The sequence below is a fragment of the Oncorhynchus mykiss genome, chromosome 8, assembly GCF_057628025.1.
Source record: "Oncorhynchus mykiss isolate SJ-2025 chromosome 8, ASM5762802v1, whole genome shotgun sequence".
In the NCBI taxonomy this organism is placed as follows: Eukaryota; Metazoa; Chordata; class Actinopteri; order Salmoniformes; family Salmonidae; genus Oncorhynchus; species Oncorhynchus mykiss.
The window spans coordinates 59,070,372-59,207,093 of record NC_143029.1 but is presented as its reverse complement, the minus strand read 5'-3'; the positions used below and the strand labels follow the sequence as shown (position 1 = coordinate 59,207,093).

General features: G+C 42.7%; 3 protein-coding genes across 12 annotated transcripts; 2 read left to right on the top strand and 1 right to left on the bottom strand.

The window, feature by feature from the left end:
* Positions 1 to 15,067: 15,067 nt before the first annotated feature.
* Positions 15,068 to 33,809, top strand: si:dkeyp-13a3.10 (uncharacterized). Its single transcript, XM_021613103.3, has 6 exons — positions 15,068 to 15,425; positions 15,572 to 15,766; positions 23,070 to 23,345; positions 23,636 to 23,728; positions 25,544 to 25,570; positions 32,004 to 33,809. Exons 1-6 carry the CDS (start codon positions 15,368 to 15,370, stop codon positions 32,078 to 32,080), a joined length of 726 nt encoding a protein of 241 aa, XP_021468778.2. The 5' UTR covers positions 15,068 to 15,367; the 3' UTR covers positions 32,081 to 33,809.
* Positions 33,810 to 34,876: 1,067 nt separating this feature from the next.
* Positions 34,877 to 62,163, top strand: LOC110530214 (5'-3' exoribonuclease 1). Of its 8 annotated transcripts, none has more exons than XM_090182116.1 (41): positions 34,877 to 36,289; positions 37,057 to 37,289; positions 37,420 to 37,517; positions 37,671 to 37,780; positions 37,912 to 38,022; positions 39,102 to 39,187; positions 39,268 to 39,355; positions 39,544 to 39,712; positions 39,824 to 39,891; positions 40,078 to 40,215; positions 40,308 to 40,465; positions 40,666 to 40,755; positions 40,847 to 41,003; positions 42,392 to 42,511; positions 42,605 to 42,774; positions 42,880 to 42,997; positions 43,624 to 43,716; positions 43,821 to 43,924; positions 44,134 to 44,265; positions 44,433 to 44,595; positions 44,769 to 44,882; positions 45,204 to 45,302; positions 45,412 to 45,527; positions 45,635 to 45,781; positions 45,917 to 46,006; positions 46,448 to 46,583; positions 46,838 to 46,894; positions 47,042 to 47,174; positions 54,040 to 54,109; positions 54,310 to 54,502; positions 54,703 to 54,789; positions 55,549 to 55,638; positions 55,743 to 55,850; positions 56,632 to 56,712; positions 56,828 to 56,953; positions 57,124 to 57,238; positions 59,615 to 59,784; positions 59,917 to 60,030; positions 60,162 to 60,267; positions 60,430 to 60,590; positions 60,754 to 62,163. In XM_090182116.1, the coding sequence occupies exons 1-41, from the start codon at positions 36,215 to 36,217 to the stop codon at positions 61,039 to 61,041; spliced, it is 5,082 nt and encodes a 1,693-aa protein (XP_090038242.1). In that variant the 5' UTR covers positions 34,877 to 36,214; the 3' UTR covers positions 61,042 to 62,163. The 8 variants fall into 8 exon arrangements, with proteins under 8 accessions (XP_090038242.1, XP_090038239.1, XP_090038241.1 ...); XM_090182113.1 differs by having other exon boundaries at positions 59,917 to 60,039; XM_090182115.1 differs by having other exon boundaries at positions 56,825 to 56,953.
* A 6,415-nt stretch (positions 62,164 to 68,578) lies between these two features.
* LOC110530213 (thymocyte selection-associated high mobility group box protein TOX) lies at positions 68,579 to 126,057 on the bottom strand. Of its 3 annotated transcripts, none has more exons than XM_036985769.2 (10): positions 125,524 to 126,057; positions 102,593 to 102,658; positions 97,571 to 97,678; positions 87,120 to 87,365; positions 81,648 to 81,899; positions 80,373 to 80,597; positions 78,932 to 79,012; positions 78,261 to 78,701; positions 72,005 to 72,147; positions 68,579 to 70,327 (listed from the first exon to the last, which is right to left on the bottom strand). In XM_036985769.2, the coding sequence occupies exons 1-10, from the start codon at positions 125,623 to 125,625 to the stop codon at positions 70,291 to 70,293; spliced, it is 1,701 nt and encodes a 566-aa protein (XP_036841664.2). In that variant the 5' UTR covers positions 125,626 to 126,057; the 3' UTR covers positions 68,579 to 70,290. The 3 variants fall into 3 exon arrangements, with proteins under 3 accessions (XP_036841664.2, XP_036841665.2, XP_036841666.2); XM_036985770.2 differs by having other exon boundaries at positions 72,064 to 72,147; XM_036985771.2 differs by lacking the exon at positions 102,593 to 102,658 and having other exon boundaries at positions 125,524 to 126,002.
* Positions 126,058 to 136,722: the final 10,665 nt, after the last annotated feature.

The window sequence follows — 136,722 nt, the reverse complement described above, 5'->3', positions numbered from 1 at the left end:
GTTGGGTGCAGGAACGTAGCAAACAGGTCGATTGTAGCGGTAGTCATGTTGATGGCGACGTACTTTACAGTTATTTCGACCGCGGAGGTTATTGGAATCATGGTTTCGTGGTAGAAACTGTTGTTGTGCGTCATCTCTCAACGCTCCAATACCTGATAATGCACCCTCTAACTGGAGCGAGTGCTCCTGGTCAAACTTCAAAACCGAGTGGTCAGGGCTCTTAGCGTTGAACTTTTGATGCCTCAAATTCTGTGCTTGCAAGCTCTCTGAGTTGTAAGATAGGCAAGCTAACGTGGGCGGCAGGGCCCAAATAGGTAATGAAGGTAGGATACATGTTAGACAGGAACATGTTGTTTAAAAAGGTAACAGGTCTTCCATGCCTGTTTCAGTGAGTAGGCCAAAGTAAGCTGAACGAAGCCTATGATAGTAAGCTTGTGGGTGTTCGTTCCGAGCTTGTTTGACAGTGTTAGCCAGTGAGCTATCGTGTTTGCGAGTCGCAGAACCACTGAATTCTAATTTCAAAGCTGTGGCAAGTTCAGCGTAGTCATTTAGCACGTGTTGCTGTTGTAGACGAATGAACCTTGTCACGTGTCTATTTGATGTTCGCTTCAACAGGTAAACCCTGTCAGAACCCGTAGCCTTCGGATTGCCATCCAATGCGCCCTCTGTCGGCTAGGAACGTCTCAGTATCGTTTGGCTGACGTGGAACGGGGTCAAAGGTGGGGAAATTCTTGATGAGTTTGTCAAGGTATTCCGCGGAAAGGGTTGGCTTCATCCTTTTGGAGAGATTGGGGCCAAAAGGCCAAGAGGAGAAGCCAAGCCTTGTGGTTGTTGGCCAAGAGGCGCAATATTACTCAGTGCCGAATGGCCAAGAGGAGAAGACTGAGGGACACATGAGGGAGGCAAGGTCTGAAACCTATTGTCTTTACTCCTGTGAGTACAGGGCTCCGGTTGCTTGGATTGGTAGAGCGTGACCATTCTGGACTTCCTCCAGATGGTACCTAAGGGCACTGTAACTGCTTTCATATATAAAAGTAGGCCTATGCTCTGTAACTGGTAGAAAATTATGGAATACGATATAACTTTGGCAGTAGTGTGTAGGCTACTATAGTGCGATTATTAAAACAAATGAAAGTGGCATTGGACAGTAAACAGGCCTCTGTTCTTGCACTTGAGGCAAAGAAATGATACATGGACAAAAAAAACAAATGAAATTGCTCTTCAAACCACACACAGTTAACCAAGGATACCTTGATGAGAAATTGAAAAGTCTCCAGTGATCTCACCATATCCAATCTCCAAGTTCAACAGCCAAAGCTGCTTCATGTCTTGTAAGGAGGAAGATGGTAGCTACAACCTGGACTCAGGGGTAGACGTAACATAGTAAATGTAAATAATCTCCTTCCATTTAGTTTGATATATTACATTTCGTATGGTATGTATTAATTTATAGACATCCATTTTCCATTTCGTGTGATATGTTATGAATTACAATTTGTATAATATTTTACAAATTGCAATTCGTACAATATGTTACAAATATTGCATCGTATATGTTACAAATTCCAATTTGTTGTGGCTAACGTTTGCAAGGTGGCTAATGTTAGTTAGGGGTTAAGGTTAGTGTTAAAAGTTTGAAGTTAGGAGTTAAGGTTAGGCATTAAGGTTAGGGGAAGTGTTAGTTAACATGCTAAGTAGTTGAAAAGTTGCAACACTGAACAAAAATAAACGCAACATGCAACGAAATAGAGAGAGAGGGAGATGGAGAAAAATAGTTTGTTTGACTGTACGAGTGTGAAGAGAGAGAGAATTAGGGGGGGGGGGGCAGAGGGGGAAAGTACATAAAGTTTGTACTTAAGTTTGGAGTAGTAGAGAAAGCACAGGATCAAGACATCGACATAAAGCATTATATCAGGAACTTCATCTTGAGACAGCTGGACGAACCAGACAGTAGTGTCCAACACTGACTGAGAGCTGAGAGCCCCAGAACCCGCAAGATGAGGAATCTACTGATATTAATCGTCCTGTCCTTTATGACAGGTAATAAACTTGTTATAACACTCTATAGCAATGTAATAACACCCAGTAAGTATTCTTTAAAATACTTCTACACTAGAGTCTGGAATACCAGTGTGGATGGATGATATGATGATGCCACCACTGTTTTCTAATGTCATCTCAGGTTGTGTGTGAGCTGCCTTGAAGTGGAAGGATGCTCAGGAGGAAGTGTCATCTTCACCTGTAAATACCCAGACAAATATCAAAGCAACAATAAATATTTCTGCAAGGAGTCAACCCAAAGTTGTGAGGAGATAAATAAAAAGTGGGATGAAGAACACCTGGGAGAACAAGGATAGATTCTCTTTGTAACACTGACGGGGAACTCTTTACAATTATCATCAGGAAACTGGAAAAAAGCGATGAAGGGAACTACAAATGTGAAATGGTCACATCAGATCCATCAAGTGGCCATGTTACTAACGTGGAGCTGAAAGTAAAGGAAGGTAAAATACTAATTTTCCTTTAGCAAAAAATAAATAGAACTTAAAGGGCATATCCGCTACTTTTCAACCTCAGTCATTATCTTCAGCACCATACCAGTGTTGAGATAAGGGAAAACGGCACATTTCTATGAGCTGTGGTTAGAAAGATAACAAGAAAGGTCTTAAATGCTTCTCTGTAACATCACAGGGTAGGATTTAAACTTTTTGAAAAAAGGAGTGGCTGTGGATCCAACTTTCCCAGACCTTTTTTTCCTGAATTAAAGGTTGACGCTTCTGCATGTGCAGATCACATTCTGCGCATGTTTATGCTCTACTTATCTATATTATATTCTCTACCTGTAAAGAACAGGTTACTCTGGCAAATGGTGTTAGAATAAAGTCAGATCAAAGCTGAATCCATGTCTGCAAGATTACATAATGATAGCATTCTACATAATATAATTGCATATAGTTACTGTAAGACAAAAACACCACAGCATTTTTCTCCTACATTTGGCCAAAACTCAACCGCGCGCGCAACTACGCAGAACACACAGGTAGGCTATGCTAGTTTGTTAACACCATCTGCTCTACAATTTGTGCACTGTACATCCTTCAAAACAACACTGTAGAGTACTTCAAACACTGCATAACTCAAGAAGATCTAAACGTGTGCAAAGTAGAGGTAAAAAGGCTAACGCACAGAACTTGAGCCTCACATTCGCAGAAGCTTCGAGACCTTTAGCCCAGGAAAAAAGGTCACAGAGAAGTTGGATATGCAGCCCCAGACTTCTAGAAACCCGCAACGAGTTTCTAGCCAGAGGGAGGGTATTTTCTTTCTCCCCACGTCAATGTTAATCTCACAGAAAATCTGTTTATAAAATGCTACCACTTTTGATGATGTCATCGGAATGATGTCAACTTTTTAAAATGTGCCCTTTTCACATATGTAGACACTGGTATTATGCTGGAGATGATGAAAGTGAGGTTGAAAAGTAGTGGAATTGCCCTTTAATCCAGTTAAATTTGGCTAGTCACGGTAGTCATCAAGTGAGGGTTTAAGGAGAGACAGGAAATAAAGGCTGAGTTTGTGTTTCCCTTGATGACTGCTGTAAGAAATCAGTCAAAGAGAAAGCCTATCTGGGGGGAAACGCTACCATCACCTGCCAGTATCCAGAGGACCATGAGAACCGCACCAAGTATTTCTGCAAACAAGAAGATCGCTTCATCTGTAAAGACTATCACTTTAGAATCTGAAAAACTATCAAACAAACATGGTTGATTATTTGTGTCTGATAACAGAAGGGAGAGAGTCTTCACTGTGACTTTCACCAACCTGACTGTGGAGGATACAGGTGTATACTGGTGTGGTGGGAAAACTAATGTCTACACCACCCTAATCACTGAAGTAGAACTCACAGTTAATGGTGAGTGTAAGCATTGTTATTCATATCATTTACTCCAAGAACAGTATTTCCCCAAATGTATTTTATTTTTAGACAAAAGAGAAATAGTAATACCATCCAGCTTATGTAGCAAGGCCTACTAGTATCTTGTTCACAGAGAATGCAAGGAATCAAGGAAAGACCAATTGGGAAAGAGCACTTCCTTTTGTCACTTCCTGTGTTGTGTTTCTATGTGGTAAGCTAGCTGTGAGATCTGGGCATGCTTGGGCATGCTTAGTCATGAGATAGTGGTCTGTGAAGGATTTGGTGATTTTGACAGTCCACTTTACAATTAGCTTGTAGTCTTTGCTCTATGATGCCAACGACTTACTATCAAAGCACACACTTCCAGCTACTCAGCCTATTGGTAATTCCAATTAATGAACTGTCTTACAATAGTACACTTAGAAAAAAAATGGTTCTTCCAATGGTTCTCCTATGGGGACAATCGAAGAACCTTTATTGGTTCTAGATAGCACCTTTTTTTCTAAGAGTGAAGGGTACTGTGAACTCCACTGTTTATAGTTTGTTCTCATAGGAGACGTCATGAACAAATAATGTTTGCTGTACAACATTAAAACCTATTCAGTCTGTCTACAAACAGGCTCTCAAAGTGCTTGATAGGAAGCCCAATAGTCATCATTACTGTTACATCCTCAGAAAGCATGAGCTCCAGAGTTGGGAAAATCTTGTGCAATACACCGACGCATGTCTTGTATTCAAAATCCTAAAATGGCCTGGCACCCCCTCCACTCAGTATTTTTGTTAAACAGAAAACCCAAACATATGGCAGCAGATCACAAGGTCTGCCATGAGAGGTGACTGTATAGTTCCCTTAAGGAAAAGCACCTTTAGTAAACTCACTGTGAGAGCTTCCCATGTCTGGAATACACTGCCATCAGACACACATAACTGCTCCACATATCACACTTACACAAAATGCTTGAAGACATGGCTAAAGGTCAATCAGATTTGTGAACGTAATCCCTAGCTGTGTATTGCCGCTTTCCATGATGTCTGTTGTCTGTAGCTTGTGAGGTGTGGAAACACTGTTGCTTTTATGAATTTTGTCTTGCTGCTTTTTGTTCTGTTGCTCTGTCTGTATGCTATGTCTTGCTTGTCCTATGTTGCTCTGAATGTGCTCACTGATGGTCTATATTGTAATTGTTTTTAATAACCTGCCCAGGGACTGCGGTTGAAAATTAGCCGACTGGCTAAAACAGGCACTTTTACTGAAACGTTGATTAATGTGCACTGTCCCTGTAAAAAATAAAATAGACTCAAATAAACAGTCAAGTTTGTGCGCACTACAAATATGAAATAGAAATCAAGTACTATTTGCATATGAGGATGTTATGTATTGCACCTATAATATTCCTCTATTGTATGTGGGCCCACTGTTAGGTTACCCAGGCAAACAGCAAGTTTGTAGCAGTATTTATTAGAGAGGGGTAAAGATAAAGATTATGTTTGGTCGCCAGGCAGATATTAACCATGCTGAAAGGAAAAGAGTAGAATAGAGAGAGTACCACTACCAGACCCACACACATCAGCAGAAGAGACTGCCTAGAGTGTAGCCTGTTTACCAGATAGCCAGTGTATGAATGTCCACAATCTTCTCGGTCAACATGTCATTAGTACACCCCACCTCAATACAGTTCAAATAACAATACACAAATTACAAGCAACCTCACTTTTAACTAAAATGTCCACACAAATACTTCTGGAAGGGCAATAATAGTCCAGCTCTAATGAACTTCAATGGGAAGTGCATTTGAAAAATAGAAAGTCTGGTTGCAGGGTAAAGCACTGGAACAATAGCGGGAAGAGAAAGAGAACAAGAGAGATCTTAGCTGAGGTCTTCAGGCGTGCCGGTGTACTGTCTGCCCGTTCGATGGTTTGTTGGTTTGTATGTCAAAGCGTCGCAACAATGTTGCTACTAATCCATGCGATTCATAACCGTCGCGGTCCCAAACGATAACAACCACGACCTAGAACTTTCACACCGATGATTGAGTTAAATACTTTATAAACTACACACGCTGAAAATAAACCAAACTTCTGCAGCATAGCACACACAATCAAACTGTCGCGCCAACCAAGAGCTCCTCCCCAAAGAGCTGTCTTTAGTTCTTCCTTCCTGACGGCTGATGCGCTCTTAAAGTGGCAGCGCACGGTGCAGGATTTCGCCACAAGTTTAGCTAAAAAAAAAACAGACAAAAAACCATCTAATTTAATTGGGAATTTGACTGTATATGTGAATATGTCTATATGAATAGTGTATACAAAGGATTTGTGTTTTTTGGTGTAGTCTCTTGACAATATATGACTCTCTTATCTTATTTTAAAATAAACTATTTATACTGTACTATTATCTTAGGTTGTTCTTGTCTATAACTGTTCTGTACTCTGTCATTTATTTTTCTATGTTTTGTGTGAACACCAGGAAGAGCAGGGCAATGGAGATCCTTATAAACTAAATATTTGTGAGGCTGTAATTGTGGCAAGCAGTGAAAACATTTCCCCTTTTTGTGTCTCTAACCATTAGCACCACCCAAGACCACCACGGTGACAACCATGTCTCCTGCATCTTCATCCAGGTCACCACCATCACCACTAAATGGTAAATCAAACCTTGATATGAAAATTGGGTTATTTTTGTTTGTCTTTTTTTTTAGGGGGTAGATCAGATGTAATATTGCAGATGGATTGTGGTGTCGATCAATGTAATTGCCTGCATAATTTCCAATCCCCCATATATATTTATTTTGGGCATTCGGGAAAGTATTCAGACCCCTTGATTTCCCAGATTTTGTTACATTACAGCCTTACTCTAAAATTGATTACATTGTTTTTTCATTTATCAATCTTCACCCCATGATGACAAAGCAAAAACAGGTTTTTAATATTTTTGGCAAATGTATTAAAAATAAATATCACATTTACATACACTACCGTTCAAAAGGTTTAGAACACCTACTCATTCAGTTTCTTTATTTTGACTATTTTCTACACTGTAGAATAATAGTGAAGAAATCAAAACTCTGAAATAGCACATATGGAATCATGCAGTAACCAAAACAGTGTGAAACAAATCTAAATATATTTTATATTTGAGATTCTTCAAATAGCCACCCTTTGCCTTGATGACAGCTTTGCACACTCTTGGGATTCTCTCAACCAGCTTCATGATCTAATCACCTGGAATGCATTTCAATTAACAGGTGTGGCTTCTTAAAAGTTAATTAATGCGTTTGAGCCAATCAGTTGTGTTGTGACATGGTAGGGGGGTATACAGAAGATAGCCCTATTTGGAAACAGACCAAGTCCATATTATGGCAAGAACAGCTTAAATAAGCAAAGATAAACAACAGTCCATCATTACTTTAAGACATGAAGATCAATCAATATGGAAAAGTTTTAAGTGCAGTCACAAAAACCATAAAGCTCTATGATGAAACTGGCTCTCATGAAGACCGCCACAGGAATGGAAGACCCAGAGTTACCTCTGCTGCAGAGGATAAGTTCATTACCAGCCTCAGAAATTGCAGCTCAAATAAATGCTTCAATGAGTTCAAGTAACAGACACATCTCAACATCAACTGTTTAGAGGAGACTGTGTGAATCAGGCCTTCATGGTCGAATTGCTGCAAAGAAACCACTACTAAAGACACAAATAAGAACAGACTTGCTTGGGCCAAGACACACGAGCAATGGACATTAGACCGGTGGTAATATGTCCTTTGGTCTGGAGTGTCACACACATCTGTTTCACCTGTCTTTGTGCTTGTCTCCACCACTCACCAGGTGTCTCCCATCTCCCCTCATTATCCCCTGTGTATTTACAGTTGAATTTAGTTTACATACACTTTAGCCAAATACATTTAAACTCAGTTTTTCACAATTCCTGACATTTAATCCTAGTAAAAATTCCCTGTCTAGGTCAGTTAGGATCATCACTTTATTTTAAGAATGTGAAATATCAGAATAATAGTAGAGAGAATGAGTTATTTCAGCTTTTATTTCTTTCATCACATTCCCAGTGGGTCAGAATTTTACATGCACCCAATTAGTATTTGGTAGCATTGCCTTTAAAATGGTTTAACTTGGGTCAAACATTTCGGGTAGCCTTCCACAGGCTTCCCACAATAAGTTGGGTGAAGTTGGCCCATTCCTCCTGACAGAGCTGGGGTAACTGAGTCAGGTTTATTGACCTCCTTGCTCGCACACACTTTTTCAGTTCTGCCCACAAATGTTCTATGGGATTGAGGTCAGGGCTTTGTGATGGCCACTCCAATACCTTGACTTTGTTTTCCTTAAGCCATTTTTCCACACCTTTGGAAGCATGCTTGGGGTCAATGTCCATTTGGAAGACCCATTTGCGACCAAGCTTTAACTTCCTGACGGATGTCTTGAGATGTTGCTTCAATATATCCATATAATTTTCCACCCTCATGATGCCATCTATTTTGTGAAGTGCACCAGTCCCTCCTGCAGCAAAGCACCCCCACAACATGATGCTGCCAGCCCCGTGCTTCACGGTTGGGATGGTGTTCTTCGGCTTGCAAGCATCCCCCTTTTTCCTCCAAACATAACGATGGTCATTATGGCCAAACAGTTCTATTTTCGTTTCATCAGACCAGAGGACATTTCTCCAAAAAGTTCAGTCTTTTTCCCCATGTGCAGTTGCAAACCGTAGTCTGTCTTTTTCAGGTTAACCTTTTCAGGTTATGTCGATATAGGACTTGTTTTACTGTGGATATAGATACTTTTGTACCTGTTTCCTCCAGCATCTTCACAAGGTCTGGGGTCTGTTCTGGGGTGGATTTGCACTTTTCGTACCAAAGTATGATAATCTCTAGGAGACAGAAAGCATGTCCTTTCTGAGATAAGGGTATGAATACTTATGTCAATGTGATATTTCAGTTTTTTTAATGTTATGGGGTATTTTGTGTAGTTTGTTGAGGGGGTAAAACTATTTAATCAATTTTAGAATAAGGCTGTAATATAGCAAAATGTAGAAAAGGTCAAGGGGTCTGAATACTTTCCGAATGCACTGTATAACTGTTTGGTTTGGTTCTGTCCTCTATAGTGCTGTCCGGTTATAACATGATGTTGTGTCCCATCCCTGTACTCTAGATAGTCACCACCACACACACAGACACAGCTGTTTCCTTTGAAGATGTTTATATGATTTTGCAGTGGTGTAAAGTACTTAAGTAAAAATGCTTTAAAGTACTACTTAAGTAGTTTTTTGGGGTATCTGTACTTTACTTTCCGATTTATATTTTCTTCACTACATTCCTAAAGAAAATAATGTACTTTTTACTCCATACATTTTCCCTGACAACCACAAGTACTCGGTACATTTTGAATGGCTAGCAGGACAGGAAAATTGTCAAATTCATGCACTTATCAAGAGAACATCCCTGGTCATCCCAATTGCCTCTGATCTGGCGGATTCACTAAACACAAATGCTTTGTTTGTAAATGATGTCTGTGTTGGAGTGTGCCCCTTGATATCTTAAAAAAAATATATATATAAGAAAATGGTGCTGTCTGGTTTGCTTAATATAAGCACTTTGAAATTATTTATACTTTTACTTTTCATTTTATATTTGAGCAATTATACTTAAGTATCAAAATAAATGTATGTAAAACCAAATACTTTTAGACTTTTACTCAAGTAGTATTTTACTGGGTGACTTTTACTTGAGTAATTTCCTGTTAAGGTATCTTTACTTTTACTCAAGTATGACAATTGGGTACTTTTTCCACCACTGTGATTTTGGTGATCCGAATAACTTGGAATCTTAATGTTGTGGTTATTTCAATACATGCACAACACTCAGACATTCGTGTTACTGTCGACAACAAAAAGTCCTCAGAAACATGCGCCTTCTCCCTTCTGACGACAGTAACACTCTGACCTGAGTGGGCGGGTGCAGTAGCTAGATGCGCATTTCCAAGCACTCTGATTGGTTGGGCATGGCAGGGCTTTGATGGGTGAGGAATAACCTAGGTAGTCTGAGCAGCCGAACATACGGGACTGAAGGGAAACTGAAGGGACTGTGAGGGGAAGTTAGATAGAGAGGAAAGGAGCAGGACAGCCTTTTTTACACCAACTTTTCCCAATATGTAGGATACATCCAACTTATGCACCACACAAAACGCACTGCAATTTCCTCTGCAAAGCAATGACGCACTGGAAGGACTGTATATAAGCAGCAAAGAAGAGCTTGTTGCTTGTGGTCTACTCTCTCTGTGTGTGGGTGTTTATGTGTGGGTGTGTGTGTCTTCAAAGTATCTCTGTGGTCATCATTGTATCTGTGAGTCTGGGTGGGTTGGTGTTTGCTGTCATCCTGGTTATTGTCGACAGTTGTAAACGCAACAAACAGAAAGGTTCGTTTTTTTTAACACACACACACAGACTCCAGTGGAAGCTGCTGAGGGGAGGACGGCTAATAATGGCCAGAATAGTCAGAATAGTCAATAGAATTGATCAAACACATGGTTTTGATATGTTTGATACCCTTCCATTCCAGACATTACACACAAACACACACACAGAGCAGACCACATCCAATCAGCTCTTCTGGTCTGCTTCAAGTCCTTCAAGTGTAACTCTCCATATGTGTGATGTGTGCTTTGTGTACCACTGGAGCTGCCTCCTCAACACACAGGATGAGCACAGATGCAGGGAATAATGGAAAGGTCAGTGTATGTGTGTTTACGTAAGTGTGTGTCAAACAATTTGTTCCTCCCCTTCACGACGTCCTCCTCTTTTTTCCTCTTCCTCTCCCTACTCCTCTTTCTCTCCCACTCCCTCTGTCGTCGTCGTCCTCCCTCTCCTCTCCCTCCTCCTCTTCATCCTAGCCTCTCCTCCTCCTCCTCTCCAGGGTGGTCATGGTATTGTTGACTTTGAAGATATAAAGGAGCCAGCCAGACTCAGGTCCGGCGACCACCATCTACGCCTCTGACTCCCTTCACTACGCCAGTGTCAACTTCCAGAAGAACCCCGTCTGCCCCACCGAAGCCACCGCCGCCATCGTTAAAGAGGACACTTCTTTTGCTGACTACGCCACTGTGAACTTTGGTCAAAGCCCCGCCTAATCTATAGTCAATCATCCAAACAGTGCCTCGGAGGCTGTACTTCACAGTCAACAAAACTTGAGACACATGAGTCACTGGCGACCATTCACAAAGGATATAGGCCTACACACACTGGCAACCAATCACAAGGGGCGTGTTTTAAACTCTGTGTCACTCGATGTCTTTCAAATAAGAGGACATTTTGTAAATAATTACAAAATAATTACAAAATGTCCTCTTATTTGAAAGACATAGAGTGATAGAAAAGGACACTATCCCCTCAAGGGTTACAACGTGCGTTTACACTTCTTTAAGTAGCTTTTCCTCACTGGAGAAAAGACAGATACATTCTGTGCATCAGAGGGGTAAAGACTAGGGCACTATGCAGTCATGTAGGGAAGCCCTACAGCTGCATCATCTGCTTCATGGCCTTACAGTCAGATGTGTTGCTGACTTCTCTTCCATATGTCTTTTCACCCCTTTATGTTTGGGACACTTAATTAGCATTTTAAGTCAGTAAACTCAGTAACTGTCTAATCTGGCTCCGGACTTGCGCAGTAGTTTAAGACTGGATCTCATTGCAAGAGTTGTCACTGCAGTACCAGGTTTGAATCCAGGCTGCGTCACATCCGGCTGTGACTGGGAGTCCCATAGGGCGGCGCGCAATTGGCCTAGCGCCATCCATGTTTGGCTGGGGTAGGCCGTTATTGTAAATAAGAATTTGTTCTAAACTAATTTGCCTAGTTAAATAAAGGTTAAATTTAAAACATATATACACTGCTCAAAAAAATAAAGGGAACACTAAAATAACACATCCTAGATCTGAATAAATGAAATATTCTTATTAAATACTTTTTTCTTTACATAGTTGAATGTGCTGACAACAAAATCACACAAAAATTATCAATGGAAATCAAAATCTATCAACCCATGGAGGTCTGGATTTGGAGTCACACTCAAAATTAAAGTGGAAAACCACACTACAGGCTGATCCAACTTTGATGTAATGTCCTTAAAACAATTCAAAATGAGGCTCAGTAGTGTGTGTGGCCTCCACGTGCCTGTATGACCTCGCTACAACGCCTGGGCATGCTCCTGATGAGGTGGCGGATGGTCTCCTGAGGGGTCTCCTCCCAGACCTGGACCAAAGCATCCGCCAACTCCTGGACAGTCTGTGGTGCAACGTGGCGTTGGTGGATGGAGCGAGACATGATGTCCCAGATGTGCTCAATGGGATTCAGGTCTGGGGAACGGGCAGTCCATAGCATCAATGCCTTCCTCTTGCAGGAACTGCTGACACACTCCAGCCACTTGAGGTCTAGCATTGTCTTGCATTAGGAGGAACCCAGGGCCAACCGCACCTGCTTGTGCTCTCACAAGGGGTCTGAGGATCTCATCTCGGTACCTAATGGCAGTCAGGCTACCTCTGGCGAGCACATGGAGGGCTGTGCGGCCCCCCAAAAAAAATGTCACCCCACACCATGACTGACCCACCGCCAAACCGGTCATGCTGGAGGACGTTGCAGGCAGCAGAACGTTCTCCACGGCATCTCCAGACTCTGTCACATCTGTCACATGTGCTCAGTGTGAACCTGCTTTAATCTGTGAAGAGCACAGGGCGCCAGTGGCGAATTTGCAAATCTTGGTGTTCTCTGGCAAATGCCAAACGTCCTGCACGGTGTTGGGCTGTAAGCACAACCCCCACATGTGGATGTCGGGCCCTCATACCACCCTCATGGAGTCTGTTTCTGACCGTTTGAGCAGACACATGCACATTTGTGGCCTGCTGGAGGTCATTTTGCAGGGCTCTGGCAGTGCTCGTCCTGCTCCTCCTTGCACAAAGGCGGAGGTAGCGGTCCTACTGCTGGGTTGTTGCCCTCCTATGGCCTCCTCCACGTCTCCTGATGTACTGGCCTGTCTCCTGGTAGCGTCTCCATGCTCTGGACACTACGCTGACAGACACAGCAAAACTTCTTGCCACAGCTTGCATTGATGTGCCATCCTGGATGAGCTGCACTACCTGAGCCACTTGTGTGGGTTGTAGACTCTGTCTCAGACTAGAGTGAAAGCACCGCCAGCATTCAAAAGTGACCAAAACATCAGCCAGGAAGCATAGGAACTGAGAAGTGGTCTGTGGTCACCACTGCAGAACCACTCCTTTATTGGAGGTGTCTTGCTAATTGCCTATAATTTCCACCTGTTGTCTATTCCATTTGCACAACAACATGTTATATTTATTGTCATTCAGTGTTCCAAGTGTGATTGACTTGGAGTTACATTGTGTTGTTTAAGTGTTCCCTTTATTTTTTTGAGCAGTGTATATAGAAAATAAAAAATAATGTGTGTCCTCCTTTTTCATTCTTCTTGACCCAATGTGCTCTAGTTCTGTTTGTACTCATAGGGTCATGCTGTTTGGAAACATCCACCTCTGAAACAGACAAAGGTACATCATGTACAGTATATGGACTTAGCATTCATACTCCTGTCCTGCCAAATGCCTATCTGGTAACAATATCTGACTAATATCTGGAACAACCACAAGAACACCCCCACACACACACACAAACTGTAGCTACTGTAGTGGTTTCATAGTGTCTGTGACTTCCTCTATCTTCCTTGTTGTGTTCATCTGAGTCAGACACAGATAGACTGAACTCTACACATCTCTCTTCTCTAATGTTGTTTGCACTCATAGTCTCTTCTCTAATGTTGTTTGCACTCATAGAGTCTCTGCTCTAATGTTGTTAGTACTCATAGAGTCTCTTCTCTAATGTTGTTTGCGCTCATAGAGCCTCTGCTCTAGTGTTGCTGTACTCATAGAGTCCGGATGTTTGAAAACATCCACCTCTGTAACAGAGAAAGATACATATATGGACATAGCATTCATAGTCCTTTGCTGTCGTATATGTCTAATATCTGGTAACAGTGACAAGAACATCCGGAAACAAACTATTCTGTACTGTTAGTAGCCTAAGAGGAGCTATGGTTACTTAATTAATAAATATGCAAATTTCTCATCATTCAAATTAGAGACATTTGGTAGAAAATTTTCCACTATTCCACTTTTAGACACCAACTGGATGTCAAAATGTACTTTCTATAAGCTACAGTATCTAGAATATCTCAAAACTAACTGAAAACAAGTTACAAGAGGAAAACAATTCAGGGTCATTTATAACTGTAATCTGATCGTCCCTATGCCCTCACTCCTATGAGGTAGCAGTCCTTTTAATCTGATGAGATTGTGTTATGTAACACCTACACTGCCCTACAAAGCAAAAGAGCTCATAAAGTGAAACTAAGAAAAATGACTTCAAAGTTTTTGTTTATTGTCCAGACAAATGAATTGTAGGCAGATCATGGGAGATATGGTTATCTGTTGTCTTACTATGAGGTAATTTTTTATTCATATTGGCTCTCACCTCTGACATGACCTTTGTCCCTGGACGGCAGTTACTGCCTTCTTGCTTGGTACACCCACTGGAATACGTTTCCATGACGATTGTTTTTGACACAAACTTGTGTTAATATGTTTATTTGTATGTGCGGCGGCAGGGTAGCCTAGTGGTTAGAGTGTTGGAATAGTAACCGGAAGGTTGCAAGTTCAAATCCCCGCGCTGACAAGGTACAAATCTGGCATTAACCCACTAGGCTGTCATTGAAAATAAGAATTTGTTCTTAACTGACTTGCCTAGTTAAATAAAGGTAAAAATAAAATGTGTCAGTGTCATATAGTTTGACACTTGTATCAGCAAAGAACAATAAATAATACCAAGGTCAACTGTGCAGCACAAAGCTCAGTGACACCAAGGTAAAATGCAGTTACTGCCTTCTTGCAGTTACTACAAACATGACCCCCCCATTTTCTCCATACCACAACACAATGAAGGCGGGATATTTGTCCAAATGATAAAGCATGTATTTAATGTATGAAAAAAAGTAAATAACATTTTTTTTTTGACCGAATGCAGTTCCTGCTTTTTTGCTTGGCAGGGCAGTACAGGTTGTTGCAGTTGCACGCCTTGAAGCTCCTCCCCTAACGGAACCAGCTACCACCAGCCAATCACATCAACACTACTGAAAATCTTAGTAGGCTAGCTACGCATTTAAAAGTCAACATAAGGACGGACTACTCATAGCCACAAATCCAGAGGCTACGCACTTAGCTATGGACGTTTGATTGATAAACGCTCTGCCCTTCATCATTCTACCTGTTTGATGTTGGAAAGGAGAACACGAGCGAGTCCTTTCTAATGATATATAATCTATTATAATTGGTTTACGTCTTGGAGGTTATTTTAAACTACAGTACATCATTTCCAAAGCCAGTCCTCGCATAGTGCAAAGATGCAACTTCCACTTACATTCATTCTGTTTTTCAATTTAAGTTGGGGTCTTCCAATTGGTATGTTTTTCCATTGCTTACTTTTTTCATTCCCATTGCCATGTACAATTTGTTCATTTTACGCACAACATTCTACACCTTTGTGTTATGAATCTTAGGCTACTAATAACAAACAAAATTAGATTTGTTGATGTGTTTTGTTGCAGACACGGTCATTCTGTTCCAGCGGTCGGGAGTGGTCGGCGAGATGGAGACCGTCGAGCAGGTGTTGGTCAACGGAGCACCTCTCTCCGGCAGCGGGAAATACGTCAGTGGCATTCTCCGTGCTGTATTGATGGGCAACTACGAGTCTTTTCAGCAGGCGTTCGAGATCGAAGAAAATGTCACCAACACCATGACAAGTAGGCCTAATGCATGCCTGAACCTACTGCAACACACTAATAAGTACACAAACACACAGTTGCCACCGTAAAATGTGTTCTATATTGGATTTTCGGTGGATATTCTTGATTTAAAAAAAATATCAACAAATATCAACAAACAAAAGAGGAATAGTCACATGCAAACAAGCATACATTCAAACTATGTACATTGCCAGGAATCCTAAACAAACAAATCATATTCATTAATAATACCACAAGTTTGAATTGCCTTTTTGTTTTTCATTTTAGTTCAAGTTAATTTATAAAGTGAAAAAAGTTAGGTTTTGAATTAGACCATTTGCATTTGTGAATATGCAATTTACCTAGTATTATTAGCAGTTAAATTCAATATACTACATCTTTATCTATGTCAGAATTTCTGAAATAAATCATTATATCAAAACCATTAAATACTACAACCGGTCCCTTTTTCTTCTTAACAAAATTCTGTATGTCAATTCCAAAAAATTAGACTATAAATACAGGCACAAAACAAATGCAAAATGGTCTCCTTCTCCATTCCACAGAAATTTAATTTATAGTCAGTGAATCTTTCCAAAACATGTTTCACAGGATAAATACTATGTAACATTTTAAATGAAACATCCTTTACCTTGTTACAATATTTGTTAGCAATTTTCCATGCTTTCCCCCATTGTATATCACCATAGATATCTGACCAAAATAATCTTGCTGAGGGAATTGTAGTATCACAAACAATTCTTCCTAATCTGTTTATTACTACATTTATCTTTGATGTTAATATTGCCAATTAATATATTTTCATGTAAATCTATGTTACTTACATCAACCTCAGATGAATTTAAAAGAGATACAACCCCCAATTTTACAGAGCTAGTACAACCACTATATAAAGTTTGGACTGCTTTAAAAAAAAGTCACCAAACCCCCCAAAACGTATTGCTTTGAACATAAACTCATGTTCTACAGTGTCAAAAGCTTGATAAAAATCAACAAACATAAGAAAACTATCATCAATGATGAGGTCATTATAGTCAATCATATCTAAGATCAACCTGATGTTATTACTAATGTGTCGACCATGCATAAAACCACATTGTTCTTCATCAAGTATATGATGCAAGCCTTGTTTCAACCTCTTAGCAAATACAAGGGCAAATAATTTCTCATTATTCAACAGGCTAATTGGGTCTCCCGTTGTCTATATAAAGACTATCCTTATTAGTTTTGGGAATCAAAGTAATTACACCTTGCTTTAACGAAGCCGGTAAATCCCCCTTTTCTATTGATTCTTGGAACATAGCAAGAATGAAAGGAATCAATTTATCATTGAATGCTTTAAACTATTTTTTTAAAATAAAAAGCTGATTAAACCATCATTTCCAGGGGACCTATTGTCCTTAAGACTGTATTTGTATTAAAAGCCTTATCTCAATTTCAGATAACTCATCACAAAAATCCCTGAAATCATTATCTATCATCTTAGCAATGTTTGGTATATTGTCTAAGAAAAGATCCATATTGGAAGTTGCCGGTGCTGATGTATACAGATTCTGATAAAACTGGGCAACATGCTGAGTGATTTCTTTTGGATTTTCATTGGGAGTATTATTAATCATTAATTTACATATGGAAGTCTTTTCGCCTGCCCTTTTTCTAAATTAAAGAAATATTTTGTAACTTTCTCTCCCTATTCCATCCATTTTTGTCTTTATCTTACAAACGCTCCCCGGGCCTTCTCGTAGATACAGTCTAACTGCATTTGAAATGATGATAGCTCCAGTAATTCCTGATTAGGTAGTTAAGTTTTTTTTAGTATAATCCATTATTCCCTTTATGATGTCATTCTTTCTCTCTCTTGGCACAAGCAATTTCTTTCCCCATTGAAATAGCCAAATGCCTTAAATCAAATTTCATTAGCTCCCAGTAACTTCCAAATGTATTCATAACACAGGCACAATTCTAGTATTTATCAATAATTCCTGCTACTTCCTTCTTAAATACTTAATTCTCTAGTAAAGTCTTGTTCATTTCCCAGTAACTTTGACTGTTTTGTTGTTGACAAACCATGCATATTTATCTTGAGATCCCTATTGAGATCCCTTTGTGGTCTGTTAAAATCGATGGTTCAATCGAGACTATCAACCTTTACAGCCATATCTTCAGATATCAGCCAGAAATCAATACAGGATTGTATAGATAAATCTTTGGTACTCCATGTAAACATAATCTTATCTGGGTTTCTTATGTCTCCAAATATCTGGAACACCTAACCTTAGACATATATATTCCTTATCTCACAAACAGAATTGCTATCCTTAGGAGGCCATCTATCTAGATTATCATGTAATACTGTATTAAAATCTCCACCCCGATGGAAATGTAGTAAGTAAATAAATAAATACAAAATAAAATACAGTTACTTGACTTGTTATTGGAAGCATAAGTATTTACAACAATGAATTGAATGCGGTTGACATCTACCAATAGTATAATCCATCTCCCTGTATTATCTGCCTTATGACTCAATATATGACCCTTAAAGTTGCCTTTTAAAATATACGCAGGTTGTTCTTCATTAAATAGTAATTTTCCTTTGCACTTTTCCATGTCATATCCCTCATTGTCCTGGAGATAAATCTCATGAACACTGGTCGTGGTGGCTGGTTGTTTTCCCTATCTCTCAGCCTACCTAGGCGGTGCACTACATCCAGAGAACCTGCAACAACATTTCGCTCATCCTCTGGGACTATTGCCCCTGCAAATGTCTTTCACTCTTGCTTTTGATGTTATCGTCAGATTTTTCTGCTATTCCATAAATTCGAAGATTCCATCCCCGACGATACCGGTCATTCTCGGGAGTTTCTTCTGCTTTGCAACCTGAATTTTCAATGTTGCGTTCTGCTGCTTCCGAGTTTTTACTTCCTCAGCATTGAAATCAATCGCTTTCTTCAGGTTAACGATACTGATGGTGTTCTTTTTCACCAAATCCATGATGTCATCTGCGCTCTCTCTGATTTTTAGCTGTGAGGCTGCGGACGATGTTCTCCTGTAGCTTGCTCATTGATGGTTCACTTCTCAGCTTCTTTGGAAGTTGCTCCTTGGTTGGGGTATTCATTCGCCCCCTATTTTTACACTGCAAGCATATGAGTGAGTTTCAACAATGCCTCTTTTCTCCCTGGCAGTTTCAACATCCATTATCTCACCAACAGTTTGGTCATGTCCTGATTCCACGCTACTAGCTATGAAGACGTTAGCAGGCTAACTAAACTACACACGCTGAAACTTTTCGATGGCTAACTTGTTCGTTGGAAATCGTCAAATATAATTCAATGGTTTGATCAATTACAAAATATTCTGAAGTTCTCGCGTCAATATTGAATCAACTAACTATGACAATTATATATTCTGAATCGAGGGAGGATGGACAAATACACAGCTTTTTTGTTGTCATAATGCTGTGTTTTTTGGGGGGGAAGGGGTTTCGGTCTGCAATAATAGGGGGTGGTGGTGTGTAAGAGCTATTGAAGATTGAAAGGAATAAATATCTAAATAGAGTGATAGAAAAGGACACAAATCATATTCATTAATAATACCACAAGTTTGAATTGCCTTTTTGTTTTTCATTTTAGTTCAAGTTAATTTATAAAGTGAAAAAAGTTAGGTTTTGAATTAGACCATTTGCATTTGTGAATATGCAATTTACCTAGTATTATTAGCAGTTAAATTCAATATACTACATCTTTATCTATGTCAGAATTTCTGAAATAAATCATTATATCAAAACCATTAAATACTACAACCGGTCCCTTTTTCTTCTTAACAAAATTCTGTATGTCAATTCCAAAAAATTAGACTATAAATACAGGCACAAAACAAATGCAAAATGGTCTCCTTCTCCATTCCACAGAAATTTAATTTATAGTCAGTGAATCTTTCCAAAACATGTTTCACAGGATAAATACTATGTAACATTTTAAATGAAACATCCTTTACCTTGTTACAATATTTGTTAGCAATTTTCCATGCTTTCCCCCATTGTATATCACCATAGATATCTGACCAAAATAATCTTGCTGAGGGAATTGTAGTATCACAAACAATTCTTCCTAATCTGTTTATTACTACATTTATCTTTGATGTTAATATTGCCAATTAATATATTTTCATGTAAATCTATGTTACTTACATCAACCTCAGAGGAATTTAAAAGAGATACAACCCCCAATTTTACAGAGCTAGTACAACCACTATATAAAGTTTGGACTGCTTTAAAAAAAAGTCACCAAACCCCCCAAAACGTATTGCTTTGAACATAAACTCATGTTCTACAGTGTCAAAAGCTTGATAAAAATCAACAAACATAAGAAAACTATCATCAATGATGAGGTCATTATAGTCAATCATATCTAAGATCAACCTGATGTTATTACTAATGTGTCGACCATGCATAAAACCACATTGTTCTTCATCAAGTATATGATGCAAGCCTTGTTTCAACCTCTTAGCAAATACAAGGGCAAATAATTTCTCATTATTCAACAGGCTAATTGGGTCTCCCGTTGTCTATATAAAGACTATCCTTATTAGTTTTGGGAATCAAAGTAATTACACCTTGCTTTAACGAAGCCGGTAAATCCCCCTTTTCTATTGATTCTTGGAACATAGCAAGAATGAAAGGAATCAATTTATCATTGAATGCTTTAAACTATTTTTTTTAAATAAAAAGCTGATTAAACCATCATTTCCAGGGGACCTATTGTCCTTAAGACTGTATTTGTATTAAAAGCCTTATCTCAATTTCAGATAACTCATCACAAAAATCCCTGAAATCATTATCTATCATCTTAGCAATGTTTGGTATATTGTCTAAGAAAAGATCCATATTGGAAGTTGCCGGTGCTGATGTATACAGATTCTGATAAAACTGGGCAACATGCTGAGTGATTTCTTTTGGATTTTCATTGGGAGTATTATTAATCATTAATTTACATATGGAAGTCTTTTCGCCTGCCCTTTTTCTAAATTAAAGAAATATTTTGTAACTTTCTCTCCCTATTCCATCCATTTTTGTCTTTATCTTACAAACGCTCCCCGGGCCTTCTCGTAGATACAGTCTAACTGCATTTGAAATGATGATAGCTCCAGTAATTCCTGATTAGGTAGTTAAGTTTTTTTTAGTATAATCCATTATTCCCTTTATGATGTCATTCTTTCTCTCTCTTGGCACAAGCAATTTCTTTCCCCATTGAAATAGCCAAATGCCTTAAATCAAATTTCATTAGCTCCCAGTAACTTCCAAATGTATTCATAACACAGGCACAATTCTAGTATTTATCAATAATTCCTGCTACTTCCTTCTTAAATACTTAATTCTCTAGTAAAGTCTTGTTCATTTCCCAGTAACTTTGACTGTTTTGTTGTTGACAAACCATGCATATTTATCTTGAGATCCCTATTGAGATCCCTTTGTGGTCTGTTAAAATCGATGGTTCAATCGAGACTATCAACCTTTACAGCCATATCTTCAGATATCAGCCAGAAATCAATACAGGATTGTATAGATAAATCTTTGGTACTCCATGTAAACATAATCTTATCTGGGTTTCTTATGTCTCCAAATATCTGGAACACCTAACCTTAGACATATATATTCCTTATCTCACAAACAGAATTGCTATCCTTAGGAGGCCATCTATCTAGATTATCATGTAATACTGTATTAAAATCTCCACCCCGATGGAAATGTAGTAAGTAAATAAATAAATACAAAATAAAATACAGTTACTTGACTTGTTATTGGAAGCATAAGTATTTACAACAATGAATTGAATGCGGTTGACATCTACCAATAGTATAATCCATCTCCCTGTATTATCTGCCTTATGACTCAATATATGACCCTTAAAGTTGCCTTTTAAAATATACGCAGGTTGTTCTTCATTAAATAGTAATTTTCCTTTGCACTTTTCCATGTCATATCCCTCATTGTCCTGGAGATAAATCTCATGAACACTGGTCGTGGTGGCTGGTTGTTTTCCCTATCTCTCAGCCTACCTAGGCGGTGCACTACATCCAGAGAACCTGCAACAACATTTCGCTCATCCTCTGGGACTATTGCCCCTGCAAATGTCTTTCACTCTTGCTTTTGATGTTATCGTCAGATTTTTCTGCTATTCCATAAATTCGAAGATTCCATCTCCGACGATACCGGTCATTCTCGGGAGTTTCTTCTGCTTTGCAACCTGAATTTTCAATGTTGCGTTCTGCTGCTTCCGAGTTTTTACTTCCTCAGCATTGAAATCAATCGCTTTCTTCAGGTTAACGATACTGATGGTGTTCTTTTTCACCAAATCCATGATGTCATCTGCGCTCTCTCTGATTTTTAGCTGTGAGGCTGCGGACGATGTTCTCCTGTAGCTTGCTCATTGATGGTTCACTTCTCAGCTTCTTTGGAAGTTGCTCCTTGGTTGGGGTATTCATTCGCCCCCTATTTTTACACTGCAAGCATATGAGTGAGTTTCAACAATGCCTCTTTTCTCCCTGGCAGTTTCAACATCCATTATCTCACCAACAGTTTGGTCATGTCCTGATTCCACGCTACTAGCTATGAAGACGTTAGCAGGCTAACTAAACTACACACGCTGAAACTTTTCGATGGCTAACTTGTTCGTTGGAAATCGTCAAATATAATTCAATGGTTTGATCAATTACAAAATATTCTGAAGTTCTCGCGTCAATATTGAATCAACTAACTATGACAATTATATATTCTGAATCGAGGGAGGATGGACAAATACACAGCTTTTTTGTTGTCATAATGCTGTGTTTTTTGGGGGGGAAGGGGTTTCGGTCTGCAATAATAGGGGGTGGTGGTGTGTAAGAGCTATTGAAGATTGAAAGGAATAAATATCTAAATTAAAAATAAATACATCAACAGTGGATGTTTGTCCGTCCTCCCCTGGCTCAGAATATATAATTGTTATAGTTATGTACGAGCGATTTGAAATCCTAAATCTATTTTTAAGTGTGGATTGTTCTCCATCCACCATCTTCATAGTCATGGCTTGCTTGGTTCAATAGCTATTGACGAGGTTACTAAATATTCACTGAATATCCAGTATAAAACAAAATTTACCTCTGTACAGGTGCCTTGCTCAAGGGCACAATGGCAGTTACCTGAGATAGGGCAGGACAAATCTACCTCCTTGACTGACAAGGAATACAATCAGATATATATTCTGTATAAAGGATACATTCATCCTTAACCATTCCTTTCCCTTTTTCCTTCAATGACCAGAAAATCCTACTTACCAGTACCTGCGTGTGCGTGAATGCAAACTGAATGGATTTCGAGTGGTGCATTCGACCGACCAGCTCCTTGTCAACGGGAATGACTTCCTGACTTTGGACCAATCCACAGACACCTGGACAGCTGAGGTACCACAGGCCCTCTCACTCAAACAGCTTTGGGACTGGGACACTGAGTTCACGAGGAGGGAGAAGATGCAACTCCATGAGAGCTGTACCGAACTGATGAAGGAACTCAGACATTCCGAGCCCACCACCAATAGAGGTAAGTGTACGGGAGGAGGCCTACTTGGTGCCACTGCTTTAGTGTACACTGAAAGAGCATTGTATAGATTAGAAGGCAAGTGTGTATGCATGCGTGCATCTGTTTTATGTACAGCGTGTGTGTATGTCAAGCTTGTGTCGGGTTTAATAAAAGGTGTAACAACACTGGCAGACTACACGCCACAAGATCAACAGAATGTTCCCATTCTTTGGTCACTTGTTTTAACTAGTTATGAAGTACAGTAGGTCATGCAGGTGAATCCAGTGAATTCCTGTTGTATGTTTCAACAGGAACGTCCCTGCTGACTGTCCTGGCTCCACTGTTTGCATGCCTGACCTTTGTTGTCATGGTTATTGCAAGCTTCCTCATCTCTAAACAACGAGGTGAGTGACATTATATTTTGTATGCACCAGTACTGTATGTCAAATACATTTTCCCCCTCTTGGATATTAAACTTCATCCTATTCTAAACTCAGCAAAAAAAAGAAACATCTCTTTTTCAGGACCCTGTCTTTTTAAAGATAATTAGGAAACATCCAAATAACTTCACAGATCTTCATTGTAAACAGTTCAAACACTGTTTCCCCTGCTTGTTCAATGAACTATAAACAATTAATGAACATGCACCTGTGGAACTGTCGTTAAGACACTAACAGCTTACAGGTAGGCAAGTAAGGTCACAGTTATGAAAACTTAGGACACTATAGAGGCCTTTCTACTTACTCTGAAAAACACCAAAAGAAAGATGCCCAGGGCCCCTGCCCATCTGCGTGAACGTGCTTTAGGCATGCTGCAAATAGGCATGAGGACTGCAGATGTGACCAGGTCAATAAATTGCAATGTCCGTACTGTGAGACGCCTAAGACAGCGCTACAGGGAGACAGAACGGACAGCTGATCGTCCTCGCAGTGGCAGACCATGTGTAACAACACTTGCACAGGATCGGTACAACCGAACATCACACCTGCGGAACAGGTACAGGATGGCAACAACAACTGCCCGAGTTACACCAGGAATGCACAATCCCTCCATCAGTGCTCAGACTGTCTGCAATAGGCTGAGAGAGGCTGGACTGAGGGCTTGTAGGCCTGTTGTAAGGCAGATCCTCACCAGACATCACCGGCAACAATGTTGCCTTTGGGCACAAACCTACCGTAGCTGGACCAGACAGGACTAGCAAAAAGTGCTCTTCACTGACGAGTCACAGTTTTGTCTCACCAGGGGTGATGGTCGGATTCGCGTTTTTCGTCGAAGGAATGAGCGTTACACCGAGGCCTGTACTCTGGGGCGGGATCGATTTGGTGGAGGGTCCGTCTTGGTGTCACAGCGTCAGCGGACTGAGCTTGTTGTCATTGCAGGCAATCTCAACGCTGTGCGTTACAGGGAAGACATCCTCCTCCCTCATGTGGTACCCTTCCTGCAGGCTTACCCTGACAGGACCCTTCAGCATGACAATGCCACCAGCCATACTGCTCGTTCTGTGCATGATTTCCTGCAAGACAGGAATGTCAGTGTTCTGCCATGGCCAGCAAAGAGCCCGGATCTCAATCCCATTGAGCACGTCTGGGACCTGTTGGATTGACGGGTGAGGGCTAAGGCCATTCCCCCCAGAAATGTTAGGGAACTTGCAGGTGCCTTGGTGGAAGAGTGGGGTAACATCTCACAGCAAGAACTGGCAAATCTGGTGCAGTCCATGAGGAGGAGATGCACGGCAGTACTTAATGCAGCTGGTGGCCACACCAGATACTGACTTACTTTTGATTTGGACCCTCCCCCTCTGTTCAGGGGCATGTTATTCCATTTATGTTAGTCACATGTCTGTGGAACTTGTTCAGTTTATGTCTCAGTAAATATTTGTATGGCCAATTGTTAAGTTTGCTGAAAATAAACGCAGTTGACAGTGAGGGGACGTTTCTTTTTTTGCTGAGTTTATGTCATACTGGTTGTTCTCTTGCTGCCCAGTCTGGGATATTTACTGAATGGCTTTCATGATCTCTATTTAAATGACACATTTAAATCAGTGTGTCAGCTATGTAGAATGCAATGCTATCTTTAGAAGCTCTATATACAATTCTATATTTTCCTTTTGCGTCTTAATTCCTAACGTTATTGTGTAATTCTGAACGTTATATTCCCAATGACCATATGTAGCTAGTCTACAACAGAGCCAACAGAATGTTTTGTTTCTCTTCCTTCAGATCCCAGAGTTTCCAGACACCCTGGAGGTAAAATATTTTTACTTCCATCTCATTGTCCCCCATCGGTTTCTTGGTTAACAGGAGTATAGAACATTCAATATTAACAGATGGTTTAGTATGTTGACTGGGAACTGCTGTCTCCTAAACCACACCTTGTAAACAGGACTGGGCACATTGTCCTTATCTTCTGATGCTACTGGCTTTCTGTGTGCTTCTCTCAGTGGTGTGTATGTTTGTCTTTCACAGGTAGTTCCCTTTTTGTCAAATGTGTGACTCCTAGGGCCGAGGGTAGTATTCAGGATCACAGGGTTTGGTGTCAATGCTTATGTTGACTGTGATTTATATAGATTCCATGCTTCCTGGACATTCCTACATTTAGAAAGCTGCTGTTCAAACATGTTGAACAACATTGTGAACAGTTGTTTTGGTAAATACTGATTGTGTCCCAGTTGTAGGTCTGTCACTTGTGCCTTTAACACGAGTGATGTATATTTGCATGTACTCTATGTACATTGCACAACAGACTTAGTCTGATTGACACGAAACTCGAAGTCCTCCTGACTTCCAAGATGGCGTAGCAGTCAGACGTCTTTGTCTTGTCTCGTCCCATGTGTATATATCTTTTTCTTCATGTTCTTTTTAATATTTTTCCGAAACCTCAACTTCAAAATACTCTCTTGCAACCCGCCTCACCCAATGTGGTGTGGATCTGTTTTTTTTTTTCCTAAAGTATTTCTATTTACTCCCAAACTGGAATACCTCAACTGAAGCTAACTAGCTACCAGCTATCAGTCAGCTAACCACTGCTAGCGGTCATCAGCTAACCTTTAGCTCGGAAAGCTCTCGCCAGTTTGTACAACGCGTTTCAAACCAGAGCATATCGGACCTATTTTTCCCTCCATATCCCTGAATTCCTACCACAAACTCTGAACCTTTTCATCTGGATCATCACAGCTAGCTAACCGCAACCCGGTTTTACTACTCCTGGCTAATGTTTCCGTCCTGGAGCTAGCACCAACTAGCCTGGGGCTAGCCCATGCTAGACCCATCTCCCGGCTCACTCCTGGGCTACAATATCCGGACTCCTTCTACTACCGGTACAGGGCACGGAACCCCGCCGATCCTCAACGATTGGAATACCGACATAATCTGCCCGAGGATTCCAACTGGCTCCTCAGGCGCGATGTCCGCTGAAGGACCATTCTGCTAGGCCTGCTAGCTACCTAGAGCTACTTGGAACCCCTGGTCTGTTAACTGCTTGCTTGCTAACCTGGTCTGCTAGCTGATAGCTTGTTTAGCCCCGGCCTACTAACTGTTAGCGTGTTAGCATCGGCCTGCTAACTGTCTGAGTCGCCGTGTCCCCAGTCAACCCAACCACTCATTGGACCCATATGTTCACTTGGCTACGCATGCCTCTCTCCAATATTAATATACCTCGTTCATTACTGTCCTAGTTAGTGATTACTGTCTTATTTCACTGTAGAGCCTCTAGCCCTGCTCAATATAGCCTTTTGTTAATCACCCTGTCATCTCAGATTTTCAAAATATGCTTTACAGCCAACGCTAGACAAGCATTTGTGTAAGTTTATCATAGCCTAGCATAGCATTATGCCTTGCTAGCAGCAGGCAAACTTGTCACGGAAATCAGAAAAGCAATCAAATTAAATAGTTTACCTTTGATGAACTTCGGATGTTTTCACTCACGAGAAATTTTTTCCAAAAATATTATTTTTGTAGGTGAAATAGCTCCGTTTGTTCTTCACGTTTGGCTGAGAAATTGCCCGGAAATTGCGGTCACCACAACGCCGAAAAATATTCCATATTAGCTCCATAATATCGACAGAAACATGGCAAACGTTGTTTAGAATCCATCCTCAAGGTGTTTTTCTAATATCTATTCAATAATATATCCGTCGGGACAATTCCTTTTTCTCTAGGACCGATTGGAGTAATGGCTACCTCTGCACTTCACGCGAGAATCTCTCTCGGAGCCACCATGTGACCACTTACGCAATGTGCCCCCATACTGGTATTCTTCAACAGAAATGCGTAAAACTATGTCACAATGCTGTAGACACCTTGGGGAATACGTAGAAAGCGTAAGCTCGTTGATGGTAAATTCACAGCCATATAGGGAGTCATTGGAATGCAGCGCTTTCAAAACCTGGGGCACTTCTGGATTGGATTTTTCTCAGGCTGTCGCCTGCAACATCAGTTCTGTTATACTCACAGACAACGGGAACGTTTTTTTTCCAAAAATGTAAATACTGCCCCCTAACACCAAGAGGTTAAACATCTTTAGAGACCATATCTCTCTCATCATTACTCAATGCCTAGGTTTACCTCCAATGTACTCACATCCTACCTCACCTTTGTCTGTACACTATGCCTTGAATCTATGCTATTGTGCCCAGAAACCTGCTCCTTTTACTCTCTGTTCCGAACGTGCTAGACAGCCAGTTCGAATAGCATTTAGCCGTACCCTTATCCTTCTTCTCCTCTGTTCCTCTGGTGATGTAGAGGTTAATCCAGGTCCTGCAGTGCCTAGCTCCACTCCCACTCCCCAGGTGCTCTCATTTGTTGACTTCTGTAACCGTAAAAGCCTTGGATGTTAACATTAGAAGCCTACTCCCTACGTTTGTTTTACTCACTGCTTTAGCACACTCTGCCAACCCGGATGTCTTAGCTGTGTCTGAATCCTGGCTTAGGAAAACCACCAAAAACCCTGAAATCTCCATTGCGAACTATAACATTTTCCGCCACGATAGAACTGCCAAAGGGTGCTGTGTTGCAATCTACAGCAAAGATAGCCTGCAGAGTTCTGTATTACTATCCAAGTCTGTACCCAAACAATTCAAGCTTCTACTTCTAAAAATTCTCCTTTCCAAAAAACAAGTCTCTCACTTGCCGCTTGCTATAGACCCCCCCTGTGCCCCCAGCTGTGCCCTCGATACTCTTTGTGAATTGATTGCCCCACATCTATCTTCTGAGCTCGTGCTACTAGGTGACCTAAACTGGGACATGCTTAACACCTCGGCCATCCAACAATCCAAGCTTGACACAAATTATCAATGATCCTACCAGGTACAACTCCAAATCCGTAAACACGGGCACCCTCATAGATGTCATCCTAATTAACTCGCACTCCAAATACACCTCTGCTGTTTTCAATCAAGATCTCAGCGATCACTGCCTCATTGCCTGCATCCGTAATGGGTCTGCGGTCAAACGTCCATCCCTCATCACTGTCAAACGCTCCCTAAAACACTTCAGCAAGCAGGCCTTTCTAATGAACCTGGCCTGGATATCCTGAAATGACATTGACCTCATCCTGGCTGATAGATGATGCCTGGCTATTCTTTAAAAGTGCCTTCCTCACCATCTTAAATAAGCATGCCCCATTCAAAAAATGTATAACTGGGAATAGATATAGTCCTTGATTCACTCCAAACCTGTCTGCCCTTGACCAGCACAAAAACATCCTGTGAAGTTCTGCATTAGCATCGAATAGCCCCCGTGATATGCAACTTTTCAGGGAAGTTAGGAACAAATATACACAGGCAGTTAGGAAAGTTAAGGCTAGTTTTTTTCATTCAGAAATGTGCATCCTGTAGTACTAACTCAAAAAAGTTCTGGGATACTGTAAAGTCCATGGAGAATAAGAGCACCTCCTCCCAGCTGCCTACTGCTCTGAGGCTAGGAAACACTGTTACCACCGATAAATCCACTATAATTGAGAATTTCAATAAGCATTTCTCTATGGCTGGCCATGCTTTCCACCTGGCTACCCCTACCCCGGTCAACTGCCCCGCACCCTCCACAGCAATCCTCTAAAGCCCCCACCATTTCTCCTTCACCCAAATCCATATAACTGATGTTCTGAAAGAGCTGCAAAATCTGGACCCCTACAAATCAGCCAGGCTAGACAATCTGGACCCTCTCTTTCTAAAATGATCTGCCGAAATTGTTGCAACCCCTGTTACTAGCCTGTTCAACCTCTCTTTTGTATCGTCTGAGATTCCCAAAGATTGGAACGCTGCCGCGGTCATCCCCCTCTTCAAAAGGGGTGACACTCTAGACCCAAACTGCTACAGACCTATATCTATCCTACCCTGTCTTTCTAAGGTCTTCGAAAGCCAAGTTAACAAACAGATTACCGACCATTTCGAATCCCACCGTACCTTCTCCGCTATGCAATCTGTTTTCAGAGCTGGTCATGGGTGCACCTCAGCCACGCTCAAGGTTCTAAACGACATCATAACCGCCATCGATAAGAGACATTACTGTGCAGCCTTATTCATCGACCTGGCCAAGGCTTTCGACTCTGTCAATCACCACATTCTTATTGGCAGAAAGCCTTGGTTTCTCAAGTGATTGCCTCGCCTGGTTTACCGACTACTTCTCAGACAGAGTTCAGTGTGTCAAATCGGAGAGTTAGACTGTAAACTCTCCTTCCAGACTCACATTAAGCATCTCCAATCCAAAATTCAATCTAGAATCGGCTTCCTATATTGCAACAAAGCCTCCTTCACTCACGCCGCAAACTTACCCTAGTAAAACTGACTATCCTACCGATCCTCGACTTCGGCGATGTCATCAACAAAATAGCTTCAAATACTCTACTCAACAAACTGGATGCAGGCTATCACAGTGCCATCCGTTTTGTCCCCAAAGCCCCATACACTACCCACCATTGCGACCTGTATGCTCTCGTTGGTTGGCCCTCGCTTCATATTCGTACCTAAACCCACTGGCTCCAGGTCATTTATAAGTCTTTGCTAAGTAAAGCCCCGCCTTATCTCAGCTCACTGGTCACCATAGCAGCACCCACTCGTAGCACGCGCTCCAGCAGGTATATCTCACTGGTCACCCCCAAAGCCAATTCCTCCTTTGGTCGTCTTTGCTTCCAGTTCTCTGCTACCAATAACTGGAACAAACTGCAAAAATCTCTGAAGCTGGAGACTCATATCTCCCTCACTAACTTTAAGCGCCAGCTGTCAGAGCAGCTCACAGATCACTGCACCTGTACATAGCCCATCTGTAAACAGCCCATCTATCGACCTACCTCATCCCCATACTGTATTTATTTATCTTGCTCCTTTGCACCCCAGTATCTCTACTTGCACATTCTTATTCTGCACATCTACCATTTCAGTTTCTAATTGCTATATTGTAATTACTTTCCCACCATGGCCTATTTATTGCCTTAACTCACCTCATTTGCACTCACTGTATATAAACTTTTAGTTTTCTTTTGTTCTACTGTATTATTGGCCATGTTTTGTTTATTCCATGTGTAACTCTGTGTTGTTGTATGTGTCGAATTGCTATGCTTTATTTTGGCCAGGTCGCAGTTGCAAATGAGAACGTGTTCTCAACTAGCCTACCTGTGTCACGTTCTGACCTTAGTTCCTTTGTTTTGTCTTTTGTTTTAGTATGGTCAGGGTGTGAGTTGGGTGGGTTGTCTATGTTAGTTTTTCTATATTTTTCTATTTCTGTGTTTGGCCTGATATGGTTCTCAATCAGAGGCACCTGTCAATCGTTGTCCCTGATTGAGAACCATATTTAGGTAGCCTGTTTTCCTTTGTGTTTTGTGGGTGGTTGTTTTCAGTCTTTGTGTGTCTGCACCAGATAGAACTGTTTCGGTTTTCACTTCATTGTTTTGTATTTTGAAGTGTTCAGTTTCATTAAAAAAGATGAACACTTACCACGCTGCGCTTTGGTCCTCTCCTTCTTTCACCGACGACAACCGTTACAACCTGGTTAAATAAAGGTGAAATAATACAATTAAAATAAAAACTTGAGGCTGTTTGATGTTTTCGGGACAATGCGCCGATAATGAAGTGGGCTGTGCTTTTACCTGGTTGGCTCGCCGCTGTCTTTCTCACTCAAATACTCAGGTGTACAGCCCCCGGCCGCCACAGATCCAAACAACAAGAGGTCTTAATCCCCCCCAGGGGGGGAAAAAATGTTTGAGAGAGCCAATCAAAGCTCGATCAATTGCTGGGTGAAAATTGCACCAGCAAAGGGACTCCTGTCCAGACCAGTAGGTCATAGTGCTCCCTCGATGTGTACCACATGAGTGGCGTCAGCCAGGCTACAACAGACTTGCAATTGATGCCTAAAGTAGTGACATCATAGGAATGGCCAAATAGTCCGCTTTAGAAGAACCATCCGCTTTAGAAGAACCATAATGCAGAATAATCGACACTCCACCAAGAGGGAGAAAATGAAGGACTCTTGAACCCCACACTGCTGTAGCGCTGTGTGGTTAACTCATCTGCATGTCTCCTACCACATGTCTGGTGTTTGTTCTTGTCTTACTGTTGTCTCATCTCTCAAGTGTTTACGGTGTTTGGCGTAGTGTCTGCTGAGGTAAACATCAGGAGTTAGCTGTGTGTGTATGTTTCAGGTGTGTTTTACATCTTCCTAAATTGTGTTTTCTTTTTCCTCCCTGCAGGTGTACTTGGCTCCATTGTCCACTACTATCAGAATGTCACAGAAACACAATCAGGAAAAGACTACCAGGCCCTCTAAAACTCAACCCACCTCCGCTCATCCACCTCTGATGACTGCTCTGTGAAGGGAGTTGTACGAGATCTTCAGTTTCTTGGCAATTTCTCACATGGAATAGCCTTCATTTCTCAGAACAAGAATAAAGTGACGAGTTTCAGAAGAAAGGTCTTTGTTTCTGGCCATTTTTGAGCCTGTAATCGAACCCAAAAATGCTGACGCTCCAGATACTCAACTAGTCTAAAGAAGGCCAGTTCTATTGCGTCTTTAATAAGCACAACAGTTTTCAGCTGTGCTAACATAATTGCAAAAGGGTTTTCTAATGATAAATTAGCCTTTTAAAATTATGAACTTTGATTAGCTAACACAACGTGCCATTGGAACACAGGAGTGATGGTTGCTGATAATGGTCCTCTGTGCGCCTATGTAGATATTCCATTAAAAAATTATCAATTTCCAGCTCCAATAGTCATTTACAACATTAAGAATGTCTACACTGCATTTCTGATCAATTTGATGTTATTTTAAGGGACAAAAAAAAAGCAAATTTATCAAAAACAAGGATATTTCTTAAGTGGCCCCAAACTTTTGTACCCTTGTCCGTCCAACTCTCTGGTCCCCCTTTCTCCCTGGGCCTTCTTCCAACAGGCCACATTCCTATAGACCCAGGAGGATTGTAGCCTACCAAATATTTATAATATGACAGGAACTGTGACATTCCAATTTGTATAACTTACTGTTGTGTGTGTGACTTGAACTCTTGAAGTAGTTCCTAGTTAACCACAAGAAAAGAATATGAAGACAGTTTTATGCACTTTATAATTGTGTATTTCCTCACCTTTGTATTTCCTCACTTATCTACCGGTGCCTATGCCTTTCAGGCTTAGCTTTTCAGCCTATGTCAAAACAGACAGAGGCTGAAACACACAGACACACACTCTGTGTGTTCACGCTCGATAGCTAAAAACTACTGTAACTGGGCCTCCCGGGTGGCGCAGTGGTTAAGGGCGCTGTACTGCAGCACCAGCTGTGCCACCAGAGACCTTGGGTTCGCGCCCAGGCTCTGTCGTAACTGGGGCGACGCACAATTGGCCTAGCGTCGTCCGGGTTAGGGAGGGTTTGGCTGGTAGGGAAATCCTTGTCCCATAGCTCACCAGCGTCTCCTGTGGCGGGCTGGGCGCAGTGCACAGTGTTTCCTCCGACACATTGGTGCGGCTGGCTTCCGGGTTGGATGGCGCTTAAGAAGCAGTGCGGCTTGGTTGGGTCGTGTATCGGAGGACGCATGACTTTCAACCTTCGTTGAGCCCGTACGGGAGTTGTAGCGATGAGACAAGATAGTAGCTACTAAACAATTGTATACCACGCATTTGGGGAGAAAAAGGGGTAAAATTTTTAAAAAACGACTTCAACTAGAACTAGATTTGTGTAGAGCTGTCGGTTGCATTTAGTCAACAGCTATCAATAACTTTTCCTTGTTAAAAAAAACGATGTGAAAAGTTTTCAATTTGGTCCATCTGTTTTGAATAAATGTTATTTTGATCCAGTTACACATTCTGGGTGCAATACGGTAAAAACAAATGTGTACAGTGAGGAAATGTGTTCACTTTGTGCACTTTTGTGTATACTGTATACTGTATTATGATTTGAGGGGACAGAATTGTACATTGAACCGGATATGTATGAATGATTTTTATCACTTGTTTATCACTTTACTTTGTATGTTTGTCACTTTATTAAAGCTATTTAAATGCAACTTTTGTATTGGAGTATCTTTAAATGGAAAATTTACCTGGATGCCAAATAGATGGATAGTACACCCCGATCAACTCAAAAGAACAAGAATTGCGACAAGCTCAGGAGGCTAGGTATTGGGCTAAGCCTACTTGAAATGCTGAGGTATCATTATTACTTGGCTAGAGGCATTCTACATAGCATCCCATTAATACCTTTTCTGAAATACAATGGATTTTAAAACATCCTTTTTTTTTAACAGTGGAAGAGATCGCCAGGGCCTTAATGTTTGCATTGCTCCTCAGTCATGTCAGCAAGCTTTGTAGGTTGGCTTGCTTTGTGAAAATTGTGCAACTTCAATGGGTGAGATGGGGAAGGGTGAACTAGATGGTAACTTTACAAGTAAAGTTGCGGGGCTTGCTAAAGCTCTTTGTTGTTGTAATGAAAGAAGTTTTAAAAAGTTGCACTATTGATTATTCCAATTGTGAAATTATTTTAAATTCCCACCGACAGTCAGATTTGGTCAGAAGTTGTGGTCAGTAGTTATGTGGTTCCATAGTTGTGTGGATATGGTCAAAAGTTTGATGTTTGGTCAGAAATTGTGTTTGTGGCCCCTAGATGTCAGAAGTGTGGTTGTTGTCAGTGGTTGTGGTCCCTAGATATGTTCAGAAGTTGTGTGGTTGTGGTCAATAGTTGTGTGGTTGTGGTCACTAGATGTGGTAAGAAGTTGTGTGGTTGCGGTTAGAAGTTATGTGATTGAGGTCACTAGATGTGGTCAGAAGTTGTGCGGTTGATGTCAGATGTTATGTGGTTCTGTAGTTGTGGTCAATAGTTAAATGTGTGATCAGAAGTTGTGTGGTTGTGGAATGTAATTGTGTGGTTGTGGTCACTAGATATGGTAAGCAGTTGTGTGGTTGTGGTATGTAATTGTGTGGTTGTGGATACTAGATGTGGTCAGAAGTTGTGAGGTTGAGGTCAAAAGTTGTGTGGTTGTGGTCACTTCTCTCTCATCATTTTGGCCCACGTGTCCTAGCAACGGTTCCGTTATGGAATCTCAATAACAACACAGAGCTTTTGTTAGAAACGAGCAGGCGATGAGTTACTAAAATTGCTCTACCAAGAGATTAGTACACACGATTTCTAAACCGTTTTTAGGATTTGACAAGCAGAGAAGTGTAGGAAGATTTAATTCCAAACTATTTTTGTCTAATTGTTGGGTTAGTGGTAAAAACGGTAGTTGTCTGGAAAATAATACATCTGCTAGCTTCTGACATGAATAACAGCAGCTAGAAAGAGACAGGCTGGGTTACTAAAACGGCTCTAGTTACACATTGGCACGCATGATTCCGAATCTGAAACGGAGAAGTAGAGGAAGATTTCATACCTTAGAAAATGTTAGTTGGAAGTGATGATGACACAATGGGGAGCCTTAGAATAGTGAGAAATAGCATGTTAGCATATTTGGGCAAAAAAAATGCCGAAAAGTTTAATAACGTAAAAAGTATAACATATATCAAAACGTTGTATACTCGAGCGAGACCATTCTGCACGTTTTGACCTTTGAACGGTGTAGTATTGAACGGTAAGAATATCTAAGCTGGGGCTCTTGCTGCGCAAGCCCCTCAATAATATTCAGCGAGAGCACTATCCAATTCTGTATATAACCCTGGATTGCTAATGTTATGTATTGGTCAATGACAGGCTTTGAAGCGACCACTCAGCCATAATCGCACTCCGTTCAGAAGGAATTCATGGAATTCTACAGTATTTCATTTAAATGTTTATGGGACAAAATTATATGCATTTAAGTATGTTTTTGATGTAGTGGGGAAAGTAACATGAGTACTTTCAAATGTGTATGTAATAGAAGAAACGTAGACAATAACAAATGTAGACAAACATAAATGCATTTCTAAAGCTCCCACAACATTACATTGGTGGGCGAGTGCCAAGATGGAGGCGCGAAGACTTCAAAACAGCACCCCCTGTTAGACATCTAGTGTATATTTAAATGATTGGAGATGGGCTCTTTCCTTGTGCTGACGTGGAACCAATAAATACTAACTGCCAGTCTCGACGGAATTTTTTAAATGATTGCACAGGAATGAAAGCGTCAAACGAAAAGAAAAACAAAGGCCATATTTGTTAGAAGTTTTTTTAAATTTTTATAAAGCGTGTTTTATTAATAGTTGTTAAAATACTAGCTAATCAGTCACAGAGTAGGCCTGTGTTACTATTTTCTGTTTGAGAGCTGGCATTTTGGTTATTTCGTTATTGATTCCACCCGGACTGTTTTACTGGCTGTACAGTTCCATTCTACCGAACGGAATCCCCAGTAGCAGAAGCAACTTCTCATGTTACTTTACGCATCTCTTATACCCTTGCATTTGTATTAATTTAACCCCAAATTAAGAGTTTGTGGTCAAGATGGGAGTGCCGAAATTCTACCGATGGATTTCTGAAAGATACCCTTGCCTGAGTGAAGTTGTCAAGGAACATCAGGTATGATATCCGTAGCCTATTTTTTTGCTACCTAGTAAGCGAATATTACTGTTGCAGGTAACTAGTCAAGCTATCAAGCTACATATAGCAGGCCCATAACAGTTTCACCTTCACGTATCGATGTTTCCACTCTGCCCTTACGCGCTACTCATAGCTATGATTTATTATTAATAAACCAACGTTGTAGTTACAAATACACCTGCAGTTAGCTAACTGACGGTACATTAATATTTACCAACTCATTTAGCTACGTGTTTGACTCAATTTACCTTCTAGGTAGCTAATTAGTTAGCTAGTTTGCGTGCTACTACTACTTGCTATCAGCTCCAGTTAGATGTCATAACAAATAGCCTAGTGAATACGGCAGGCCTATATTAGTTTAGATGAGGAACGCTCAATTCTGTTCTCTTTATCGAGGCGGAGTTGATTTTATGCTTTGTTTGGTTTGTCAAGTAAATAGAACGTTATTCTGAATAACAAATATTGTAGTCGTCGACCAGATGTAACAGTTTTACTACCGAGATCACCAGTGCCAGATTAGCCCACATTTGTTGGCAGGTTTGCAAGATGCATTAGTGGAATATTGACCAAGAGTCCATATCTGTTTCCAATCAATCCCACTAGATCTTTTTTATTTTTTTTTATCCTCAACTCATAAATACACTCCCTCCATTATTCAAGTATTGATGCTATTGCCTTCTTATATGGATAGTAGACAGAGCAGTTGGCCCATCTGTCTGACACACCCCTTTACCTCTCTCTTAAAGATCCCAGAGTTTGACAACCTCTACCTGGATATGAATGGCATCATCCACCAGTGCTCCCACCCCAACGATGAGGACGTCCACTTCCGTATCTCGGAGGAGAAGATCTTTGCGGACATCTTCCACTACCTGGAGGTGCTGTTCAGGATCATCAAGCCCAGGAAGGTGTTCTTCATGGCCGTGGACGGAGTGGCTCCCCGGGCCAAGATGAACCAGCAGAGAGGCAGGAGATTCAGGTAAAGATCATGATGATAACAACTGCCTTTGTACTTTATGTGCTGTGTCTGTGACCGAGTGGCATAGCGATGGATCACGCAATGTCATAACTCAATCAACCAATCAGTCACTTATATGTTTCTTGTGAAGGTCGGCCAAAGAAGCAGAGGACAAGATAAAGAAAGCCCTTGAGAAAGGAGAGGTCCTACCCTCTGAGGCCCGCTTTGACTCCAACTGCATCACACCTGGTATGTAGCCTCCTACACGATCCATCACTTCTCCACCAATCTGTCCACTCATACCTCTCATCCAATTCCTAGGGCTTCAGGTTGTCCTTCCTGTTTTAGTCTGTTCTTCAGTTTTGTGCCTACTGAATACGATCCATCATGTCTCTCCTGTAGGGACGGACTTCATGGCCAGGCTACAGGAGCAGCTCAAGTATTTTGTCAACAGCAAACTATCCACAGATAATGCCTGGAAAGGAGTTAACGTCTACCTTTCCGGACATGAGGTGAGGACGGGCACACGGCGTGTGTGTCAGTGTGCACATTTTGTTTGATTAGATGTCATATGTGAATGAGTGACATTGACTCTACATGCGTTGTAACTGTCTGTGACTGTGACCCTCTGTTTCCCTCCCAGACTCCAGGAGAAGGAGAACACAAGATCATGGAGTTTATCCGCAGGGAAAACTCAGAGCCAGGCCACGACCCAAACACACGCCACTGTCTCTATGGCCTGGATGCTGACCTGGTGGGTGGCCCGCGGGTTTGGGAGATACGGCATCAATGTGTGTCGGGAAGTGTGTGTGTGTGTGACATCAGAGAGATGTGTATATGGTGGCAGATGTGTATATGGTGGCAGATGTGAGTGTATATGGTGGCAGATGTGAGTGTATATGGTGGCAGATGTGAGTGTATATGGTGGCAGATGTGAGTGTATATGGTGGCAGATGTGAGTGTATATGGTGGCAGATGTGAGTGTATATGGTGGCAGACGTGAGTGTATATGGTGGCAGATGTGAATGTATATGGTGGCAGACGTGAGTGTATATGGTGGCAGATGTGTATATGGTGGCAGACGTGAGTGTATATGGTGGCAGACGTGAGTGTATATGGTGGCAGACGTGGGTGTATATGGTGGCAGACGTGGGTGTATATGGTGGCAGACGTGGGTGTATATGGTGGCAGACGTGAGTGTATATGGTGGCAGACGTGAGTGTATATGGTGGCAGACGTGAGTGTATATGGTGGCAGACGTGAGTGTATATGGTGGCAGACGTGAGTGTATATGGTGGCAGCCGTGAGTGTATATGGTGGCAGCCGTGAGTGTATATGGTGGCAGCCGTGAGTGTATATGGTGGCAGACGTGAGTGTATATGGTGGCAGACGTGAGTGTATATGGTGGCAGACGTGAGTGTATATGGTGGCAGACGTGAGTGTATATGGTGGCAGACGTGAATGTCTATGTATGTCTGTAATCCAGGGGTGTCCAACATATGGCTAGCAAATCCGATCTGGCTAGCAAATCAGATCTGGCCCGCAAGCGTGGTCCAATCCGGCCTGCAGATGGGTTGAGTTTAAAAAAAAAAAATGAATATTTTTATTATATTTTGGGGAGGGGGATGAATTAATATACTTTAAGTGACTAAAATCAGATCGAAATTGTATAGAAATGAAGACCAAATTGAAGTCAGAATGCGGCCACTGGGGCAAAATGAGTTTGACGCCCTTTGCTGTAATCAGTCAATTACCGTGACAGAATTCTACTGTTGTTTCATTCGTATTAATTAAGGTGTGTTGTATTAACTACAGTCTCTTTCTCTACTACAGATGATGTTAGGTCTGACCAGCCACGAGCCACACTTCTCCCTACTCAGAGAAGAGGTCCGCTTTGGAGGGAAGAAAAACCAGAAGAGGTGTGTCTGGTGTGCAAGAGAGCGCGCTGTCTGTGTGTGTGAGTGAGACAGAGTTATATGTATGTATTCCCCTCCTGCAGAATAACAGCTCCAGAGGAGACAACCTTCCATCTACTGCACCTGTCACTATTTAGGGAGTACATAGACTACGAGTTCTCTGAAGTTAAGGTAAGACAAACACTTACTCCCACAGAATACAATTCTGCTTCAGTGTGACAAATACAGTAGATGCATATCTACTTGCTTACTGATAAGTGACTAACACAGTATAAATTCTCTATGAATGGTTTGAATAACAATGTCATATGATTGGTTGGTCCTCACAGTAAGATGTCTGATGATTGGTTGTTTAACAGAACAAGATCTCGTTTGAGTACGACCTGGAGCGAATCATCGACGACTGGATCCTAATGGGCTTCCTGGTGGGGAATGACTTCATCCCTCACCTTCCTCATCTTCACATCAACCAAGACGCCCTGCCTCTCCTCTACCGCACCTACATCAGTGTGCTGCCAACGCTGGGAGGTGAGAACACTCACACACCGTACTCGGACAACACACAATCCACACATACAACCTTTTATTTGCGTACTGGCTGGAGAAATTAATTTGCTTCTTTATATTTGACCCATGCAGGGTACTTGAATGAGAATGGCCACCTGAACCTGGGCAACTTTGAGAAGTACCTGGAGAAACTGTCCGAGGTGGGAGAGACCAGTAAACATCCACAAATCAGTGGAATTATTTCATTACCATGCATTTATGATTGTGACGCATGTCTTGCTCTCTTTCTTTCTCTCTCTCGATACCTGTTTTGCAATCTCTCTCTCTCTCTCTCTCTTCGTCCCTTCATCTTTATCCCCTTTTCCCGCTCTCTTCCTCTGCCCCAGTTTGACAGGGAGCACTTCAACGAGGTGTTTGTGGATCTCAAGTGGTTTGAGAGTAAGGTTGGCAACAAGTACCTGAACGAGGCCGCGGGACTGGCAGCAGAGGAGGCTCACAGCAAGGACGCCAGGAGGAAAGACCCGGTGAGACATGCGCCTGCAATGCACACGCAGAGATCCTTCCAATACAGATGCGTGTCTTGAAATCCATATTCAATGTCTGTGTGTGTGTGCAGGACTCTCTGCGTCTAACTACTCTGGATGGCGGGAAGGACCGAGCCCCTGGTCGAGGTTTTGAGGAGGATGGTGAAGAAGAGGACATGTTTGAGGCAGAGTTCAGACAGTACAAACGCACCTACTACATGACCAAGATGGGAGTGGAGGTGGTCTCAGAGTTAGTATACCTCATCAGTGTCTCCCCCAAAATACTCAAAATATTTTCCCACAACCTCGAACGATCCTGAAATGCTCTTAGAAAAGTTTGTTTCCCCAAACGGAGCTGAACTTGTATGATTTTTCTAGTTTATAACTTAAGACAATGGCATTGTAGAGCACGACGCTCGTTTAAACTTTTGTTGTTTGTATTGTTTTCAGTGAGTTTCTAGCAAATCAGGCGTTGTGCTATGTGGAGGGAATCCAGTGGATCCTGCATTACTATTACCATGGAGTCCAGTCCTGGAGCTGGTGAGTCTCTGTCTGTCTCTCTCTGTCTGTCCCTATGTATGTCCCTCTGTCTTTCTGTGCATGCGTGTACTAAAACCTCACTCTGTCCTAGGTATTACCCTCACCACTACGCCCCGTTTCTGTCAGATGTGAGGAACATAGCCCATCTGAAGTTGACCTTTGACATGGGCAAGCCTTTCATGCCCTTCCAGCAACTACTGGGAGTCCTGCCCGCTGCCAGCAAAGACCTGCTTCCCCAGAGCTACAGGGTAACGCACACATGCAGACCTGCTTCCCCAGAGCTACAGGGTAACGCACACATGCAGACCTGCTTCCCCAGAGCTACAGGGTAACGCACACATGCAGACCTGCTTCCCCAGAGCTACAGGGTAATGCACACATGCAGACCGGCTTCCCCAGCGCTACAGGGTAACGCACACATACAGACCTGCTTCCCCAGAGCTACAGGGTAACGCACACATAAAGACCGGCTTCCCCAGAGCTACAGGGTAACGCACACATACAGACCGGCTTCCCCAGAGCTACAGGGTAACGCACACATACAGACCGGCTTCCCCAGCGCTACAGGGTAACGCACACATACAGACCGGCTTCCCCAGCGCTACAGGGTAACGCACACATACAGACCGGCTTCCCCAGCGCTACAGGGTAACGCACACATACAGACCGGCTTCCCCAGCGCTACAGGGTAACGCACACATACAGACCGGCTTCCCCAGCGCTACAGGGTAACGCACACATACAGACCGGCTTCCCCAGCGCTACAGGGTAACGCACACATACAGACCGGCTTCCCCAGCGCTACAGGGTAACGCACACATACAGACCGGCTTCCCCAGCGCTACAGGGTAACGCACACATACAGACCGGCTTCCCCAGCGCTACAGGGTAACGCACACATACAGACCGGCTTCCCCAGCGCTACAGGGTAACGCACACATACAGACCTGCTTCCCCAGAGCTACAGGGTAACGCACACATACAGACCTGCTTCCCCAGCGCTACAGGGTAACGCACACATACAGACCTGCTTCCCCAGCGCTACAGGGTAACGCACACATACAGACCTGCTTCCCCAGAGCTACAGGGTAACGCACACATAAAGACCGGCTTCCCCAGAGCTACAGGGTAACGCACACATACAGACCTGCTTCCCCAGAGCTACAGGGTAACGCACACATACAGACCTGCTTCCCCAGAGCTACAGGGTAACGCACACATAAAGACCGGCTTCCCCAGAGCTACAGGGTAACGCACACATAAAGACCGGCTTCCCCAGAGCTACAGGGTAACGCACACATACAGACCGGCTTCCCCAGAGCTACAGGGTAACGCACACATACAGACCGGCTTCCCCAGAGCTACAGGGTAACGCACACATAAAGACCGGCTTCCCCAGAGCTACAGGGTAACGCACACATACAGACCGGCTTCCCCAAAGCTACAGGGTAACACACACATACAGACCGGCTTCCCCAGAGCTACAGGGTAATGCACACATACAGACCGGCTTCCCCAGAGCTACAGGGTAACGCACGCATGCAGACCTGCTTAGCAGCATTGTGGCGACCTATGACATGTACACTTTCTCATAACACACCCGCATTCCGATACCTCCGTTTTGTTCTGTCCACAGCACCTGATGACATCAGAGAATTCTAGCATCATTGAGTATTACCCTCTGGACTTCAAGACGGACCTCAATGGGAAACAGCAGGAGTGGGAGGCTGTGGTGCTCATCCCCTTCATCGACGAGGTGCACACGGACGTCATTCGGTGACCTACTTCATCCCCGCGTGACTTTTTTTATTCTGACTTTACTTATTTATTTGCGTGTTTTGCTTTCCAGGGATGTTTGCTCGCTGCGATGGAGCCTTATAACGATCACATGACCAAGGCTGAGAAGGCCCGTAACCGCCACACCGAGTGTGCTGTGTACAGCTACCACGCTGAGCTAGACTACCCTTACACCTCCACCCTGCCTGAACTGTTCCCCAACATCATGCATTGCCATGTCAGGTGAGACACACGCTGAACGTACACGCGCGCACACACACACACACACACACTGAACACACTACTTCCACGAGGCTAAGATACTGTAACGTGATTGGTGGTTTCCAGGGTGACATCGGTTCCCATGGACGCGTGGCACGTGTCGTTGAGCCACGTGGGGCGCAGCGACAACAGCAGCCAGCTCTACTTCCTTGGCTTCCCCACCCTGCAGCACATCAGACACAAGGTACAATAGACGGGCCGACAGACAATGAGACGGAGTGTGAATCGGGAACACGTGATCTGAGAGCAACACAAAACGTCTAATCAAATGGAACACTATAATATCATGTGCTGTGTCTCTGTTCAGGAAACACGCTGACAGCGTTCTGCCACTAATCACACTCCACAGTCAGTCTTCACACAAGGCACGGGGCCAACAGTCCCAAGATTATTTGTCAATAAAGATGCTGCATGCTCAAGATCTAGTTACGTAAACGGTCACTCATTAATCCAAGCCCTCGAAGTGTGGCCGGAGAGATATATACAAGCTAGATCTGTTTTGAGGATTTTCTAAAGCTAGCCAGCTTCAGTTAGCTTCACGTTCCATTATGTCGCACGCGGCTAGTCGAACGATGAACTTTTTATTGAGACGAGGCTAGAACGTCAATCCGTTGGCGAGTCGGTGTCACATTTTCATTTTGCCCGAAAATCACAATGAAAGAACTGAGGTCTCATTGAACCAGGAGATGACATTTTTTTTAAACGTGGCTGCATTTACAACCCCAGTATTGACTGTGTATTGGCCGTCTTGGCATCGGAATACTTCTGTGTATGTTTCATATGTAGATGTGCTCCCCCCCGTCTTTATAGTTCTATAAGAAGAAGCACGGAGTGGTGGTGTTCCAGCAGAGCAGCCGAGGAGAGAACATGATGCTGGAGATCATACGTAGCAAAGAGGAACCCGTGAGTGTAGATGCGTGCACACGGTCTTGTTTCTATGAAGAGCCGACGACTGTGTTGGGTCTGTGTCTGGAGCAGAAACGGTAGATGTTGTTTCTCTCTCTCAGGTGTGTGGCGATGTGGCGGCCCTGGTCCTGGGTTGCTCGCTGTTTGTCAACTGGCCCCACCTAGAGGAGGCCAGGGTGACAGCGGTGTCTGACGGGGAAAGCAAGTAAGAGTCACTGAGTTCTACTCGTGCCTAAAATAGATGGCAGTATTACACCCGGACCGTCACTCAAAACCCTTTATGCCTCTGGCTCTGCCGTTCATTCACTTCTCTTTCGACCGTTACTTTGAAGAACACCGAGTCGTTGACATTCATCGGTCTACCTCAAACACTCCTTTCCCTTACTACTTCTACATCACACCCCCCCCTCTCAGGTTCTTCCTGGAGGAGCCGGCGGGAGTGCAGAAGCTGTATGACCGGGACTCACCCCCCCCCACCAAGGTCACCTACCTCAGTGACAAGGAGCAGAAGGACTGGGTGAAGGATGTCCAGGGCATCACTGAGCAGTAAGGATCCGTTTGTTAAAAACCTAAGTTTTGTTATCAAAGGGTAAGATTTATTTAACCAAGATGTCCCATTGTGGTCAGAGCTGATAAGACCACTTGGCCAAGGGGGACTTTGGCAGACCTCTCTCCTCCTTACCTAAATACATCTCAATCTCTTCTCCTCTCAGTTTCAGTAAGCGTAAGGGCATCGTGGTGAATGAGACGGCGGTGGTGTTGTATGCCCAGCTGCTGACAGGCAGGAAGTATGTACCTGGGCAGAGCGGACAGGTGCACCTGGAGAAACAGTGGTCCAAGCAGATAATGCCCTTCGCCTACCAGACCATTGTCAAGGTAGGCACACGCATACAGAGATGTACATAGGAAGACACACATACTACACACGCATACCTCACATTCCTCGCTCTCTTCTCTCCTCCTTCGCTCGCTCTCTTCTCTCCTGCGCTCTCCTCCTTTGCTCTCTCTCTCTGTCTCTCTGTCTGTCTCTCTTGGTCTGTCTCTCTCAGGATATCAAGGCCTTTGACTCGTCGTCGACTCGCTTCCAGACCCTGGAGGAGCTGTTTCCCCCGACGACCACAGTGTTCATGGTGGGGAACCCCTACTACGGAGCCATGGGAGAGGTCTGTACCGCTTCCAGTCTCTACTTCCTGTCTGAGCCTTACACACTTCCTTATTGACTTGGAATCATCAGTATTGGGGACTCTTGAAGAGTACTGGTACACGTTAGGGGTTTAGGCTTGCTGCTTTTTGTGACCTTGAATTTGAATATCTAGTCTTGCAAATAAATATTTGTCAAAACAAAATGTAAAATGTATGCACTTTTAGATGTGATATAGAGAAATAATATTTAATGTGATGTATTGGACATTTTTGGGGGGCTTAATCTGTTGCATTGCATATCTTTGACTTTTCAATAACATGATTTGCTCTTGGACACACAGGTGCAAGAGTCTAGTGACGTCATCAAAGAGGGACGAGTGTGGGTAGTGTTCACGGTGCCCTGTGAACCACCAATGGAAGCCTTAATACAGAACCAGCATGTAAGTCAATCTCAAAACGACACATCTCTCACACTCCTCCTCGCCCTGCCCCACCACATGACCAAACGTGTGTGCCGTTGCTAAGCTTACTCCCTCCCTTCCCTGGTAGAAATACTGTGTGAAGTACAGTCCCGGCTACGTTCTGGCCTCTCGCCTCGGCATCACCAGCTACCTCGTCTCCAGATTCTCCGGCAGCATCTTCGTCGGCAGAGGATCCAAGAAGAAGTGAGTGAACACCTCTGAAATGGACGTCTATTTCCCATTTAGTGTACTACTTTTGACCAGAGCCGTGTAGGTTGAATAAACCATGTGACGCGCTCTCCCTCCCTCAGTCCCCATGGGGAGCAGAAGGCTAACGTGGGTCTGAACCTGAAGTTCAATAAGAAGAATGAGGAGGTGCCAGGTTACACCAAGAGAACTGAGAAGGAGTGGCTCTACTCTGACGCTGTGGAGGAGCTGATGTCTGAGTACCTGGATAGGTGTGTGTGTGTGTGTCCTTGTGTGTTTTTCTCTGCATTTATGAAACTGTGTTGTCTGTATGTGTGAAACTGCGAACGTGTGCATGTGTTCTTATTTGTGTGCGTGTGTAACCTGCATTGTGTCTCCTCCTGTAGGTTCTCCGAAGTGTTTGACCTGGTCTCCAGGAACAGTCACGACGATGTCTTCTACGAGGACGACATCTGGCCTGCGGAGTACGAGAACGGGTAACATTCATGCACTCACATTTAAGATTTGCACTCAACAATCATAATTTACACTGTCATACACTCATAACAGTTAAATCTGTATGCTTGTAACACTTACTCAAGTTCAGTTATCTCGAAGGCCCAGTGCAGTCACAATGACTTATTTTTTTCCTGTCTGACCACTCCGACTGTCCTACCAAAATACTTGCTTGAGAAATGTTTTTCTTTTTGACCATTTAAAAAAAAAATGGAAATCTATTACCATAAGGTACTGTAATGTTACCTAGAAATGGTTTGATATTGAGATGAAAACGGCTGCATTGGGCCTTTAAACGCTCATGTAAAACACTTGGAGGACGTTTTAATATATGTAACAAGGCAGAGGTAGATCATAACAGTTGTAGGAATACTGAAGATGGTGGTGATGGTAGTTGTGATGGGGATGGTTTTACGGTGCAGCTCGGAGAAGGTGAAGGAGATCACTTCCTGGTTGAAGACCCACCCAGTCGCCGACATCGCCCGCGCATCATGTGACCTGCAGATCCTGGACAAGGCCATCGTGGAGCGGATCGAGGAGGAGGTGGTGAAGGCTAAGGTAACTCAGTGGGGGGGGCGTCAATCATTTAGCTGTTCTGTCCGTCAATCATCTCTCTGTCGATCATTTGTCATTTATTTACTCCTACTCGCTTTCTATCAGGAAATCCCCTCTAACCTCATTTTTATGTCAATCAATAATATAGATGTATGCATATGCAGACTACTACTCAACAAGCCCTTTACTGTCAGTGACTAATCTACTTTCTTTTTTTAGTGTTCATGTAGTGACTCTTACCTCCGTCTGTTTCTCAGGTGAAGAAGAGCAGCGAGAAAGTACGTGTTACTGTGAAGCCACGTTTGCTCTTCAGGGTGAGTTCGTCACTTTCCGGTTTTTGTTGTTGCGTGTATTTTTCTAGATTGAGTGAAAATGACATTGGCTCCAAACAGCGCAAGGGTTCAGAGTTCCAACAATTCCAACTCCACACCTCTCTAACCTGTGTGTGTCCCTCCCTCCAGCCCTTAGAGCAGCAGCACGGTGTGGTCCCTGACCCGGATGCAGAGTACCACCTGTTTGACCGAGTGGTCAACGTCAGAGAGAGCTTCTCTGTCCCCCTCGGCCTCAGGGGAACCGTCATCGGTATCAAGGCAGGTGAGTGGTCGCACGCGCACCCAAACGCACACTCACTCACTCTTTCTCTCGTATACAGTGCGTGAAAGTATTCAGACCCCTGGACTTTTTCCACATTTTGTTACATTACAGCCTTATTCTAAAATTGATTAAATTATCCGCCCCCCCCTGATTATTCTACACACAATACCCCATGATGACATAGCGAAAACATTTTTTTTTTAAAAATGTTTGCTAATTTATTACAAATTTTAAAAAGCTACCTTATTAAAAGTATGAGGTCACTTAGAAATGTCCTTGTTTTTGAATGAAAAGCATTGAGCAAGAGGACAAGTATATTAGTGTCTAGTTTGAGAAACAGACGCCTCACAAGTCCTTAACTGGCAGCTTCATTAAATAGTACCCGCAAAGCACCAGTCTCAACGGCAACAGTGAAGAAGCGACCCCGGGATGCTGGCCTTCTAGGAAGAGTTGCAAAGAAAAAGCCATATCTCAGACTGGCCAATAAAAAGAAAATATTAAGATGGGCAAAATAACAGACACTGGACAGAGGAACTCTGCCTAGAAGGCCAGCATCCCGGAGTCACCTCTTCACTGTTGACGTTGAGACTGGTGTTTTGCGGGTACTATTTAATGAAGCTGCCAGTTGAGGACTTGAGGCGTCTGTTTCTCAAACTAGACACTCTCCTTAATGCAACTGCTGTGTCAGATTTAAAAAAAAATTTACGGACAAAGCAAACCATGCAATAATCTGAGACGGTGCTCAGAAAATAAATGAAATTATCCGCCATGTTGGAGTCAACAGAAACCAGAAATCACATTATAAATATTCCCTTACGCTTTGATCTTCATCAGAATGCACTCCCAGGAATCCTAGTTCCACAATAAATGCTTGATTTGTTCGATAATGTCCATTATTTATGTCCAAGTAGCTACTAAGTTAGGGCGTTAGGTACACATATCCAAACGCTTGTGCAGGTCCAGCATGACTTCGGACAAAAACTTCAAAAAGTTATATTACAGGTCGAAGAAACATTTCAAACTAAGTACAGAATCCATCATTAGGATGTTTTTAACATATCGCTTCAATAAAGTTCCAACCGGAGTATTCCTTTGTGTCTTGATGAGTAACAGAACGCAAGTGGATACCATGAGGAATGCGCGTGATCAGAAAATGGCTGACTGCCAGACACCTGACTGATTCTGCTATCATTCACTCCCACAACATCATAGAAGTCTCATTATAATTTATATTGATGGTTGACATCTAGTGGAACCCCTAGGCACTGCAACAACATATCTCAACAGGATTTCATTGGGGACTCTGGTGAACACAGACAAAGCTCAGATTTCTGACTTCCTGTTTTGATTTCTTCTCAGGATTTTGCCTGCCAATATGAGTTCTGTTATACTCAGACATCATTCAAACAGTTTTAGAAACTTTAGTGTTTTCTATCCAATACACTGTGATCACTTGGCTACATAGCTGATGCCTGCTGGACTTTCCATTAATCACGGTACTCCATTCTGTTTGTTTATGTTTTATCTGTCGGCCCCAGCCGCACTCAGGCTCTGTGTGTAGTTAATCCGACCCTCTCTGCCTAGTCAACGCCATTTTACCTGCTGTTGTTGTGCTAGCTGATTAGCTGTTGTTGTCTCACCTACTGTTTTAGCTAGCTCTTCCAATCAACACCTGTGATTACTGTATGCCTCGCTGTATGTCTCTCTCAAATGTCAATATGCCTTGTATACTGTTGTTCAGGTTAGTTATCATTGTTTTAGTTTACAATGGAGCCCCTAGTTCCACTCTTCATACCCCTGATACCTCCTTTGTCCCACCTCCCACACATGCGGTGACCTCACCCATTACAACCAGCATGTTCAGAGATACAACCTCTCTTATCATCACCCAGTGCCTGGGCTTACCTCCGCTGTACCCGCACCCCACCATACCCCTGTCTGCGCATTATGCCCTTAATATATTCTACCATGCCCAGAAATCTGCTCCTTTTATTCTTTGTCCCCAACGCTCTAGGCGACCAGTTTTGATAGCCTTTAGCCGCACTCTCATACTACTCCTCCTTTGTTCCGCGTGGGATGTGGAGGTAAAACCCAGGCCCTGCATGTCCCCAGGCACCCTCATTTGTTGACTTCTGTGATCGAAAAAGCCTTGGTTTCATGCATGTCAACATCAGAAGCCTCCTCCCTAAGTTTGTTTTACTCACTGCTTTAGCACATTCTGCTAACCCTGATGTCCTTGCCGGGTCTGAATCCTGGCTCAGGAAGGCCACCAAAGATTCTGAGACTTCCATACCCAACTATAACATTTTCCGTCAAGATAGAACTGCCAAAGGGGGAGGAGTTGCAGTCTACTGCAGAGAGAGCCTGCAAAGTAATGTCATACTTTCCAGGTCCATACCCAAACAGTTCGAACTACTAATTTTAAAAATGACTCTCTCCAGAAATAAGTCTCTCACTGTTGCCGCCTGCTACCGACCCCCCTCAGCTCCCAGCTGTGCCCTGGACACCATTTGTGAATTGATCACCCCCCATCTAGCTTCAGAGTTTGTTCTGTTAGGTGACCTAAACTGGGATATGCTTAACACCCCGGCAGTCCTACAATCTAAGCTAGATGCCCTCAATCTCACACAAATCATCAAGGAACCCACCAGGTACAACCCTAAATCTGTAAACAAACAACATTCTTTAAAAGTAACTTCCTCACCATTTTAGATAAGCATGCTCCGTTCAAAAAAATGCAGAACTAAGAAGAGATATAGCCCTTGGTTCACTCCAGACGTGACTGCCCTCGACCAGAAAAAAAACATCCTGTGGCGGACTTCAATAGCATCGAATAGTCCCCACGATATGCAACTGTTCAGGGAAGTCAGGAACCAATACACGCAGTCAGTCAGGAAAGCAAAGGCCAGCTTCTTCAGGCAGAAATGTGCATCCTGTAGCTCTAACTCCAAAAAGTTCTGGGACACTGAAAAGTCCATGGAGAACAAGAGCACCTCCTCCCAGCTGCCCACTGCACTGAGGCACACGGTCACCACAGATAAATCCATGATTATCGAAAACTTCAACAAGCATTTCTCAACGGCTGGCCATGCCTTCCCCCTGGCTACTCCAACCTCGGCCAACAGCTCCGCCCCCCCCGCAGCTACTCGCCCAAGCCTCTCCAGGTTCTCCTTTACCCAAATCCAGATAGCAGATGTTCTGAAAGAGCTGCAAAACCTGGACCTGTACAAATCAGCTGGGCTTGACAATCTGGACCCTCTATTTCTGAAACTATCTGCCGCCAGTGTCGCAACCCCTATTACCAGCCTGTTCAACCTCTTTCATATCGTCTGAGATCCCCAAGGATTGGAAAGCTGCCGCAGTCATCCCCCTCTTCAAAGGGGGAGACACCCTGGACCCAAACTGTTACAGACCTATATCCATCCTGCCCTGCCTATCTAAGGTCTTCAAAAGCCAAGTCAACAAACAGGTCACTGACCATCTCGAATCCCACCGTACCTTCTCCGCTGTGCAATCTGGTTTCCGAGCCGGTCACGGGTGCACCTCAGCCACGCTCAAGGTACTAAACGATATCATAACCGCCATGATTAAAAGACAGTACTGTGCAGCAGTCTTCATCGACCTTGCCAAGGCTTTCGACTCTGTCAATCACTATATTCTTATCGGCAGACTCAGTAGCCTCGATTTTTCTGATGACTGCCTTGCCTGGTTCACCAACTACTTTGCAGACAGAGTTCAGTGTGTCAAATCGGAGGGCATGCTGTCCGGTCCTCTGGCAGTCTCTATGGGGGTGCCACCAGGGTTCAATTCTCGGGCTGACTCTTTTCTCTGTATATATCAATGATGTTGCTCTTGCTGCGGGCGATTCCCTGATCCACCTCTACTCAGACGACACCATTCTGTATACTTCCGGCCCGTCCTTGGACACTGTGCTATCTAACCTCCAAACGAGCTTCAATGCCATACAACACTCCTTCCGTGACCTCCAACTGCTCTTGAACGCTAGTAAAACCAAATGCATGCTTTTCAACCGTTCGCTGCATGCACCCGCACGCCCGACTAGCATCACCACCCTGGATGGTTCCGACCTAGAATATGTGGACATCTATAAGTACCTAGGTGTCTGGCTAGACTGTAAACTCTCCTTCCAGACTCATATCAAACATCTCCAATCTAAAATCAAAATCACTCTACTCAGCAAACTGGATGCAGTTTATCACAGTGCCATCCGTTTTGTTACTAAAGCACCTTATACCAACCACCACTGCGACCTGTATGCTCTAGTCTGCTGGCCCTCGCTACATATTCGTCGCCAGACCCACTGGCTCCAGGTCATCTACAATTCCATGCTAGGTAAAGCTCCGCCTTATCTCAGTTCACTGGTCACGATGGCAACACCCACCCGTAGCAAGCGCTCCAGCTCCAGTGTATCTCACTGATCATCCCTAAAGCCAACACCTCATTTGGCCGCCTTTCGTTCCAGTTCTCTGCTGCCTGTGACTGGAACGAATTGCAAAAATCGCTGAAGTTGGAGACTTTATCTCCCTCACCAACTTCAAACATCTGCTATCTGAGCAGCTAACCGATCGCTGCAGCTGTACATAGTCTATTGGTAAAAAGCCCACCCAATTTTACCTACCTCATCCCCATACTGTTTTTATTTATTTACTTTTCTGCTCTTTGGCACACCAATCTCTCTACCTGTACATGACCATCTGATCACTTATCACTCCAGTGTTAATCTGCAAAAATGTAATTATTCGCCTACCTCTTCATGCCTTTTGCACACAATGTATATAGACTCTTTTTTTTCCCCTACTGTGTTATTGACTTGTTAATTGTTTACTCCATGTGTAACTCTGTGTTGTCTGTTCACACTGCTATGCTTTATCTTGGCCATGTCGCAGTTGCAAATTAGAACTTGTTCTCAACTAGCCTACCTGGTTAAATAAAGGTGAAATAAAAAATAAATGAAAAAAATACTAATAATAAAATGCATATATTAGAAACTGAGACTGAGGAGCAGGCTGTTTACTTTAGGCACCTTATTCATCCAAGCTACTCAATACTGCCCCCCAGCCATAAAAAGTTAACACACACACTGAGGAGACCTTACAGCTTATCATAGCATCACTTATTAACCCTTTAAAGGGTTTAAGGCCGTGGTTTAACCCTCTTCATTCCACCCCTTTGAGGCCATCTGGCCTCAACAAAAGCAAAGCAACTCAAGCATAGTAATTATAATAATCACCCATAAACGGTGCATTAGATTGCAAGCAAATCCTCAGGAGATTGAGGATAGAAATACGGGTCTGAGGGATGAGGAACATGAAGTATAAACATGCCTGGCATAGCCTTGTGAAGTACCCATTTGCCAGCTGCACAGAATGCACAAATGCAAATCAGCAGAACAAGCACAGGGGCCAATAATGGGACTAAAATGGAAAACAACTTAAATCCAAACTGGCCTAGTTTATCTTTCAACCACCCAAATGGGAACCAGGATTCTTCTCCTGTGGGGGTGTAGGTGTCAGCCAACTGTGTTAATTATTTCAAAATCTCTGTCATATCAGAGTCAGGGAGATGCCTAACACATTCTGTGGGGATAATAGAATTTAGGGCCCTTCAATAACCCCCTCTTTATTTAGGATGTAGTCTAATGCCAGGCTACGCCTGGGCTTTAACAGCTTTAAGATCCTGAGCTTTAAGATCCTGAGGTGTTGGCTTGTAGATCCAATGCTGGAGGTGTGAGCTCCAGTGTCTATTAGAAATGGTACCTCTTGATCGTTGACCTTCCGAGTAATGATTGGTTCTTTGGTACCATCCAAACATATGTACTGGTGACACTGGAAAAGGGGGGTCAGGTCCTCCCTATTGTTGATTATTCTGCAGTGGGAACCACGCCTGGTTTGTTACAGGAGACTGTTGGGGCCATCCATGTTAAAACAGGTTTTAACACACACGGAGGTCTCCTGAAGAGGAGACCTTACAGTTTATCGTAACAATTTATTAACCCTTTAAAAGGTATAAGGCCTTGGTTTAAGCCTCTTCAGCCTGCTTGGAGTTTGCCAAAAGGCACCTAATGGACTCTCAGACCATGAGAAACAAGATTCACTGGTCTGATGAAACCAAGATTGATCTCTTTGGCCTGAAAGCCAAGCGTCACTTCTGGAGGAAACCTGGCACCATCCCTATGGTGAAGCATGGTGACGGCAGTAGCATGCTGTGAGGATGTTTTTCAGGGGCTGGGAGACTAGTCAGGATCGAGGGAAAGATGAACGGAGCAAAGTACAGAGATACATGATGAAAACCTGCTCCAGATCACTCAGGACCTCAGACTGGGTTGAAGTTTCACCTTCCAACAGGACAACGACCCTAACAGCCAAGACCGCACAGGAGTGGCTTTGGGACAAGTCTCTAAATGTTCTTGAGTGGCCCACCCAGAGCCCGGACTTGAACCCGATTTGAACATTTTTGGAGAGACCTGAAAATAGCTGTGCAGTGTGACTCCCCATCCAATCTAACAGAGCTTGAGAGGATCTGCAGAGAAGAATGGGAGAAACTCTCCAAATACAGGTGTGCCAAGCTTGTAGCATCATACTTAAGGATGTAATCGCTGCCAAAGGCGCTGCAACAAAGTACTGAGTAAAGGGTCTGAATACTTATGTAAATGTTATTTCAGTTTTATTACATTTGCAAAAAAATCTGAACCTGTTTTTGCTTTGTCATCATGGGTAAGGCTGTAACAAAATGTGGAAAAGTCAAGGGGTCTGAATACTTTCCGAATGCACTGTAACACACATGCGGTCAGCCTCTCGTCTTTGAACAGTCTCTAAACGGATGTTTAACCTCTCTCCCGTGGCAGCTGATCGTGAGGCCGAGGTGTTGTATGAGGTTGTTTTCGATGAAGAGTTTGCTGGTGGACTTACGATCAGGTACAGCCTCGTGTCTGTGTTTTCATATAGGCCAATGTCAAATGTTTCAAGCCTCAATCAATCGCATGTTTCCGATTTACATTGTTTATTTATTTTTTTACGTTAAGCACCGGCGTTTTTGTGAAAGGGCTATTGTGTGGTTGTGACCCTGTATCTGGGTGACTGTCGCCCACCTAACTCTGGTGTGTTTCCTACTCTAGGTGTGCGGCGGGCCGTGGCTACAGGCTGCCTCCCTGTGCCTTAATCAACCTGAGCCACGGGGGCCGTGTAGAGCAGGGCTTCCATAAACTGACCGCCGTCGTCAAGCCCCAGCCCGCCTCCTCATACCAGCACAACAAAGGACAGCTGGTCGGGCTGAACCACTCACCGCGATCACCCTTCATATCCACACAGGTTGGGACTGGAGTAGAGCATGTCCTCATAAAACAACTGGCCTAACCACTCTCTGAGTAACCAGCATAGATCAAGATGAATAGCCTCTAACTTTTTACCTCTGTTCCTCACATTTGCCTACCTTTTCTCTCTGTCCCTTCCTCTGTATGTCTTGATGTCAACCTTTCCCTCTCTCTCTTTCCCTCTGTGTCTCTCAGCAGCAGAACGGCAGACAGAACATTCTCAGGGCAGACACTCAGGGCAACAAAAACTCTGCACACAAAGCCAGCCAGAAACTGAAACCAAAGGTAAGCTCTTTCTGTGTCTCTCTCTCTTTCTGTGTCTCTCTCTTTCTGTGTCTCTCTCGCTTTCTGTCTCTCTCTCTCTCTCTCTCTGTGTGTGGCTCTCTCTCTTTCTGTCTGTTTGTGTGGGATTTACTGTATACAATATCTTATTTGTGTGGTGGTGTGTAACCTCTCTCTCGCACTCTGAATTCAATTTGCTTTATTGGCTTGACGTAACAATGTACGTAATGCCAACGGTTTCTTTGGAGATTTACAATACTACAGTACTATTAATAATCAATATTGACACAGCAACAAAAGTAATCAAGGGTAAAATAACATTGAAAAATAACAGAGGACACTGGTTGGTCTGTCAGATACTCATCTTATGGTAGGCTGCAATTTTTTATTTAACCTTTATTTAACTAGGCGAATCCCCGAGCTGTCAGTTAAGAACTAATTGTTATTTACAATGACGGCCTAGGAACAGTGGGTTAACTGCCTTGTTCAGGGGCAGAAAGACAGATTTTTATTTTGTCAGCTCGGGGATTCGATCTTGCAACCTTTCGGTTACTAGTCCAACGCTCTAACCACTAGGCTACCTGCCTCTCCAATGTAGTGCGCTGCCAACCCACAGCTCTCTGCATCCTCCCCCAACAGGACGGGTAGTCTGTTCTCATCAGAAGTCTTTGAAACATTTAAGGGTTTCCAATTTGGGGAAAGGACACTAATTGTTTTATATTTTTGACATTTTGTCTCTTTCGGTCTATGTGACGACTGCAGGGTAAAGATGAGGAGTTCAGTAACGTGTGGCAGTCTCTGCAGAGCTCTGGAATGCCCCAGAAACCACCAGCTCACTGGCAACAAGACAATGTGAGTCCATTCATAATGTTGTACCAGTGTCACCATACTCGCATTGTGATCAACCTCGTTCCTGGCTGTGTCACCTGACCATCTCTGTGTGTGTCCGTCCCCAGCCGGGTAAGTCTGCCTGGGGTACAGGGTCTCCCGGACAAGAAGGGCAGGTCCAAGGGCAACAAGGCAGGAACCAACCCCAGAGTCAACAACCGCAACCTCCCAAACCTGTGAGTCCCCACTTTATCGAACCCTAACCTTTGAACTTGAAAAACCCCTCTGTCCCTTCATCCCTAACCATTGGACTTTACACCCCTAAACATTGAGTCACAGCTCTTTTGATGCTGACTTTAGGGTCTGACCTCAGATCAGTATTTGTCTGGACAGCAGGTTAGAAAGACTACAATATTTTATCTCTAACCTGCCATGCAAAGGTACCCTTATCTCTTTTAACTAGGCCACTCAGTATCTGCATCCAGTCTTTCTTGAGAAGAATGCAGTTTTGCAGACTGTATTACCAAAGTACTTGCAGGATAGTGGCTTGTGTAAACCTAGTGGTCCAAGTCAAAAGTCTTCAGTAAAAGTTATTTAGCGCAACAGTCATTACATAAACTACCTTACACGCCTGTTCTTTCAAGCATGTGACACCTCTGAGGCTGTTACCCTGTCAGGCCACAATCAGGAGACTACAGATCCCAGCAGCTCAGGAAGTGGAGAACTACAACTCCAATCATCACCCACAGCTGTAGACCAATAGCAGGCAAGAGGCCTCATCCTCAGCCGACAGCATAGCCAGGAATCAGGACTACAAATGAACTGAAACGAGTCAATAAAATGCATTCTGCAAAAGCAGCTTTCAGTGTAGGGTTGGTTATCACCAGTGGAAGGCTGTGAGTGTAATTCAACTCAGTGAAGATGTATAATGTATTCTTCTTTTCGTTGTAAGATCTCAATGTGCAAGTATGACTTCTGTGTGGGAGAATGAGGTGTGTTAAACTTCATGTTTTATAGGGTCCTGCAGGAAGTATCAGACTTCTCAAGAGAAACGAAGATGTAAATTCTCCGTTTCCCGCTCAGAACGCTACAAAGAAGGTACACCCACAGACACACACACACACACACAGACGCGCACACCACACACGCGCACACCACACACACACACACACACACAAATATATATATATTCTTACCCACTTGTCTCCAGCAGACAGAGTTCGAGGAGTTGATCGCCAACCTGAACATCTCCAAGGGCAACGAGTCAGCTCCACCCCCTCCAGCCAAAGAGCCCACGAGCCAAACAGAGAAGCCACTTTCTCCGCAGTCGTTTGCTATGGTGGGTACTAGTACTCACTGGTTGGTGTTACGCTATAGTAGCCCACTTCAAACTCTTTTCAATTAGAATGATCTACTCCTTCCCTTGTGATTGGTTGTAGTAGTCCTGTTGTGATTTGGTTAGATATGGTCAGTTGGCTAATTGTGATTGGTTGGTTCTCCTGTGCGTAGAAGGGAACTCTGGCCCTGAAGGAGATGCTGAACATTGGCGCTGCCCCGGACTCCACTAGTCCCGCCTCCTTCAACACACAGCAGCAGAACAAGAGACGACCCACCAAGAAACTGGGTGAGTTCAACTATGTGCAACGCTACGTGTTTAGTAGAGCCTGACTGATGTTTTTTTTAGGGGGGGGGGGGGGACACCTATGGATACCGATGTACACTACATGACCAAATGCATGTCCTGCTCGTCAAACGTCTCCTTCCAAAATCAGGGACATTAATATGGAGTTGGTCCCGCTTTGCTTCGATAACAGCCTCCACTCTTCTGGGAAGGCTTCCAACCAGATGTTGGAACATTGCTGTGGGAACTGGCTTCCATTCAGCCACAAGAGCATTAGTGAGGTCGGGCACTGATGTTGGACGATTAAGTCTGGCTCGCATTCGGTGTTCCAATTCATCTCAAAGGTGTTTGATGGGGTTGAGGTCGGGGCTCTGTGCAGGCCAGTCAAGTTCTTCCACACCAATCTCGACAAACCATTTCTATATGGATCTTGCTTTGTGCACTGAGGCATTGTCATGCTGAAACAGGAAAGGGCCTTCTACAAAGTTGGAAGCACAGAATCGTCTAGAATGTCGTATTCTGTAGCGTTAAGGGGAGTCAATTAGGAAGCAGTGCGGAGAAGGATTTAGCAGAAGGGAGAGAGATGATAGGATAGAAGAGGAGAGGGTAGTGGAAGAGCGAGCGAAGATTGTGACAGCGCTTGACCATCTGCGTAGGGTCTGTGTGGTTAGTGTTGAAGGAAAAGGAAACAAAGTTGTGATCAAAGACCTGGAGAGGGTTTCAGTGAGATTAGAAGGCAAGCAGCCTCTAGTGAAGATTAGGTCAAGTGTATTGCCTGCCTTGTGAGTTGGAGGGAATTGGGTGAGGACAAGAGGCAATGAGGGGAAAGAGAGAGTCGAAGGCAGACTATTCCTGGTTGATGTGTCAACAACTATTTGTAAATTATGAGCAGTCAGCAGTTCACGCAGCACTTAGAGTAGATGGCCTTAGATAGCAAAAAGACTACTAGACCACAGCAGATAGTCAAAAAAATATTCTGTTCACACACGGGAGTCCTCTAGCTATAGAATGACGCTCCAGCCGACGCTTGGCGTTGTGATCTTAGGCTTGTGTGTGGCTGCTCGGCCATGGAAACCCATTTCATGAAGCCCCCGACGAACGGTTCTTGTTCTGACGTTGCTTCCGGAGGCAGTTTGGAACTCGGTGGTGATGTGGCAACTGAGGACAGATTTTTTTATTATTTATTTATTTATTTATTTTTTATTTTTACATGCTACACACTTCAGCACTTGGCGGTCCCGTTCTGTGAGCTTGTGTGGCCTACCACCACTGTTGTTACTCCTAGACGTTTCTTCTTCACAATAACAGCACTTACAGCTGACCAGGGCAGCTCAAGCAGGGCTTGTTGGAAAGGTGGCATCCTATGATGAGACCATGTTGAAAGTCACTGAGCTCATCAGTAAGGCCATTCTATTGTCAATGTTTGTCTATGGAGATTGCATGGCAGTGTGCTTTATTTTATACACCTGTCGTGAACGGGTGTGGCTGAAATAGCCCAATCCACTCATTTGAAGGGGTGTCCACATTCTTTTGTATATACAGTGCTTTCGGAAAGTATTCAACCCCTTGACTTTTTCCACATTTTGTTACGTTACAGCCTTATTCTAAAATGGATTAAATTGTTTTTTCCCCTCATCAATCTACACACAAGACCCCATAATTACAAAGCAAATTACGCTTTTAGAATTTTTTGCAAATGTATTCAAATTAAAAAACATTTAATCACATTTACTTAAGTATTCAAACCCTTTACTTAGTACTTTGTTGAAGCACCTTTGGCAGCGATTACAGCCTCGAGCCGTCTTGGGTATGGCGCTACAAGCTTGACACACCTGTATTTGGGATTTTCTCCCATTCTTCTCTGCAGATTGTCTCAAGCTCTGTTAGGTTGGATGGGGAGCGTCGCTGCACAGCTATTTTCAGGTCTCCAGAGATGTTCGATCGGGTTCAAGTCCAGGCTCTGGCTGGGCCACTCAAGGACATTCAGAGATCTGTCCTGAAGCCATTCCATGGTTGTCTGGGCTGTGTGCTTAGGGTTGTTGTCCTGTTGGAAGGTGAACCTTCGCCCCAGTCTGTGGTCCTGAGCGCTCTGAAGCAGGATTTCATACGTGACATTAATGAAATCAGGAGAATGTCTGCAAGTGTTCAGATCAGCATGACATTTCCTTTTTTCACCTATTCATTAAGTATTGGTTATCCAATATCGGCTGATAATGTCAGTGAACCGATGTATCGCTCAGGCTCTGTTTTATCTGCAGGTGGAGCTATTGTGGCACTTAGTGGAGATACTGTACAACAGATATTAAACCAGTCGTTCTTCATTCCCTTTCTCCTCCTTACACCCTTAAACCTCCCCTTTTCTCCCTTCTTCCCCATCAGCGGCGACGATGGGCGACTCTGTGTTACCCGCGTCCCCTGCAGCAGCAGTCCCTCCCCTGCCGCCCCCCCAGCCCTCCTCCATGGTTCCCAGTGTGGCCTCAGAGCTGACCAGAATCTGTATGGGCCTGGGTATGGCCCCGCCTGACTTCACCTTCATGCGCAGCAGACAGGTGAGAGACACACACACACACACACACACACACACACACACACACACACACACACACACACACACACACACACACAATCTTGCATACAAGACACACACACAGGTATTCAAGCACAATCCCACTCTCTCCCAGGGTCTGCTGGTGTATCAGGTGAAGCTCTCCAGTGGTCTGGTGGTTCAAGGTCCCCAGTGTCAGTCTGAAAACGAAGCCAAAGAGAAAGCAGCTCTTTTCGCCCTGCAGCGCCTTGTGAGTGTGGTGTGTGTCCTTCCTGTATCTCTGTGTGTTTCCTCCTTTTCTTTTTATTTGGTTATGTCTATATTTCACCAGTGTCTCCATATTTGTAGATTTTCTAACCCCTCTCTCGCTGTCTCCTTCAGAATTCAGTGGGTTCTGGGTTCCCCCTGCCACCGCCTCTGTTCTCTGGGGTCGGACAGATAAGGGGACCGCCCATGGGACCCATCCCTAACATATTCGGTCAATCGGGTGAGCCCTGGCGTCATGTGGGGGGCGTCTATATTGATACTGTGTGACCTCTGGGTGCAGTAATGCCCATTCACCTTGATAGGTTTTAGACACTAATTCTGGATGTGAACCAAACGCTTTCACTGTTTCACTCTTTCTCTCTCTCTCGCTCCCTCCCTCCAGGTGGACTGTTGATGCCTCCTCAGGGGTATGGTCCCCTACACTGGGGCATGCCCCTCCCGCCTCACCAGGGCCAGCCCTTCTATGGGGGCACCTTCCCTGGCGCCCGGCCCCAGGCACCCTCCGTCCCCATCGGCTCACACAACCAGTTTGTCCCCCTGCAGGTAGGAGCTCCAGGACCTGTTTCTATAGTTCACATTAAATCACCACAACAAAAGAGTTATGCGTGCATTTATATGGCCAAAATGTGCATATTAATAGTATTTTGGGATTTCACCACAGAGAAATGACCATGATTAACTCTGCCTAACCTACGTTTATTGTCAGGTCACTAAGAAGCGCGTGTCCTCGGTCAAGAAGCCCCAGGAGTTCTGCAACGCGGCTCACAAGGCGAGGAACCAAGCCCCGGGCAGCGAATTCCCATCTCACTCCCAACCCTCCCTATCCCCGACCCCCTCCACACCCCCAAAGACCACCCAGGCAGCGGGGACCCCATCCACGCCTCAAACGCCACGCCAGAACCCCTCGGGCCAAGGCCACACCCCCGGCTCCGCCTCCAAGAGGAAACACAGGAAACTGGCGGTGAACTTCGAGGCAGCCAAAGTCCAAGAATAATCCCCTCCCCTTCCTTTTAGGTGTTGGTTTTTGGGATGGTGTTCTAATCGGTTGGGTCTCAATAGCACCCTATTCCCTGTGGTGCACTACTTTTAACCAGAGCCCTATGTAGTTGTCCTACATAGGAATAGGGTGTCATAAGTGTGTCATTTGAGATGCAGACCTTGTTCTAGATAATGGGAGGCAATAAGGTCTGATAAATCAGAATGCCGTCGTTTTTATGTTGCGTTTGCATCATGTTTGAGATGGATTTCTATTCTCACTAATCTCGCCAGACCTTGTGGTACATGGTGTCCTTCTAGTTGGTCGGTTTATGATTGGAGCCAGTAATCAAGGGCTTAATCCCTTTTAATCTTTCCCTTTGTTTGTTTCAAGTCTCTATTTTACCAAATGTATTTTATTCTGATCAAAGTATTTTGTCACAATTCTGTGTTTTAATGTCAATCGTTTGTAATTGCTAATACTAAATCAACCTACAAAATAGTCATGTGAAATCAACTTCACACGCGTTAACCAGCAATTAGGTCTCAAATACAGTATACTGACGGACAGCATACAAACACATCACTATGACAAAATTCTGGAATTTCTACTCCGCAGTATAACAACACATTTCTTCCAGTAGAAAATCATTTTGAAATTGAATTCAAATCATCTCCTTTGGGACATCACCAGGACCTCTGTTAGCTGGTTGATCCAAGCCTTAATAGAGGGAGGTTTCTGTTTTTTTCTAAATAAATTTTTGTCCACCATATTTCAATCTATGGATTTTATGCATTATTCATTAACCCACATGTACAGTCTCGAGTTTTACAAGCATATTTTTGGGTCTCGCTTTGTTTTTGCATTTGTACCTTTTGCCTCTTTCAACACGTGGTTTGAGCTACTGGGTTCTTGCTCTGTGGGTATTTTAAACGTCTGAACCAAAGCACACCTGTTGAATGTCCTATTGTTTTTTTTCTAAATTAATTTGAGAGTTTTAACAAGAAAAACCTCTACGCCCCCCGTCCCCCCCAAAAAAACTTTCAAAAACCACAAAACTAAGGAAATGTAGCTTGCTCTTTTGATGCAGGAAAGGTGCTGTACGTATCCAATGAATAAAGACATCTTTTGTTACCATGACATCGATACATTTATATATTTGTCAGCTTATTTGATTATTTTGTCATGGGATTTGGAATTTGTGTGAGTGGTAGAGATGTATAACTCATAATGCTTTCCATTAGGCATGATGTCTGAGTATAACGTGAACATGACAAAATGGCTACAAATTGTATTGGTCACATACACGTGTTTTAGCAGATGTTATTGCGGGTTTAGCGAAATGCTTGTTTTGAGCTCCGACTGCAGTAATATCTAACAATTTCACAACATACCCAATACACACATCTAAGAAAAGGAATGGAATTAAGAATATATACAGTGGGGCAAACAAGTATTTAGTCAGCCACCAATTGTGCAAGTTCTCCCACTTAAAAAGATGAGAGGCCTGTAATTTTCATCATAGGTACACTTCAACTATGACAGACAAAATGAAAAGAAAAATCCAGAAAATCACATTGTAGGGTTTTTAATGAATTTATTTGCAAATTATGGTGGAAAATAAGTATTTGGTCAATAACAAAAGTTTATCTCAATACTTTGTTATATACCCTTTGTTGGCAATGACAGAGGTCAGATATTTTCTGTAAGTCTTCACAAGGTTTTCACACACTGTTGCTGGTATTTTGGCCCATTCCTCCATGCAGATCTCCTCTAGAGCAGTAATGTTTTGGGGCTGTTGCTGGGCAACACAGACTTTCAACTCCCTCCAAAGATTTTCTATGGGGTTGAGATCTGGAGACTGGCTAGGCCACTCCAGGACCTTGAAATGCTTCTTACGAAGCCACTCCTTCGTTGCCCGGGCGGTGTGTTTGGGATCATTGTCATGCTGAAAGACCCAGCCGCGTTTCATCTTCAATGCCCTTACTGATGGAAGGAGGTTTTCACTCAAAATCTCACGATACATGGCCCCATTCATTCTTTCCTTTACACAGATCAGTCGTGCTGGTCCCTTTGCAGAAAAACAGGCAGAGGAACTTAACTTACTACCCTCTCCACTACTGTCCTGTCGATGTGGATAGGGGGGTGCTCCCTCTGCTGTTTCCCGAAGTCCACGATCATCTCCTTTGTTTTGTTGACGTTGAGTGTGAGGTTATTTAGGGTGGAGGTGATATGGTCCTTGACTAGTCTCTCAAAGCATTTCATGATGACGTGAGTGCTACGGTGCGGTAGTTGTTCAGCTTTGTTATTTTAGCTTTCTTGGGAACAGGAACAATGGTGGCCCTCTTGAAGCATGTGGCAACAGCAGACTGGGATAAGGATTGATTGAATATGTCCGTAAACACACCAGCCAGCTAGTCTGTGCATGCTCTGAGGACGTGGCTGGGGATGTCGTCTGGGCCTGCAGCCTTGTGAGGGTTTAAATGTTTTACTCACGTCGGCTGCAGTGAAGGAGAGTCCGCAGGTTTTGGTAGCGGGCCGTGTCAGTGGCACTGTATTGTCCTCAAAGCGAGCAAAGAAGTTGTTTAGTCTGTCTGGGAGCAAGACATCCTGGTCAGCTATGGGGCTGGTTTTCTTTTTGTAATCCGTGATTGACTGTAGACCCTTCCACATACCTCTTGTGTCTAAGTCGTTGAATTGCGACTCTACTTTGTCTCTATACTGACGCTTAGCTTGTTTGATTGCCATGCGGAGGGAATAGCTACACTGTTTGTATTCGGTCATGTTTCCAGTCACCTTGCCCTGGTTAAATGCAGTGGTTCGCGCATTCAGTTTTGCGCGAATGCTGCCATCAATCCACGGTTTCTGGTTTGGGAATGTTTGGTTTGGTTTGGGAATGCATCGCCGATGCACTTGCTAATAAACTCGCTCACCGAATCAGCGTATTTGTCAATGTTGTTGTTTGATGCAATGCGGAACATATCCCAATCCTCGTGATCGAAGCAATCTTGAAGTGTGGAATCAGATTGGTCGGACCAGCGTTGAACAGACCTGAGCCCGGGAGCTTCCTGTTTTAGTCTCTTTCGATAGGCAGGGAGCAACAAAATGGAGTCGAGGTCAGCTTTTCCGAAAGAAGGGCGGGGCATGGCCTTATATGCGTCATGGAAGTTAGAATAACAATGATCCAGGGTTTTACCAGCCCTGGTAGCACAATCGATATGCTGATAGAATTTAGGGAGTCTTGTTTTCAGACTAGCCTTGTTAAAATCCCCAGCTACAATAAATACAGCCTCAGGATAAGTGGTTTCCAGTTTACATAGAGTCGGGGGGGGGGGAATATATGCGGCTGTGATTATAATCAAAGATAATCTCTTGGTAGATAATGCGGTCGACATTTGATTGTGAGGAATTCTAAGTCAGGTGAACAGAAGGACTTGAGTTCCTGTATGTTGTTATGAGCACACCACGTCTCGTTAATCATAAGGCATACCCCCCTGCTCTTATATCCAGTAGTTCCTCCCGACTGTATGTAATAAAACCTAAGATTACCTGCTGTACCAATGTAAGAAATAACACGTAAAAAAACAAAATAGGAACGCGAAGCGAGGCGGCCATCTATGTCGGTGCCGGAAGTAACAATGCAAATTGTCTGGTTGGACATTTTAGTAATTGTTCAACAGTCTTATGGCTTGGGGGTAGAAGCTGTTAAGGAGCCTTTTGGACCTGGACTTGGCGTTCCGGTACTGCTTGCCGTGCGGTAACAGAGAGAACAGTCTGGGGCCTCCAGAGTGGAGCAGTGGTCTGAGACTCTACATCGCAGTGCTAGCTGTGCCATTAGAGATTCTGGGTTTGAGTCCAGGCTCTGTCGCAGACCTAGAGACCCATGGGGTGGCGCACAATTGGCCCAGTGTTGTCCGGGTTGGTGGAGGGTTTGGCTGGCAGCGATGTTCTTGTCCCATCGCGCCCTAGCGCAGTGCACGCTGGCACGGTCACCAGGTGCACGGTGTTTCCTCTGACACATTGGTGCGGCTGGCTTCCGGGTTAAGTGGGCATTGTGTCAAGAAGCAGTGCGGATTGGTTGGGTTGTGTTTCTGAGGATGCGCGGCTCTCGACCTTCACCTCTCCCGAGTCTGTACAGGAGCTGCAGCTATGAGACAAGACTGTAACTACCAATTGGACACCACGAAATTGGGGAGAAAAAGCGGTAAAAGTAAAAACAACAACAAAAAAAGAGAACAGCCTATGACTTGGGTGACTGGAATCTTTGACAATGTTTTGTTACCTTCTGTAGTGTATAGTATATAGGTCCTGGATGGTTTGAAGCTTGGCCCCAGTGATGTACTAGGCTGTATGCACTACCCTCCGTAGCGCCTTTACGGTCGGATACCGAGCAGTTGCCATACAAGACGGTGAAACAACTGGTCAGGATGCTCTCGATGGTGCAGCTGTATACATTTTTGAGGATCTGGGGACCCATGCCAAATCTTTTCAGTCTCCTGAGGGGAGACTTCATGACTTTCTTGGTGTGCTTGGACCATACTAGTTTGTTGGTGATGTTGTCACCTAGGAACTTGAAACTCTCGACCTGCTCCACTACAGCCCCGCCGTTGTGAATGGGGGTGTGTTCGCCCCTCCTTTTTCTGTAGTCCACGGGTATCTCCTTTGCCTTGCTCACGTTGAGGGAGAGGTTGTTGTCCTGGCACCACACTGCCAGATCCATTGACAAAATTTGAATTAAAGGTATACTCTATTTAAAGGCATAGCTTAAGATAAATGTACTGAAAAACTTATTGAATGAAACTCCATGAGAAAATCGGTTGGCCAGCAAGTGGAAGGGTTTTCAACAGTTTAATTACATTTATTCAACACACGCAAAGGAACCATGCCTGCAAAGACCGTTACGCAACTTCACAAGGTAAGTCTGAATACCAACTACTGAGAAGTGCGTAGGAAAGGCATGAGCAAGAAAGGCGTAATTTCCTAATTCAGAATCAGGCCCCAGGTCTCCAAATCTACAATTTGACACCACTTTCATGCCAATAAACTCTTTGCAAGGGTTGCCAGAAAAAAAAACTATTGAGAGCAACCAACAACTGAAACGCCTGGAGTTTTCTAAATGGCATTGACACCAGGTGCTGTGGTCAGATGAGATGAAAATAGAGTTCTTTGGCCACACACCACCAGTGGGTTTGACGCCGAAAGAAGGATGCATATGCAGAAAATAACCTCATACCTGCTCTAAGAAAAGGTGGTGGATCGTTATGTATTATAGGGTTGTTTTGCTTCCACTGGTCCTGGGGCCCTTGATAAAGTCAACGGCATCATGGACTCTACCGAGTACCAGGACATTTTAGCCAAAGACCTGGTTGCCTCTGCCAGGAGACTGAAACTTGGCCATAAGTGGATCTTCCAGCAAGACAATGATCCCAAGCACACATCAAAATCAACAAGAAATTGTTAATTGACCATCAAATCTACATTTTGGAATGGCCTTCTCAGTCTCCGGACTTGAACCCCATTGAAAACCTGTGGTTTGAATTGAAGAGGGCAGTCGATAGGAGCAGACAAAGGGATGTTAAGGATCTGGAAATATTCTGTATGGAGAAATTATCTAAGATCCCTCCCAATGTTCTCCAATATGAGATTGTTCTCCTATCTCCTTAAACATGATAGAAAAGGCTCAGTAACATTATCCTCGCAAGGGGTGGGTATTAAAAACAGGGGTGCCAAAAATGACATTGTTTTTTGCACATTTTTGTTCAGAATTTTTTATTTCATTATTTTTGGTTGATTCCATTGAGTAATTAATCAAGTAAAATATATTTCCCATGTTGGAAAATTACAATATAGCTCAGTACTGGTATTATTTATTCTATACATTATTTTTTGTTCATTTTTCTTTATCAAGGGTGCCACTCCTTTTGGAGGTGACTGTACCACACACCTCTCTCTTCCTCCAGAGTTACAACGATGCTCCCCAGGTGAGGTCAAAGAGTCCCAGGGCCTCCATGGTGGGGCCCAAGTCTCCCGTTTCACGGATCAGGCCAGTCTCACCCCCACCAATACCACGACCCCCAGAAATGGATATGTAATGTACTATGTCCCTTCAACTCAACTCTGGAACTCGAAGTCAGTTCCACTGCCTTTTTTAATTCTTCCCTTCTAATCAGGGACAGATTTAGACCTGGGACAACAGGTGTGCGCAAATAATTATCAGGCAGAACAGCAGGCCCCGGACCTTGTAGGGTAAGAGTTGTGTACCCATACTACATCATTAGCTCCAGCACCCCCTTCTGGTCATGTATTCACTGCTAATGCAATTGATTTACATGTTGTTCTATCTTTTGGCCACCAGAGAACAGTGCATAGCTACTGGTGTCTTTCTCATGTGGAGTTCAGCCCAGTCTATGGCAGGGGAGGCCAACCCTCCTCCTGGAGAACTACTGGGTTTGCAGAACTTCGCTCCTGCCCTGCTGAATACACACAGGATTCTACTATTCAGCTGCTCATCAGCTGTTTCATCAGCTTAATCAGGTATGTTAAAGTAGGGTTTGAACAAAATCCTGCATGCCCAGTAGCTCTCCAAGAGGAGGGTTGGCAACTCCTAGTCTATGGGGTACATGACTTGTGCATAATATATTAATTCATAGGCACTGGACAGATGGAAAGAGAAAATTGTTGTTCAGAGTAACTTGTTAAAGATGGATAGATGAAATGGAATCAAGATGAACACACGCCAATCCTCACCCACAACACACTCTATTGTTCTCAGCTTAAACAAACACGATACTGATAGATAAGAGCACACATATTGTACTTTGAAACTTTAACACCATGGTAAATACTTTCCCCTTTTTTTTCTAAATAGCAAATCACAATCTCTAGGCTCATTTTGATAATGATCCAAAAACGTACTACCGGTATTCGTAATATTAGCTGATATTATGTTCATGAATTGGTCAAAGTCACCAACCAGGACACCATGTACAAAATGGTCTGGTGAGGATGATATTAACAGCTGCTTACTTGGTGTTCATCAATCTCTTGATCCATATTGATCAATGATTACTGTGCTGGCTGTGACAGTCTACATCTACATAGTCTACAGTACATAGTCTTGAAATTGAACAAAACATAACACAGTAGAAGACTGAATTTAAACAAGTATTTTTCTTCCCTGAAATACAGCGATTGTGATACTTATGTATTGTGTATTGTGTTTTTTTGGTGGTGTGGTTTTCCCGAAGCCTTTGGGCTTCCAACCACACCTTCACACTGTTTCTTTTTCGTAAAGAAAAACTATCACTTGTTTTCTTTGGTGCAAATAAATCCAACTCAAACTAAATCATCATAACTACTGGTTTACAGTAACAAAACACAACATCTTCTTGGAAGTATTTTTAATCTTCACGATTAAGCTGAAATTGTTACTTTTAGTCGACACCTACTCTCCAACTCTGAGACAAGGATATACACAATTAGGACTCTGGTTGTCTATGTTCTCCCAATCCCTCAGGCACTTTAGGTTGAAATAAAAACACAGGGAATCCAAAAGTGAGTGATTACTGCACACAAAAATGCAGGTTTGACTTTATTTCTTTCAAACACATTAGAAACTAAAAATAAGAATACAATTCTTCACATTGTTGTTGCCTGGAGACGTTTTTCTGCCAAAGAGAAAGGAACCCAAATGAAACAAGAGAAGACAGCCATCATCAACGCTATTAAACATAAGGGCTTTTAAAAAAAAACACCTACAGTTATTGTTTCATAAATAGGCGCAGCGTGATGAACAGACTTGATGGAGAGAAAGAGAGAGAGAGTGATGGAGTGATCAGAAGAGCGATGACAAGCCAGATGTCAGGGTTATATATCTCCACTCTACCAATCTGTCTCTACCAATCTCCTTCCCTCATTATCAGACACTTTCGGCTGATAAAGAAAAGCAACTTCAGATTCAGGAGCTTTATGACAATTCATATAATCAATATGCCCAGAAGTTGTACCAAAAAAGGATTTGTACAAAACAAAACATGTTTTTGTTTGTATACTTTCACAAAACTCATATTTTGTGATGTTTTCCAGGTAAAGGGCAGCCAACGTTTATGACGTTATTTCAGAGGATGAAAACAACTGATTTACCAAGTTTTATCTTACAAATATCATTATATTGACAATTCCTACGCCCAATAGAGTCCAAACAGCTATAAAAGCTGTTTAATCAATTTCCCTTATTCTTTGATAGTTAAATTACAACTGGTGTGATCCAATTCACAATCACACTGCACTTGGAACAAAAAAACTCGAGGAGTAAAAGAGTAAAACAAAAATCTATGTACAGCTTGAGGTGATGGCTACACTAACCAGCCGAGGCATAGTCCACAGAGGATCCTATGAACATCATCATCATCAGTTTAGAAAGAGCAACACAACTCTGCTCAAAGACACACGGCAGTCTCTAAGGCAGTCCAGTAGGAAGGAGAGAGAGAGAGAGAGAGAGAGAGAGAGAGAGAGAGAGAAAGAGAGAGAGAGAGAGAGAGAGAGAGAGAGAGAGAGAGAGAGAGAGAGAGAGAGAGAGAGAGAAGTATAATACATGTGTTCTTTGTTAATTTCTTTTGAAGGCTAAAACATCTTGTCTTTCCTTTTAAAAAGTCTTGTTAGTTTGGGGTTTTGGTTTACATCTTGCTATGTGTGGAGAAAAAAAAGCCCCTAAGTGCTAAATTAACTTCTGGGATTTCAACAACGGTCATGATCAAAAATATGGTCATCAGCTTTGTCTTCCTCAAAACACAATCTAACGATATATCAGTAACGATCCAACGACACATCAGTAGATGTGACATTGCTGCCTATTCGTTCAACTCTTTGAGCACCTTTTCTTTCTGCCTCTATGGCCATCCAACAATTAAAAAGTCCAGAACTTTACATTTTTTAAAATCTAATATCAGGGGAGGGTGTTTGTTACAAAACTATCTGAAACCCACTCATGACATCAGTATGATTTTTTTCAAGGTAGATCATAAAGAACCACAAATATCAAAATATGGATGTTTTGCAATATGTGCTTATGTCTTTCTTGTTTTTGAGTGACGGTCAGTTGGTCAGATGGTTCAGCCAGAGTGGGGGGTGGTGGTCAAGGACTTTCTACTGGGGGAGAGGATAATCATGCCTTGGTTCAGTGAATAAAGAGTGGGACTGAATGTTGACCGGGTCTGGTTGCGATCCGGTCCATGGGTGAGTGGAGGTGTGTAGAGGTTAGAGGTCAGATCAGGTCAGGAACAGAGGCTTGTCTCTCTGAAGAGCTCTGAAGGAATAGAGAGGAACCACGACAAAGGAAAATGAATAGTAATCAATCAATAATAATCAATCAATGTTTTTTAAACAGACTTTTCAATTTGAACGATTGATAGACACTTGGGTTAGCAACTGTTCTAATTAACAGATGTTTAAGCAATACATAAAGGGCTAGTTTCCTGGTCAACAATTAAGCCTCCTCCTGGAATACAAAGCTTGCTCTAAATAGAATCTAAATTCAAAGTACTTCTAGAATCTAAATTCAAAGTACTTCTTAGTCCATAACTGGGCCCTAAAGGTCAATCTGAATATGAACTCCATTCATACTCTCATATCTGCTATGTTTCTCCATTCTGCTTTGTCATACTACAGTTGAAGTCGGAGGTTTACATATACCTCAGATAAATACATTTAAACTCAGTTTTTCACAATTCCTGACTTTTATTCCTAGTAAAAATTAACTCTCTCAGGTCAGTTAGGATCACCCCTTTATTTTAAGAATGTGAAATGTCAGAATAATAGTAGAGAGAATGATTTATTTCAGCTTTTATGTCTTTCATCACATTCCCAGTGGGTCAGAAGTTTACATGCACTCAATTTGTATTTGGTAGCATTGCCTTTATTTTTTAAAAACTTTTGTCAAATGTTTCGGGTAGCCTTCCACAAGCTTGAATTTTGGCCCGTTCCTCCTGACAGAGCTGGTATAACTGAGTCAGGTTTGTAGGCCTCCTTGCGCGCACATGCTTTTTCAATTTCTGCCCACAAGTTTTCTCGAGGATTGAGGTCAGGGCTTTGTGATGGCCACTCCAATACCTTGACTTTGTTGTCCTTAAGTCATTTTGCCACAACTTTGGAAATATGCTTGGGGTCATTGTCCATTTGGAACACCCATTTGCGACCAAGCTTTAACTTCCTGACTGATGTCTTGAGATGTTGCTTCAGCATATCAGGTTATGTCGATATAGGACTTGTTTTACTGTGGATATAGATACTTTTTTACCTGTTTCCTCCAGCATTTTCACAAGGTCCTTTGCTGTTGTTCTGGGATTGATTTGCACATTTCGCACCAAAGCATGTTCATCTCTAGGAGACTGTGTGGTCCCATGATGTTTATACTTGCGCACTATTGTTTGTACAGATGAACGTGGTACCTTCAGGCATTTGGAAATTGCTCCCAAAGATGAACCAGACTTGTGGAGGTCTACAATTTTTTTTCTGAAGTCTTGGCTGATTTCTTTAGATTTTCCCATGATGTCAAGCAAAGAGGCACTGAGTTTGAAGGTAAGCCTTAAAATACATTCACAGGTACACCTCCAATTTACTCAAATTATGTCAATTTGCCTATTAGAAGCTTCTAAAGCCATGACATAATTTTCTGGAATTTTCCACGCTGTTTAAAGGCACAGTGTATGTAAACTTCTGACCCACTGGAATTGTGATACAGTGAATTATAAGTGAAATAATCTGTCTGTAAACAATTGTTGGAAAAATTACTTGCATCATGCACAAAGTAGATGTTCTAAACGATTTGCCAAAACTATAGTCTGTTAACAATACATTTGTGGAGTGGTTGAAAAATGAGTTTTAATGACTCCAACCTAAGTGTATGTAAACTTCTGACTTCAACTGTAAATATAGGTTCAATCAAAATAAAAAAAATATATATAATAAGGATGAGTATTTCTACCCATTGCCACAGTATTCGCTGGTCCAGTCGAGGTGCTGGCTGGGCCCATTTCGACACACCTGTCTGTAGTCCATGGATGGGGACAGTCCCTGCCCACCGGACGAGTTGAGCATGTTCTGGAAATCTGATTGGAGAGGGAATCCCTGGAAAAAAAATACAAAATTCAAAGTCTACCATTAGATACCATTTTCCAGTGTTATCTGTGTTATTCTACTCATAGAGATACACTAGTATGTGGACACCCCTTCAAATTAGTGGATTCGGCTATTTCAGCCACACCCGTTGCTGACAGGTGTATACAATCAAGCACACAGCCATGCAATCTCCATAGACAAACACTGGCAGTGGAATGAAGAGCTCAGTGCCTTTTAACGTGGTACCGTCACATGATGCCACCTTTCCAACAAGTCCGTTTGTCAAATTTCTGCCCAGCTAGAGCTGCCCCGGTCAACTGTAAGTGCTCTTATTGGGAAGTGGAAACGTCTAGGAGCAACAACGGCTCACAGTGTGTAGTGTGTAAAAGCGTAGTGTGTAAAAATGGTCTGTTCTCGGTTTGTAACACTCACTACCGAGTTCCAAACTGCCTCTGGAAGCAACGTTAGCACAATAACTGTTCCTCTGGAACTTCCTGAAATGGGTTTCCATGGCCGAGCAGCTGCACACAAGCCTAAGATCACCATGCACAATGCCAAGCGTCGGTTAGAGTGGTGTAAAGCTCGCCGCCATTTGACTCTGGAGCAGTGGAAACATGTTCTCTGGAGTGATGAATCACGCTTCACCATCTGGCAGTCCAGCAGACAAATCTGGGTTTGGCGGATGCCTTGTGAACAGTTTTGCTAGTTCCAACTATAAAGTTTTGTGGAGGAGGAATAATGGCCTGAGGCTGTTTTTATGGTTTGAGCTTGGCCCCTTAGTTCCATTGAAGGGTAATCTTAATGATACAGCATTCAGTACAATGACATTCTAGACGATTCTGTGCTTCCAACTTTGTGGCAACAGTTTGGGGAAGGCCTTTTCCTGTTTCAGCATGACAATGCCCCTCTGCACAAAGCGAGGTCCATACAGAAATGGTTTGTCGAAATCAGTGTGGAAGAACTTGACTGGCCTGCGCAGAATCCTGACCTCAACTCCATCGAACACCTTTGGGATGAATTGGAACGCCGACTGCGAGCCAGGCCTAATTGCCCAACATCAATGCCCTAATGCTTTTGTGGTTGAATGGAAGCAAGTCCTCACAGCAATATTCCAACATCTAGCGGAAAGCCTTCCCAGAAGAGTGGAGGCTGTTATAGCAACAAAGAGGGGACCAACTCCATACTAATGCCCATGATTTTGGAATGAGATGTTCGATGAGCAAGTGGCCATGTGGTGTACAAACAATGACCAGTGAAATAAGCAATAGACTTTAGAATGTGTCAATAATGGCAGCCATCTTGGTCATGGATGAATTACAAATCAGTCTATTTAGAATAAATGGTAAAAGAGGCACAGCATTCTATTGAATTCTATGATTCTAATGTCAGTCATAACGAAGACCTAAGAGTCGAAACGTTGTCTGAGTATATCAAACTCGTATATATTTCCGTAGCAAAGTGCATCAGGGTAGCATGTACATATGTGCACATAATCATAAGCCAGACTTGGAGAATTATCCTTCAAAAGAGGATGAGCGCCTTGCATTTACATACAGATGGTTAGAATCTCACAAGTGGTTATGGAGTCTGAGTCCACAGCTCGCAATTCCCACGACACTGATGTCTCTGACAACAACAAAAAAGCCAATGACAGCCAATACAAGTCACGTGCTGTGATGTGTAAGAGCAACGGATCAGCTAGCTTGTGGATAACGGATCTGTGGATACTGTGGATGGGAAAGTATTTGCAGACTTCTCTATAGCGGTACGGCACTCAGATATATACGAATCAATTCACCAAATAATGACCTCCCATGTTATGTTATGGTATGACACTATTCAAATGAGCTGTGATAGACATTGGTCAAGAGACGATGACTCATGAGGGCATCGTCATTGTTGGGAGTTGGTTATTGACTGAGCTTCCCTATAGCGAGTCAATGGTAGACGTGAGAGTGTACTCTGAGGAGGTGGAGCCTGACCAGCTGGGGAAGCGGGAGAGACGGAAGATGGGGTGTAAAAAAGGAGTAGTTATTTTAATTAGGGGAGCAGAAATTTGAATGTTGGGGTTTCTTGAAGTGTTTGTCTTTTTTTGATTGGGGGAGGGAGGGAGGAGTGGGACAGATAGAGGAGATGGGGGAGAAAGAAATAGAGACAGAGAAAGACAGAGGGAGAGACAGAGAGATAGAAAGACAGACAGAGAAAGAGAGAGAGACTACGTATGAAAGGGAAGTGAATCTGGGCGCTACGCTGCAAGCTCTGCTCTGAAAGAGAGGGGACAGCAGGTGGCTGAGTTCTCTTCTCCTCCTCAGACTCTTACCTATTCAGGCATTGTTCCACAAATTCTTGTCCTTCACTCCATCACAAAGGCCCCATCTGCCCCTTTTTCTCTCTCTCTCTCTCTCTCTCTCGCCCATCCCCCCTCCCCTCTCCCCCCTTTCCCTACTCTATTAACTAAGGAAAAAAGTTTCAGCACTCGCGTTTTTTTTTGCACTCTCTCCCCACCAAAATATGCAAAATTGAGCAAGGGAGGATTATTACTCCCCGTGGGATTTAAAAGTCCCCAATAAAAGAGGGATCTGAGTGCTGGGGGCTTAGTGGCAACCAAACCCAAACCTCTGTTTAACCATTCTTCCCCCCCTTTTCTCCATGGACTGACACAGCCATACAGGCAGCCCCATACAAGCAGCTCATCTAAAATTGGACTTAAGACAAATTCATATTCTAATCTGCATGAAGACTGAGGCACTCTTCTACCCCCCCCCCCCCCCCCCCTATTATTTTTCTTCGATCAGCAACAGTTAATTTGCCTGCTGAGAGTAGATAAATGGCAGTTCCTGCTCTTCAAAAAACAACAACGATACCCACATGCTTAGTGAATACTGTACCTCAAGTCTACCATCTCAAAGCTTCACTCTTAGAAAAAAGGGTTCTACGTTGAACCCAAAATTGTTTTTACCTGGAACCAAAAAGGGTTCTTCAAAGGGTTCTCCTATGGGGACAGCTGAAGAACCCTTTTAGGTTTTAGATAGCACCTTTTTATCTAAGAGTGTACAGTATCAACATGCTCCCTTTCCTTTATATTCTATATTCTAAGGAGGTTAAATAATCTGAACACATTGGACAGGTAAGAGTGGTAGAACACAGTCTAACTACTAGGATATGTTGTTTAACCTCCATATTGATATAACTCGTCTAGGAAGTGAGTGGCATAGAAAACTACCATTCACCCCAACGCCTTTACCTAGAATCTCCCACCAACCCTTGTGTTGTTATTCATTCTAAGTACCACGCTCAGGAGATCAGGAGGTGAGTGTTCTCTCTCACTCAAGAGGTATGTCACCTGTTCCCCTGGATACCCGTTTCCATAACGACCTGGTCCCGTTGATACCTGATAACCTAGTCCTCTTATTAAACTAATGTCCCTCTCAAATGACACCACCCTATGGAGCTCAAAAGTAGTTCCCTAAAGGGAAAAGACAGTGGGTCATGTTAGATCGTACAGGGAGTAAAGCTGATCCTGTGGTAACATCTCCTCTAATATTATAAAGAGCCCCCTCTCGGATATATCTTCTGTGGTTTATTTGTTGTTGTTGATTTTCCTCAGGACAATCTGTCTGTTGCATTAGTGAGGCAGCGAATCTGGGTGTTTTTGTGCATAGAAACGGATGGGTGATTTAACCTCCGAAGGGGTCAGTTACTTTTAAAATACAATTCTGATGTACAGTTTGCATTCTTGTATGTATTCTGTATCTAAGGTCCAGAGAGTGAGAGAGAGAGAGAGAGAGAGAGAGCGAAAGAGAGAGGTCCACTTCCCTTTTTCCAATCTGCGTTGTTGACTAGCCCCTACAGAGAACTCATCTCATTTCCTGTGTATGTGTCCTGTCCTGTCTGCTAGACTGGCTTCATCAGATAGCCCTGCCTGCCTGTGCGTTTTGTCTCCACCACTGATGCATTCATCAATCTCAATGTGCTGCTGTTGGTGCCCTTATATAACATCCTCAGCCTAATGCATTTGTTTATTACTGGGAGAAAATGGAAAATGGGGGATTGTGTGTGTGCGTGTGTGTGCGTGTGTGTAGGGGAGTTGTGTTTTTGAGAGAAAAGGAAAAACAGGGATAGAGAGAAAGAGTGTGTGTAATGTGAATGTACAGTATTAGACTGGCAGTAGTATGAATACATCCTATCTTGCCTTCAATCTCTGGCACATGAAGGGACCGGATATGATTGTAAATAACATCGAAATGAATCATCTATAACTGTGATTCTCAACCAGTGGGTCGAGGTTTTGAACGGGTCCATAGTGACTCAGTAAAAAATACATAAAACATTTATTTACTGACTTCTTATGAAAAATACTGCAGTCTCAACTTAAACAACTAACGTCAGGTAGAAAGTGTGTAGAGATGATATATTTTTTAAATAATTTAACCTGTGAACTATTTTTCTTCAATCACAGTATTTTCAATATAGAGTTATTAGCAGCGCTATTTAGCGTATTTGGTTGATGTTGTGGTCTCATAGCAGTGAGCTTAACATTCTTCATCAAGAATATGGGCAAAATAGAATGAATGACAATGAAAAAGGTGGGGCTGTTGTTCCCTAGTCATATACTTGGTGTATTTACCGTCAATATAGCACTAAACATAGTTTTACAGATTGCATTTTGGCAACACCAAAAAATCGTGTGTAAAGTGTTTGAAGCTGTACATTGTAGGTGACCATGTCTGAGTGTATAACCACAATATGTATAATATGTACAGTGTGTGTTTGTGTGCGCACTTGAGTTTGTGTTTTTGCATGTGTGTTGAACTCACCTGGGCCACAATGCTGTTCATTGACTACAGCTCAGCGTTAGTGCCCTCAAAGCTCATCACTAAGCTAAGCTACCTGGGACTAAACACCCTCCTCTGCAACTGGATCCTGGACTTCCTGACGGGCTGTCCCCAGGTGGTAAGTGTAGGCAACAACACATCTGCCACGCTGATCCTCAACACAGGAGCCCCTCAGGGGTGCGTGCTTAGTCCCCTCCTATACTCCTTGTTCACTCACGACTGCGTGGCCAGGCACGACTCCAACACCATCATTAAGTTTGCCGACGATACAACGGTGGTAGGCCTGATCACCGACAACAATGAGACAGCCTATAGGGAGGAGATCAGAGACCTGGCAGTGTGGTGCCAGGACAACAACCTCTCCCTCAATGTGACAAGGAAGATGATCGTGGCATACAGGAAAAGGAGGGCTGAACATGCCCCATTCTCATCGACGGGGCTGCAGTGGAGCAGGTCTAGAACTTCAAGTTCCGTGGTGTCCATATCACCAACAAACTAACATGGTCCAAACACACCAAGACAGTTGTGAAGAGGGCATGACAACACCTCAGGAGATTTGACATGGGTCCTCAGATCCTCAAAAAGTTCTACAGCTGCACCATCGAAAGCATCCTGACTGATTGCATCACCACCTGGTATGGCAACTGCTCGGCATCCGACCGCAAGGCGCTACAGAGGGTAGTGCGTACAGCCCATCACTGGGGCCAAGCTTCCTGCCACCCAGGACCTCTATACCAGGCAGTGTCAGAGGAAGGCCCCAAAAATTGCCAAAGACTCCAGCCACCCTAGTCATAGACTGTTCTCTCTGCTACAGTACGGCAAGCTGTACCGGAGTGCCAAGTCTAAGTCCAAAAGACTCCTTAACAGCTTCTACCCCCAAGCCATAACAGTGCTGAACAGCTAGTCAAATGACTTCCTGAACTATTTTCATTGACACCCAGTTTTTTTTACGCCGCTAGTATCTACGCATAATCACTTTATTACCTCAATTACCCTGTACCTCCACACATTGACTCGGTACCGGTACCCCTTGTATATATAGCCTCGTAAATGTTATTTTATTGTGTTACTTGTTCTTTTTTTTTTTACTTTAGTTTATTTAGTAAATGTTTTCTTAACTCTTGTTTTTCTCAAAACTGCATTGTTGGTTAATGCTTTGTAAGTAAGCATTTCACGGTAAAGTCTACACCTGTTGTATTCGGCGCATGTAATACATAAAATGTGATTTGATTTTGAGTGTGTTTTTATGCATTTGGGCATGTGTGTGTGTGTGCCTGTTCAACTAACCTGTCCCATTGAGGGTGAGTGCAGAGACAGCGGGTGTCCTCCGAGCTGTTGCTGGTGGTGCATTCCTAGGTGGGAGTGGGAGTGGAGCGGCGGGCTGATCTGGAAAGGAGGGGGGGACACCGCCGCCATGCTGCCCAGAGACACCCCACCTGAATGGGGTCCACTGGGCCGGGGGGTCACCCCCCGGGAGAGACCTTGGAGGGGGGACAGGTGGGGGCTGAGGCCGGCCTGGTGCTGCTGGGACTGCTGTTGCTGGTGGTGGGGGTGGGGGTGGTGGCTCTGGTGATGGTAAGGGTGGCTCATGTAGAGGCTGGGGTGGGAGTGATGGGGGTGGGGGTGCTGCTGGGGGTGCTGGTGGCCTGATCCGGGGAACACGGGGGGCTTGGGGCCCAGCATGGAGGAGGCCTGGGACACTTTGACCTCACCTGGCTCATTGTAACTCTGAAGGGAGGGAGGGAGAGATAAAGAGAGAGAGATAGAGGACAGAGAAAGGAAGACGGGAGAAGGAGTTGGAAAGACAGAGATGGGAAAGCGAGAGATGGAAGCGGGAGAGAGAGAGAGCACAACAGTGATACCAGAGTCCTACAGAGTCAGCTGACCACTGCTCTTATGAAGACTTATCACGATAGAAGAACTACAGCTCCCAGGTTATGTCTGGTTCTGATCCCTACCTGTGAGACCAGGCTTGCTCTGTATGCCGCCAGCTGCTTCAGGTATTCCTTCTTGGCAGTCTCTGTCTTCTTTTTGTACACCTATAAAAGACAGAACAGTAAACATTGCACTTCAGTTGCCAAACTACTTCATTCCTAGAAAGAAACCCATCTACCGGGGTTAGTGTTTATGTCCTATGAAGCTATTATGATGCTAAATAATACTCAAAAGGTTTCCAATTTATATAGAACTAGATTGTTCCTCTTCACAATCCATCCATCCGTCTGTTTTTGTCTGTCTGTCTGTCTGTCTGTCTGTCTGTCTGTCTTCCGAGCTGTTGCTGTTCTCTCTCCAGGAAGTACACTGTCCTGTCCTCAGACAGACATCCTCCTCCACCTTTACTGCTATGCTCCTCTCCGTGTGCAGCTCTACGCCACACTGGAGGTGTGTGTGTGTGTGTGTGTGTGTGTGTGTGTGTGTGCGCGCGTGCGTGCGTGCGTGTGCGTTTGTTTGAAAATGTGTGTGTGTGTGTGTGTGTGTGTGTGTGCATGTGCGCGTATGTAATAGGACAATAGCACGGCGCTTACTAGAATAAATATGTAAAAGCTTTCTCTTCCATTTGCTTCTGTCAAGAGGCCATTTGTAAGTCAAAACACACAGTAGCATTCACAGTAGCATTCACAGTAGCAGAGCCACAGGACCAGGGAGAGCCACTAGCTACTTCTACTGTGAAACTGTGAAGAGGATTTTATGTTGTTTTTTTTCATCAACTTTTTCTCCCTCTTCTTATAATCTAATACACTGAGTGTACAAAACGTTAAGAACACCTGCTCTTTCCATGACATAAACTGAATAGGTGAATCTAGGTGAAAGCTGTGATCCCTTATTGATGTCACTTGTTAAATAAACTTCAGTGTAGCTGAAGGGGAGGAGACAGGTTAAATGAAACATGTTAAGCCTTGAGACCATTGAGACATGGATTGTGTCTGTGTGCCATTCAGAGGGTGACTGGGCAAGAGAAAAGATTGAAGTGTCTTTGAACGGGGTATGGTAGTAGGTGCCAGGCGCACCGCTTTGTGTCAAGAACTGCAACGCTGCTGGGGTTTTCACACTCAACAGTTTCCAGTGTGTTTCAAGAGTGGTCCACCACCGAAAGGACATCCAGCCAACTTGACACAACTGTGGGAAGCATCGGAGTCGACATGGGCCATCATCCATCTGGAACACTTTTGAACACCTTGTAAAGTCCCCGCCCCGACGAATAGAGGCTGTTCTGAGGGCAAAAGGGTGTGTAACTCCATATTAGGAAGGTGTTCCTAAAGCTTGGTGTACTCCGTGTATATTATCATCTATTCTATAGCGTCAGAGTGGGGCGGATCCTGTCTAATGAAGTCCAAGAAGGAAGTGTATGTGAAGAGGTCTGAGGAGGTAGGAGGATGCATTGTACTATCGGGGCCGTACCTGTTTCTGTTCCTCTCCGAGGCCGTCCCACATGGAGGCCACTATCTTGGACACCTCTCCAAAGGTAGCATTGGGGTTGGAGCCCTTGATGGCTGCCTGGGTGTCTCTGAAGAACAGGGCGTAGGCAGAAACTGGTTTCGAGGGTTCGTTGGGGTCCTTCTTCTTCTTCTTCTTGGGGGTCTTGGGCTTTTTGGGAGTCTCGACCGCTGTCGGTCGCTTCTCTGCCTGATGAAGAAAGGAGGAAGGAATGGTCAGACTATATGTGCTTCTGGAGTGAGCAAAGTGTGTGAAGAGTGAGTGTTGATTGTTTAAATAGATCAGAATGGACTTTAATAGTAGATACGCTATGTACAGTATACTGTAGGACGCACAGTTTTTCCTTACCATGATCAGGAAAAACTCAGGACACTATTTAAAATGTTGACTGTATATCCTTCCTAACATTTTCCAGAACATTGATCAATATTTTGGTTTATTTACCTGCTCTTGTCCAGTAGGAATGTATCGTTTAAAACAATTTGTTTTCTATGTGAGATAATGAACATGACCATGAATGTGAGAGTTTGCAAACAGATAGAAATCATTTCTGTATAAAAAGACCTTGACCGATGTTAGTACCGGTAGTTACAACTATGCAAGACTTTCATTTATCCATCCATTTATGAATATGTTTAGAAATGGCTTTATACAGGAAACACAGAAATAGCCATAACTCTGAATAGCACAGTGCACATTTCTGAAATGTTGACCGCATTAGATTTTATACTCCACTAAATTAAACATAAGGATTTTTCCAGAGGGGCACATAAAATATTGAAATAGTTTCATTTTCCAAAAGATTGCTATTTGCAGTTAAAACATACGGGTGGAAATAAGGGTGTGGAATATGGCAAATGTGTTTGGGAAAAGTACCCGTTGGTTTGATTTCCATATAGTGTTGTATATGCATGGAAAATGGCACCATTGTATGAGCAATCACATAAGCATTAAGATAGCAGCTCTCCACTGTGACTCCCTTCTCCAAGGGAAAGGGTAAACAAATGTAATGGCACAAAGGTTACAGATGACTCACACTTATACAAATAGGTGTATGTGTGTCTATGTGCATGCGTGTGTGTGTGTGTGTGTGTGTGTGGGGGGGGGCTGTATAATAAGGAAGTTAGTTGTTTTGTGCGTGTTTATATGTTCTCTCTCTCTCTCTGTGCTCTCTGTGTGTGTGTGAGTGTGTGCCTGCCTGCCACACACGTGCATGTATGTATCCATCCCTATGCTCACCTTTATTGATTCTTCATTGTCATCCTCATGTACGGAACTAGAAGGAGAGGGTGTGGCCGACTTGCTCCCAGGGGGAGATGGGGAATTATGGGTAACGTTGTTCCCGCTCAGTCCCAACTGGGCATTGAGTTGTGATTGGTTGATGGTGGTCAGCTGACTCTGATGTCCCATGCCTGATTGGCTCCTGGGTCTGAGCGCTTCCATTGGCTGATGGCTGCTGTACCGGGAATCGGAATTGACCATTTGTTGCATCTGAAAAAAAACAATGTAGATTTGTTGGCATAAAAATGGCATACAATAATATTACTCTTGACAATGGTTAACCTACTCTTAGAAACGCTCTTGAAACATCTGCTTGTTCACACAAATACTCACAAATTTTCTACAGAGAATTAACCCCATCCATCCCCTCCAGCTAACTAACACCTTAACCCCTTATATCAGAGATGGAAGAGGAAGCGAGACACCCCCTCACTGTTTTTTTCTGCTTTTTTCTTACTTTTTTACCCTGTTTTCGTGATATCCAATTGGTAGTTACAGTCTTGTAACATCGCTACAACTCCCGTACGGACTCAGGAGAGGCGAAGGTCAAGAGCATTACGTCCTCCGAAACACGACCCTGCCAAGCCGCACTGCTCGCTTAAAACCGGAAACCAGCCACACCAATGTGTCAGAGGAAACACCGTACAGCTGGCGATTGAAGTCAGCATGCATTACGCCCAGCCTGGACATCCCAGTCGGCCAAACCCTCCCCTAACCCGGACATCGCTAGGCCAATTGTGCGCCGCCTCATAGGTCTCCCGTTTGGCTGTGACACAGCCCGGGATCGAACCCGGATCTGTAGTGACGCCTCTAGCACTGTGATGCAGTGCCTTAGACCGCAACCCCAGTCGGGAGGCCCCTTTTCTGCCTTTTTTCTGGTTCAATGAAAGTCAATGAACTAAGTAGAACAGCTTATGTCACCACGACCTCTTGGAGATGGTCATACATACTGAACAAAAGAGAACCATGGCGCTCTCCCACAAGCCTGGCTGGCGCATGAAACCCGTGAATTCAGTCAAACAAAAAGGTGTAATGGGTTCACACTCAAAAAGATGTTGCATAAAGCTTACTTGATTATTCATTGTTTTTAATTATTTTCAGGGATAGATACAATTTTATTTGAATTCAAAACAGCATTTGTAAAGAACAACAGATGGGCAGCAGGTGGTTCTAATCAGGGTCGCCACTCATCTGCCTATCAGAGATGTGGCTTTTCTGGTCTACCTTCTTACAAATGAGTCACAAAGAAATACAGAATTATAGGGTATGGGAGAGGGCACGGAGGGCAAATCACAAATCAATCGCCCCCCAGGTGTCCGCTCACCTAAATACATCACATCAATTCATGAGATAGCCCGACCACAAAGGACTTCAGGCACAGCCGTTCATAAATATGTGGGGCCAACTCGTAAATGACATGCAAGATCTGATAAGGACAGTGTTCTTGGGTAACAGTCTAAATTTGGCTTATAGGAAGGAGGTGAAATCGAACTATTAATTTAAACCGTGTGGAGATACAGAATTGTATTTATATGTCCACATGGCTTCTCTGTGGAGTCATTTGTTGTCAATAGTCCCGCCCTCTACGCGCTGGATGAACTTTTTCCCATCCCGACCCGACGCAATTCATAACAGAATGATTTTGCCCTATAAAGTGTCTCGCAAACGGCGAGGCGATGTCTTGACGTCGAGCAGTACTTTTATGTTCTCCAAGTCGTACTTTCAAGACGCGGGATGGTTTTTTTTCTTCAATACAAATCTTATTACAAGAACACTGTAACATATCAATAACTCCTTTCGTAGGGCAAGTTACACATGACTTTATTTGATAGGTCCTAGAAGTCTGAGGGCACACAACGTTAGAACAGTTTCTTATGGTGCTACAGGAGGTGCATGGGAAGCATCCTTCTATGAAGGTCTGCTTGATGGATTTCTTGATCGTTTATAGGTGAATGAAGGTGGATTCTGGAAGGCGGAATTTAAAGAGGAGTCTGAGGATAATATCTGCCAATGTTTATTGATGCCATTACAGCTGTCATTGAAAGTAGGTATATAGTTCACAGAAAACGGTTTCTTCTGTTTTGTCGGGATAGTAACTAGCTTCTGTTCAAGCTTTTGACAAGCCAGGTATCGGGGTATCGTCTCAAGCGAAGAAAAAAAAAACGCTTGAGGAGAGAATTTGATTGTCTATCATATTCTCCCTCTGTGTCACAGATGCTACTCAGTCGATGAAGTTGGCTTACTAGTAAACCTCTTTTTAGGGGGAGAGGGTGGTAACTATCAGCTGTCAATACAGTGTTTTTATCTGTAGGTTTTCTGTAAACTGTAATACTTAGAGATCATCCCTTCTTTGTAACAAGTACATCTAAGAAATGCATAGAGTTAATGCTTTTTTCCATAGTGAAGGAAATCGATTGTCCTCTAGTGTTAATGTAGCTAAGAAATTCATTGAGTTTAATTTCGGAACCTGTCCAGAACACGAAGCAATCGTCCAATATTTAACATGATCCTTGTAAGGATTATATTCCTAAATAAAATCCAATTCAAAATACTGATCTAAGGTCAGTGTTGTGTTGTTGTTGTCATGACAAAGCGGCAAGAGCAGACTGGTACACAGGCTAACCAATCTTTCCCCTTAGAGCAGCTCACCCACTGAACACCTCCTCTCCCTATACAGATGTGTGACTGTTGGATAGGGCCTGGGTGATGTGGTAAGGGGAAAAATTAGTGATGTGGGTGTAACTAAAACGGAGGGGGGGAGGATTTGGTGTCGGGCTGTTTGGTAACCGCCAGTAACAGCGGAACACAACCTAATCCCCATGGCGACGTGGGGGAACTTTCAGAATTATCAGAGAGGTGAGTCACAAGCCAGGTCATCATTATGACACTAATATGAATGGATGCCAAGGATTCTTTTATCTCCGTCTGTCTCCAACAATCCATATCTTATGGTATAGTCTCTGGCCATTCATTTATCAAAGCACTGATGGTTGATTATAATGAACGCCATTTGACTAAGTGTTATATTAATAGGTAAATCGTCTAAGAGAAATTCACTTCTGCAGTGTGTCTTTTAACCTTGTAAATTGGGATGGTATTCAGAAAAATGTCTGGTTCTGGGAATACGATATGGGCCTACAGATAAATTGTTGATACAATAACATGTGGATGGATTTCTATGAGAAAAAAATGGCAAATTAGTGCATTACAAACAGGAAATTGGTGGCAGTGGAATGCTGGTAAAAAAATATAAAAATGTAAATGAGATTGTAATTTATTCCATTTAAAACTACAGGGAGAGGAAACTACTTATCTGTAGGCCTACATCGTTTTCCCTGAACCAGACATTTTCCTCTCAATATCTTCCACAATTTAAAAGGTTAGACGATACACTGCTTTTATCCCCAGTTCTGTGAAAAAAATCACATCTGCAGAAGTGAATTTCTCTTAGACGATTTACCTATTAATCTAACACTTACTCAAATGGCGTTCATTATAATCAACTATCGGTGCTTAATAACAATGAATGGCCAGAGACTGAGAGAATGAAGGCTAAACGTATAGAAAAAGACATGAGGCTAATGCCCCAGACCAATAGAATCGACCAGCCTCTTTCATTCCTCGCCGTGGCAACAAGCTCTCGGCCCCGTTGCCTGGCAACCATAATTCATAGCCACTCTAAATGGATGTTCTGTGAGAACATTAAGGTGAACGGGAACAAAATGCCCTTTGTCAATCTGGGGAATCTTTCAGCCGGCACGTCATCCTATCTGAGCTCCTATTTCCTTTTAGTAAAAGTAGTTTACGAATGCTGAGCAATAGAAAACACTCATGTTTCGAAGTGTTTTAGCTACCGAGTGAATGTGAAACATAATATAGTGGTAGCTCAAATGCTTGGCTTAAAGTGGAAAATAGGCTGTGATGGCCAAACTTGGAAATCATTAAAGGTCCCGCACAGTCATTCTGATTCAAATGTAAAATAGCCTTTTAAGTGACCAAAACATCACCAATAATATTTTTGGGGGATGAAAAAAATGCTCAGAATTTGAGTAAATTCAGTGAGGCTTAATTCCATTCATTCCATTCCATTACAATGAGCCTATCCTCCTATATCTCCTCCCATCAGCCTCCTCTGTATGCCACTAACCAGCTAACAGCAGACACAGATGAAAGGGAATCCTTTAAGTATCTTTGCTGACACAAGTAAAATTTTGGCACCAGTAGACTACCGAGCTAGCTATGCAAACCACAGCCCTCTGCGAACACACCCTCTGTGATGATAGTTACAAGGTGGTATTATTTAAATTAGGTAAGAGAATAAGATGTTACCATTGGTGTATTAAAATGAGGGGCTTCGTGTGATAGGGTGGCAGATAGCCTAGCGGTTAAGAGCAGTGGGCCATTAACCATAAGGTCACTGGTTAAAATCTCTGCATAAGAGTTTCAGCTAAATTACTGAAATGTCAAACTAAGCCCTTAATAATCCCGCCTCCTGAACTCTAATTTTTGACACAAGGGAGCGGACCAAAACCTAGCAATGTACCAACTACAGTCATTTTTCATACTTTGGTCATCCTACTTTGATCTGGTTCCATTCAAATCAGGACATTTTTATTAAAAACATGATTTTGACTGTGCGGGACCTTTAAGCTCCACATTGAAAACCCGAAATTGGGTTATATGGTTCAAGAACAGGGTTGTGTGGAGCTACACAGCTACACCTGTCTGATTAATGGAAATAAATATGCAGCAGGGAAAACCATGAAGAGCATGTAGACAGCACACAGTGCAATCATGTCGTTCCTCAGTGGTGAAGGTGCTGTTGAGACATAATATTGTTGTTTATCGGTGAACGTGGTGAACATGGCCAAAGGCAGAAAGAACCTCTGGCTGAGAGCGGGACGTGAGAAGTTTCACTTTGACTCGAATGGGAGATTAGGTCCAATACCTATGCAGAGTGGTAAACCACGATTAGTCATGTCACCTATCACATCGTGAGGTTTCTGCAAGGAAAGACAAATCCAAAAGTTTAGGTTTCATTTCTCCACTTCTTGAAAAGTCAAGACTTGAATTGAGCGTATTTCTGCTGAATGTCACCCCACCAGTTTGTTTTCGATTTCGAATGAAATGAAGGGGGAAAATCTTAATCAACCAACTGACAACTCATGGGTCATCCAAAAGAATACCGTTCCTCGATCCTGGTCCCGGAGACCCAATGTGTTTCCAGGTTTTTGTTCTTTCCCAGTGCTAACACATATGACTGAACTAACCGGCTAATCGTCAAGACCTTGATTCGTTGGATGAGGTGTGTTGTTGCTGGGATGGAACACGTGCCTGCACCCACAGCTGCCATCCAGAACAGAAAAACCCACTTACGTATTTACAGTGATCTCTGCACACTGCTTGCTAGTGGCATCAGGCTAGACTCACCACAGACAGGGTGCTGGACATTAGGCCGCCATTTTGGCTCAACAGCCCTCCATCCTGACCCATCATGTCCATTCCCTGCAAGTGGAAGGGGTGCAGGCCACTCTGGGAGTGAGAGGGTGCCAGCGGGTGGTAGGAGCCAGACTCCGACTCTGGTAGGTGGGGGTGCAGCATGTGTTCTGGGATGGTGGGAGGCGTGATGGGGGGAATGTTGAAGTCTTCATCCCCCAAACTGGGCACTGGGTAGGACTGCAAAAGAAGAGGAGAAGAAGAAATAATATGACAAAATGATCATTTAGAAAATGTTTTTAAGTGGATATGCAAGTCCACCCAAACTGGGCAGTCAAACACATTAGGCCTAGGAACATAATAGAGGTGGATGCTACACTTTGGTAGTAGTGGACAATGTAAAGCTCTTTGAGTGACTGGAAAATAAATCCAATTCATTATTATTACAGTATTATAACACTAACGCTCAGCTACAGCACCGCAATACAGAACATGCAGATTACATCAGATCATTCTAGTCCTCATTAATAGACTACTATGGTTCCATGAGTCTTTATTAAGACTGTGCAATGGGACGTCTGTAAATACCTCGTGAATTGATGCTATTATTAGTAGGCAATTAGGACTAATGATGTACACAGCCTCAAACAATTTTTTTTTATGATCAACGATACCAACAATGAGGATTAATCATCATCGTTGATGCAATCATGATTACTTGAATTAATTCATGCATTAATGATCAACTACACATAGGATACATATAATCTCATTTTGCATGTCAACAAATGTGTGTGAATGTATTTGGGCATGTTTTTCAATGATTCAGGCTAAATAAAAGGGGGTTTGAGCGTAGATAAATGTATGTAAATGTTCCCTCATTAACTTCAAACGAAAGGCTTCTTTTATGCGTCTTGACAGTCAGTTCCACTTGGCTGTGCTGTATTCTATGTCTTTTAAAAGCCCTATGTCCTTCCCTCCCTCCCAATCTCTTTCGACCCCTTTATAGCTCGCCGGGGAAAAATGTAAAACAGCCAAGGCAGATGAAAGGCGGTATAAATCTGAGGCAAATACATGAATTATTTGGTAAACACTGCAACAAAATGCAATCACTTTGAATCAACGGGAAATATGAGTTATGATCTACATCTATACAGCTCTGGAAGATGAATTATTTCCATCAAGGGAGAGAACTATTTAACACGTTCAATTGCTCTTGATCAGTACGACTCGGAAGGTTTCAGTTAACTCGGTGAAGCTTTCCAAAAGAAGACAGCACAACAAGTCAACCTTCTGATACAACTTGAAATGTTTTCTTTTTCTCTCTCCCCCAGAAGCGACTTTTTTTCCCAGCATCATCGGCGGGCTCAGGAGTTACGTTCTGCCTCTACTAACTCCTTGTTGATTCCCTCCAAGATTTTCATTACGGCTAATTTACAGCTTTTATTTTGCTGAAAACAAAATGGAGCTGACAGAAAGCCAACTCCAGGCAATTAGGCAGAGAATCAGTTCAGAAACCTATCACTACTGAAATAAATAGCAGCCCAACTGTTCTTCCAAAAGATGGCAATAATGGTTTTAATGAGCTTCCTTCGACTTCTCTTTCCTTCCCTGCCGAAAGCCAACGTTTCGCACACATTTGCATATTTGATTGTGTTTCCTCTCACAGATGTCAACTTTGGTTGGTTGGTGTGAAATACGTTGGCATAATTCATACAGTAAGGTTTTCAGGAACAATACATTATTTAGCTGTCGTAAAAACAACAACAGATGCCACAATTGTTGTTGTCTATGGTTACTTTGATATTGATACTTCAAATTTGACAAATTATTTCATTTTCACGATACATAGGCCTACAGAAATACCTTATATAGGAACGGAAAAGGCCAAGTCAATGTTGTGTCAAAGACGTTTTAAAGTATGGGCATAAAACATTGATAATTACATAACAACAACAAACATGACAGTTATATAACTGTCACTTCCTGTGCAGAGTTCTGGTGTAGTCGTTGTTATTACATTCTGTGGCCCTCCTAGAAAAACACACCCATCTTTACTCTGGTTTTCTGATAACTCACACTGAAGAGTCTTGGGAGAACTTGGGTTGTTTGCTCAGAAGCCAGACACACAGCAACATTATGTCTAACTTGAGAGTGATGGTGTGCTGCTACATACCACGTGATCAACACGAGAGAAGAGAGACAAATCTCCAATTGAGAGAGAGAGAGGCAGAGAGAGAGAGAGAGAGAGAGAGAGCGGCAGAAAGAGAGAGAGAAGCAGAGAGGCAGACAGAGAGAGAAAGGCAGAGAGAGAGAGGCAGAAAGAGAGAGAGAAGCAGAGAGAGAGGCAGAGAGAGAAGCAGAGAGAGAGAGGCAGAGTGAGAGAGAGAAAGGCAGAGAGAGAGAGCAGAGAGAGAAAGAGAAAAAGGCAGAGAGAGAGAGAGAGAGAGAGAGAGAGAGAGAGAGATAGAGAGAGACAGAGACAGAGAGAGAGATCATCCTGTCTTTTACTGACGTTATCATAATTTGTTCTAAAGGTGAGGAATTGGATGTCCAGGTCATGGTATCAGAGGTCAATACAGTGATATTTGTTACTGTTCAGTCTATTTGGTCTCGGATAATATGATGAAGACAAACACGACGTGTTGTTTCATGTTGTCCTCCCATTCTAACACACCGACACCATCTGTAGTGAATAAAATAGAAAGATAGGTAACATATTGCACCTCCAGTACAGATACAGTACGCCCACACAGCTGTAGCCTTGTGCTAATTAGCACCCTAAAGAAAAAAATGTTCCAAACTAACATGGACAGTATCGGAAGGCCGTATTACCAAGTAGTTGTTCTTTATCTGAAAGGTCTTGCATGCTGCCATTCATTTGTCAAAACCAAAACCTTCATATTGCCCCGTGTAAGCACCTTTTCTAATATCAAGCCTTGTCCTGAATATATATATATATATATGTGTGTGTGTGTGTGTCATTCTCTTCAATCGCCCATTGTCCTTTTCAGTCGAGAACAATAGATGCGGTAAAGAGATCAATCAAACTCGAGCAAAACAATGGAAATACCATGGCAACGCCACTCACGTGCCCCCCCCCCCCCCACCCACCCACCCCCGTAGGGGAAAGATTCAGAATCTCCTAATTTCCCCCTATACAATTTTGCCTATTGTTTGGCTATTGCGTATGTGTGGATTGTATTTCACATTATTTTCGGGTAAAAATCGGAGTATAAGAGGTCAAACCCAATATATAGAGGTCAAACCCAATACATGCTTGTGTCATCGTCACCAATCAACTGCATTGCATCTTCAAGTACCACCACAGCTTTCTATGTGGCCACTATATGCTACCAGCTTACACGAAAGGGAGTTAGCATTTTTTCGAACCCCGAAAAGGACCATTTCTAAATATTATGCAGCAAAAACAGCCAAATATTTCCAAATCCTTTTTTAGTAAACCACCTTGTGGGTCTGTTAGAACACAAAAATCATAATGGATTAGACGAATATCCACTTTCCCCCGAGGTCTGCATTCCATTGATCGCATTTGAGTCCCATTCTGCTCAGGACGATGCAAATGCCTGCTGGTGGGCCTATTTTGATTAAATCCATTCAAATATATTGTATTCATATTACAAATGCCCCTTTAAAATGAAAAATAAAAAATCCTAACACGAGAAGGATATTTAGTACATTGCAAGACACGGCAGGACAATTTTTGTTTTTTGTTTAGCCTCTAGAATGACTACGATTAGCAACAGTTGCAGACTATCAGTCTTCAACCTTAGTTAAAAAATAAAACAGACCTATGACTTATAAGTCAACGTCAACCAACATCAAATCACAAAATGGTATTTCTGTTTGAAGATGAGTGACAACTGATGAGTGCAGTGCAGACCAGGAATCTTCAAAAGACCACTGCTGAATTTGATCATATCGAGATATTTCTCTCATTTCAATTCACTTATTTCAAGTCAACATGCCATAAATAATGCTGTAAGATTAAGTATGTGGTAGAAGGGTGGGAGATGGGGAATTCCCTCCAACCAATTTAAGGCCCCATACCGCCTACACACAGTTTTTATGATGAATAATTATTGTTTTATTTTGACCAAAAAAATTCCACTCAGCACTTAACCTACCCATAAACCATTTGGCTAATCTGGCAAGTCACTTTCTTATTCGTTTAAAAAAAAATCAGTGATCAACTGTTTATTAGTTTGATATAAAAGTTAAGACAAACACAATAGCTATTTTAGATTTGCCCAAGATAAGCCTGAGTAAAATAATTGATGTGGATTAAAAAGCAAAAAAAGAAATAGAGACTCTATATGTCTTGTGTGTCGCAACAAAATGAGATAATTTTACCTCAACGGCATATAAAGCTATCATATGAAAAGCCCCCCCTCCCCTCCCCTTCAATTCACATTCAAATATGATTTATTGGCACAAGAATCTGCGAACTGCAATGTTGGCAATGCAATTAATAATGAAACAACTTCTTTCTGCCTCTCTCTTTTTCCATCTACAGTCCAGCCTTATTCTAAAATGGATTCAATTGTTTTTTCCCCACAGTTGACAGTGCATGTCAGAGCAAAAACCAAGCCATGAGGTCGGAGCAATTGTCCGTAGAGCTGCGAGACAGGATTGTGTCGTGGCACAGATCTGGGGAAGGGCACCAAAACATTTCTGCAGCATTGAATGTCCCCAAGAACACAGTGGCCTCCATCATTCTTAAATAGAAGAAGTTTGGAACCACCAAGACTATTGCTAGAGCTGGCTGCCCGACCAAACTGAGCCATCGGGGGAGAAGGGCCTTGGTCAGGGATGTGACCGATGGGTTCTCTGTGGAGATGGGAGAACCTTCCAGAAGGACAACCATCTCTGCAGCACTCCACCAATCAGGCCTTTATGGTAGAGTGGCCAGAAGGAAGCCACTCCTCAGTAAAAGATACATGACAGCCTACTTGGAGTTTGCCAAAAGGCACCTAAAGGTGAACTCTTTGGTCTCTTTGAACTCTCTTGACTCTTGGGTATGAAGCTGTAATCGGTGACAAAGGTGCTTCAACAAAGTACTGAGTGAAGGCTCTGAATCCTTATGTAAATGTTATATTTCTGTTTTTTTATTTTTAATAAATGTTTAAAAAAAATGTCTGAAAACCTGTTTTTGCTCTGTCATCATGGGGTGTATGTAGTCTGATACATGAACAAAAAAAAACGATTTAATCCATTTTAGAATAAGGCTGTACTGTATTTTTTGTTATTGAAAAAGTCAAGGAGTCTGAATACTTACCCGAATGCACTGTATATTTCTCTCAACACATACAACCGAGCACAAATCTAAAAGATGTGAGACTAGTTCAGGTTCCACAATATAAGAAGAAATCAACCTAAGGACAGCCCAAACCTCATTTACCCGACATTTATCTTCAATCGCCTACTGAACCAAGAGGGAACATGAAGAATCAAACATATTTTGTTCTGGGATAGTTATTCAAACATTTTGGATTCTAAATTCAAACGTTTTTGACTCATAACTCTGTGACAGCTTTGATCTCAGACTCTGATCGGTTTTAGGGGTTCGTAATTCTATTCTGTGGTGTGTTTTCTGCCTGGCTTGTTTGAGAGCAATGCACTGCTGTGATGTTGCTCAACCCTGTCTGCTGCTGAGAGCTTAGGTTCAAGGTGAACAGAACTGTTGCTGCCAATAAAACAAATGTCCTGATCCCAAAGGAAACAGAGCAGGTGAGGTATGCTTGTGTTTTTGGTTTTACTGTCCTTGTGGGGACCAGAAGTCCTCACAAGGATAGTAAAACAAGGAATAATTGGACATTTTGCTGGTCCCCACAAAGAAAAAAAAGGCAATTTTAGGCTTATGGGTTAGGTTTAGGGTTACAATTAAGATTAGAATTAGGTTTAGAGGTTTAGGAGTTAGGTTTAGGGTTACAATTAAGATTAGAATTAGGTTTAGAGGTTTAGGAGTTAGGTTTAGGGTTACAATTAAGATTAGAATTAGGATTAGAGGTTTAGGATTTAAGGTTACAATTAAGATTAGAATTAGGGTTAGAGGTTTAGGAGTTAGGTTTAGGGTTACAATTAAGATTAGAATTAGATTTAGAGGTTTAGGATTTAGGGTTACAATTAAGATTAGAATTAGGGTTAGAGATTTAGGAGTTAGGTTTAGGGTTACAATTAAGATTAGAATTAGATTTAGAGGTTTAGGATTTAGGGTTACAATTAAGATTAGAATTAGGGTTAGAGATTTAGGAGTTAGGTTTAGGGTTACAATTAAGATTAGAATTAGGGTTAGAGGTTTAGGATTTAGGGTTACAATTAAGATTAGAATTAGGGTTAGAGGTTTAGGAGTTAGGTTTAGGGTTACAATTAAGATTAGAATTAGGGTTAGAGGTTTAGGAGTTAGGGTTAGGTTTAGGGTTACAATTAAGATTATAATTAGGATTAGAGGTTTAGGAGTTAGGGTTAGGTTTAGGGTTACCATTAAGATTAGAATTAGGATTAGAGGTTTAGGAGTTAGGGTTAGGTTTAGGGTTACCATTAAGATTAGAATTAGGATTAGAGGTTTAGGAGTTAGGGTTAGGCTTAGGGTTACCATTAAGATTAGAATTAGGATTAGAGGTTTAGGAGTTAGGTTTAGGGTTACAATTAAGATTAGAATTAGGGTTAGGGTTAGGGTTTGATTTTGAATGGGAATCAATTGTTTTGTCCCCACAAGGATAGTAAAACAAACATGTGTGTGTATATATACAATACAGTACCAGTCAAAAGTTTGGACACACCTATTCATTCAAAGGTTTTTCTTAATTTTAACTATTTTCTACATTGTAGAATAATAGGGAAGACATCAAAAGTATGAAATAACACATATAGAATAATGTAGTAACCAAAAAAGTGCTAAACAAATCAAAATACATTTTATATTTGAGATTCATCCTTTGCCTTGATGACAACTTCTCACACTCTTGGCATTCTCACAACCAGTTTCATGAGGTAGTCACCTGGAATGCATTTCAGTTAACAGGTGTGCCTTGTTAAAAGTTAATTTGTGGAATTTCTTTCCTTCTTAATGTGTTTGAGCCAGTCAGTTGTGTTGTGACAAGGTAGGGGTGGTACACAGAAGATCAGTGGTGGAAAAAGTACTAAATTGTCATACTTGAGTAAAAGTAAAGATACCTTAATAGAAAATGACTCAAGTAAAAGTGAAAGTCACCCAGTAAAATACTACTTAAGTAAAAGTCTAAAAGTATTTGGTATTAAATATACTTAAGTATCAAAAGTAAATGTAATTGCTAAAATGTACCTAAGTATTAAAAGTAAGTTCCTATATTAAGCAAACTAGAACACACAATTGTCTTGTTTTTATTCAGGATAGCCAGGGGAACACTCCAACACTCAGACATAATTTACAAACTAAGCATTTAGCTCCCGAGTGGCACAGCAGTCTAAGGCACTGCATCTCAGTGCTAGAGGCATCACAACTGACCCTGGTTCGATCCTGGGCTGTATCATATATATATATATATACAGTACTGTATGTGTGTGATGTGTGTCTGGGTGTAAATGAAAGAGGGATGAGGAGGGAAGGGAAAAGCAGACAGACATATGAATGGACAGACTGGGACAAGGGGGAGTATGGAGGGAGAAAGAGAGTGAGGGGATAGAGAAACAAAATGTGTGTGTGGGAGTCATCTTTCATAATGAATCATTCTTCATCCTCAATATGCCAAAGTAATGAGGGCTTTTTGACTCATAGTATAATGGTGACCTTTGGTTTGAAACATTGTCATAACGCACTTTGGAGAGAATTGTTTAAATTAAATTGAAATTGTTTCAATTTTTTAAAATTCAACCCAGGATTCAACAAAACATAGACAACATAGACAACAAAACATAGGCTTAGGGTTTCAAGCTTTAGTTGATTTCAAATGGAATCTACAAGTTAATAAAAACAAATTGGGGATTCTCGTCTCCATCTAAACCAAAAATCTAAGTTAAAGAATATGACTACATCAAATCAAACTGTATTTAAAGTGCATTTAAAGTTTTATTTGATTTAGTCCTATTCTTTAACTTAGATATTTGGTTGAAATGGAGAAGTGAATCCATATAAATGATTCATTTGTAGACAAACTGGAATTAAAGCCAGACTCAGTGGCACAGATGGAACTATCCAAGCAGGAGATACATCTCCTTTAAATATTGATATTTGGTTGCGCCGACAAAGAAACACAATTCAATATCGCTTTTGCAATACAGTAAATAGCCTATTAACTTGTCAAAAAGTTAACAAATGACATGCTGGATTTATGTCTCCATTTGAACCAAAAATGAAAGTTAAAGAAGAAGATTAAGCCAGTGGCTCAGATGGAACTAATCCAAGCAGTAGATACATCTCCTTTAAAATGTTGATATTTGGTTGTGTTGTCAACCAAACACAATTTAATATGACTTTTTGTAATACAGTACATGGGCTAAAGTTAAGAATATCTTTCAAACTTGGGACAGTATTTATTCAACTATAAAATGAGTAAAATATCCACATTTTGAGGTTACTGTAACGATACATGTATTTTAATGTAATCATAGAACGCGTGCATGTTCAAGGTAACACGGAGGTAACACGCAGGTAACACGCAGGTAACACGGAGGTAACACGCAGGTAACACGGAAAGGTCACAGGTCTGTGGAGAGCTCCACAACTGCTCTAATAATCTGCGCAGAATCTCGAAAGGGCATTGATCACTTGCACCATGTACTTTAATAATCTCAGTTACAATCCAGGCCATTTGGTTGTACTATTAGATATAGCACAGTGACAACACATTAAGTTGTTCTATACAGTGAGGGGGAACAAGTATTTGTCAGGGACAAGATTGTAGACCTACACAAGGCTGGAATGGGCTACAAGACCATCGCCAAGCAGCTTGGTGAGAAGGTGACAACAGTTGGTGTGATTATTCGCAAATGGAAGAAACACAAAAGAACTGTCAATCCCCCTCGGCCTGGGGCTCCATGCAAAATCTCACCTCGTGGAGTTGCAATGATCATGAGAACGGTGAGGAATCAGCCCAGAACTACACGGGAGGATCTTGTCAATGATGTCAAGGCAGCTGGGACCATAGTCACCAAGAAAACAATTGGTCACACTACGCTGTGAAGGACTGAAATCCTGCAGCGCCCGCAAGGTCCCCCTGCTCAAGAAAACACATTACATGCCCGTCTGAAGTTTGCCAATGAACATCTGAATGATTCAGAGGACAACTGGGTGAAAGTGTTGTGGTCAGATGAGACCAAAATGGAGCTCTTTGGCATCAACTCAACTCGCCATGTTTGGAGGAGGAGGAATGCTGCCTATGACCCCAAGAACACCATCCCCACCGTCAAACATAGAGGTGGAAACATTATGCTTTGGGGGTGTTTTTCTGCTAAGTGGACAGGACAACTTCACCGCATCAAAGGGACGATGGACGGGGCCATGTACAGTCAAATCTTGGGTCTCCTTCCCTCAGCCAGGGCATTGAAAATGGGTCGTGGATGGGTATTCCAGCATAATGACCCAAAACACATGGCCAAGGACACAAAGGAGTGGCTCAAGAAGAAGCACATTAATGTCCTGGAGTGGCCTAGCCAGTCTCCAGACCTTAATCCCATAGAAAATCTGTGGAGGGAGCTGAAGGTCCGAGTTGCCAAAAGTCAGCCTCGAAACCTTAATGACTTGGAGAAGATCTGCAAAGAGGAGTGGGACAAAATCCCTCCTGAGATGTGTGCAAACCTGGTGGCCAACTACAAGAAATGTCTGACCTTGGTGATTTCCAACAAGGGTTTTGCCACCAAGTACTAAGTCATGTTTTGCAGAAGGGTCAAATGCTTATTTCCCTCATTAAAATGCAAATCAATTTATAACATTTCTGACATGCGTTTTTCTGGATTTTTTTGTTGTTATTCTGTCTCTCACTGTTCAATTAAACCTACCATTAAAATGATAGACTAATCATTTCTTTGTTAGTGGGAAAATGTACAAAATCAGCAGGGGATCAAATACTTTTTCCCCTCGCTGTATATATGAACAAAATATCTGACATTGTATTCCCATTTGAACTATGTTGTGCTTTTAGATGGTTGAAAGCGCAGTGGTAACACATTTCGGTGACTTCTGAACCAAAAGTCAGACATAGATTTTCCAGTGGAATTTGGTTGCACCTTTTAGATGGTTGAAAGTGATAGCTAACACATTTGGAATTTAACAAACTTTTGGCTGCATTTCTGAATGGGTGAAAATAGGTTGGTATCTCATTGGTCAAGGTATCAACCAAATATTACCCAATTATTCACGTTGAAATGACGTGGTGTGTCCAGTGTCTGCCTGCCTTGCGTCTGAGCCCTAAAACCCACTGGTGTTGTACTTGTTCTTGTATATTTACCCAGGGTAGCCGGGGGCCATCGGAGTGAGCAGGGCCTTCTCGTTTCCACAGGGGTCCAGTCTGCTTGGCGCTGGTCTGCGTCTGGTGGGGGTTGGGAGGCACACGGAACTACCAGAGGGGGACACAGAAAGGTCAATGGTCACCACAGGGTCATAGAGGGGAGGAAGGAAGGACCCTTAGGCACAGATCTAGGGTCAGATCCACCTCCTCAAATTAGGCCAAATAATCATTGGAGTGGGAATGTAAAACTGGCCTTAGATCAGTGTCTAGAGAACAATGACAAACAGCAGAGCAACATGCTGGTCTCTGGACAACCAGGATGCTTTATCTAACCGTCATATATCCAGGTTAGCCTCATTGAGATAAAGTCTATTTTCCAAGAGACCTGAATGTAGCCCACTATGGTAAGATATTTACTATTACAGAAATATTTCCATTTATGTATATATCCATAAATTGTATGGATATCGATATCTGTTCATGTACATGTGTAATACATATCAACTTTAGCACTACATGGACTATATAAGGGCACGAGAGTGCTCCAATGTAGGCAGCTGTGCCATAATGAAATATATTTCCCCCATACATTCCTGAGTACTCCCTCTACAATACCCTATATCCATATTAATAATACCTCCAATATTATTTATTAATGTTGTCTCTCCTTCTGGAATGGGAATACACCATATAAACAAATCCCTTAGGAGTTCATTATGGGGGCATCTGGCAATCTCTATGACTAAGTAAATGATCAAAATATTTTCCGTAAATAAAATAAAGGTTGTCATGGATACGACCGACTGTGTGAGTGGTATACAGTAGATTCAATTATGTCCATACACATGATGCAAAACACTGTCTGATGCAGAATGACATAACAATGTTGACCTCGACAGATGCATACTTTCATAATTGATTTTTATTCATTATTCACATCCTGTCAAATACACATTGCCTAAGATGGTTAAAAGTGAGATGTGGGGGGATTGGGTTCAGCATATTACTCAGATTGCATGGCTATGAATTATACACGTTTTAACATCTCTGCTGAAACAAATGCACCAGGCATGCACACCTCAGTAAATGTGTTTCTGACTATAGTGAAGGGTGTTTCATATATGCGTGCTGGAAGGTGTGAATTCTTCTGAAACAATACCTTTACACATTTTAAGTTATGTGGCATACCACGAAACCCCAAATAATAATTCCCCAACACAATATTCCACTAACCTGACTGTAAACCTTATTTTCGATCGATGTGATTTTCCCCAGGTATAACTAATTCATAACACTTCTATTTCACAAGAAGAAGAAATTCAACTGAATAAAAAAAGTGTTAACTTGACCTAGATAGTTTTTCTGTATGTATTGATATGTAGGCTAAGAAAATGTTGTTCGTGGGGCGACGCACAATTGGCCCAGCATCGTCCGGGTTTGGCCGGTAGGGAAATCCTTATCTCATCGCGCACCAGCGACTCCTGTGGCGGGCCAGGCGCAGTGCGCGCTAACCAAGGTTGCCAGGTGCACAGTGTTTCCTCCGACACATTGGTGCAGCTGGCTTCCGGGTTGGATGGCGCTGTGTTAAGAAGCAGTGCGGCTTGGTTGGGTTGTGAATCGGAGGATGCATGACTTTCAACCTTCGTCTCTCCCGAGCACGTACGGGAGACAAGATAGTAGCTACTAATCAATTGGATACCACAAATTGTTTTTATCAAAAAATAAATAATTATACAACATTTTCCAAATGAATCAAACCTCAAAACCGAAGTTGTCTCGATTACGTATGACTTCACACCCCAGACTTAATAATTGGTGGAAGCACCTTTGACAGCCATTACAGCTGTGAATATTTTTGAATAAGCTTCTACCAAGAACAACTCTTAGGGCAACATGTATCCATTATTATTGTCAAGATTGCTCAAGCTCAGTAAATTTGGTTGGGAGTCATTGATGGATAGCAATATTCAAACCTTGTCTGTGACTTTAGAGTAGATTTAAATCCGGACTGAGACTTGACCATTCAGGAACACTGCTATTCTGGTGGGTCTTTGGCATTACAATGTGTGTAACTGTCCCGCTGAAAAATAAAACTGTATCCCATGGTTATGTATTCAGAAGACTGAGGCAGGGTTTAATCTAACTTTTTAGCTTGGCTTTGCTCCTTTCATATCTTTTTATGATCCTGACAAACTCTCCAGTCCTGGCCGGTGACAAGCATACCCAGAACATGATGCTGCCACCACAATACTTGAAAATATCCTATTTTAGGAGCAATTTGTGATACCAATGCTTCCTGTAATGCTAGCGACCTCCATTTCGCTACAGTCCCCAGACAAAAGGCTAATTAACAAAAAGCCTTTAGTTAATTAACAAAGTCAGTTAATTACCCATTTCCTACAGACAGGAACACTGTGTTTGAACTAAAACACAATAAATAGGAAATTATAGCTACATGAAAGACTCTCTCATCTGGCCATGATGGCTACCTCAGGAACATACGATTCTTTATAAATATTTGATTGTGTTGCGTCCCTTAAGGCCTCACTCACGCACACACACACGCACACGCACACGCACACACACACACACACACACACACACACACACACACAGATACCCTCTCCTAACCATTAGCCTGTCCACTGGGCCTTATCTGAGTGGTATTTACACTTATCACACAGCCCACTGTTAGACGCTCCACGCTCAAAATGAGTTTCACCCGAGGTCAACCCCAACAACACCAGGAACACACCACCAGTATCCTGAAATAATCCACCATCCACCCAGGGCAGATAGCTACTCTAGCTCTCCTACTACAATATAGGGAGAAACAGACCTGCAACACATGTGCACATGAAAGCCCCTCTCTTCAGTGATAGATGCCAATCTACAGGCCATTTAAGCAGCAGTCTACTCTACCAGACCTGGGTTCAAATACTATTTCATAGTTTGCTCTAGCCTGCTGGGTGTGCCAGATTGGCGGGATTTCCAATTTTGGGACTATTCTATTGGTTCATTAAGTCATGCAAACTCAAATAGGCACAAATAGTATTTGAACCCAGGTCTTGTCTACTCTACCCAGCCTAGCTGTAGCTCAGGCTGGTCACAAGGAAGAGCCGTCGATTTTGGACGTTTGAAAAGGTCCCAAGGACATAGATATTGGCCTTTGTAGGCGCCCCCCCTCACTATTTTCTAGCATGCAGGAAGAGTACTTGTTGACAATTAATGGAAACATTACAGTATTTTTTATTATTTTGTTTTAAGCCTTCCCCAAATGGCCCTAACGTTAACCACTCTGAATTAATACATAAACGTACCCCTGTTTTAACTGTTTTAATCCTGTAACCATGTGGAATTAACCCTGTAACCCTGTGGAATTAACCCTGTAACCATGTGGAATTAACCCTGTAACCATGTGGAATTTACCCTGTAACCCATGTGGAATTAACCCTGTAACCATGTGGAATTTACCCTGTAACCATGTGGAATTAACCCTGTATCCATGTGGAATTAACCCTGTATCCATGTGGAATTAACCCTGTAACCATGTGGAATTAACCCTGTAACCATGTGGAATTTACCCTGTAACCATGTTGAATTAACCCTGTATCCATGTGGAATTAACCCTGTAACCAAGTGGAATTAACCCTGTAACCATGTGGAATTAACCCTGTAACCATGTAGAATTAATCCTGTAACCATGTGGAATTAACCCTGTATCCATGTGTAATTAACCCTGTAAACATGTGGAATTAACCCTGTATCCATGTGGAATTAACCCTGTAACCATGTGGAATTATCCCTGTAACCAAGTGGAATTAATCCTGTAACCATGTGGAATTAACCCTGTAACCATGTGGAATTAGCCCTGTAACCATGTGGAATTAACCATGTATCCATGTGGAATTAACCCTGTAACCATGTGGAATTAATCCTGTAACCATGTGGAATCTACCCTGTAACCATGTGGAATTAACCCTGTATCCATGTGGAATTAACCCTGTAACCATGTGGAATTAACCCTGTAACCATGTGGAATTAACCCTGTAACCATGTGGAATTTACCCTGTAACCATGTGGAACTAACCCTGTAACCATGTGGAATTAACCCTGTAACCATGTAGAATTAATCCTGTAACCATGTGGAATTAACCCTGTATCCATGTGGAATTAACCCTGTAAACATGTGGAATTAACCCTGTATCCATGTGGAATTAACCCTGTAACCATGTGGAACTAACCCTGTAACCATGTGGAATTAACCCTGTAACCATGTGGAATTAACCCTGTAACCATGTGGAATTAACCCTGTATCCATGTGGAATTAACCCTGTAACCATGTGGAATTAATCCTGTAACCATGTGGAATCTACCCTGTAACCATGTGGAATTAACCCTGTATCCATGTGGAATTAACCCTGTAACCATGTGGAATTAACCCTGTAACCATGTGGAATTAACCCTGTAACCATGTGGAATTTACCCTGTAACCATGTGGAACTAACCCTGTAACCATGTGGAATTAACCCTGTAACCATGTAGAATTAATCCTGTAACCATGTGGAATTAACCCTGTATCCATGTGGAATTAACCCTGTAAACATGTGGAATTAACCCTGTATCCATGTGGAATTAACCCTGTAACCATGTGGAACTAACCCTGTAACCATGTGGAATTAACCCTGTAACCATGTGGAATTAACCCTGTATCCACGCAGAATTAATGGGTCAAAAATCAATGTTCATCCAATTATGGCAAAGTGAAACCATGACATCAGGTTGTGTAGCTAGGTAGAACTGTAAATCTAACTGGGAAGAAAATAAAAGCTCTCTAACAACCCACCCATTTAGCGGCTTCATTGATTAGGCTGCAACAAGGTTTAAACGCTCTGTTTACATGTTATAATAGTCCCTGATTACGGTGGCAACTGATAGCAGGCGCTAATTTAGCGATGCGCCGGCGTAAAAGTGTTTAATTAAGACTTGAAACAAAAGCACGGGGAAGAGTAATTAACCCACCTGGTTGGTTGGCACAAAGTCCAGGCCAGCCTCTGGCATGCCCAGGAACATGGTCTCACTGTTGTACTGCAAACACACAGACAACACAACAACACAGTTACAATGTTGTTCACTTCATTTTGGGTATGTGAGTAGGAGAGTTAGAGAGGGAGATATAGAGGCAGAGCGAGGGAAAGAGAGAATGAAAGAGAGATAGAGATGAAGAGAGAGAGCGAAAGAGACAAAGGGAGAGAAAGAGACAGAGAAAGAGAGAAAGAGACGAAGAGGAAGAGAGAGAGAGGGAGAGAGGGAGAACGAGAGATAGAGACGAAGAGAGAGAAATAGAGGGGTGGAGGAAGTGGGAGGAAAAGAGAACATTATATTAGCTATGAAAACTGATGTTTTCCTGCTGTTGTCTTCCCTTTGAAGTCCTCCTCCTTATCGACTTGAGATGTCAGCGATTTGAAGCAATTAGCACACTAGTAATTACAAGCCACAAAGGGAAGGCTTTTATGAAATCCTTTCATGTGCAATCTGTTATAAAACAGAAAAGGCCCTGTGTCTGTCTGTCTGTCCACGCTGCATCTCCACTTACACTACACTGCTTTGAGTTAGTGAATCACCAAACACACACACACACACACACAACTGGAGAGCGCAAAATACAAGAGCACTGTGTTTCTGTGATTCAGTGCATATTGTCCAGTATGAATTCGTTCAGTCTAACCAAGGTGTTGGCAGTGCTCCAGTTTGTATTTACATACTGCATTGTCCTTCATTTCCCTCTATCCCCTTCTCTCTTAACATCTGGGATCTCTTAGTTAAGGCTGACTTCTGACACATTATTAGATGTCTCGCCAAACAAATAAGCTCTTTCTCTTTTGATGTCAGTATGAATTCGTGAAATGGGTCTGTAGTAGGGAACTGTTTTGAATCCCCAGCCCAGAGTGTTTAACTAGTTATCTCTCCCGTTATCCTAAGTGTGTTTTAGCAGAGTCAATGATGAAGGAGTCGAGAAGGACCAGCTGTATGGGAAACCTGGGAAATGAACGTGTTTTGCTACAACTCCACTCAGTGTTAAAGTAGATCTTAACTGTGCCTGACCACAAATGGCTTCCAACAGACTGCTATTTAAAGAAATAAAACACAGGGAATATCACCTGAAAGGGATTAGTTCATATCAGAATTGGATACAAGATACAGAGTTGTGATTGGTTCTAGGACAGGTTTTAACATGAGCTGATTGGACAAAGAACTCTGTCTGTCTCAACCTCAGCAGTAGCATCCTGTTCTAACCATCCCGTTCACCTGTTCTACAAGGGACCACACTGTTCGTACAAGAAGCTACCTTTAGAAAAAGAACAAGAAAAAAGTGAAACCCATCCACGCAGGTAGACACTGGACAAACGACTGTTTTCCATTTGCCAGCTGTCACACCGATGCAAATGAGTGATCGGATGACAAAATTAACAAAAAGCCAAAACAGGGTGTCATGGCTGACCTCTTGTAACCCGACTCCCCTCTATCTCTCCACACAGTTTAGACTGGAGCGTCTGTCTGGCAGTCCAAGGAAAGGGGAGTCATAGGGTTAGGAACACAGACACTCATTTCTCAGAATGAACCCACTCCTTTGCATTATGAATGATTACATGGAACAGCTGCATGTGTCCATGGAACATGAAACAGACTCGCAACAGCAGCACTGGAAAAACAATCTATACTGAGCATAAAAAGTGTAGGTCCTATTTTTCATGAACTGAAATAAAAGATCCCAGAAATGTTTCATCCGCAAAAAGAAAGTATTTCTCTCAAATTTTGTGCACAAATTTGTTTACATCCCTGTTAGTGAGCATTTCTCCTTTGCCAAGATGATCCATCTACCTGACAGGGGTGAAATATCAAGAAGCTGATTAAACAGAATGATCATTACACAAGTGCACCTTGTGCTGGGGACAATAAAAGGCCACTTTAAAATGTGCCGTTTTGTCACACAGCACAATGCCACAGATGTCTCAAGTTTTGAGGGAGCGTGCAATTGACATGCTGACTGCAGGAATGTCCAACAGAGCTGTTGCCAGATCATTTAATGTTAATTTCTCTACCATAAGCCACCTAGAATTTGGCAGTACATCCAACCGGCCTCACAACCGAAGACCACGTGTAAACACGCCAGCCCAGGATCTGGCTTCTTCATCTGCAGGATCGTCTGAGACCAGCCAACCGCACAGCTGATGAAACTGAGGAGTATTTCTGTCTGTAATAAAGCTCTTTTGTGAGGAAAAACTCAAACTCTGATTGGCTGGGCCTGGCTCCCCAGTGGGTGGGCCTATGACCCCCCCAGACCCACCCATGGCTGAGCCCAAGCCCAGTCATGTGAAATTCATAGATTAGGACCTAATGAATTTATTTAAATGGACTGATTTCCTTCGATGAACTACAACTCGGTAAAATCTTTGAAATTGTTGCATGTTGCGTTTATATTCTTGTTCAGTGTATATAAGTTGTGTGAGACTTGACTCTCTCGCAGAGTATAACATGTGCTCAGAGTGTTCTCAACAAAAGTGTTTTTTTTCTATCTCTCTCTCTCTTTCTCTGACATTCTCTCCCTCTCTCTCCCTCTCACTCCCTCCTCTTCTTCCATAAAGTTACATAAGGATGGAAGTGAAGTGTAAACTGTAGAGCATTGCCAACATAAACACCCAAGCTAATAAACCAATACATTGACATGCTGTGAGACCACACAAACACACGGGGAGCGCTACTTTTGTTAGCCTTAGTGACTTACACCACTGTTAGATAAACCCCAGATGTGTTCTGCTGTTCACAAATAGGCCAACAGCAATGTAACGCTAATAAGTAGGGCATATACAGTTGAAGTCAAAAGTTATCATACACCTTAGCCAAATACATTTAAACTCAGTTTTTCACAATTCCTGACATTTAATTCTAGTAAAAATTCCCTGTTTTAGGTCAGTTAGGATCACCACTTTATTTTGTGCATGGGAAATGTCAGAATAATAGTAGAGAGCTTTTATTTCTTTCATCACATTCCCAGTGGGTCAGAAATAAACATGCACTCAATTACTATTTGGTAGCATTGCCTTTAAATTGTTTAACTTGGGTCAAACGTTTTGGGTAGCCTTCCACAACCTTCCCACAATGAGTTGGGTGAATTTTGGCCCATTCCTCCTGACAGAGCTGGTGTAACTGACATTTTCTATGGATTGGAGGTCAGGGCTTTGTGATGGCCACTCCAATACCTTGACTTTGTGGTCCTTAAGCCATTTTGCCACAACTTTGGAAGTATGCTTGGGGTCATTGTCCATTTGGAAGACACATTTGCGACCAAGCTTTAACTTCCTGACTGATGTTGCTTCAATATATCCACCTAATTTTCCTCCCTCATGATGCCATCTATTTTGTGAAGTGCACCTGTCCCTCCTGCAGCAAAACACCCCCACAACATGATGCTGCCACCCCTGTGATTCACGGTCGGGATGGTGTTCTTCGGCTTGCAAGCCTCCCCCTTTTTTCTCCAAACATAATGATGGTCATTATGGCCAAACAGTTTGGAGCAGTGGCTTCTTCCCTGCTGAGAGGCCATTCAGGTTATGTCAATATAGGACTTGTTTTACTGTGGATATAGATACTTTTGTACCTGTTTCCTCCAGCATCTTCACAAGGTCCTTTGCTGTTGTTCTGGGATTGATTTGCACTTTTCACACCAAAATACATTAATCTCTAGGAGACAGAACACATCTCCTTCCTGAGTGGTATGACGGCTGCTGGTCCCATGGTGTTTATACTTGCTTACTACCGTTTGTACAGATGAATGTGGTACCTTCAGGCGTTTGGAAATTTATCCCAAGGATGAACCAGACTTGTGGAAGTTCACAATTTTTTTCAGAGGTCTTGTCTGATTTCTTTTGATTTTCCCATGATGTCAAGCAAAGAGGCACTGAGTTTGAAGGTAGGCCTTGAAATACATCCACAGGTACACCTCCAATTGACTCAAATGATGTCAATTAGCCTATCAAAAGCTTCTAAAGCCATGATGTCATTTTCTGGAATTTTCCAAGCAGTTTAAAGTCAACTTAATGGATGTGAACGTCTGACCAACTGGAATTGTGATACAGTGAATTATAAGTGAAATAATCTGCCTGTAAACAAATGTTCAAAAAATTACTTGTGTCATGCACAAAGTAGATGTCCTAACCAACTTGCCAAAACTATAGTTTGTTAACAAGAAATTTGTGGAGTGGTTTAAAAACGAGTTTTAATGTCTCCAACCTAAGTGTATGTAAACTTCCGACTTCAACTATATAACCCCTGACCTCTACGACAATTGGCAATATCTCATCCTGCCCATTGACTCAGATAAACCAATAGATGCTCTTTGCTGTCAACTCTAAAGAGCTCCCATTGGGTTGCAGTAGGATATGATGGATAGTCTCGGTGCATGATACAGTAACCCATTGTTTAGCTCAGGAGCCTTGTTCCTCCCAACACTAATAGTCAGTCAATCAAAGTGGCCATAGTCGCTTCAGTGTCTCTCACAGCCTCTTTGCAAGATACCGTGTTAAACGATGTTGCACCGTGGGTGTGGCATCTTCGTCATCAATCTACAGTTATCTCAAATATACAGTAAACATCGTAAAAGGCAAACTAGAGACTAACCCAAGCAGAGTAGACTAGACTACGCCATTGAGCGAGGCGAGAGAAACCATCTGATCTGAATGCATTTCTTTTGAGCATTTGGGTCATTACTGTGATGTTTATAGCCCCTGACAGCTCTTGTAGATTCTATTTTTTATTGGATGCCGTATATTGACCCCTTTGTCAAATTGGCTTTATCCATTTGCTTTTTCTGGCGCACGATGATATGTGCCGAACTGACAGATCTCCTGCTCGCTGATACATACTGTAATGAAATAGAGCGAGTTCTATTTTCTGCCTCTGCACCTGTGCTCTTTCCTTTATTGCCTGGTTGTACTCGATAGGCTCCTGTGACGCAGATGGGCACAGGGTAATCTCTTTTATCGTTAAAGTCGTTTTGGTCATGGAGGTGTGGAGGAGAAAAGTGTCTGATTAAATGTAGTGACAACCACAGAAGAGAGTTTCGTATCATGGAAGCTACGCTAACTCGCTAGTTCGCTAACCCTCGTTTTCAGTTTCGGCAAACAGACTGATACAGACGACATACTGTCCCCTGTCTAGAATATCATTGACAAAGTCAGGGAGAAAAAGATTGAGAGAGAAAAGAGAAGAAAAAAAGTGGATATTGTGGTGATTGTCATTTTCTTTCCATCTTACGTGTTAAGATGTGAATCAAACAGCGGAACCTATTTCACTCTTCATCAGTTTTGCTCTGAGAAGCCCGGAGAAGAGGAAAATAAAACCAAATCGTGAGAAGATCCTGTATTCTGAGAGCTTTTGTGTGGCAACTAAATGCTTATCTTATAATAAAACATGTCCCCTATATGCAGTGGATAGCAATGCAGTTTTCCTGCTAGGGCTGTGTCGGTCATTCAACTGTTGATGACGGTAATTGGCAGGCCAAATGACCGCGGTCTCCCTCATAACCGTTCGAATAGCAACAAAACTAATGGATAGAAGGGGCGTCCCCATTCAAGTCAACGATAGCATAGTGGGTGGACTGCCGGTCATTGCGAGTGTACCTATATGAGCAAAGCAGGAAGTAAAAGCAAGAAGTAAAAGCAGGAAGTGTGACATCAATCTGTGCTGTGATTTGTTGATTCAACTCAACTGACATGACAAAAAAATCTGTTATCGCAGAAACTGACTCAACCGCACGAATGCCTGGCCGTCCCTTCTTCGGTCAGCGGTTTTAAAACAAATGGTTATTTCACTTTAATGACGGTCTTCATCCAAAACCGTCAGTTGCACGGTTATACAGTAATTGTGCAAGCCCTAGTGATGACACCCAAAGCTTGTGAAAATTAGACCTGGAGGTCAACATTATCTCGAAAACCCTTAATTTTGCTTTATGCACACATATCTTTTCATATATCAAATATATTATCTTAGTGTCTTGACATACTATTGCAGCATGCAAGCATTTTTCCCCCAAAATAAAGATCCTATTCAGATCACCAATTCTTTCCATTCAACACTGCAAATGTGTGTGGTTTTTCTCTCTGTCACTCTAACATCACAGTGGGCTCGATCTGATAGTGTTTCATTTCTACTATCACATTGTGGCTGTGTGGGGAGTGCTGTTGATATCAGGTAGGCCTACCCTATGAGGAGCATGGCTGGTTTTGTTGTCAAACCAAATTACACACACTTTCTCTGTGGATAAACCCTAGTCTGAATAACAAGCAGCTAGCTAAGTGGGTCAGGGTCGCCAGAGAGAGAGAGAGAGAGAGAGAGAGAGAGAGAGAGAGAGAGGGGAGGGGGGAAGGGGGTAGGGGAGGAGAGGGGTCAGAGGGAGACAGAGGGAGAAAGAGGGGAGGAATTGAGAAGGAGAGGGAAGGCATAGAGAGAGAGGAATAAGGAGTAGAGTGGGAAATTAAAGAGGAACGGGAAGAGAGAGGGAGAAAAAAATAGGCAGAGAGGAATAGAGAGAGGACCCCGGTAGAATGAAAAAGAAAGAGAAAGAGAAAGAGGGGGGATGAAAATAGAGAGAGGGGTGGAGGACGTAGAGAGAGAGAGTAAAATGGGGAAGGAGTGTTGTATCTCTGTTTCTGCTCCCCAGTATTCAATATCAAGAGTGGCAGTCATCTTGGACTCCAAATCACAGCCCTGATGAACAACCTTTGTCTGTGGAGCATTACATCTCCAAGTGATTTCTTTTTCCACTTCTCCCTCTCCCTCTCTCTCTCCCTTCTTTTTTTCCAAATGGCAATTTGGTGAGTGCCTGGAGCAGGGCTGAGTGTGTCTTCTTCTATGTCCCAGCACTGTAATGTATGACTGTAACGGTCAGGCCGAGCCCTGCTGTGGCTCATATCACTGGGTAGAGGGAGAGAGAGGGGGGGGGGGGGGGTAGGGACTCGGGCCTATATAAATCATAGCCTGCTTCTGATTGAATTGGTAGCGTTTCCCTCTCTCTGGCACCGCCTCGTAAAGACAAGAGTGAGCGGTGTAAGGCGCTGTGTTTCATAGTGGTAAAAAATACGAGTCTCTGTGGAGTTCGTTAAAATGACAGAGGATAAGGGGCTTTTAATGGCGAAAACGATAACGATGTGTAGTGTAATCAAAACATTCTGATGATTTAACGCCAGAGGTTTGAGCTATGCCCTCGCACTTCAAGTCAGGATATGATGCCTTCCTTTTCATCTGGGAAGAAGAAAATGTGGTTTTTATAGCGCCTTCATTTCATGAATGTCTTTCAGACCGTGCATAATCTAAGATAAATATTTGATTTGCTTGTTTGCTCTTGTAACTACAACACATTTATTTCCTATTTTACTGTTCTAAACGCTGTAGTGTGAAGAACCACACTGTGCAGCGTGTTTAGAACAAGGTAAAGTTGATCAGTCTATCTCAGGATGCTACAGCTGAAAGGTAGGTCAGGTTATTTCTAGCTCAACAAGTGTTTGTTGCGTGTTCTACTTTGAAGTGGTGGGGATGGGTTTTGTGCTACTTTATGCCGTGGTACAACGTGCAGCAGTATGACAACAGAAAATAACATGATCGCGCGCGCACACACAACCAAAAACAACTCAACAGTTATATTTAATCACTCACAGTATGATGACACACAAGGCATGTTATATGTAACCACACAAACCTATTTATATGGTATACGCACTGCATTCAACTACACATCGCAAACACACAATCACTACTTTGTACAATGACAAAGAACAAATGCAAACCCATGGGACCTGATAACAGACTAGTAACTGAGCTGTCATTTCAGCCATTGTGTTCCCCCCCCAACATAACCTTGCGTCAAAGTCCCATTATGTGAATCTAAAATCTAACCTCCAGACCAATTAATTCAGATGTTGGGCGAATCTTTCTCTTGGCAGAACGCCTTGCGCAATGCCTCATTAAAACATGAATCGGCATCCTTTCCAATTTAGACGCTCTCTCTCTTTCTCTCTTTCTCTCGCTTCACCTGTTGTCACACGTGATTAATGCCAAACAGGTAAAATGCTTATTAGATCAATAATGAGCAGTTTATAAGTCCCCAAATAGAACAAACTAGGCCTGGACGGACTCTACATTTCATCTACTCAATTCTAAAAAAGTAAATATTTCCACCATCTGTTATGAATATCAAAACTCACTCTGCGAGTCTTGTTCAGTCATTAAGCTTTTAATCAGGAAATCACCATGGGACAATTAGGGAAGCATCTCCACCAGAATCAAGTGACTAATGCATCATTAAACCTGAGACCATATTGACAGACAGAGGCTGTTATGTATAATCTACTGTATGTCTGTTGGAGTAATCATAAATTAAGAAGGATTGGGATACTCTAATAGAGAACCTGTGTTACATGGAGAGTGTTCTGTAACATGTTCTATTAACTCATACGTCTAGAATGACATTGTATGCTGTAGTTCTCAGATTTCCCTTCACTAAGGGGTCGAGCCCGAACCATGAAAAACAGCCACCGATCCATTATTCTTCCTCCGCCAAACATTACAGTTGGCATTATGCATCGGGGCAGGTAGCATTGTCCTGGCAGTCCGTCGGACTGATGGTGAAGCCTAATTCATCACTCCAGAGAACGCGTTTCCACTGCTCCAGAGTCCAATGGCGGCAAGCTTTACACCCCTGCAGTCGACGCTTGGAATTTTGTGCGACTGCTCGGCCATGGAAACCCATTTCATGAAGCTCTTGTTGAACAGTTCTTGTGCTAACGTTGCTTCCAGTGGCAGTTTGGAACTCGGTAGTGTGTGTTGCAACAGAGGACAGGCGATTAATACGCGCTTCATGCTTCAGCACTCGGCGGTCCCGCTCTGTGAGCTTGCGTGGCCTACCAATTCGCGGCTGAGCCGTTGTTGCTCCTAGACGTTTCCATTTCACAATATCAGCATTTACAGTTGACAGGGGAAACTCTAGCAGGGCAAACATTTGGCGAACTGACTTATTGGAAAGGTGGCACCCATGATAGTGCCACGTTGAAAGTCACCGAGAGTTTCAGTAAGGCTATTCTACTGCCAATGTTTGTCTATGGAAATTGCATGGCTGTGTGCTCGATTTTATACACCTGTCAGCAATAGGTGTGGCTGAAATAACCGAATCTTTGTATATATGGTGTATGTGTCACTTCGACAAAGACATAATACTAGAGCGAATATGGGGCTCTCTGCTACAGGAAGTGACATAATTCCAAAAGGATACAGAAGGATATGAGACTTCATCATTGATGTTGCTGCTAGCAGCGATTCTTGAAGACAATTTAACTTGTGATGATCTTCATATGTGGTTCAGCCTAATCTACTTTAGTGAACTGACTTATTATAAGTCAGTCAGTATAGCTAAAGGGCAAAAAGTTAAATCTAATACCAGCTGCAATGAAGCCTTGGCTAGCTAGTACCGTCATATTAGCTAGAGTATGACTAGTCCCTATCGCTAAGCATGAACATGAATCACACCTCCACTAGTGTCTCATTTACATACACACTCGGTGGACAGTTTATTAGGTACAACACCCCGTTCACGAAAATTGTTCACACCTACAGACAGTGAGTCACGTGGCCATGGCTTGCTTTATAAAGCAGGCAGACAGGCATCGAGGCATTCAGTTACTGTTTAATTGAACGTTAGAATGGGCAAAACGATTGACCTAAGTGACTTTGAGCGTGGTATGATCATCGGTGCCGGGCCCGCCGGTTCCAGTACCTCAGAAACGCCCGGCCTCCTGGGCTTTTCACGCACGACAGTGTTGAGGGTTTCCAGAGAATGGTGCGACAAACAAAAAACATCCAGTCAGCGGCAGTTCTGTGGGCGAAAACAGCTCGTGATGAGAGGTCGGCGGAGAATGGCAAGAATCACGCAAGCTAGCAGTCGGGCCACAAACAGGCAAATAATGGCGCAGTACAACAGTGGTGTGCAGAATAGCATCTCGGAACACACAACTCGTCGGTCCTTGTCAAGGATGGGCTATTGTAGCAGACGACCACATCAGGTTCCACTCCTATCAGCTAAAAACGAGAAGAAGCGGAGCCAGTACGCACGCGATCACCAACACCTGGACAGTTGAGGAGTGGAAAAACATTGCCTGTAGCATGACAGCGAGTTCAGACCTCAACCCACCAGAGCATCTTTGGGATGAGATGGAACGGGCTGTTCACAGCATGAATGTACCACTGTCTATTCTGCAGCTACTGCGTGAAGCCATCGCGTCAGCATGGACCAACATCCCTGTGGAACGTTTCTGGGGGGGGGGGGGGGGGGGGTCCGACCCAGTACTAGATGGGTGTACCTAATAAACTGTCCGGTGAGTGTAGGATGAGTGAGTGTAAGATGAGATTAACATATAGATAGGTACAATATAAACAGGAACAGACACAGATGTGATGAGACTCATTGGCGCTGTCAGACCACGAGGAAGACAAACCCAGAGAGAGTCCTATGCGTCTGGGATAGCGTAGGCTACAACCACAGAACTGTGCTACGATAGGCTAGATAGCTAGACTCGAATAAACAACGCTAAATATACTTTGATGTATAGCCGTCGAACTACTCAATTTAAACTGTATCCCAATCATTTTTAACATAGAGAACTGCCAAAAGGAAGGTGGCATACACACGGAGCACCATGGAATTCCATGGCATTAGGGACAACGATGCTAAACTAGTGTAATTATATATCAATAAATAATACACGTCATTTAGCAGGCGCATTTATCCAAACTGACCTTATATGTCTAGGGGCAATTTCATCCATAACATTTGACTCCTAGTCTCAAATAGACCAAGAATTTGAGTATTACACCTAATCGCTCCCTACACCTCAGGACCCGCCACTTCAGTATAGTAACCAGACTCCTTTGTTTGCGCAGGGTTCTCCCTTTTTAACCTGGGTTTAATTACAACAGTGCAGCTGTTGCTGGTTTACACAGTGGGTAATATATCTGCCATGTCACCCTGCCTCCACGGCGCCTGCTGTTTGCGCAGGACAGAGTGCAGGACAGAACCCTTTACTCACGCTACAGCCATAGTGCCTGTTACCATGGCGACTGTCCAGTACAGTACAGACTGTACAGACTGACTGTGCCTGTGGGAATAGGGCGAAATAGCACCTCTGAGGTCATTTTTGTGTTTTGGAGACTAAGGGTTGGGGTTAGGATATGGTGGAAAGTGCGCTGGTCCTAGATCAGTGCCGAAAGACAACTTTAGACCGATGTGTGTCTGTGTGGGACAGGACAGACATGAGCAGGGAACAGGCATTGTTGTTACTATGGGAACAGGACGGACAGTGTTATAAGGATGCAAGGCAGGTGTTATCATCAGATAGCACCAGGAGTTTCCTGAGCACATAATATACAGTGATTCGGAAAATATTCAGACGTCTTGACTTTTCCACTTTTTTTAAAACGTTACAGCCTTATTCTAAAATGTATTAAATGTTTTTTCCCTTTGTTCAATCTACAGACAATACCCCATAATGACAAAGCTAAAACAGGTTTTTATAATTTTTTAATACATTTAGTAAACTTACACTTTTACATAAGTATTCAGACCCTTTGCTATGAGACTCGAAATTGAGCTCAGGTGCATCCTGTTTCCATTGATCATCCTTGACATGTTTCTACAACTTGATTGGACTCCACCAGACAGAAGCCACTCCTCAGTAAAAAGCACATGACAGAGCACTTGGAGTTTGCCAAAAGGCACCTAAAGGACTCAAACCATGAGAAACAAGATTCTCTGGTCTGATGAAACCAAGATTGTACTCCTTGGCCTGAATCCCAAGCGTCACGTCTGGAGGAAGCCTGGCACCATCCCTACGGTGAAGCATGGTGGTGACAGCATCATGTTGTTGGGATGTTTTTCAGCAGCAGGGACTGGGAGACTAGTCCGGATCGAGGGAAAGATGAACGGAGCAAAGTACAGAGAGATCCTTGATGAAAACAACCCTAAGCACACAGACAAGACAACGCATGAGTGGCTTCGGGAGAAGTCTCTGAATGTCCTTGAGTGGCCCAGCCGGAGTCCGGACTTGAACCTAATGGAACATATCTGGAGACCTGAAAATAGCTGTGCGGCGACACTCCCCATCCAACCTGACAGAGCTTGTGAGGATCTGCAGAGAACAATGGGAGAAACTCCCCAAATACAGGTGTGCCAAGCTTGTAGCTTCATACCCAAGAAGAGTCGAGGATGTAATCGCTGTCAAAGGTGCTTCAACAAAGTACTGAGTAAAGGGTCTGAATACTTATGTAAATGTGATATATCGTTTTTTTTATTTGTAAAACATTTTCACACACAAACCTGTTTTTGCTTTTTGATTATGGGGTTAATGTGTGTAGATTTATGAGGGGAAAAAAACAATTTAATCCGTTTTAGAATAAAGCTGTAACGTAACAAAATGTGGAAAAAGTCAAGGGGTCTGAATACTTTCCGAATGCACTATATTCTCCAGTCTGGAACAGACAAGGGAAAACTCCAGGCCTTGGTGAATAACCTATATAGTAGATATGGGCAGGGCACAGACCTGGGTCGGTACATGTCATTTTGAGTCAGGAAAGGAATATTTCACCGGTAAATATGATTATCGTTTAAACCCCAAAATATGATTTCCCCTAAACATTTTGTAACATTTAGAATGCCCCACAACCAATAGCAAAAACCTATAAGCAGTCCCATATGAAAAGTTTAAAAAAAATATTTAATAGACAGCGAGGGAGAGTCCTTTACTTAAGCATGGCTATGCATCTTTTCTTATGAGAGATTACTTTGTGTAGGGTAAACCTGGTTAGGAAGAATTTTCAGGGTCTGGTCTAGCACTCCATACTAAACCACTGAGAGTCTCTGACTGATGCAAAACTAAATTGGATATGACTCAGCTGGTTTGCTAGTGGAATGCCCTTGATGTTAGTCCTCTCGCTCAGTTTCCTCCGATTTCCTTCTCTTCTCATGATAATATGCATTATGTTACTGTACATATTATTCTCAAATCGTATCCTGTGTTATATTGCCTAGGCACTGCATATAAATGCTTGCTTATTTGATTATGGCTGTAAATTGATATTGATGATGATGCCGGTAACATAACGCACAGAGAATATGGCAGCCCAGTAAACTGATTAGGCTACCATACGTTTTTACCAGGTAACCACAACTAAATAATACAAAATCTGAGCTTCAGATATATTACTCAAATGTAAATGTAGAGAATATGGCAACCCAGTAAACGAATTACCTGACTTTTTCCCGGGTAACTAACTACTGCGTAATAGTACGATAACAACCAGTTATACAGTGGTGCCACAGTAGGTGCCACAAAAATGTCTACCAATATATCAAAAAACATAGGTCTCCTAGCGTTTAAAACTGAAGTGCAAGGGCGTGCGTCGCTTCGGAGCAGCAAAGTCGACCATGAGCTCTGAATTACTGCAGTTTCCCTCAAAGTCAAACATGCAATTACTCTCTCAACCACTGCTATTCTGGCTCGATGGTAAGTTCAAATACAGCTGTTCTCAGGCCACATACTGTATATAGTAGACTGAAAACACGCAGAGAAAAGACTGGGGGGAATTACAACGCCGTAGAATCGAGGAGGATAAGGGTACAGATATAGGGCTAGAGGTCAAACCCACCTCTTGACCTATTTAATGTGTACGTGGGAGGCCATTTATAAATTATCATTCATTATAAATAGCGGACCGCTCTATCTGTCTCTGTGGCTTGTAGTGGATACGAGAACTGCTCTGCTCTGCAGTTTAATCTGTAATAGTAGCCTATCAAGACCTTATAGGTTTACTGCATCCAAAGCTATCTGCTGTTGTTGGTATTGGGCTATTTGATAACAGTGTGCGGGGATATTTTCATTTAACTAGGCAAGTCAGTTAGGAACAATTTCTTATTTTCAATGACGGCCTAGGAACAGTGGGTTACCTGCTTTATTCAGGGGCAGAATGACAGATTTTTACCTTGTCAGCTCGGGGATTCAATCTTGCAACCTTTCGGTTACTAGTCCAACGCTTTAACCACTAGACTACCTGCCCCCCGAATATGCTTATAGCATCAGAGTTGTCGATGGTACTATAGAATGACAGCAATGGGCTATGTTCCAAATGATGATGATGATAATGATGCCGCCCAGAACCCCACCCAAGATACAGTAAGCAATAAGGTCCACCTGCCTGAGTCATGAAACAAGATCTGACCTCCACATGCATGCACACAAACAGGTACGCACGCACAAAGGTCCTAAGATCAGTGAAGCCTGTACAGGCATCAAAAGGTGGACAGGTGCCACTTAAACACTTGGGTATAAAGGGCTGTGAGTGGGCAGCAGAGCCAAAAGGCCTTGGAGCAGGTGGAGGAGTCAGCGGAGGAAGGTCACACACTCACACACACACTGAGACACACCACCCTTCACAGGACAATGGGAGACACACTATTGTTAAGGGTTTGCTCGCACGCACACACCAAACACACACGCACACACCAAACACACACGCACACATACGCCCACAAAGAACATTACACAAAGGATTATCCAGGCACACAAAACAAAGAGCAATTTGACAGAAAAAACACTAGCTAAGACAGTCATTATCTAAGAAGAAAGAAGATGCATAAATCATGGTTATGACAGGCAGTCTAAACACATGAAAGTAGCCAATAATGGTCACTGTAGTCGTCAATAATGGTCATACCATAATAAAGAAAACCTTACCGTTTCTCCAAAAGCTCCAAACACCACAACAACTCACTCGATCCATCAACTACGAAAAAACGAGGGGGGGGGGTTTCTCTTAATTTGAAAATGATTGCAATATGTTTTGCTTGGAGAATAAACCAAACAATTAGGCAATACTAGATCTGTTATTCACGGCCCATCTGTTTGGACTGTATCAAACCAGGAGCCTAATCACTCATTCATATGTGGCCTATCTTTGGGCACACTCAAGCCAGGGAGGTGTGTGTGTGTGTGTGTGCGCGTGTGTGTGTGTGTGTGTGTGTGTGTGCGTGTGCGTGTGTGTGTGTGCGTTCCCGCATGTGTGTGTGTCTGCGCTTTTCGGCAGACGGATCCCTATCACCATTCGGTGCCAGGGATTCTCAGGGTACGATACAGACGGTAAAAACATGGCTAACCGCGCCAAACTGGAACCGACACTAGTCCAGATTTTATGATCATTATGTTCAGAGACTTAATTAGCTGATCCTTCGTCTCTGTAACACTCCATCACCCCCAGCTCATTATGAAGGATTGAGGCAGTGGGTTTTGGATCAGATTTGACAGAAGTTGGAAGCTGTCCTTCTTTAAGCGTCATATGGTTGAGAAAACCATTACAGTCATTGGTGATATATTCAACACAGTCACTGAGATTGTAAACACACACTGGTGATTTTGACCACTGACTTTTCAACGTAATTAAAATGGCCGTAGCCCCACTCTCTGAGGGTGTCTCAGAGAGAGTTGGGATATGCAAAAAAAAAAAAAACATTTCCTATTCACACATGCGTATTAATACACACTTTTACATGTGTGAAATGGCACAAATGTAAGCACCCAGCAAATTCTTCTTCTTATTATTATTATTATGTAGGGATGATGAATTTATGAATTTCACACTATGCCAAATCATCCATTCACTGTTATTTTCCAAAAGTTCTGACACTCATTGACCAGAACGATCTAACTCGATCTCTGCTAACGATCACAGACACAGTAGAAACAATTAGCCAGGTACCTCAGCCGAAAGGAAATGTACAGTACACTTTCCTTTGACCATTAAAAAACTATGAGAAAATCATTACATCCCAAATCCATATTGAACCTGGCATGACATCACCAGGTGATGATGCAGTTCAGTTCCATTCTATGTCATGTTGTTCCATGAGTCACTCATCAAACAGCACTCAGAAACAAGCTGTCCTCCTATTCTAATGCTTAGCGGAAAAAGACAAACATGTCAGGCCACAAATGGATACGGACAAACAACCCAATTACCTCAGACGATGTACTAATCAGAATCAGATCAACGTCATTCTAGTTGTCGGATAGCAACCTGTCCTCTGTGTGCTCGCTTGCAAATGTGCAAGAATACATATGTCTGTGTATGTGTTTACAGTAGCACCACAGTTCCACATAGCCATTCCTCTGAGTTTCTCTATCTGCCAATAGGCACACATGATGCGCAATTAAATCCTCTGCTGGCATTGGGCTAAAGCTGTCAATCAGAGGCCCGATGTCTTTCGACAGCGCCCAGTGAACCGTGGACCGCTGGCCGCAGCACAGGAACTCACAAGAGTCCCTGCTATTGTTACCAGCAAGCAGGAATTCAGCTGGCAATTAGGCCTGGCTTTTTAGGAAGCCCTCAGCCTAGTGCTCTGAGGTAGCTAACAGAGAGAGAGAGAGAGGGAGAGAGAGAGAGAGAGAGAGAGAGAGAGAGAGAGAGAGAGAGAGAGAGAGAGAGAGAGAGAGAGAGAGAGAGAGAGAGAGATAGAGAGCTGACTCAGAGGTTTTCACTTGGCTCTATCCTACTGTGTGAATGTTTACAGTGTAACAACAGATTAGTGTTACGTATAGCTGGGCAATGTTGGGAAAACTGTAAGGAGGAGAAAAATAATATATACAGATGCAGGATCTTAATTTGACCCAGTTTACTACAGCAAGAGAATTATCCTGCAGCAACAGGAAATGTGAATACTTTTTTTGTAGACGCTTATAAATTGTTCGTTAGGGCAAATCAAGTCTGAAATGTCAAAGTGCAAATTGCAAACACTAAAGAAGCTTCATATTTGCATTTCCTTCTGTGCAGGAAAATTCTCAGCAACAAAATAGTGATCAGATTAAGATCCTACATCTGTAAGACTTTCAATATCACCAGGCACATGACTTATGAAACCAGGCTCATTCTATTCTATTCTATTCTATTCTATTATATCCTATTAGCGAAGATAACAAAGAAATAAACATATAAGAAGCATAGTACATGCAGGAAGGTAATGTGAAGTAATTATGTGTCAGAGTTGACCTGATATCATTACTCATGATGTTAGTAATGGGAAAAGCATCTGAGCAAAAAGAACAGCCAATGAGGTCCATTTGTCATGTGTGTATTCTGTACATTACTTAAAGGGATACTTAAAGGGCAACTCGTGGATACCATTTTTATGTCACTGTGTCCAGTATGAAATAATTCAGAGGCAGTTTATTGAGCCAATGCTAACTAGTGTTAGTGCAATGACTGGGGGTCTATGGGTATCTGCTAGCTTGCTAGCAGATACCCAAAAACTAGCAGATACCCATAGACTTCCAGTGAATTTGTGAATTTTGTAACCATTAGCTAACTCCGTAACGTTAGCTAATCTTCCTGGGGTCCAACACCAATTAATAAGACATTACAAACAATTACAAATTCAGACTTCACAAACATTGAACAAGTAGACAATACAGAAACTGAAGTCATTGTGCGAGCGCTAGTTAGCAACTTCCTTCAAACCGCACGCAGAGACATAAACATGGTGTCCACGAGTTAATCTGACTCTGGGGAAGAAGATAAAGGGCCTCATTACCAAAATCCTGAATTATCCCTTTAAGGCTGAATAGTGTGCATGCACTTAGCATAGGTTAAGTGGGAGCATGGCATTTACATACGCTTACATAGACTCACAGTGCTTAGCAGCCAACACAACAGACATGTTGACAACATATGTGGGGCTATAAAAATCTAGGTTTGGTTGAGATGGTGCGACTGAAGACGTTCACATACAACACGTTACTACAGAACTTGCATAAACCCTGTGTTTATGGGGAATCTGATCAAGACCGTAGTCCAAAGGGTTACTCCAGGACCAGGACCTATGTTCATGAGTGATGATCTAGAATCAGGTCCCCCGTGGCCATATAATCTTATTTGTTATGATCGAAAAGACGAAACTGATCCTAGATGATCAATTTTACACTGAGTCGCTTTATGAATAGGACTGAGGAGGATTCCCTCAAATACTAAAGCTGTTTTACTTTAAACGTGTGCCTAGTACTACCTCCGTTAATACCACTAAAGCTTGATGGTCACTGGGCAGGGTTTTTATCTTACGGGTGGGTGAAGAGCTTAGTCTTACAACCAAACGTCTGTTGGGGATTGACCCAACCGCAGGAGTCTATAAACAAATGACTACGGTGAAGAACATAAAGATGACTGACTGGGCTGCACATCTATGAGTGGAGTTCGTAGTGTGACCATCAAGCATCCTGATGTTTCAAATGATGTTAATGTATTTTATGCCTGTCATAGGCAGGATCCATTGATCCAGGTTTATTAGACAAAAGCAATATTGCAACAACAACAAAAATGTGCAACATGTGTAATGCAAACGGAAGATATAGGAGAAGCTTTCTAAAGATCCATTTATTTATTTTTTTGTAGGACCGGTGTGGATTTTTAAAATGTTGTCTAACCTTCTTTATTGCGATAAATGGTGACGGTAATGTGATGTCGTCACATAACTTATAAAGCTCCACTCCACGTTTCATTTTAAATGCCTTACTGCTTGCAAAATAAAAATGTTCAACAATACAAATCATGTTTCTTTGCAGGACGAGGATTGTCCTGACTTTCAAGAATTGCTTCGGCTTGCTTTTCTGGTTGGCTGGCAAGTTTCACCATCCAATTATTTCAGATCCACAGGTAGTTTCACCATGGCGTTGCATTCTAGCCTACATGCTGGCTTTCGCGGGGTATACCTGAGACGTGAAACAGATAGGTGGGAGGGCATAGAGGCTTTCGCGGGGTATACCTGAGACGTGAAACAGATAGGTGGGAGGGCATAGAGGCTGTCGCGGGGTATACCTGAGACGTGAAACAGATAGGTGGGAGGGCATAGAGGCTTTCGGCAATTTATTAATGCACAACTTGTCTAAATGGGTAATGGAAATACTTCAGCCACTACTTTTTTATTCCACACTGTAGGTTTTTGAGAAAAAAAACATATATTTTTTTATAGGTATGACATTACGTCCAGCTGTTTTTATCGACGCAAAATAGTTACATGGAAACTTTGTCGCATCTATTTTCTATGCAAACTTTTTAAAATGCTGACAAAAAAAATCACTGGACAAGTTAATGGAAACATATATGTAGCTAATGTCATTGAATGAAGCCAAAGGCACATTTCCACACTGTGTGGACAATCTATCTACAGTATGTTGATCCAACCCACCGGAGTATCTTGTTGACATAAGCTGTTGACTCTAGCCACAACCCCGTAGATATCCCTCAGTGTAATTCCACAGATTATGAAGCCTTAGTACAGGTTCATAGCAGGCTTCTAAAGCTTTATAACATGCTTATGAATTTCAACGCATGCATAAAGCAACTTACTGTTCACAGAAGACGACAGGGACATATTGTGCTTGTATCCATGTTGTACAGTAAATGTATGTTAGTTGGGATCCGGATTCAGATTTACAGTGTTGCTTTTGAAGTAGTGAACATTTTAAAAACAGATTGATATCTAGGTATGTAGTCAGGTTTACATTCCTGCTCCTCTCAACACATCCAGAACAGTGCTGTAAGTATAAATAAAATGCAGGATTTTTCCTGCATAGGAAACTGAGGCACCACCGAAGACCTTTTGTGAGCCAGGAAAAACCCTGGAATGTTAATGTAGTATTTCTTCATTAAATCAGAGACCACTGCTGACACAGTGATGTATAGTGAGTAATATAGCAAGTTAAGCAAGTAGATCTGGAACTATTGTCCTACATCAATCAGTAAGTTGCATTACTAAGATGACTAAGCTTGACAGAGACTAGAAGCTCAAAGTTGTCTCTGTTGCTAGGATCGTGAATGTACATGTGCAGTAGTATCAAATGTCAATACCAAAAATGGAAATATAGATGAGTAATGTTGATAATATTCAAAACTCGAGCCAGCTCTCTGTGGATGAGTCTGACCGGGAGCCTAACTGCTATGCTGCTGTGTTGCCTGCCTGCTCTGGGCCCTGTGCTGTGCAAACCTGGGTTCACATATTATTTAAATCATTTGAAATACCTTATACCTGTGCTTGATTGAGCTTGCCTGGCTTAATGGACCAATAAAATACTCCCAAAACTGTAAACCGCGCCCATCTGGCACTCCAAGCAGGCTAGAGCAAACGCTCAAAGATTTCAAATAGTATTTGAACCCAGGTCTGAGCTGCTGCGTGTGCTTGGTTAGTAAACACAAAGGACAGAGTATTAATGTCGGGGTCGACTTCCCAGAGCCCCTCAGAGATCCAGGACCACCAAAGAGCTCAGTAATTTGCACTAAATTGAAAATGCCTGAGGCTAAGACAAACGTACACAAACACATACAGACAGATGACAAACACACACACACAGTCACTCACATACAGAACGGTGACACACACACACACACACACACACACACACACACACACACACACACACACACACACACACACACACACACACACACACACACACACACACACACACACACAGAGACAAAGACACCACAGTGCCTATACAACAAAGTAAAGTCCATGACAAGAATACAGAACTGACATGTCAGATGTATCATCTTCGATTAGAACCAATAAGCAAAATGTATGCATCCAAGGCACGTTGAAGACTGTTTACATGAAGCCTTGTCATTTCTTCAACCATCTCTAAATCAATGAAAACTGTCACAAAATCAAAAGGTACCCAGCCATCAATAAAAGCTTGGAAATGTCATTCCCTCTTTCTGCAATTCCACAAAACAAGACCAATCAACCCCATCTGCCATAGCAACCAACATTTGATGTTATTACAGTAAAAGATCAAAATCATAACATGAAATTATATTCTGGACCACTCTAAACAGGTTTCTAAATGACTTCGCATCAACTTGGCTAAATGGCAAGTGATCATGAGCTGTTCATGAATAACATTGGAGATGATGGAGTCGGACAGAATGTCTGGCCAAACAGCCAATCTACTCTAAAGAAAGGATGATACCTAGTAAGTTGTACAACTGAATGCCTTCAACTGAAATGTGTCTTCTGCATTTAACCCAATCCCTCTGAATCAGAGAGGTGCAGGGGGCTGTCTTAATCGACAGCGCCCGGGGAACAGTGGGTTAACTGCCTTGCTCAGAGGCAGAACGACATATTTTTACCTTGTCAGCTCGGGAGAAATGGGCCAGAATCAACCCATGCTTTTGATTGAAACAAGGGGTGAACAGAACCTCTGCCTAGACAGAGCAGCAGTCACAACAGTGATGCCCTGCAAGAAATATAGAAAGAACCTGGTGCTAGAGGGGGTACGCAGCTGGAGGTTGAATGTTTGAAGGGGTACCGGACTATAAAAAGTTTGGGAACAAATGTTGTAGATAACAGTGAAGTCGGTATAGAAGTGGCTCTATCACTGGGTAATTGCGCATACAGAGACCTCGTACAGCAGCACACAGGCCATCTCTGTCTGTTTGCACTGGAAATACCTCGCTCCCTTCTCACAATCACATGTGTTTGCGCTAGGGCTTCTCTCTCTACCTCTACCACACACATTTCTATCTCTTTCATTGCCCCTCTCTGTCTCTCTCCCTCTCTCCAGCACACTCTCTTTTCCTTTCTCATTCTCTCTCTGATTCTCTCTCGCTTTTCTCTCTCTCTCTCTCTCTCTCTCTGGTTATAGCACACTCCTCTCTTTTTCTCTCCTTTTCTCTCTTTCTCTTAGTCGTTCTCTCGCTCTCTCCTCTCTCTCTCTCCTCTCTCTCATTATATATGAACCCCCCACCCGCCATCTCATTACACTGAACGCTAAAATGGAAAATCTAGGATAGTGTTTATACTGCATGGACATGCTCAAACAGTACAATGTAATCTTTTAGATGATATCTATAGGACACATGCCCCTACTCCATCTCTCTCTCTCTCTCTTTCACCCTCTTTCGCTCTCTATTTTCCCTGCAGAGACTTCAGAGATCTTATATAAAAAAGACAGAGCAGTGAATCAAAAGGCATAGAAATAGTACAACCCCCAAACCCCACTCTACCCCTCCCTCCCTTCAAAATCCCTACCCCCATTCGCTTATGCTCGCTCTCTCTTCCTCTCTCCCTCACACACACATACACAGCAGCACACACACAAACGCACCCACAAGCGGACTCACAGTCAAACACACACGCACACACACTCCAACACACACACACACGCACACACAGCAAAGCACAGTATCATTATGCGGAAAAGGACCTGTTCAGACAACCTGAATGTGAAAGTCGTTTTAAACTGTGGGTTTGAAAGCAGACAGTAAATTACAATGATTTTATTATAGTGAAAGTACATGTGTATAAACAAGACAAGAGTTGAGTTACAGTGCGTAACAGAGGCACAATTACTCCACATAACCAGAGCTAGAAGATTGCATTCAACATACGTCATGTTTGTGATGATTATTCCATTCTATCCTAAATTATGTGAGTGACGCAATGACAGAAACATTTACTATTTTGTGTCATTAAATTAGATAAAAACTCAGTTGAGCGCTTTGGAAGAAACTTCACTGACATTGATAGCGCTGCGTTCATCACCAGCTAGCTATACACACTGCCAACCATGCACAATTAAGCTATGGGTAAAATAAGCAATAAATATTTATACGACATGAAATAACTGACATTTTATGCATGAATGTTTGTTCCTGTTGTCATTGCTTTCAAATGGATGGACATAAAGTACTTTTCTTTCAGGGCAGTGCGTAACTCCACTTTCTGAAGAGCGTTTTTATGCATATCCATAACACATTGTACGACATTAAACAAATAGGCTATATTCCTATAGCCTCGTCCAGATGCGACTCACCTTATTGCAGTACGGGGAATCAGGATACTGCAATGGTCCCAATCGGGAAGAATCTGTTGCTGATAAAGACTGTGGTGGAGGTGGATATACTCTCACGTCCATTTCAGTAAAACATCAATCTCCACACAAGCTTTTCCACTCCGGCGTCTACTTTTGAGTCCTCAAAAGTTGAAGGTACTATGAAGACCGATGGTCGAACTGGGCAAAAGTCTAGGGTTGGATGCTAAAAATGGAAAACTGTGATGCTCTCGCATGCGTTCGCGGTTTTACTGAAGAAAGAAAAAAACTTACATTATCAACGTACGTCGCACTATCAACGACGGACTTGGTAAACGAAGGTAAAACGGTGTAACTTTGAAAACTGTAGGCTATCACTCGATTGTTGAAGAAGTTATTGCGCGTCTTTCTCTTTCTGACAGATGCATTTGCAGCGACAGTAGTTGTTTCTATCCAGCGGCTACAGTCGTCTGCAAGCGAATGGGGCACGGTGGGATTGCCTGTTTGCTCGCAATTCATACAAAGGACTTTACAGACAGGGCAGGGGCAAGAGCGCAGCTACAGTATGGCGACATGCTCTACCTAGTAGGCGCACTGGTGAATGCAGCGCCTGCGTCACTTGCATTCGCTTGCATTTCACATATTTTGTAGGCTATATGAATCATTTTACGTTGCCTATACATTATGGTTGAATCCCTTTAGAATGCCAAAATTAGGACTACAGCTTTGTGGGCTCTTTGTGTTAGTTTGGTACACTAGCCTAGGCTACGTACAGGGCCATCATGCACCCATTATTTTAGAGGGGTGAAACAGCTTTTTCCTGCAATATACTCACATAAAAAAATACTACAGTTTACTACTAGTAAACTGTAGTATTAGACCACTGCGCCACCATATCTAGACCACTGCGCCGCCCGGGAGGCCCCCCACTTTAGATTTTTTTGGGATGGATTGGACTGATAGCTTTTACTGCTAGCTTTGTCTATGCTGATTTGATTTGAATGTGCTGTCCTTGGGGAGTTCATGCCGGAATTCTCTCAGATGTTAGCCATGGAAAAAGACAGGAACCTTCCCGCTAGCCTCTCTCAACAAGTGCCGTGTATAAAGTCAGAAAATCTGCTGTCTCAGCCACTGCCTATCACCAAGGGAGTACCCCAAGGCGTGATCCTAGGCTCCACGCTCTTCTCAATTTACATCAACAACATAGCTCAGGCAGGAGGAAGTTCTCTCATCCATTTATGTTAAAGACTACAACAAAGCTTTTTAGTGTCCAACAAGCTTTCTCTACCCTTAACCATGTTCTGAACACCTCCAAAACAAAGGTCATGTGGTTTGGTAAGAAGAATGCCCCTCCTCCCAGAGGTGTTATTACTACCTCTGAGGGTTTAGAGCTTGAGGTGGTCACCTCATACACATACTTGGGAGTATGACTAGACGGTGCACTGTCCTTCTCTCAGCACATATCAAAGCTGCAGGATAAAGTTAAATCTAGACTTGGTTCCCTCTATCGCAGTTGCTCCTATTTCACCCCAGCTGCAAAACTAACCCGGTTTCAGATGACCATCTTACCCATGCTAGATTACGGAGACACAATTTATAGATCATCAGGTAAGGGTGTTCTCGAGCGACTAGATGTTCTTTACCATTCGGCCATCAGATTTGCCACCAATGCTCCTTGTAGGACACATCACTGCACTCTATACTCCTCTGTAAACTGGTAATCTCTGTATAGCCGTCGCAAGACCCACTGGTTGATGCTTATTTATAAAACCCTCTTAGGCCTCACTCCCCCCTATCTGAGATATCTACTGCAGCCTACAACACCCGTTCTGCCAGTCACATTCTGTTAAAGTCCCCAAAGCACACACATCCCTGGGTCGCTCCTCTTTTCAGTTCGCTGCAGTTAGCAACTGGAACGAGCTGGAACAAACACTCAAACACTCAAACTGGACAGTTTTATCTCAATCTCTTCATTCAAAGACTCAATCATGGACACTCTTACTGATAGTTGTGGATGCTTTGTGTGATGTTTTGATGTCTCTACCTTCTTGCCCTTTGTGCTGTTGTCTGTGCCCAATAATGTTTGTACTATGTTTTGTGCTGCTACCAAGTTGTTGTTATGTTGTGTTGCTACCATGCTGTGTGGGTCATGTGTTGCTGCCGTGCTATGTTGTTGCCTTAGGTCTCTCTTTATGTAGTGTTGTGGTGTCTCTCTTGTCGTGATGTGTGTTTTGTTCTATATTTATATTGTATTTATTTTTAATCCCAGGCCCCCGTCCCAGCAGGAGGCCTTTTGCCTTTTGGTAGGCCGTCATTATAAATAAGAATTTGTTCTTATTTAACATTTAGGAATTTGCATTTAGGAATTTGTCAAGAATAACAAAACGTTTCAAATGTATTTCCATTGATGTCCTAGTACAACCGTCAAACATGTTACACATTCACAGCTAACCCACATACAAAAATACTACAGTATATTATGGTCTAAGTACTAGTATTACTATATTTATGTCCAATATTATTCATTGTGGTGTTTTTGCGGACTTTACTATAGTATTCACTGTAGTGTTTTTGCGGGCATGACTGCAGTATACTATGTCGATAGTATTCGCTACAGTGCTTTGCAGACATGACTGGTATACAGTAGAAAAGGGGTGCAATAGCGTGCAGCATGGTAGGCCGAAGCTATATCAGGCTAATTTATCAATGGCTACATAGTATTGTTTGTCACTATTTTTGTCATCTTGTCATATTTATTTTTTCTCATCAAGCTAGACACAATACTCAAAGTTGAGCTCAGGTATATCCTGTTTCCATTGATCATCCTTGTGATGTTTCTTCAACTTGATTGGAGTCCACCTGTGGTACATTTAATTGATTGGACAATACACACCAGTGTATTTTTTAGTAAATCTAACCTTTATTTAACTAGGCAAGTCAGTTAAGAAAAAAATCTTATTTACAATGATGGCCTACCCCGGCCAACCCTGGACGACGCTGAGCCAATTGTACTCTGCCCCATGGGATTCCCAATCATGGCCGGATGTGATACAGCATCTATTCGAACCAGGGACTGTAGTGATGCCTCTTGCACTGAGATGCAGTGCCTTAGACCGCTGCGCCACTCGGGAGCAGCAGTGTAAGGTCCCACAGTTGACAGTGCATGTCAGAGCAAAAACCAAGCCATAAGGTCAAATGAATTGCCTGTAACGCCCCGAGACAGGATTGTGTACTAAAGGGTACTAAAAAATTACTGCAGCATTGAAGGTCCCCAAGAACACAGTACCCTCCAACATTCTTAAATGGAAGAAGTTTGGAACAACCAAGAATCTTCCTAGAGCTGGTCGCCCGGCCAAACTGAGCAATCAGGGGAGAAGGGCCTTGGTCAGGGAGGTGACCAAGAAACCGATGGTCACTCTGACAAAGCTCCAGAGATCATCTGTGGCGATGGGAGAACCTTCCAGAATAGCAACCATCACTGCAGCACTCCACCAATCAGGCCTTTCTGGTGGAGTGGCCAGAAGGAAGCCACTCCTCAGTAAAAGGCACATGACAGCCCCCTTGGAGTTTGCCAAAAGGCTCCTAAAGGACTCTCAGACCATGAGCAACAAGATTCTCTGGTTTGATGAAACCAAGATTGAACTCTTTGGCCTGAATGCCAAGCGTCATGTCTGGAGGAATCCTGGCACCATCTCTATGGTGAAGCATAGTGGTGGCAGCATCCTGTTGTGGGAAAGTTTTTCAGCTGCAGGTACTAGGATACTAGTCAGAATGGAGGGAAATATGAATGGAGCAAAGTACGGAGAGATCCTTTATGAGAATCTGCTCCAGAGCACTCAGGATCTCAGACTGGGGTGAAGGTTCACCTTCCAACAGGACAACGTCCCTAAGCACACAGCCAAGACAAAGCAGCAGTGGCTTCGGGAGAAGTCTCTGATTGTTCTTAAGTGGCCCAGCCAGAGCCCGGACTTGAACCCGATCGAACATCTCTGGAGAAACGTGAAAATAGCTGTGCGGTGACGCTCCCCATCCAACCTGACAGAGCTTGAATGGGAGAATGGGAGAAACTCTTCAAATACAGGTGTGCCAAGCTTGTAGCGTCATACCCAAGAAGACTCGAGGCTGTAACGCTCCCCATCCAACCTGACAAAGCTTGAACGGGAGAATGGGAGAAACTCTTCAAATACAGGTGTGCCAAGCTTGCAGCTTCATACCCAAGAAGACTCAAGGCTGTAATTGCTGCTACAGGTGCTTCAACAAAGTACTGAGTAATGGGTCTGATTACTTAGTTAACTGTGATATTTAAGTTTAAATTTTTTATAAATTTGCAAAAATGCATAAAAACCTGTTTTTGCTTTGTCATTGTAGGGTATTGTGGGTAGTTTGATTAGAAGAAAAAACTAAATGTGGAAAAAGTGAAGGAGTCTGAATACTTATTCATCCCTTTACATTTGTGTGTATAAGGTAGTCGTTGTGAATTTGTTAGATTACTTTTTAGATATTACTGCACTGTCGGAACTAGAAGCACAAGCATTTCGCTACACTCGCATTAATATCTGCTAACCATGTGTATGTGACCAATACAATTTGATTTGATTTGAATACTTTCTGAATGCACTGTAATTCTCTAAGCTTCGATAAACGTTGCTTGTTCTTTATGTCTGCCTCTATACTGTTTCCCTTTAGTTGGCCTAGAACCTGTCTAACGTTTAGATGTTAGAATTGTAATAAAATTATGTTAGTCTGCTGGACTGCTCAGAACTGTTGACTCAAATCAGCCTGTCACGAACCTGTCTTATGTTCTGGTTGAGGAGTTCTCGCTCATTAAACAGTAACTGGTGTAGTCTGGTAGTTGTGCCATTTTAGCTAACCCTAGTCGGCATTTGTTACTTCAGTCATGTCGGCATAAACACTACAGTGAATAGTACAGTAAAGTCCAAAAACACTACAGTGAATACTATAGTCAAGGCCCATTACTTTTTTCAATCTTTAATAATGATTTGCCACTGGCTTTGAGGAAAGCCAGAGTGCCTATGTATGCGGATGACTCAACGCTATACATGTCAGCTGAAATGTCAGACTGAAATGACTGCAACACTTAACAAAAAGTTGCAGTTCGTTTCAGAGTGGGCGGCAAGGAATAAGTTTGTCCTAAATATTTCTAAAACTAAAAGCATTGTATTTGTGACAAATCATTCACTAAACCCTAAACCTCAACTAAATCTTGTAATAAACAATGTGGCAGTTGAGCAAGTTGAGGTGACTAAACTGCTTGCCGTTACCATGGATTGTAAACTGTCATGGTCAAAACATATTGATACAACAGTAGCTAAGATGGGGAGAAGTATATCCATGATAAAGCACTGCTCTACCTTCTTCACAGCACGGTCAACAATGCAGGTCCTACAGGCCCTAGTTTTGTCGCACCTGAACTGGTGTTCAGTTGTGTGGTCAGGTGCCACAAAAAAGGACTTAGGAAAATTGCAATTGGCTCAGAACAGGGCAGCACGGCTGGCCCTTGGATGTTACACAGAGAGCTAATATTAATGATATGCACGTCAATCTCGCCTGGCTCAAAGTGGAGGAGAGATTGACCTCATCACTGCTTGTATTTATGAGAGGTATTGACATGTTGAATGCACCGAGCTGTCTGTCTGAACTAAGGCACACAGCTCGGACACCAATGCATACCCCACAAGACATGCCACCAGAGGTCTCTTCACAGTCCCCACGTCCAGAACAGACTATGGGAGGCGCACAGTACTACATAGAGCCATGACTACATGGAACTCTATTCCCCATCAAGTACCTGATGCAAGAAGTAACATTAAACAATTAAAAAAAACACCTTATGGAACAGTAGGGACTGTGAAACAACACAAACATAGGCACAGACACCTGCATTCACACACACATGAACATACGCACTATACACACACGTACATGTGAATTTTGTACTGTATATATGTGGTAGTGGTGAGGGCCTGAGGGCACACAGTCTGTGAAGGTATTGTAATATTGAATGTATTGTGATGTTTTTAAAGTTGTATTAACTGCCTTCATTTTGCTGGACCCCAGGAAGAGTAGCTGCTGCCTTGGCAGCAGCTAATGGGGCTCCATATTAAATACAAATACAATAGTGTACTACATTCATGTCCGCAAGAACACTACAGTAAATACTACAGTATACTACAGTCATGTCAGCAAAAACACTACAGTGAATACTATAGAATATAAATATAGTAATACTGCAGTATTCAGACCATATTATCTACATGTGGGTAGAGCCATAATTATTATGCCTAAATGTATGTAAAAAACTAAAGATAGATATATTCTTTATATATGCCAACTTAGTCATGTGTGCATACATTTTAAGTATCTCAAACTAACATGCCTAGGGTCTTACATCCAAAGTACATTATAATGCATATGCATATCATATAATCAATACAGGCACATATCATGGCATCATCCTTTATACTCATGATATTATATCATAAGGTGCCAGATTGCATTTAAACCAGGTATTTGTCTGCATATCTAAGCATACCTCTTGAGCTGTCTATATTCTCCTGACTGGTGGTTCAATTTGCTCAAGTCTGGGTAAAATATTGAAAGGAATGTGTCTTATTCAGTACATTTAGTGATTGCTTGCTTTTCTAAAGTCTAGTAACCTTGCCAGCAGGCATGCCAGCTAAGATAGTTCGACAAGCTACTCTAACTTGATGAATAGCCTGAAATGGCTTGGTATGACGTTGGGAGATTGCGATCCTATATAGCTGGCTAGCTTACGCCAACTTCATCAAATTGCTATACGTGGCTAGTATTACAGAGAAACAACAAAACATCAAGAAGGAATGAACAGGCTACATAGCTTAAACAAATACCTTTACAAACATGTCTCCTGCGAGTCCTGCCCATCACAGGCAGCTAAAATCAAATAAATGCTGTGTGTGTCACTCTACACTCTCTCTCCTCCACTGACGATACTGTCTGCACACACTAGAGCACATGAGTCGCAGGGCCGAGTGTCTGCAGGTTTTTGCTCCTTCCTTGAACTTGATTTATGAGTTAAGGTCTCTAATTAGTACGGAACCCCCCTCACCTGGATGTCTAGGTCTTAATTGAAAGGGGAAAAAAACAAAAAAACAGCAGACACTAGGCCCTCAATGGAAGGAGTTTGACACCCCTGCACTAGAGAATCTAGGGTCCTGCCTAGCATATCTTTGCTCCGTGGTGCAACCTTGGAAGGAACCAGTTGCTAGGGTTCAGTCAGTGTGCCCCCTCCGCAAAATACAGCTGACAGATATTTTTATATTTATAAATAATTATTATAGAACGTGGGCTTAGAAAATAACGTTTTGTAATTCATTTAACATCTGAAAAATCCCAAAAACAGGACAAATCTGAGGGGGCAAATGCCCTTGTGACCACTAGGGGCATGACTCTGGCTACATATCAACCACATATAGCCGCATCTGAGTTGCATCTGAGTATAAATTCACAGTAGTTGCAGCAGTTTATTTAAAAAATACTTCAACATAATGGTAAGGGGGATGGAGTGTTTTGAGGTGTTCAATGTTCCAAGTATGGATTGAGATTGTACTGATGGTGGCAGGAGGGGGATCTACGCCAGGTTGTGAGAGGGTGGCCTCAGATTCAAGAGACCTCTTTTCAAAAGAGAATACTGAGTGATGTGACCACTAACTGACACGGATAACGTGGCTGTCTGGAGTGAAAGCTTCTTCCTATAAAATAACGATAACAATCTCAACATATCACACTAAATGGAGGAACAAAAATGTGTGTGTCCAGGTTGAATTATAACAATGATGTTAGCAGGTCACAAGGCCATGGGCCACAATCTCCAAGGTTCTGGTATGTATTAGTTCATCCATTTTTACACTGTGCTGTCTTCTAAGATGCCAACAACTGGCCACGCTAGTTCATTGTCATATTCACTTGTCAGTTGACATTCTACTGTAGGATCCAAAATGTCCCCACCGCTCTCTCCTTTGGCTCTCCCTTTGTGGATTTTTTTTCAAAGATAAGACCTCTGTGACTTTTCATTTTTTTCAACCAGAAACACATATGGCTAAAACAGGATGATAATTATTGAGCCAGGTCGACAGTCTGAAACACTTTTGCTGTTCATTGTCATAGATCCCGTCTAGAAGGAGGTTCTCGCTTTCTCTAGGTCTCCATTTCTTTCTGTCTCTGACAACTCAACAGGAAAGTGTCAACTAGCTACCAGAATAAAACAACCAGAAACGTATAGAGGCCTTGGAGAGAGAGAAAGTGAAAGAGAGAGATACAGTGGGGCAAAAAAGTATTTAGTCAGCCACCAATTGTGCAAGTTCTCCCACTTAAAAAGATGAGAGAGGCCTGTAATTTTCATCATAGGTACACTTCAACTATGACAGACAAAATGAGAAAAAAAATCCAGAAAATCACATTGTAAGATTTTTAATGAATTTATTTGCAAATTATGTTGGAAAATAAGTATTTGGTCAATAACAAAAGTTTATCTCAATACTTTGTTATATACCCTTTGTTGGCATTGACAGAGGTCAAACGTTTTCTGTAAGTCTTCACAAGGTTTTCACACACTGTTGCTGGTATTTTGGCCCATTCCTCCATGCAGATCTCCTCTAGAGCAGTGATGTTTTGGGGCTGTTGCTGGGCAACACGGAATTTCAACTCCCTCCAAATATCTTCTATGGGGTTGAGATCTGGAGACTGGCTAGACCACTCTAGGACCTTGAAATGCTTCTTACGAAGCCACTCCTTCGTTGCCCTGGCGGTGTGTTTGGGATCATTGTCATGCTGAAAGACCCAGCCACGTTTCATCTTCAATGCCCTTGCTGATGGAAGGAGGTTTTCACTCAAAATCTCACAATACATGGCCCCATTCATTATTTCCTTTACACGGATCAGTCGTCCTGGTCCCTTTGCAGAAAAACAGCCCCAAAGCATGATGTTTCCACCCCCATGCTTCACAGTAGGTATGGTGTTCTTTGGATGCAACTCAGCATTCTTTGTCCTCCAAACACGACGAGTAGTGTTTTTACCAAAAAGTTATATTTTGGTTTCATCTACAATTTTGTTTCTGGTGTCCTTTGACAGCTCTTTGGTCTTGGCCATAGTGGAGTTTGGAGTGTGACTGTTTGAGGTTGTGGACAGGTGACCTTTATACTGATAACAAGTTCCAACAGGTGCCATTAATACAGGTAACGAGTGGAGGACAGAGGAGCCTCTTAAAGAAGAAGTTACAGGTCTGTGAGAGCCAGAAATCTTGCAAATATTTTATATTTGAGATTCTTCAGAGTATCCACCCTTTGCCATGATGACAGCTTTGCACACTCTTGGCATTCTCCCAAACAACTTCATGAGGTAGTCACCTGGAATGCATTTCAATTAACAGGTGTGCCTTGTTAAAATTTGTGTAATTTCTTTCCTTCTTAATGCGTTTGAGCCTATCAGTTGTTGTGAAAAGGTAGGGGTGGTATACAGAAGATAGCCCTATTTGGTAAAAGACCAAGTCTATATTATGCCAAGAACAGCTCAAACAAGCAAAGAGAAACGACAGTCCATCATTACTTTAAGACATGGTCAGTCAATAAGGAAAATTTCAAGAACTTTGAAAGTTTCTTCAAGTGCAGTTGCAAAAACCATCAAGTGCAATGATGAAACTGGCTCTCATGAGGACCGCCACAGGAAAGGAAGACCCAGAGTTACCTCTGCTGCAGAGGATATTAGAGTTAACTGCATCTCAGATTGCAGCTAAAATAAATGCTTCACAGAGATCAAGTAACAGACACATCTCAACATCAACGGTTCAGAGTAGACTGAGTGAATCAGACCTTCATGGTTGAAGTGCTGCAAAGAAACCACTACTAAAGGACACCAATAAGAAAAGACTTGCTTGGGCCAAGACACACGAGCAACGGACATTAGACCGGTGGAAATCTTTCCTTTGGTCTGATGAGTCCAAATTTGCAATTTTTGGTTCCAACTGCTGTATTTTTGTAAGACGCGCAGTAGGTGAACGGATGATCTCTGCATGTGTGGTTCCCATCGTTAAGCATGAAGGAGGAGGTGAGATGGTGTGGTTTGCTTTGTTGGTGACACTGTCTGTGATTTATTTAGAATTCAGTTGCACTTAACCAGCATGGCTACCACAGAATTCTGCAGCGATACTCCTGGTTTGCGCTTAGTGGGACTATCATTTGTTTTTCAACAGGACACTGACCCAAAACACACCTGTCTGAAGGGGTAAATTGTTTCTTTATTTTGTGTTTTACTTTATTTTGTTCTTAATACCGTAAGAACTAAAAAATATATACTTGTCGCTTCAGCGATTCTATCTTAAAAGGGTTCTTCGGGTCTTCCAATAGGAGAACCCTTTGAAGAACTCTTTTTGGTTCCATTTTAGTTCCATGTGGAATGCTTTACACAGAGGGTTCTACATGGAACCCATAAGAGTTCTACCTGGAACCAAAAAGGGTCCTATGGGGACAGCTGAAGAACCTCTTTGTAAACCTTTTTTTCTAAGAGTGTAGAATGAAATGCCTTTCTTTTGGTGTCCTTTCCTCTGTTCATAGCTTCTAAACCCCATTATGATATTTTGAATCCTCTCTAGTGCAGAATTAGAACCCGTTTTCCTGATGTGTTGATGTTTAACATTGTTTTATGTATTTGATCATTTGCCATTTTATACAATTTTTGCAGGCACTGTCAGACACAGTGTTCAAACCACCAGCACTAACTCCAGGCTGAACTGCAAGAATTGAGGAATCTGCCTTTGTCTCTTCGGTTGACAGTCATGAATGTAATAGGACCAACTGCCATTCACATGCAACCAAGGCTCTCCGGCATATACAGTACTCTCTGATTACAACCTCATTGATGCCTGGCAAGCACATAACATAAAGCAAAAGAGTACACTTTCTACTCAAACATTCACACAAGTTGATTTCATACTACTATCTTCACCTCCATATCTAATAGAAACTTGACATATGAGCTTGTCTAACCATTATGCTTACTATTGCCAACTTAACGTCTTAGAATCTACTAAAAGAGCCACAGGATGGCGTTTCACCGTTTCAGGACTACAAAATCCTACATTCTGTGATCATTTTGAAATTGAACTCAATTCGTTTATAATGATCAGTACAAATTCATTGGATGACCCAA

Excerpts from the sequence above, each read along its gene's own strand:
- LOC110530213 (XM_036985769.2), bottom strand. The coding sequence starts at position 125,625 with ATGGACGTGAGAGTATATCCACCTCCACCACAGTCTTTATCAGCAACA. Across the intron at positions 80,598-81,647 it reads ACAATGAAGAATCAATAAAG|GCAGAGAAGCGACCGACAGC; the intron begins GTGAGCATAGGG and ends TTTCTTCATCAG. Across the intron at positions 70,328-72,004 it reads AGCGAATACTGTGGCAATGG|AGCTCTTCAGAGAGACAAGC; the intron begins GTAGAAATACTC and ends CTATTCCTTCAG.
- LOC110530214 (XM_021613099.3), top strand. The coding sequence starts at position 36,215 with ATGGGAGTGCCGAAATTCTACCGATGGATTTCTGAAAGATACCCTTGC. Across the intron at positions 39,356-39,543 it reads ACGAGTTCTCTGAAGTTAAG|AACAAGATCTCGTTTGAGTA; the intron begins GTAAGACAAACA and ends GTTGTTTAACAG. Across the intron at positions 46,584-46,837 it reads AGGAGGTGGTGAAGGCTAAG|GTGAAGAAGAGCAGCGAGAA; the intron begins GTAACTCAGTGG and ends TCTGTTTCTCAG.
- si:dkeyp-13a3.10 (XM_021613103.3), top strand. The coding sequence starts at position 15,368 with ATGCAACTTCCACTTACATTCATTCTGTTTTTCAATTTAAGTTGGGGT. Across the intron at positions 15,767-23,069 it reads TGTCACCAACACCATGACAA|AAAATCCTACTTACCAGTAC; the intron begins GTAGGCCTAATG and ends TTCAATGACCAG. Across the intron at positions 23,729-25,543 it reads CCTCATCTCTAAACAACGAG|ATCCCAGAGTTTCCAGACAC; the intron begins GTGAGTGACATT and ends CTCTTCCTTCAG.